Source organism: Saimiri boliviensis, chromosome 7, assembly GCF_048565385.1.
Source record: "Saimiri boliviensis isolate mSaiBol1 chromosome 7, mSaiBol1.pri, whole genome shotgun sequence".
NCBI classification, from domain to species: Eukaryota; Metazoa; Chordata; class Mammalia; order Primates; family Cebidae; genus Saimiri; species Saimiri boliviensis.
This window is the reverse complement of record NC_133455.1, coordinates 126,226,474-126,359,374: the sequence shown is the minus strand read 5'-3', so window position 1 is coordinate 126,359,374 and position 132,901 is coordinate 126,226,474. Positions and strand designations below refer to the sequence as shown.

At 48.7% G+C, this 132,901-nt stretch overlaps 6 protein-coding genes, 1 non-coding gene and 2 pseudogenes across 29 annotated transcripts in view; 6 read left to right on the top strand and 3 right to left on the bottom strand.

The window, feature by feature from the left end:
• The window catches only part of LOC120360759 (microtubule-associated protein RP/EB family member 1 pseudogene), a 15,251-nt pseudogene extending 7,407 nt beyond the window's left edge, over positions 1–7,844 (top strand).
• Positions 4,556–5,119, bottom strand: LOC101053714 (large ribosomal subunit protein uL11 pseudogene; annotated as a pseudogene).
• Positions 7,845–20,790: 12,946 nt separating the features above from the next.
• On the bottom strand, positions 20,791–29,981 carry COPS7A (COP9 signalosome subunit 7A). Of its 2 annotated transcripts, none has more exons than XM_039461623.2 (8): positions 29,807–29,981; positions 29,196–29,400; positions 25,887–25,962; positions 25,576–25,664; positions 23,801–24,003; positions 22,159–22,264; positions 21,846–21,997; positions 20,791–21,683 (listed from the first exon to the last, which is right to left on the bottom strand). In XM_039461623.2, the coding sequence occupies exons 2-8, from the start codon at positions 29,355–29,357 to the stop codon at positions 21,644–21,646; spliced, it is 828 nt and encodes a 275-aa protein (XP_039317557.1). In that variant the 5' UTR covers positions 29,358–29,400; positions 29,807–29,981; the 3' UTR covers positions 20,791–21,643. The 2 variants fall into 2 exon arrangements, with proteins under 2 accessions (XP_039317557.1, XP_039317558.1); XM_039461624.2 differs by having other exon boundaries at positions 29,834–29,981.
• Positions 29,982–48,007: 18,026 nt separating this feature from the next.
• LOC120360802 (U6 spliceosomal RNA) lies at positions 48,008–48,111 on the bottom strand. Its single transcript, XR_005577221.1, has one exon. It is a non-coding gene; the product is annotated as a U6 spliceosomal RNA (small nuclear RNA).
• An 8,147-nt stretch (positions 48,112–56,258) lies between these two features.
• On the top strand, positions 56,259–63,895 carry PIANP (PILR alpha associated neural protein). 4 transcript variants are annotated; one of them, XM_074403436.1, is made up of 7 exons: positions 56,259–56,491; positions 58,587–58,728; positions 58,953–59,013; positions 59,249–59,754; positions 60,822–60,903; positions 62,024–62,245; positions 62,644–63,895. In XM_074403436.1, exons 3-7 carry the CDS (start codon positions 58,997–58,999, stop codon positions 62,663–62,665), a joined length of 849 nt encoding a protein of 282 aa, XP_074259537.1. In that variant the 5' UTR covers positions 56,259–56,491; positions 58,587–58,728; positions 58,953–58,996; the 3' UTR covers positions 62,666–63,895. The 4 variants fall into 4 exon arrangements, with proteins under 4 accessions (XP_074259537.1, XP_003942200.1, XP_003942201.1 ...); XM_003942151.4 differs by lacking the exon at positions 58,587–58,728; XM_003942152.4 differs by lacking the exons at positions 56,259–56,491; positions 58,587–58,728 and adding an exon at positions 56,525–56,958.
• A 4,414-nt stretch (positions 63,896–68,309) lies between these two features.
• Positions 68,310–96,890, top strand: ZNF384 (zinc finger protein 384). 11 transcript variants are annotated; one of them, XM_039461641.2, is made up of 13 exons: positions 68,310–68,568; positions 68,776–68,837; positions 69,701–69,760; positions 81,897–81,967; positions 82,239–82,476; positions 82,712–82,759; positions 82,959–83,292; positions 84,784–84,876; positions 89,803–90,027; positions 90,705–90,887; positions 92,504–92,582; positions 93,813–93,971; positions 95,208–96,890. In XM_039461641.2, exons 4-13 carry the CDS (start codon positions 81,902–81,904, stop codon positions 95,640–95,642), a joined length of 1,860 nt encoding a protein of 619 aa, XP_039317575.1. In that variant the 5' UTR covers positions 68,310–68,568; positions 68,776–68,837; positions 69,701–69,760; positions 81,897–81,901; the 3' UTR covers positions 95,643–96,890. The 11 variants fall into 11 exon arrangements, with proteins under 11 accessions (XP_039317575.1, XP_039317578.1, XP_039317579.1 ...); XM_039461642.2 differs by lacking the exons at positions 68,310–68,568; positions 68,776–68,837 and adding an exon at positions 68,988–69,095; XM_074403435.1 differs by lacking the exons at positions 68,310–68,568; positions 68,776–68,837 and adding an exon at positions 69,102–69,228.
• A 3,163-nt stretch (positions 96,891–100,053) lies between these two features.
• ING4 (inhibitor of growth family member 4) lies at positions 100,054–114,321 on the top strand. Of its 5 annotated transcripts, none has more exons than XM_010330009.3 (8): positions 100,054–100,142; positions 106,891–106,962; positions 111,515–111,681; positions 111,861–111,966; positions 112,144–112,249; positions 112,473–112,620; positions 113,511–113,572; positions 113,662–114,321. In XM_010330009.3, exons 1-8 carry the CDS (start codon positions 100,106–100,108, stop codon positions 113,699–113,701), a joined length of 738 nt encoding a protein of 245 aa, XP_010328311.1. In that variant the 5' UTR covers positions 100,054–100,105; the 3' UTR covers positions 113,702–114,321. The 5 variants fall into 5 exon arrangements, with proteins under 5 accessions (XP_010328311.1, XP_074259534.1, XP_010328308.1 ...); XM_074403433.1 differs by having other exon boundaries at positions 112,141–112,249; XM_010330006.3 differs by having other exon boundaries at positions 111,861–111,975.
• Positions 114,322–117,319: 2,998 nt separating this feature from the next.
• Positions 117,320–128,056, top strand: ACRBP (acrosin binding protein). Its single transcript, XM_003942155.3, has 10 exons — positions 117,320–117,420; positions 117,738–117,956; positions 118,180–118,274; positions 119,098–119,215; positions 120,286–120,751; positions 121,202–121,334; positions 125,280–125,459; positions 125,575–125,742; positions 126,763–126,846; positions 127,719–128,056. Exons 1-10 carry the CDS (start codon positions 117,384–117,386, stop codon positions 127,839–127,841), a joined length of 1,623 nt encoding a protein of 540 aa, XP_003942204.1. The 5' UTR covers positions 117,320–117,383; the 3' UTR covers positions 127,842–128,056.
• Positions 128,057–129,587: 1,531 nt separating this feature from the next.
• Positions 129,588–132,901, top strand: part of LPAR5 (lysophosphatidic acid receptor 5) — a 16,897-nt gene continuing 13,583 nt past the window's right edge. For 3 of the 5 annotated variants that reach the window (XM_074403431.1, XM_074403430.1, XM_074403429.1), the window contains exon 1: positions 130,883–132,901. This exon is cut by the window's right edge. The gene's annotated coding sequence lies outside the window, so the exon portion shown is untranslated. Of the gene's footprint in view, positions 130,840–130,882 lie in introns of those variants that run through there. The other 2 variants (XM_074403432.1, XM_003942157.4) reach the window with 2 other exon arrangements.

Genomic DNA, 132,901 nt, shown 5'->3' with positions numbered 1-132,901 from the left:
CTGATTGCCTTCTGCTATGATAGGAATGGGACTCGAGAGATAAAGATTCTATCAGGCGAGCGCTGCAACACAGCAATGTGGTCATCAGTCTTACTGGACAAGACTGGGAAACCAAGTAAGTCTTTGACTCTCGTTCCGTCTTTGCTGAAGGCTGTCTTAGGGCTTAATAGACCTTTATTGGGCACCTTCTATGTGCCAGCGATCACAGTGACGTTTTCAATTAGTTAGTAAGGGTTGGTTGAACAATCACTTGCCTACCCAGTGACACCCCTTAGGAGATGTAGCTGACATTAAGTCTGGTATAAGTCAGCAGTGTGATATACTGCCCATAAAAAGCCAGTAGGTAGTATTGGTGTGGCTGATGTTGGTCCTGCGCTTGGATCAGCCCCGATGGGATGGGGTTAGGAAATAGGATTTTGCCTGTTCTGTTGTTTAGCAAAAAACCTGTTTGTGGTTTGGGATTTTTTTCCCCCTTTCTATTGTAATGGCCTGAGGACCTGGCAATAATACCCTTTCTCCTCCATCCTCTACCCATGTCCAAGTCATATAAACTGAGGTGACCCAGAGAACCAGGAGCTGGCCCACAATAAGAACCCCACCAGTCGCCCACATATTCCAAGTCCATTTAACTCATATGCCTTCCTGGCTTTCTGCTCCCAGTCCTGGGACTGTCATTCCAGGGGCTGAGGGAACAGCATGGGTCAAAGATGACTTCTCTCAGCCCATTCTGGTTGGGGTAGGGGTAAGCAGAAAGTAGCCTTCACCTCTCTGGCTCTTAGACATCACTGGAGTCTTCAGAAAGGAAAGGAAGGAGACAGGTGATGCTGCACCAGGATAGAGATAAGAAGATGGGACGTGAGGCATGGGGGGTGAAAAATCACTGAGGAGCTGGGGCATGGCGAGGAGACCCCGGTAGCTGGCTCTCGTAAGGAGCCTCTGTCCAGCCTCATCCCTCGGGAGAGCCTGTGTTGGGGGCACAGAGCTGGCACAGCCTGAGGGAGAGGGGCCTGGGATGCTGAAGCCTGACAGAGCACTTCATGGTGCCTCAGCCTTCTGAGTAGCTGGGATTACAGGCGCCTGCCACCATGCCCAGCTAATTTTTTGTATGTTTTAGTAGAGACAGGGTTTCATCATGTTGCCCAGACTGGTCTCAAACTCCTGGCCTCAGGTAATCCGCCCACCTCAGCCTTCCAAAGTTCTGGGATTATGGGCGTAAGCCACCACACCCAGCCCATGCCTACTCTTAAATGGTAGCTCTTGGGGGACCAGGAGAAGCAGAGAGTGCTTCACCATCTGGGCTCAGGCCCCTCTGGACGGTCCCTGAGATGAGGCAGACTGGGTTAGCATTCAGAGTTCTTTACCTTTTCTCTGCCCCTTGAGATTCTTTTCTTCCTCCCTAAAGCCCTTATCTTTTGGGTGGGAATAGGGTGCTACTCCTGGTTTCTTCTGGTATCACCCCCTTGTTTTCGTCTGTCACCTGCCACCTGGAGAGCTTGCCATTTCTGGACCATCATCTTGAAGACGTCAGTGTTCTCTAGCCAGGAAGAAGGCCAACCAAGTATCTGAGGGATCTGGGCCCATGAAGCTGGAGGGTGGGAGAGAGGGGGACCTCGAAAGACCTGTCCTGGTGGGATTGAGTCTCTAAAAGAGCAGAAATACCTTGGGAAAAGCCAAGATGGCACTGAGGTGGTGTATTAGTCCATTTTCACACTGTCGATAAAGATAAACCTGAGACTGAGTAAAGTATAAAGAAAAAGACGTTTAGGGCGGCTCACGCCTGTAATCCAGCACTTTGGGAGGAGGAGGTGGGTGAATCATGAGGTCAGGAGTTCAAGACCAGCCTGGCTAAGATGGTAAAACCCCATCTCTACTAAAAAATAAAAAAAAAATTAGCAGGGCGTGGTGGCTCAAGCCTGAAATCCCAGCACCTAGGGAGGCCGAGGCGGGTGGATCACGAGGTCAAGAGATCGAGACCATCCTGGTCAACATGGTGAAACCCCGTCTCTACTGAAAATACAAAACATTAGCTGGGCATGGTGGCGCGTGCCTGTAATCCCAGCTACTCAGGAGGCTGAAGCAGGAGAATTGCCTGAACCCAGGAGGCGGAGGTTGCGGTGAGCCGAGATCGCGCCATTGCACTCCAGCCTGGGTAACAAGAGCGAAACTCCGTCTCAAAAAAAAAAATTAATTAATTAATTAAAAAAGCCAGGAATGGTAGCACATGCCCGTAATCCCAGCTACTCAGGAGGCTGAGGTAGAGAATTGCTTGAACCCGGGAGATGGAGGTTGCAGTGAGCCACGATCGAGATCGTGCCACTGCACTCCAGGCTGGGCAACAGAGCAAGACTCTGTCTCAAAAAACAAAAAAAAAGAAAGAAAAAGAGGTTTAATGGACTCAGCTCCACATGGCTGTGGAGGCCTCACAATGATGTTGGAAGGCAAAAGGCACATTTTACATGGCAGCATGCCGTGTGAAGAAGGAGAATGAGAACCAAGCAAAATGGGTTTCCCCTTATAAAGCCATCAGATCTTGTGAGATGTATTCACTACCATGAGAACAGTCTGGGGGAAACCACCCCCATAATTTAATTACCTCCCCCAAGGTCCTTCCCACAATGCGTGGGAATTATGGAAGCTCCAACCCAAGATGAGATTTGGGTGGAGACATGGCCAAACCGTATCAGATGGGAAATGCTTTGGTGAAAGTAAACCAAGTTGGGCTGGGCGCAATGGCTCATGCCTGTAATCCCAGCATTCTGGGAGGCTGAGGTGGTTGGATCACCTGAGGTCAGGAGTTCAAGACCAGCCTGGCCAACATGACGAAACCCTGTCTCTACTAAAAATATAAAAATTAGTGGGGTATGGTGACACACACCTGTAATCTCAGCTATTCAGGAAGCTGAGGCTAAAGAATTGCTTCAAGCCAGGAGGCAGAGGTTGCAGTGAGCCAAGATTGTGCCGTTGCACTCCAGCCTGGGTGACAGAGTGACTCCATCTCAAAAAAAAAAAAGAAAAGAAAAGGTAAACAAAGCTGTGTTCCTAGCATACCACCGGTGACTTCAAATAAAGATGTTACGTATTTGAGTAGGAGAATTCACAAATCACAAGGAGTATGGCAGGGAAGGACAGAAGCTGATTCCCAATACAGATGAATCTTAATTTCAGCAAGCCCAAAATATGATACAAAAAACAATTTCAGAGTTGAAAGAGACCTTAGAGATTATCTGCTGTGGAATTTCCCAAATGTGGCAGTAGGTCTGCTTTCACACCCACTAAAGCAGAATGTCAGGGTTGGAGATGATTCAGATGCCCCTTAGCAATAATTCCAGATATCATTGAAACCCCCGTTTCCATTTTCTTCTGAAGAAATGGAGGTGCAGTGACTTGTTCAACATCTGTCAGCTATCTAGTAGTACAGCGAGAGCCAGGACTCAAAATCTAGATGGACAGAAATGATACTAATATACTGTATGGAATGATTCACCATAGAAGTCCTTTAAATAGAAAGTTTCCTACAGGGCGTGGAAGGTCACGCCTGAAATCCTAAACACTTTGGGAAGCCGAGGAGGGAAGATCACTTGAGCCCAGGAGTTCCAGACTAGCCTGGGCAACGTGGCAAAACCCCATCTCTACAAAATCAAAAACAAGGCTGGGTGTGGTGGCTCACACCCATAATCCCAGACTTTGGGAGGCTGAGGCAGGTGTATCACAAGGTCAGGACTCCTGGCCAATATGGTGAAACCCCATCTCTACTAAAAATACAAAAAATTAGCTGGTGTGGTGGTGCGAGCTTGTAGTCCCAGCTACTCAGGAGCCTGAGGCAGAAGAATCGCTTGAACCCGGGAGGCAGAGGTTGCAGTGAGCCGAGATCATGCCACTGCGCTCCATCCTGGGCAACAGAGGGAGATTCTGTCTCAAATAATAATAATAGGCCGGGTGTGGTGGCTCACGCCTATAATCCCAGCACTTTGGGAGGCCGAGGCTGGCGGATCACAAGGTCAAGAGATCGAGAGCATCCTGGCCAACACAGTGAAAGCCCATCTCTACTAAAAATACAAAAAAATTAGCTGGGCATGGTGGCTGGTGGCACTCGCCTGTGGTCCTAGCTGCTCGGGATGCTGAGGCAGAAGAATCGCTTGAACCCAGGAGGTGGAGGTTGCAGTGAGCCGAGATTGCGCCACTGCACTCCAGCCTGGTGACAGAGCAAGACTCCGTCTCGAAAAATAATAATAATTAGCTGGGCGTGGTGCATGCTTGCAGCCCAACTACTTGGGAGGCTGACATGGGAGGATCATCAGAGCCAGGGAGGCAGAGGTTGCTTCAACCCAGGTAATACAGCAAGCACCGTCTCAAAAAACAAAGTTTTTTGGTGGATTGTACAAATTTTTATAGAAAAAAATTACCCAAGTGTGGTGACAACCCAGTGTATTTGTTTTGTAGTCTTTTTAAAAAATCCATGGCAAAATTGCTTCATGTGTGTATATGTGTATGTTCTGTGAGGTTTTTGTTGTTGTTGTTAAATGAGCCTTTACTAAAATATTTTCTTTTTTGCTTCTTAACTAGCTAGGCATTCCACAGCACCACTGTTGATGTCGTCTATGATGTCACGAGGGTGGCGGCCGTCAACATTACAGTCCACAGACTGGGCAGTCCCCAGGATCTCTTCAGTGGTTCCAGAGAGTTCTCTGGCTAGAGATCCGTGCCACAGCTCTCAAGCAATGTTGACATTCTCATCGAAAGTGATACTCCTGCTGTGTTTAATGTTTTTCTGTTTCTTTCTGTCTCTTGGTGGTTCCTTGAGGACTTTGATGATCAGGGCAGAAGAAGGCGGCACCATCTCAATCTGTGCCTGTCTGCTCTGAATGGTCAGTTTCACTGTAATCCTCAGGCCCTTCCAGTCACCTGTAGCCTTGGCAATGTCTTCACCAACCTTTTTTGGAGACAGACCCAGGGAGCGGATCTTGGGGGCCAGCGCAGAAGTGGCACCGAATTCCCCCCCGGTGCACCTCAGGTGTACAACGTGGACCTCGTTGGGGTTGAACTTCGGTGGCATGGTGGAGGTGGCTGGTGTTGTATGAACCCAGATTCGGGACAACTGAAGAAAGTTGCACCTTGGCCTCCTGCGAGTCAAAAGCCGAAAAGATGTTCTGTGAGTTTTAACACATGTACAGATTAGTGTAACCACCACCACAATCAGGATGAGAACAGTTCCATCACCCCTCAAAGCCCTCTCCTGCCGCTCCTGTAGGCACACCTTTTCTCTGCCCCTAACTCCTGGCAACTAATGATTTGTTTTCCATTGCTATAGTTTGGCCTTTTCCAGAGTGTCACATAATGAAATCACATAGTATGTTACATTTTGAAGGTGGTTTTGCTTTCTTTTGTTTGAGATGGAGTCTTGCTTTGTCACCCAGGCTGCAGTGTAGTGGCAAGATATCAGCTCACTGCAACCTCCACCTCCCAGGTATAAGAGATTCTCCTGCCTCAGCCTCCCTCCGAAGTATCTGGGATTACAGGCATGTGCCACCATGCCTGGCTAATTTTTTTTTTTTTTTTTTTTTTTTTGAGTTGGAGTATCACTCTGCTACCCAGTCTGGAGTGCAGTGGTGCAATCTTGGCTCACTGCAACCTCTGCCTTCCAGGTTCAAGGGATTCTTCAGCCTCGGCCTCCCGAGTAGCTGGGATCACAGGCATGCACCACCACACCTGGCTAATTTTGTATTTTTAGTAGAGATGGAGCTTCTCCGTGTTGGTCAGCCTGGGCTTGGACTCCCGACTTCAGGTGATCTGCCTGTCCTGGCCTCCCAAAGTGTTGGGGTTACAGGCATGAGCTACCGCACCTGGCTTTGTTTCTTTTCTTTTCTTTTTAATAGTCAATATTTTAATATTCAATTCTAAATACACAAAACTAATATTTTAATGTGACTCGTGAAACAGTTGTATTTTAATATTTCTGTATTCAGCATGACTAGGTGCTAGTTCTTCATACAGTGCCTTATTTACAAACCGATGCCCGTACACTACGTACAGACATGCTTCCATCAGAACTTGACATCTTGTCATTTTTTATTTGAGCTCAGTTCCATGTGCTCTTGATTGCAACCTTTAGTCTCTTTTGCAGTGAGCTGCTGTGCACAAAATCAGGTCAACACGTCTTGAGCACTTGGCCCTGGACCATCTCCAGACCAGAGCACACCGGCTTTGTTTCCTTAGGAATGAAAGAAGTGGGATTGCTGGATCATATAGTAACTGTATGGTTAACTGTATAAGAAAATGCCAAAGTGTTTTCCACAGTGGCTGTACCATTTTGCATTCCCGCCAGCAATTATAAGAGTTCTAGTTCGTGCTGGCGGGCGGGCGGGGTCTGGTGGTTTGAACAAGAAGATGGGACTGGAACCGGGTGCAGGCAGTGGACACGGTTCCACCGAGAGCAGAAGATGGCAGTGAAAGTATACTCAACGTCAGTGACCAGTGATCATCTAAGTTGACATGACATGCTGGCCTGGATCAATGAGTCTCTGCAGTTGAGTCTAACAAAGGTTGGACAGTTGTGCTCAGGGGCTCAGGGCTCAGTTTATGGACATGATGTTTCCTGGCTCCATTGCCTTGAAGAAAGTGAAATTCCAGGCTAAGCTAGAACACGAGTACATCCAGAACTTCAAAATACTACAAGCGGGTTTTAAGAGGATAGGTGTTGATAAAATAATTCCTGCGGACAAATTAGTAAAAGGAAAGTTTCAGGACAATTTTGAATTTGTTCAATGGTTCAAGAAGTTTTTTGATGCAAACTGTGATGGAAAAGACTATGACCCTGTGGCTGCCAGGCAAGGTCAAGAAACGGCAGTGGCTCCTTCGCTCGTTGCTTCAGCGCTGAATAAACCGAAGAAACCTCTCAGTTCTAGTAGCGCAGCTCCCCAGAGGCCCATCTCAACCCAGAGAACTGCTGCGGCTCCTCAGCCTGGCCCTGGTGTGGTGTGGAAGAGCCCTGGTGTGGGCGATGGGGATGACGAGGCAGCTGAGCTGCAGCAGGTCAACGTATTGAAACTTACTGTTGAAGACTTAGAGAAAGAGAGAGACTTCTACTTCGGAAAGCTACAGAACATTGAATTGATTTGCCAAGAGAATGAGGGGGAGAATGACCCTGTACTGCAGAGGACTGTAGACATTCTGTATGCCACAGATGAAGGCTTCATGGTACCTGATGAAGGGGGTCCACAGGAGGAGCAGGAAGAGTATGAACAGCCTGGACCAGCAAAGCAACATCCAAATTCTTCACTCCAAATCATGTGCTTAACTGTAAAATACTCCCTTTTATTATCCTTAGAGGACTCACTGTTTTCTTTTCATAAGCAAAAAGTACCTCTTCTTCCAGCGCACTTTGCAGACGTTTCACTCCTTCTCCAATAAGATTGAGTTAGGAGCTTTTAACTTGTGGCAGAGCAGTATCAACATCTAGTTGGTTCCCCTGGGAAACAGAGGCTGACATGGGGCTCGCTGTGCGGATGCGGGTCACACTGAGTGCTGGAGGAGGTGTATGTCATATGCCGAGGCGGTGACCTCAGTGGAGTAATGTAAAGACTGAATTGAATTTTAAGCTAATGTGAAATCAGAGAATGTTGTAATAAATAAATGCCTTAAGAGTAAAAAAAAAAAAAATGGCCGGGCGCAGTGGCTCAAGCCTGTAATCCCAGCACTTTGGGAGGCCGAGGCGGGTGGATCACAAGGTTAGGAGATCGAGACCATCCTGTCAACATGGTGAAACCCCGTCTCTACTAAAAATACAAAAAATTAGCTGGGCATGGTGGCGCGTGCCTGTAATCCCAGCTACTCAGGAGGCTGAGGCAGGAGAATTGCCTGAACCCAGGAGGCAGAGGTTGCGGTGAGCCGAGATTGCACCGTTGCACTCCAGCCTGGGTAACAAGAGCGAAACTCCATCTCAAAAAAAAAAAAAAAAAAAAAAAAAAAATTCTAGTTACTTCACATTCTTGCCAGCAGTTACTGTCTCTGGTTTTTGTTTTATTTTAGCTATTCTAACAGGAATATAGGTATTCTATTCATTCTACTAGAAATCTCATTGTAGCTTTATTTTTTATGTATTTTTTTATTTTTTTTTGAGATGGAGTTTCGCTCTTGTTACCCAGGCTGGAGTGCAATGGTGCGATCTCAGCTCACCGCAACCTCCGCCTCCTGGGTTCAGGCAATTCTCCTGCCTCAGCCTCCCCAGTAGCTGGGATTACAAGCACGCACCACCATGCCCAGCTAATTTTTTTATTTTTAGTAGAGACGGGGTTTCACCATGTTGACCAGGATGGTCTCGATCTCTTGACCTTGTGATCCCCCCACCTCGGCCTCCCAAAGTGCTGGGATTATAGGCATGAGCCACCGTGCCCCACCTATTTATTTTTGAGTGGAGTCTCGCTCTGTCTCCTAGGCTGGAGTGCAATGGCACAATCTTGGCTCACTGCAACCTGCGACTCCTGGGTTCAAGCGATTCTTCTGCCTCAGCCTCATGAACAGCTGGGACTACAGGTGTGCACCCCCATGCCCAGCTAAGTTTTGTATTTTTCGTAGAGAGGGTTTCACCATATTGGCCAGGCTGGTCTCGACCTCCTCACCTCGTGATCCACCTGCCTCAGTTTCCCAAAGTGCTGGGATTACAGGCATGAGGCAACGTGCCCCTGTACCCCCGGCCTCATTATAGTTTGAATTTGCTTAATGGCCAATGATTTGAGCATCTTTTCATGTTCTTATTTGCCATCACGATAGTCTCTGTGAAGTGTCTTAAGTTATTTGCCCTTTTTTTTTTTTTTTTTTTTGAAACAGAGTCTATCACCCAGGCTGGAGTGCAGTGGTATGATCTTGGCTCACTGCAACCTCAGCCTCCTAAGTAGCCAGGATTACAGGCACCTGCCACCATGCAGGGCTAATTTTTATTTTTAGTTGAGATGGGGTTTCACCATGTTGGCCAGGCTGGTCTCAAACTCTTGACCTCAGGCCATCCACCCGCTTTGGCCTCCCGAAGTGTTGGGATTACAGGTGTGAGCCCTCATGCCCGGCCCCCCATTTTAAAAAATTAGATTCTATTTTCTTCTCGAGTTTTCAGAGTTCTTTTTTTTTTTTTTTTTTTTTTTTTTAGACGGAGTTTCGCTCTTGTTACCCAGGCTGGAGTGCAATGGCGCGATCTCGGCTCACCGCAGCCTCTGCCTCCTGGGTTCAGGCAATTCTCCTGCCTCCTGAGTAGCTGGGATTACAGGCACGCGCCACCATGCCCAGCTAATGTTTTGTATTTTTAGTAGAGACGGGGTTTCACCGTGTTGACCAGGATGGTCTCGATCTCCTGACCTCGTGATCCACCCGCCTCGGCCTCCCAAAGTGCTGGGATTACAGGCCTGAGCCACCGCGCCCGGCCCTCAGAGTTCTTAAAATATTTGGGCTAAAACTTTTTATTAAGCAGATTTGCAAGTATTTTCTCCCATTCTGTAGCTTGTCCTTCCTTCTACTGTTGTCTTCCACAGAGCAAAAGTTTTGAATTTTGATGACTCTCAACTTACCACTTTTTTCTTTTATGAGTCATGCTTTTGATGTTAAATCTAAGAACTCTTTGCCTAACTCCAGGTAACTAAGATTTTCTCATCTGTTGTCTTCTAAAAGTTTTATGGGTGTACATTTTATATTTACATCTACCTCTTTCTTCTTGGGTGAGTTTTGGTGACTTGCGGCTTTCAAGATTGCTTAGTCTGTTTTGTGCTGCTATTAATAGAATGCCTGAGACTTCAAGTGATCACCCGCCTTGGCCTCGCAAAGTGCTGGGATTACAGGCGTGAGCCACAGTGGCTGGTCTGCTGCATGTATTTTAAAGCTCTGTGGTTAAATGCACAGACATTCAGAATTATTCTATCAGCCGAGCATGGTGGCTCACGCCTGTAATACAAGCACTTTGGAGGCCAAGGCGGGCAGATCACCTGAGGTCGGGAGTTCAAGACCAGCCTGACCAACATGGTGAAACCCCATCTTTATAAAAACTTTAAAAAAGAAAATAATTATTCTATCTACTTGAAAAACCAAATATCTTATTATTATATAGTGTTCCTCTTTTTATTTTTTATTTTCTGAGACGGAGTCTCACTCTGTCACCCAGGCTGGAGTGCAGTGGCATGATTTAGGCTCACTGCAACCCCACCTCCTGGGTTCAAGTGATTCTCCTGCTTCAGCCTCCTAAGTAGCTGGGATTACAGGTGAGTGCCAACACGCCTGGCTAATTTTTTTGTATTTTTAGTAGGGATGGGGGTTCCACCATGATGGCCAGGCTGGTCTCGAACTCCTGACTTTGTTATCCACCCACCTCAGCCTCCCAAAGTGCTGGGATTACAGGCTTCAGCCACTGCACCCAGCTAATAATGTCCCTCTTTATCTGGTAATTTTCTTTGCTCTGAACTTTACTGTTACTACAGCCATTTCCAGCTTTCTTATGGTTAGTGTTGATAGTATGTCTTTTTCCATCTTCTTACTTCTTTTTTTTTTTTTTTTTTTTTTTTTTTCTTGAGATGGAGTTTCGCTCTTGTTACCCGGGCTGGAGTGCAATGGCGCGATCTCGGCTCACCGCAACCTCCGCCTCCTGGGTTCAGGCAATTCTCCTGCCTCAGCCTCCTGAGTAGCTGGGATTACAGGCACGCGCCACCATGCCCAGCTAATTTTTTGTATTTTTAGTAGAGACGGGGTTTCACTATGTTGACCAGGATGGTCTCGATCTCTTGACCTTGTGATCCACCCGCCTCGGCCTCCCAAAGTGCTGGGATTACAGGCGTGAGCCACCGTGCCCAGCCCATCTTCTTACTTCTAACCAACCTATGTCATACTGAAATTTTTTTCAAACACTATTTCTAGGCCTTTTGAAAAAATATTTTGATCCCTTTTAAAATAGAGATCTAGTGGCTCACACCTGTAATCCCAGCACTTTGGGAGGCCGAGGCAGGCGGATCACGAGGTCAAGAGATCGAGACCATCCTGGCCAACATGGTGAAACCCCTTCTCTACCAAAAATACAAAAATTAGCTGGGCGTTGTGGCGCGTGCCTGTAGTCCCAGCTACTCGGAAGGCTGAGGCAGGAGAATTGCTTGAACCCAGGAGGCGGAGGTTGCGGTGAGCCGAGATCGCGCCACTGCACTCCAGCCTGGTGTCTGGTGATGGAGCGAGACTCTGTCTAAAAAAATAATAAATAAATAAATAAATAAATAGAGATCTATTCACTATGTTGCACAGGCTGGTGTGTCAAAATCATGGGCTCAAGTGATCCTCAGGCCTGGGCCTCCCCAAGTGCTAGAATTACAGAAATGTGTTTTTGTTTGGAGACATGGTCTCACTCTGTCACCCAGGCCGGAGTGCAGTGGCACAATTACACCTCACTGCAGCCTCAACTTCTCGGACTCAAGCAATCCTCCCATCTCAGCCTCCCAAGTAGCTGGAACTACAGATGTATGCCACCAGCCTATCTGTCTTTTAATTGTATTTAGGCCATTTTAATTTAATATAATTGGCGGGGTGTGGTGGCTCATTCCTGTAATCCCAGCACTTTGGGAGGTTGAGGCAGGAGGATCACCTGAGGTCAGGAGTTCAAGACTATCCAGGCCAGCATGGTAACCATGTCTCTGCTAAAAATACAAAAATTAGCCAGGCATTGTGCATGCGCCTGTAATGCCAGCTACTCAGGAGGCTGAGGCAGGAGAATCCCTTGAACCTGGAAGGCAGAGGTTGCAGTGAGCCGAGATTGTACCACTGCACTCCAGCCTGGGCAACAAGAGTAAGACTCCATGTCAAAAAAATAAAAATAGGCCAGGTGCGGTGGCTCACGCCTGTAATCCCAGCACTTTGGGAGGCCGAGACGGGTGGATCATGAGGTCAAGAGATCGAGACCGTCCCGGTCAACATGAGGCAGGAGAATTGCCTGAACCCAGGAGGCGGAGGTTGCGGTGAGCCGAGATCGCGCCATTGCACTCCAGCCTGGGTAACAAGAGCGAAACTCCGTCTCAAAAATAAATAAATAACAAATAAAAAATTAAAAAATAAATAAAAATAATATAATTATTAATATGTTTGCATTTATTTCTATTATTTATTATTTATTTTCTGTTTGTTCTTTTTGCAATTTCTCTGTCTCCATTTTCCATCCTTGTTTTGGTTTATTTAAATATTATTTAGTATTCCATTTTAATTTATGTATAGATTTTTTTTCTTCCATTAAATCTTTTTATCTTTTTTTTTTTTTTTTTAAGTGGTTGCTCTAGGACAGGCATTGGCAAACATTTTCTTTTCTTTTCTTTTCTTTTTCGAGACAGAGTCTCACTTTGTTGCCCAGCCTGGAGTGCAGTGGCGCAATCTCGGCTCACTGCAACTTCTGCCGCCCACGTTCAAGGGATTCTCCTGCCTCAGCCTCCCAAGTAGCTGAGATTACAGGTGCCTGCCACCGTGTCTGGCTAATTTTTGTAGTTTTGGTAGAGACACGGTTTCACCATATTGGCCAGGCTGGTCCTGAACTCCTGACCTCGTGATCCACCTGCCTTGGCCTCTCAAAGTGCTGGGATTACAGGCATGAGCCACCTTGCCCAGCTGGCCAACTTTTTCTGTAAAGGACCAGATATAATAAATACAATGAGCTTTGCCAGCCATACGATGTGTTGCAACACCCAACTCTGATGCTGTAGTGAAAAAGCAACTATACATAATATGTAAATAATTAGGTATAACTACATTCCAACAAAATTGTATTTACAAAAACCGGCAGTGTGCTGGATTTGGCCTGTGGAATATGGTTTACTAGCCCTTACTCAGGATTATAAAATACATTCTTTCCACGATCAGAGTTTCTTCTATCACTTCAAGTTAAATGAAGAAATTTTACCACCACATACGTCCCTTTACTGTCTCCTTATCTCGTAGTTGTCATGTATTACTATAAATGACAAACACCACATACTACAAATACCGCAACTCCACATAGTAAATGCTAAAAATGCTTAGTTCTAGGTGAATTTATCTGTTATTTTAAATTTTTGAGGCAGAGTTTCACTCCCTTTGCCCAGACTGGAGTGCAATGGTACAATCTTGGCTCACTGCAACCTCCACCTCTCAGGCTCAAGCAACTCTCCTGCCTTAGCCTCCCACGTAGCTGGAACTACAGGCACACACCACCGTGCCCCATTCATTTTGTGTGTCTTTTGTAGAGGCATAGTTTCACCACTGAAACTATGCCCAGGCTGGTCTAGAATTCCTGGGCTGAAGTGATCTGTCCACCTCAGCCTCCCAAATTAATTAATTTGTTTATTTATAGACGTGAGCCACCACACCCAGCCTTCTAGGTGAATTAATTAATTTATTTATTTTTGAGATGAAGTTTCACTCTTGTTGCCCAGGCTGGAGTGCAATGGCGTGATCTTGACTCACTGCAACCTCCGCCTCCCGGGTTCAAGCGATTCTCCTGCTTCAGCCTCCCAAGTAGCTGAGATTACAAGCATGTGCCAACCTCACCTGGCTAATTTTGTATTTTTAGTAGAGATGAGGTTTCTCCATGTTAGTCAGGGTGGTCTCGAACTGCCGACCTCAGGTGACCCACTTCCCTTGGCCACCAAAAGTGCTGGGATTACAGGTGTGAGCCACTGCTCCCAGCCTTTTTATTTTTTGACGGAGTTTTGTTCTTTCACCCAAGCTGGAGTGAAGTGGTGTGATATCAGCTCACTGCAACCTCCACCCTCTGGGTTCAAGCAATTCTCCTGCCTCAGCCTCCTGAGTAGTTGGGATTATAGGAGCCCACCAATTAGTAGTAGAAAGGGGTTTCACCATGTTGGCCAGGCTGGTCTCAAACTCCTGACCTCAGGTGTTCCATCCGCCTTGGCCTCCCAAAGTGCTGGGATTACAGGCGTGAGCCACCACGCCTGGCTATAGGTGAATTTATAATTAAGTTTTAAAATTATATCTAGAGAATTCCCTCTTGAGAAAACAAACATCAGATTTACAATTTTTACTTTCAACTGTCATAAACATTTTAAAGAACTTAAGGGTAGAAAAACAATCTATTATTTCCCACTGCTATTGCTCTTCATCCTTAATGTTCTGTTTCTTCTGGTGTTATTCTGCCTAAAGAACTTTAGCATTTGTTTTACAGTGGATTTGTCAATTACAAATTCTTATTTTCCTTCACCTGAGAATATGCGTTGTTTGTTTTTTGAGATGGCGTCTCGCTCTGTCACCCAGGCTGGAGTGCAGTTGACTAGATCTCCACTCACTGCAACCTCCTCCACCTCCCAGGTTCAAGTGTTTCTCCTGCCTCAGCCTCCCAAGTAGCTGGGTCTAGAGGTGCATGCCACCATACTGGCTATGAATGTGGATGTGAGTATATCTTGTTTGCTTTTCTTTCTTTTCTTGTTTTTGAGACAGAGTCTTGCTCTTGTCGCCCAGGCTGGAGTGCAATGGCACAGTCTCAGCTCACTGCAACCTCTGCCTCCCAGGTTCGAGCAATTCTCCTGCCTCAGCCTCCCGAGTAGCTGGGATTACAGGCGCCCGCCACCACGCCCAGCTAATTTTTGTATTTTTAGTAGAGATGGGGTTTCACCATGTTGGCCAGGTTGGTCTCAAACTTAGGTGATTTGCCCATCTAGGCCTCCCAAAGTACTGGGATTATAGGCCTGAGCCTCTCCACCCAGCCAGTTTTGGGAAGTTTTAGCCATGATTTCTTCAAACATTTTTTCTGTTCTATACTCTTTTTCCTCTCCTTCTAGGACTCTGTTGACAAGAGTCATTAGTACTGTCCCACAGGTCCCTAAGAGTTTTTAAAAACATTTTTTCAGGCTGGGCACAGTGCCTCATGCCTGTAATCCCAGCACTTTCGGAGGCCGAGGTGGACAGATCACCTAAGGTCAGGAGTTCCAAACCCACCTGGCCAACATGATGAAACCCCATATCTATTAAAAATACAAAAATTAGCCAGGCATGATGACAGGCGCCTGTAATCCCAGCTACTCAGGAGGCTGAGGCAGAATTGTTTGAACCCAGGAGGCAGAACAGCCAGCCAAGTTTGTGCCATTGCACTCCAGCCTGGGTGACAAGCAAAGCTCCATCAGATGAATGAATGAATGAATGAATGAATGAGATGGGAGTCTCGCTGTGTTGCCCAGGCTGGAGTGCAGTGGCACAATCTCAGCTCACTGCAACCTGTGCTTCCTGAGTTCAAGTGATTCGCCTGCCTCGGCCTCTGGAGTAGCTGGGATTACAAGTGTGCACCACAACACCCAGCTAATTAATTCTTTTTTATTATTATTATTTTTGAGATAGAGTCTTGCTCTGTCGCCCAGCCTGGAGTGCAGTGTTGGCAATCTCAGCTCACTGCAACCTCCGCCTCCCGGGCGCAAGTGATTCTCCTGCTTCAGCCTCCTGAGGAGCTGGGACTACAGGTTTGTGCCACCACGCCTGGATAATATTTTTGTATTTTTAAAGTAGAGATAGGGTTTCAGTGTGTTAGCCGGGATGGTCTCAATTTCCTGACCTCATGATCTGCCTGCCTAAGTCTCCCAAAGTGTTGGAATTACAGGCTTAAGCCACCACACCTGGCCTTTCTTTTTGTATTTTTAGTAGAGATGGGGTTTTGCCATGTTGACCAGGCTGGTCTCAAACTACTGACCTCAAGTGATCCACCCAGCTTGGCCTCCCAAAGTACTGGGATTACAGGCGTGAGTCCCCACCATCCGGCATAGTTATTGCTATTTCCTATTTGAGTTTTTATATCTCCCATTTCTTTGCTGAGACTTTCTTTACATTTGTTTCAAAAGCATTCTTTCTCCTTCCTTCCTTCCTTGCAGCATCTGCTTAAATTCCAACATCTGTGTCTCCTTGGGGTTGGTTGTCTTTTCTCTGGAGAGTTCTTGGTATGCTGACTCATCTTGGATTATACTCCGGATATTTTGAATATTATGTTTTGAGGCTCTGGGTCTTATTAAAATCCTGTTTTGTTTTGTTTTGTTTTGAGACGTATTTTTAGTCTTGTTACCCAGGCTGGAGTGCAACGGCGCGATCTCAGCTCACCGCAACCTCCGCCTCCTGGGTTCAGGCAATTCTCCTGCCTCAGCCTCCCGAGTAGCTGGGATTACAGGCACGCGCCACCATGCCCAGCTAATTTTTTGTATTTTTAGTAGAGACGGGGTTTCACCATGTTGACCAGGATGGTCTCGATCTCTTGACCTCGTGATCCACCCACCTCGGCCTCCCAAAGTGCTGGGATTACAGGCTTGAGCCACCGCGCCCGGCCCCTTATTAAAATCTTAAGGAGAATGTTGAACATGTTGAATGCTAACTTTGTTTTAGCAGGTAATCAGGTTCAGGCAGCAAGTTTTGACCTGCCTTTTTGGCACTGTGGTTCCAACGTGTTGTATTTTAAAAGTGTTTGCAGTGCTACCTGCATCAGTCCGGCTCGGGCGCCACCCAGTGGCCAGTCAGGCCCAGACAGTGATCCATTCCGTAGCTCAGTTCACAAAGCCTTAGGTGGGCTGTTTAGGGACAGATCTATGTTTGCACAGCTGAGAGTTGAGCCTAGGAGTTCACACATTTTTATGGAATTGTTCTCTTGATTTTCCTCCTGTGATCTGACATTTTCTGGGTCCCTGGGGCTTCCCTCCCCATTCCCATATGATCGTGACACTGTACTCTAGCCCGGGTGACAGAGCAAGACATGGTTTCAGAAGCAAAATGAAACAAAAAACAAGATGTATTTACCAATTTATTGATAAATGGACAGTAAGTATAGGATTGTGTATCTTTCCCCATCCGCTAAATGACACGATTCCTATTAAAGGACAGGCAGTGGGTCACAGAATGAACCCTTTCTGCCTGCAGGCCTTTAGCCCACTATTCTCCCCATCCAAGAGGCTCACCCTCTCTTTTATGAGGCTAACTCCTACCTGGGCTTCTAGTTTTAAAGGTCATATCCTTGCAGGCTCTTCTGACCTCAAGCAAGATGTAAATCCCAGTTAAATGCTTTTATATTGCCCCATACTTCTCATCACACTTGTCATATATAACCACGTACTTAGGAGCCTCAAAGGACAGGACAAGTCTTTCTTGCTCTCTTGCCCTGTACTCAGAAGTTTTGCCTTTGCTCTTCTCTCTCAGATGGTGACCTTGGGCCCCCTTACATGTCTTCCAAGGGCCTGCAATAGCCTTTTCAGAGCCTTTCGGAGCTGAATCAAGGAGGGTGATGAGGGCTCACTTCCAGCTCACACCCTGGAGATTCTAACTCAGTAGAAAAGGGTGGGAGTGGGGTCCAGGAATGCACATTTTCAGAAGCTCCCCTGATGATTTTGATGCTGGTGGCCCAGAAAAACTACCTGTGGTAGGCAACTTCTAACATGGTTCCCAATGATTCCTGCCTCTGACAGTCACACCCTATATAATCTTCACCCCTTGAGACTGGACCTGGTAACTGGCAAAAGTGATATGCTGTCACTTCTGTGATTAAGTAACAAAAGACTGATTTCACCTGGCTGGTGTCATCTTTCTGGCTCTCGCTGTGATGTAGAAGGCTACCTGGGTGGCCTCTGGCCAACAGTCAGTCAGGAAGTGAGGTCCTCAGTCCAACCACCTGTGAAGCAGTGAATCCTGCTGACACCCACTGAGTGGGCTGGGAAGCAAATCCTTCCCACTTGACCCTGAGAGGACCATGCGCCTAGCTAACACCTTGACTCCAGTCTTGTGAGAAACCTAAGCGGAAAACTAAGCTCGGCTATTCCCAGATTCCTTACCCACAGAAACTGGGATCGTAAATATGTGTTGTTTTAAGGCATGGTTTTAGGGTAATTTAGTACATAGCAATAGATAACTATTGTGACCAGCCCTAAAATCATCCAAGATTGCTATCTAGTAAGGATCAGCATGTGTGTGAGTACGCAAGTGGATGACTCTTAGTTAGGAAGAATCTTGGTGCCCTGGGCTCAGTTACACATGGAATCCCTAAATCTTGAACCAAATTTCCCGGTCAAAAACTGATCCTCACCACCTCCCAAATAATCTACTGTCCTTCCCCATGCCTTCATTGCCAAGAGACTTCTCTCTGTGCATCAAAGGCAGACGGCTTTTGTCTTTGTCCCATAACCTTGGGATGTGAATGGCTTCCCCTCCCTCTTTGGGTGAATTCAGGCAGTACCAGCCTAGCCCACACTGGACTTTAGAGCCTTTTTTTTTTTTTTTTTTTTTTTTTTTTTGAGATTGAGTCTCATTCTGTAGCCCAGACTGGAGTGCAGTGGTGCAATCTCGGCTCACTGCAACCTCGGCCTCCAGGGTCCTGGTTCAAGCAATTCTCCTACCGCAGCCTCCCAGGTAGCTGGGATTACAGGCACAAGCCACCATGCCCAACTAACTTTTGTATTTTTTAGTAGAGACGGGATTTCACCATGTTGGCCAGTCTGGTCTTGAACTCCTGACCTTGTGTCCTGCCCACCTCGGCCTCCCAAAATGCTGGGATTACACGTGTGAGCCACTGCGCCCAGCCTTTAGAGCCATTTTTCAAGGCTGCAATAAGGGAGGCCTAGGAAGCTATGGGACCATTAGCCAGGACCAGCTTATAGGTAAAGGTGATAGTAAGTTCCAAAGGAAAACTGGAGCATAGGTAGGAGGTGCTGGACAGGCTCAAAGCATCAGGAGTTAGCAACTTTTACACACTGGAGGGTGTGGGAAGAAGGCGTTCATTTCAGAGGGAGAGACTGATAATCAAGTCTTGCTTACCTAGGGAAAAGCTCAGAAGCCACGAGTTTCAATTCCTGAAATGGGGCTCACTAGACTGGTTCCATCAAGTCACTACCCTCCACCCCACCCCCCCACAAGACAATAAGCTTACCTGGCCAATTTTTAATCAAAAACGCAGCATCTGGCTGGGCATGGTGGCTCATGCCTATAATCCCAGCACTTTGGGAGGCCGAGGCGAGTGGATCACCTGAGGTCCGGAGTTCAAGACCAGCCTGACCAACACGAAGAAACCCTGTCTCTACTAAAAATACAAAATTAGCCAGGCATGGTGGCACATGCCTGTAATCCCAGCTGCTAGAAAGGCTGAGGCAGGAGAATCACTTGCATCTGGGAGGTGGAGGTTGTGGTAAGCCAAGATCGTGCCATTGCACTCCAGCCTGGGCAACAAGAGTGAAACTCTGTCTCAAAAAATCAAAAGCAAAAAAACACAGGATCCCGGCCGGGCGCGGTGGCTCAAGCCTGTAATCCCAGCACTTTGGGAGGCCGAGGCGGGTGGATCACGAGGTCAACAGATCGAGACCATCCTGGTCAACATGGTGAAACCCCGTCTCTACTAAAAAAATACGAAAAATTAGCTGGGCATGGTGGCGTGTGCCTGTAATCCCAGCTACTCAGGAGGCTGAGGCAGGAGAACTGCCTGAACCCAGGAGGCGGAGGTTGCGGTGAGCCGAGATTGCGCCATTGCACTCCACCCTGGGTAACAAGAGTGAAACTCCGCCTCAAAAAAAAAAAAAAAAAAAACACAGGATCCCACTTTTTTTTTTTTTTTCCAAGACAAGTCTCTGTCACCAGGCTGCAGCGCAGTGGTGTGATCTCAGCTCACTGAAACCTCTGCCTCCTGGGTTCAGGCGATTATCATGCCTCAGCCTCCAGAGTAGCTCAGATTACAGGCACGTGCCACCACACCCAGCTAATTTTTGTATTTTTAGTAGAGATGGAGTTTCACCATTAATCCAGGATAGTCTAGATTTCCTGACCTTGTGATCCACCCACCTCAGCCTCCCAAAGTGCTGGGATTACAGGCACGAGCCAACTCATCCAGCCCCCATTCCCGCTTTCGAATTCCATGACTGATAGCTTTAGGACCAGTGAAGAGTGGTCTGTCCTAAATCTCTACCTAAAGAACATCACAAGCTCTGGGAAGCAGCTGTCAACCCCAGGACCTGCAGAAGGCAACTACTTCACATGCAAAGGCTCAACTGTCCCTCACATCAGGGCTTTCCAATTCCAGGGAGTCCACAGCCAACACTCCAGGCCAAGGATCCCAATCCTCCCAGCACACTTCCTGGAGAGCTCTAGTGGACAGAGGGCAGGAGTCCAATGGCTTCTGCTTGCCACAGATCTGACAGTTCTGTGTGGTTCTGATGTGAAAATTCAAGTTCATTATCAACTCTTTCCCTTCTAATTCTATGAGGTGGAAGGATATAGACTCAAGCTCCTGTAGAGCAGAAACAGTGGCCATCATTTTCATGTCCAGTGCCTGTCAGGTACTGATGCCCAGTAAGTATCCATTACTACTGTTCTTTTTTTTTTTTTTTTTGAGATGGAGTCTCACCCTGTCACTCAGGCTGGAGTGCCTTATCTCGGCTCACTGCAACCTCCACCTCCCAGGTTCAAGTGATTCTCCTGCCTCAGCCTCCCTAGTAGCTGAGATTACAGGTATGTGCTACTACGCCCAGCAAATTTTTTGTATTTTTAGTAGAGATGGGGTTTCACCATGTTGGCCAGGCTGATCTCAAACTCCTGACCTCAAGTGATCCATCCACCTTGGCCTCCAAAAGTGTTGGGCTTACAGGCGTGAGCCACCGTGCCTGGCCATAGTCATTACTTCTGAATGGATGCTGAGATACGAAGCAACCTGTCCAAAGTCATACAGCCCAGGATCCAGGCCTCAGCCAGAAACTCAGCAAATCGTATCTGGTTCTCTTCATCTTCCAGCACTGTGTTTTAGAGTAAACTGGGAATGAGTCTTCTTCCCATCCGCAAATATCAAAGACAGAGGATACCCAGTTCAGGGTAGTTTGTAGATAGACTTTTCATAGATTTATTTCTGTGTCATGTTATATATAGATATATGCATATATACCTTTTTTTTTTTTAAATACAATCTATATACCCTTCCCTTCCCCACCAAACTCACAAAAGGAGATTAAACCCTTCCAGGACTGCCATCAAGCTTCCCGAGATGGCCAGGGCCAAGAAGGAACCATCTCTCAACATGTTAAGAAATAGCTGCCATTCTTAGGCTCTGGGGTTGAAGCAGCAGCATTCCCAGGACCCAAAGGGCAGAGAGAGGAAAAGAAATGACTGTAGTGTGACAGGATTTTAGGATGAAAGTGTTCAGTGACTCTGGGAATGCCACACTGGGCCCCAGAATTCTCAGAGTGCGAGTAAAGGTGGGGGCCCTATGGCTCTTCAGAGGCTGCTCAATGCGGGGGGTAGGGAGTAAGGTGTAGGAATTCAGGATCAGGCATGCAGGAATGGGGTGACAGGAAAAAATGCCTGTGGGTTATGCCTGAGACAGAGCAAACCCCATCAGGGCTACCCACCTACTCAATGACATGTCATGAACAGGGACAGATGTTGAGCTCTTAAGGAAATATCGGAGGAAGGGGAGAGAGCATGGCAGCGGGGAGCAACGGAACACACAAAGTCACAAAAACAAAAAGTACCAACAAAAACATGACCCGCACTTGCCTCCTCCCTAGAAGAAGGTGTGATCTATGTTTGGGGTTGGGGAGGTGAAGGGTCATGAACCTAGGATTATCAGCTGGCCAGGGGCACAGGAAGGCTCTCTGAGGACTCCTAAGAGGCAGGCAGGCAGCTGGGACCCCACATCCCCAGGAAGGAAACGACAGTCCCTTCAATTCGACTTGGACCAAATCTTGGCGCTCCCTCGGAGCCTGGCAAGAAGAGAAAGAGAGAGAGAATGCAGGGAATCCCCTCTGAAGGCTCCCCCAACTCCCTACTCCCATGCAAATAACTGAAGGAAGTGAGGACAGTCAGGTCCCTGGGGTAAAAGCAGGGCACCCCAGAAGTGAGCAGTTCCTGCTACCCTGGCTCACCCCTTGCCCTTTGAGGCTTTCTTGCTGGGCTGGCGCTGGTTGGTGCCAGGAGCTGGTTCCCTCAGCTCAGTCAGGTGTTGCTCAGGGTCCTGAGATGTGGCTGCGGCTGCTGCTGCCGTCGTAACTTTAATGGTTTTTTTAAGGTTGGCAACCTACCAGGATGAAAGGAATAGGGATAGCAAGGAAGGTTCCAGAAACTTCCAGACCCTACTCATTTTGTTGTCTGCTACAACCACTGTCCAAACCCCCTCTGCAAAGGACAAGTGGCCCAGGCTGGAGGAGCCTGGGTCCGCCTGCTCCCCTGACTGCTCACCTCACTCTCAATCTGCTGCTTCAGGCCCAGCTGCTGTTCCTTGTGCTGGTTGGCACGGCTCACCTGCTCCTCAATGCCTGACAGCACCACCTCACAGCCCACACACCTGCGGGAGTCAGGGGAGAAGAAAGTGTCAGCAGACAAGACCGGCGATCACAGACTCACAGAAAACAGACTCAAAAAGAACCCTAGATGCAGGGCGCAGTGGCTCACCCCCATAATCCCAGCATTTTGGGAGGCCGAGACGGGCAGACTGCTTAAACTCAGGAGTTTAAGACGAGCCTGAGCAATTGGCAAAACTCTGTCTCTACAAAAAAATACAAAAACTAGCCAGATGCAGTGGCACGAGCCTGTAGTCCCAAGCTACTCAAGAGGCTGAGGTGGAAGGATGGCTTGAGTCGGGGGTGGAGGCTGCAGTGAGTCAAGATCATGCTGCTGCACTCCAACCTGGGCCACGGAGCCAGAACACAGCTTCTGGCATTTTGAGTCTGAGTTGGGAACCCTCACCACGGCACCCAGAAACCATCTGTGACAACGTGCCTAGCAGTGAGAGGGACACTCAGTATGGTCAGAGAGGGATAAGGAAGTTCCTGGAGTGATGTGCAAGATGGTGGGAGGAACTGAAAACAAAATAGGGTTGGAAATGTTAAAGAGAAAAAGAGGGGGCCGGGCGCGGTGGCTCAAGCCTGTAATCCCAGCACTTCGGGAGGCCGAGGCGGGTGGATCACGAGGTTGAGAGATCGAGACCATCCTGGTCAACGTGGTGAAACCCCGTCTCTACTAAAAATACAAAAAACTAGGAGGCCGAGGCAGGTGGATCACGAGGTCGAGAGATCGAGACCATCCTGGTCAACAAGGTGAAACCCCGTCTCGACTAAAAATACAAAAAATTAGCTGGGCATGGTGGTGTGTGCCTGTAATCCCAGCTACTCAGGAGGCTGAGGCAGGAGAATTGCTTGAACCCAGGAGGTGGAGGTTGCGGTGAGCCGAGATCGCGCCATTGCACTCCAGCCTGGGTAACAAGAGCGAAACTCTGTCTCCAAAAAAAAAAAAAAAAAAAAAAAATACAAAAAACTAGCTGGGCATGGTGGCGCGTGCCTGTAATCCCAGCTACCCAGGAGGCTGAGGCAGGAGAATTGCCTGAACCCAGGAGGCGGAGGTTGCGGTGAGCCGAGATCGCGCCATTGCACTCCAGCCTGGGTAACAAGAGTGAAACTCCGTCTAAAAAAAAAAAAAAAAAAAAAGAGAAAAAGAGGTGACCTAATGAATACAGAAACCCTGAAGTTAGATAGACACACAAAATAAGAGAAGAGGAAAAGGCGCATGGCCTGTGGACAGTGGTAGTTATAGACCGACTGCTGGCATCTAGCCTAAGGCGACAACCTTTGCGGTTAGGATCCCCTCAAGTGTACCACTCCCTTTTCATCCCTGAATTACTATATCAAGGACACTGACTTCTGCCGCCTCCCAGGGCCTCCCTACTCCTGCATTCCCCAGAAGCCTTTGGAAGGATGAAGTCATTTCCCTTCCCCCGCGTTCCACCTCTGCAGACCAGCCCGGCTCCTGCCCTCTCTCGCCCTGAAGCACCTTTCTCTTTCTCAGAGTGAGAAGGAAGGGGACAGCACCAGGATACGGTTCTCACCACTCCTGCAGGGTTCGGGCAATGGCACTGAGGTCCTGGCGCTGGATGTCCCGCCCAATGCTGTAGTCAACCTCCAGCCGCTGGTTGCGCTGGTCCAGGGAGCCACGAAGCACATCAGCATACACAGCCTCAATCACAAGGTCTTCCAGCTGCCGCACGTTACGCAGGGCAAGAGCCTCCAGCAACACTGCATATGGGATACACTGGGGCCGTGGGGATCAGGCCAGGATTTGTGAGGCTCCACAGTGAAAAGGGCTTCCAAGACTCTTCCCTCCTTTCCCCACTCCCCCAGCCCACCTGCCCTCCACTCCCATTCCTAAATCACTTCCTCTAAGCAGCTGGTTCTAAAGCAAAATAAACAAAAGTATTCCCACTTCAAAAACAGCATCATTAGAAGGACATTCTTTTTTTTTTTTTTGAGACGGAGTTTCGCTCTTGTTGCCCAGGCTGGAGTGCAATGGCGCGATCTCGGCTCACCGCAACCTCCGCCTCCCGGGTTCAGGCAATTCTCCTGCCTCAGCCTCCTGAGTAGCTGGGATTACAGGCACGTGCCACCATGCCCAGCTAATTTTTTTTGTATTTTTAGTAGAGACGGAGTTTCACCATGTTGACCAGGATGGTCTCGATCTCTTGACCTTGTGATCCACCCGCCTCGGCCTCCCAAAGTGCTGGGATTACAGGCTTGAGCCACCGCGCCCGGCCTGAAGGACATTCTTAAATAAAATACAGAATGCTCCCCTACCACGCTCACCCCTCCCACACCACAGAGGGGGAAAAATGACACCTGTCTGGGTGTCACTCCTTTGGCCAAAGCTCAGGGTGTCACCCAGTCCTTAGTCAAGATCAGCTGGACATAGGGGAGGAAGCGGCGGTGAGAGAGGTCTGTTTATCATTTATACTCTGCCTACTTGCCACAGGCATTCCTTTGGAGGTATCTCTCAATAGGAAGCCTGGTTTAAATTTTTTTTTTTTTTTTTTTGAGACGGAGTTTCCCTCTTGTTACCCAGGCTGGAGTGCAATGGCGCGATCTCGGCTCACCGCAACCTCCGCCTCCTGGGTTCAGGCAATTCTCCTGCCTCCGCCTCCTGAGTAGCTGGGATTACAGGCACGCACCACCATGCCCAGCTAATTTTTTGTAGCTTTAGTAAAGACAGGGTTTCACCGTGTTGACCAGGATGGTCTCGATCTCTTGACCTTGTGATCCACCCCCCTCGGCCTCCCAAAGTGCTGGGATTACAGGTGTGAGCCACCGCACCCGGCCAGCCTGGTTTAAATTAAATCCTGAGGACAACTGAGAGTCAATTAACAATTTCGAGGCCACAGACTGGGCAGATGGGGGAGGTGGGTGGCGATACTGGACAAAAACCAGCCTAATGGGAATAGAGAGATACTTCTGGGATATATATTTCCTATTCTAACAAAGAGAAGCCTAGCATGTCATCAGGAGAGAGCCCAGTTTCCAGCCTGGAGGCTGTGTCCGCACAAGGCTTGATGAAGGGGGGAGGATGGTATTGCTGAACACCAGCTGAACAACATGCTAGTTGCCATTCTGACCAAAAACACAAAAGATGTTTATTTAGAACTTCAGTTGATTGAAAAGGAAAAAGACAGAAAACTAAGGACACTATTCAGCCTAAACAGTTGCTAATGGAGTTTATATACAGACCTTGGAGGAGGGGAGCGCAGGAAATAGCCACAGTCCACCAAGAGCTGTCCTAGTGCAGACTCCCAGGGACATATAAAAGGATGCTCCAGACTGGGGGACTGCCACTCACCTTTACTTTAGCAGCCAGGGTGACAACTGACAGGTGTCGAAGCTTATTCTTCTGTGCCTCTGTTAGTGGGGGAAGATTCCGGGCTTCAGCTAGGGAAAAATGACAAAGTCTGAGGAATCCTGATGGCGGTTTTGTGGGAAGCCCTAGCCTCCTTCCCTTGCTCCCTCCCCTCCCACTTTCCATGCCAGTTCAGGTCTTGATCCTGACCCTCTGCACCCGGAAGGTGGGATCTAAGTGGGATATCCCAGAGAGTCCCTCCAGAGATTGCCCTTCTATTTCCATTACTCCGGAGCACCAACCCCTCTGGTTACCTAAGTAGTCAGCGTATGTCCCATAAGCAAACACTGTGAGCAGCCGGAAGGTGGAGGCAAAGTCACTCTCAGCCAGCTGTGAGAATGAGGAAAAAGAGGAGGTGACAGGAAGTCTTCCCTCTCCACCCTCCCAGCCTTGCCATGTTTTGAATGCCACTTTTTGGCCCCACCATTCCCGGCCAGTGTTAACTCTCCTGGCTCACCAAAAGGAGTTCTCCCCTCTCTGATCACTGCCCCCAAGAAGGGCTCAATTCCACCTGCAGGCCTTGGTTTACACTGTTCTCCCAGTCCACAACACCCTCTCACTCCATATGCCATCCAATTCCCACCCTCAATTCAGAGTTGAGGACATTTAGTTTTCAGAGTCCAACAGACACACACACCAGACACGGCGAGTTGTGTTGTCTGGCCCTCAGAGTGTTTGGTATTTCTAAATGTGAGTATCTTTGGGCAGTCTGCAGTACTCCCCAATTCACCAGACTCCTGCCTCCGCATCACTCATCTCTGAAAGCTGCACAACCCATCTGACCAGGATACTATCTTGCATCACCCAGTCTAGTCCGCTCAGATCTCCTCTCTTCCTATCACCAATCACTCATTCTGGCACCTTTTTTTGAAGGGGGGACAGTCTCGCTCTGTTGCCCAGGCTGGAGTGCAGTGGCACAATCTCGGCTCACTACAACCTCCACCTCCCAGGTTCCAGCCACTCTTGTGCCTCAGCCTCCCAAGCAGGTGGGATTACAGATGTGCACCACAACACCCGGCTAATTTTTGTGTGTGTGTATATATATATATATGTATATATATATGTATATATATATGTGTATATATATATTTTTTTTTTGAGACAGAGTTTCACTCTTGTTACCCAGGCTGGAGTGCAATGGCACGATCTCGGCTCACCGCAACCTCTGCCTCCTGGGTTCAGGCAATTCTCCTGCCTCAGCCTCCTGAGTAGCTGGGATTATAGGCACGCACCACCACGCCCAGCTAGTTTTTTGTATTTTTAGTAGAGACCGGGTTTCACCATGTTGACCAGGATGGTCTCGATCTCTCGACCTCGTGATCCACCCGCCTCGGCCTCCCAAAGTGCTGGGATTACAGGCTTGAGCCGCCGCGCCCGGCCTTGTATATATATATTTTTAAACGGAGTCTCTCTCTGTCACCCAGGCTGGAGTACAATGGTGCGATCTCGACTCAACTGCAACCTCCACCTCCTGGGTTCAAGTGATTCTCCTGTCTCAGCCTCCTGAGTAGCCGGGATTACATGCACCCACCACCACACCTGGCTAATTTTTGTGGTTTTGGTAGAGACGTGGTTTCACCATGTTGGCCAGGCTGGTCTCGAACTCCTGACCTCAGGGGATTCACCTGCCTTGGCCTCCCAAACTGCTGGGATTACAGGCTTAAACCACTGCACTCAGCCTCATTCTCATTCTGGCACTTAATCAATCAATCCCTGCAGAAGGTTGCTACCTAAGAATATCTTTCAAGATTATAGACCCAGTGTCTGGTATCACACAGAGCTATGCAGTAATTGGCTCTGAAGAAATACTTGTGGCCAGAGCGCAGTGGCTCACACCTGTAATCCCAGCACTTTGGGAGGCCAAGGTGGGAGAATCATGAAGTCAGGAGTTTGAGACCAGGATGGCCAATATGGTGAAACCCTGCCTCTACTAAAAATATAAAAATTAGCTGGGCATGGTGGTGGGTGCCTATAATCCCAGCTACTCAGGAGGCTGAGGCAGAATTGCTTGAACCTCGGAGGCAGAGGCTGCAGTGAGCCGAGATCGCGCCACTGCACTCCAGCCTGTGCGGCAGAGCAAGACTCAGTCTCAAAAAAAGAAAAAGAAAAAAAAAGAAACACTTGCTAAATTAGTAATTTAGATTTATATTCATTCATCTTATCTCTTCAACTGGAATGTCAGCTTCAGAAGGGTTACCTCCATGCCTTGTACTTTTCTTGTATTCCCAGACCATAAGAAGGGTAGTAAGTAGCCACTCAATAAACGCTACTTTTCCTTTTTTTTTTTTTTTTTTTTTTTTTGAGATAGAGTCTCGTTATGTCTACCAGGCTGGAGTGCAGTGGCGCCGTATCTGCTCACTGCAACCTCCACCTCCTGGGTTCAAGCGATTCTCCTATCTCAGCCTCCCAAGTAGCTGAGAATAGAGTTGCACACCACCACACCCAGCTGGTTTTTGTTTGTTTTTATTACACTTTAAGTTCTGGGATACATGTGCTTTTTTCTGTTGTTTGTTTTTGAGACAGAGTCTCACTCTGTTGCCCAGGCTGGAGTGCAGTGGCACGATCTCGGCTCACCGCAACCTCCACCCCCTGGGTTCAAGCAATTCTCCTGCCTCAGCCTCCCAAATAGCTGGGATTACAGGTGCCTGCCACTGTGCCCGGCTAATTTTTGTGTTTTTAGTAGAGACGTGGTTTCACCGTCTTGGCCAGGATGGTCTTCAACTCCTGACCTCAGGTCATCCACCCACCTTGGCCTCCCAAAGTACTGGGATTACAGGTGTGAGCCACTGCAGCCAGCCAAGGGCTTCTTTTTCATCACCTTCACTGATACTCTTTAGTTCAACTGCAGGGAAGTCAGCCAGTTTTCTCCATACCACAGAGTGATTCAAAAGGTTAAACCACAGGCCCTAAATAACTTAGCTCACTTTACCCACATACCACTGTCATGGCATGTCAGGACTCCTTTGACTGTAAATTCTTAACTGACACGTTGGTGTGAATGGTTCTCTCTGCTGTGTTCCTAGCAGTTCGCCACGTGTCTCTGGGAAAAAGACACATTCTCCCTTAGCTACCTTGACTGGATTAGCATATGCTGCACACAGGGAAGAACAGGGCATGCTAATTTAACGTGTTCACTCTCCCCTTGTACAGACTTTGCACTTTCCCATAATCTCACTTTATTTCCACAATAACAGTGAGGGGCAGTATTGTCCCTATTTATAAAAGAGAAAGCTGAGGCCCTAAAACAAAAGCGACCTGGTCAAGGAGACATGGCAAGAGCTATTACACGGGTGAAGACCAGCTGGAAATCAGGTCTCCCATTCTGAGTAACATGCTCTTTTGCTTAAAATGAAAAATACTGGACTTTACAGATCCCTCATCTCCAAAGGGAAACTGACTGGTTTGCTTATTTACTGGTTACTTTTGCAAGTTGGGATTTAATCATCACTGTTTACTTGTTCAACTGAATGGTTATGGGATTACAATATGCGCCCTGCCCACCCATTCTCTAATTCAATCCTTTGCCCACGCTTCTCTGTGGGCTATTCAGGCCGGCAACCCACCTCTCTAACATTGGGCATGTCCAGCAGTTCTCCAAACACGTAGACACCAGGGGCCTCCAGCACCTGATGGATGAGTGTGGCCAGCGCTGCCCCCTTGGCCGACTTGGCTAGGAGCAGAAACTGCTCCTGGTTCTGCCCTGTCACCTTCACTTCCGCACTCATGACTGCACTGAGCTGGGGGGACCTGGGCTCAGGATGTCCAGAGCTGTAAGGAAAGAGGACGTGAAGCCAGAGGTCCCTGATCGCTGGTAGGATGGGAAGCACAGGGCCAAGGGACTGCATTGTAAAGGCACTAAGTCAGTTCTGCATGAGTAATCAGATACGCAGCAGTCTTCAATTCTGATCTAGGAATCCTAAAGTCAGCCCCCTGGGCCTAACCCCAAGCCCCACCACGTGCACCCCACTGAACCCCAAGATACAGGCTGCAACGGAGAAAGGGGTGTCGCATGGTGTCCACCCTAACGACGACGCTGCCTCAGCTCTCCGCTCCTGTCCCGCACGTGCCCATAACCACGTGACCTTACCCCCAACGAAGCTTACACGTGGCTCCACCCCCTCCCTTAAAGACACCGCCCAGAGACTGTGGGCTCCCGCCGACTGCTCCGTCGTACCCTGGGTCAGACTCTGCGGGCTGCTACCTGGAAGCTTCGACCTCCAGCGCACCGGGCGGGGCCGCCGCTCAGTCACCTCCGGCAGCTGTTCCAAGCCTTTCCTGCCACCTCCCTGCAGAGTCGCTCTGGCCGCTAAACTCTATGGCGGGCTTCCGGCCGTACTTCCGCTGTAACGGCGCAAGTTTCGGCAGGACATGCCCCGCCCCCGCTTTCTGACCGCTGAAGCTCCGGTGCGGGACGCAGGCATTCTACTCTCCGATTGGTCGCTGGGGGAAGAATGACGGGCCTCTTTTTTTCTACTTTGTTTCAATAAAACTTTATTAGTGGAAGAGCGCTAGCCACTGCATGAGGACGTCTGCAGCGGGTCCCTGGTCCCGGCTGACTCTGTGTCTGTTCTTAGCCGCTGGAAAGCTGGAGATCAGGACTGCACTGGATGCCTGAGGCAAGAGAAAAGCTGTAATGGAAGGAGTGAAGAGGAAAAAAACGGGATGGGGGAATAAGGGGCAGAGAGAAAGCAAACAGCACGCCTGTAATCCCAACACTTTGGGAGGCCGAGGCGGGTGGATCACGAGGTCAAGAGATCGAGACCATCCTGGTCAACATGGTGAGACCCCGTCTCTACTAAAAAAAATACAAAAAATTAGCTGGGCATGGTGGCGCGTGCCTGTAATCCCAGCTACTCAGGAGGCTGAGGCAGGAGAATCGCCTGAACCCAGGAGGCGGAGGTTGCTGTGAGCCGAGATCGCGCCATTGCACTCCAGCCTGGGTAACAAGAGCGAAACTCCGTCTCAAAAAAAAAAAAGTTTAGCCGCAGAGATCGCCTATGTGGGATTCATGCATTCACTTTTTTGAAGAGCAGGAGAAAAGACGTGAGAAAGGTAAAAGAAATAATAATAGGTAACATTTATTGAGTGCTTACCATTGGTCAGATATCTTTTAAATTTTTTTTCTGTTGAACCTTCACAAATGTTTCCAATGTGACTTCAGGACACCCTCTACCATGATTACATATATATTAATACTTGTAGAATGATGCTTTCAGTATATGGACTCTTAATTACCTGGGGAGGAAAAGACTATATTATTCTCATTTTACAGAAAAGGAAAATGAGACTCATAAAAATTCAAAGATTTGTCTGGAACTTGTCCAACTCAAAACCATCTTTCTATTTCAACATGATAATTTAATAAAAACAAAAACAACTAACATTTCTATAGTGTTTTATATTTCACAGCAGGCTGGCAGAAGGTCAAATGAGGGTAAAGCTAATGACATCGTGGCCTTTGTGTTAAGCTATGAGCATTATTTAATTCATCTGATACGGCAGTCTAGTAATTGTTATCTCCATTTTCCAGATGGAAAAACTGAGACCCAGGAAAATTAAGAAACTTACAAGTAACGAAAAGATAAGAAAGTTAAAAAGAGAAAGATGAAGAGAAATAGGATTTGTAGTCTGTCAGGGCTAAAGGGAACTGCAGACGCAGAGTTTAGAAAGTAAACAGAAACACAGAAAGGAAAAACAAAGGAGAAAGAGGAGAAAAAAATGAATGGAAAATGTGAAACGTAAAAGTGAGGAGAAGGAATAAAAGGCATAATAAAATATTCAAAGTTTAAAGGAACCAGGGAATTAATGAGTCCAAACTTATTTATTTATTTGTTTATTTATTTATTTATTTATTTCGTGTCCACCTCTCCCCACCCCAAGCTTATCTTCTTTGTTGGCTTTCTTTTTTTTTTTTTGCCGGGATTTCGCTCTTGACATCCAGGCTGGAGGGCAATGGCGCAATCTGGGCTTCTCAGCTCACTGCAACCTCCACTTCTGAGGCTCAAGCAATTCTCCTGCCTCAGCCTCCCAAGTAGGTGAGATTACAGGCATAGGCAACCACACCTGGCTAAATTTTGTGTTTTTAATAGAGGCGGGGTCCAAGCTTATCCTTTTTAAAGAGAGAAGGGAAGAACGTGTGAAATGAAAGAATGATTAAAATAACCCATATTTGTTCTATTATGCGCCAAGTGTTTTATTTGTTGATTTTTTACTTTGTTTTGTTTTAGGCATGGGTTCACTCTGTTGCCCAGGATGGAGTGCGGTAATGCAATCACAGCTCACTGCAGCCTGGATTGTTCAAATTTTTATTTGATCTTTGCAACCCTATGAGGTGCATATGAGTGTCTCAGTTCACCTGCGAGGACACTGAAGAACACACAATTTAATAGTTTGTTGAAGGTTACCGGTCTGTGATGGAACTGAGATCCATCCAAATGCAAGTTTGTCTGATTCCGACACTGTGTTAAGAAAGAGAGGGTGGGTCGAATGTGGTAGCTCACGCCTGTAATCCCAGCACTTTGGGAGGCCGAGGTGGGCAGATCACTTAAGGCCAGGAGTTTTTTGAGACCAGACTGGCCAATGTGGTGAAACCCCATCTCTACGAAAAAAAATAATAATAATTAGCGGAGTGAGGTGGCAGGCCCTTCTAATCCCCACTACTTGGGAGGCTGAGACAAGAGAATCGCTTAAACCTGGGAGATCGGGGTGGAGGTTGCAGTGAGCTGAGATCGAGCCTCTGCACTCTGGCCTGGGCGACAGAGCGGAAACTCCATCTCAAAAAAAAAAAAAAAATAGAGAGAGCCAGGCACGGGGGAGATCAAGGCGGGTGGATCACTTGAGTTCTTGAGTTCAGGAGTTTGAGACCAGCCTGGCCAACATGGTAAAACCCCATCTCTACTAAAAATACAAAAGTTAGTCAGGTGTGGTGGTGCATACCTGTAGTCCTAGCTCCTTGGAAGGCTGAAACGGGAGAATCTCATAAACCCAGCAGGCAGAGGTTGCAGTGAGCCAAGATTGTGCCACTGCACTCCAACCTGGGCGACAGAGCAAGACTCCATCTCAAAAATAAACAAAATTTAAAAAAAGAAAGAGAAGGGGGGGAAGCAGAAAGGAAAGGAAGAGAAGAGAGGACAAAGAAAGAGATAACCTGAGATTTAGTCCTGCTTTGGCCTTAAACTAGCTGTGACCTTAAAGCAAATCACGCCACTTTGCGGTCTCTCCTCTTCCATATCTGCCAAGAGAGATTAGATGTAAGGCCAATTTGGGTTCTGATGTTTTATGGTTCTGTAGGAGAAAGAGGACTGAGAGGAGAATATGAGAGAACAACGAGCAAGGAGAAAAAGAGTTTGGAGAAAGACAGGAGAGAGAATGGACTAAAGAAGTAGGGTTAGAGAGAAGAGAAGGAGCAGGAAGAAACGTGAAGAAGATAAAGGAGCAGAAATGAGAAAAGAAGAAGGGAAAGTGGGAAGAAAAATAAAGGTGTTCCACGAAGAAGATGGCAATTAGGTAAACATAAGCAAAGTCCTGGAGGTAACATTCATTCATTCGTTACTAAGTGGCAGTTATATACAAGGGTATGTGCCAGGTGCTGTGTTTTTCATACTAATTATAGAATAGATGCATTGAAATAAAGCTAGAAAAGCTGACTGACCTCCAAGGAGTCAGACATGTAATAAAATACTCATCATTGAGTCAAAAGGTATCTATTACTATTGCAGCTTCTGGAGAGGCAGACAAAATCCACGCCCTCTTGCTCTTCATATTCTTGTGGCAGAACTCAGGCCTTAAATAAGGAGTTACAAGGTGATAAATATGAAGAAAAACAAAACCAACGTAAGGGGCATGGGGAATGCGGAGACATTTGTTGTTGAAGGTGCTAAGGAGGGTCTCCCCAACAAGGTGACAAGGAGTAAGTTGGATGGATTTCTGTGGGAATTTCACAGGCAGAGCGAACTACCAGAGCAAAGGCCCTATGATGGGGTCATACTGGATGTGTTTCCTGATACAGAATCTTGTTCTGTGACCCAGGCTGGAGTCCAGTGGCATGATCTCAGCTCACTGCAACCTCCGCCTCTCGGGTTCAAGCAATTCTCCTGCCTCAGCCTCCCGAGTAGCTGGGATTAAGGGCATATCACACCACACCTGGATAATTCTTGTATTTTTAATAGAGACTGGGTTTGGCTACGTTGGCTAGGCCGGTCTTGAACTCCTGGCCTAAAGTGATCCACCCACCTTGGCCTCCCAAAGTGCTGTGATTACACCCAGCCTATGCCATTCCTTTTTTGAGACAACAAGATCCTATCTCAAAAAAAAAAAAAAGAAAAAAGAAACAAGGCAGGCCGGGTATGATGGCTCACAGCTGTAATCCTAGCACTTTAGGAGGCCAAGGCATGTGGATCACGTGATCAGGAGTTCAAAACCAGCCTAGCCAAGATGGTGAAACCCTGTCTCTACTGAAAATACAAAAATCAGCTGGGCGTGGCAGTGCATGCTTGTAAACTCAGCTACTTGGGAGGCTGAGGGACAATTGCTTGAACTCGGGGTGGGCAGGGGGCAGAGGCTGCAGTGAGCAGAGATGGAACCACTGCACTACAGTCTGGGCTACAGAGACTGTCTTGAAAGAAAGAGAGGGAGGGAGGGAGAGGGAGAAAGAGAGGGAAAGAAAGAAAAGGAAGGAAGGAAAGAAAGAGAAAGAAAAAGAAAGGAAGGGAGGAATAGAGGGAGAGGCCGGGCGCGGTGGCTCAGGCCTGTAATCCCAGCACTTTGTGAGGCTGAGGCGGGCGGATCACGAGGTCAAGAGATCGAGACCATCCCGGTCAACATAGTGAAACCCCCGTCTCTACTAAAAATACAAAAAATAAGCCGCGCATGGTGGTGCGTGCCTGTGGTCCCAGCTACTTGGGAGGCTGAGGCAGGAGAACTGCTTGAACCCAGAAAACGGAAGTTGCAGTGAGCCAGGATCCCGCCACTGCACTCCTGCCTGGCAATAGAGTGAGACTCTGTCTCAAAAATAAAAAAAAGGAAAAGAAAACAGTTTGGCGGGGCGCATGGCTCATGCCTGTAATCCAGGAACTTTGGGAGGCCGAGGTGGGTGGATCGCCTGAAGACAGGAATTCAAGACCAGCCTGGTCAACATGGTGAAACCCTATCTCTACTAAAAATACAAAAATTAACCAGATGTGGTGGTGCATGCCTGTAATCCCAGCTACTCAGGAGGCTGAAGCAGGAGAATTGCTTGAACCCAGTAGGCAGAGGTTACAGTGAGCTAAGATCACACCACTGCACTCCAGCCTGGGTGACAGAGCAAGACTCCATTGCAAAAAAAAAGAAAAATAGCTTTAAAAGTTTGTTAAAAATTTTCCATCCTTGCAACAGCTGGGACTGCGAGAATAAAAAAAATCTTTCTTATTTCATTTCTGTAACAGTTGATATCTGGCTCTTTTTTTTTTTTTTTTTTTTTTTTAAGACGGGGTTTCACCATGTTGGTCAGGCTGGCCTTGAACTCCCAACTTCAGGTGATCCGCCTGCCTTGGCCTCCAAAGTGCGTGGATTACAGGTGTGAACACGCCACCTTTTTTTTTTCTTTTCTTTTCTTTTCTTTTTTTTTTTTTTTGAGATATAGTCTTGCTTTGGCACCAGGCACCAGGCTGGAGTGCAGTGGTGCAGTCTCGGCTCACTGCAACCTCCGCCTCCTGGGTTCAAGCAATTCTCCTGCCTCAGCCTCCCAAGTAGCTGGGACTACAGGCGCACGCCACCATGCCCAGATAATTTTTGTGTTTTTAGTAGAGACAGCTTTTCACTCTGTTGGCCAGGATGGTCTCGATCTCTTGACCTCATGATCCGCCCACCTCAGCCTCCTAAAGTGCTAGGAGTGAGCCACCGCGCCCAGCCCTGGCTGTCCTTTTTGTAATGCAGAGTAAGAAGTTTCCCTACTATGTTTGATAAATGTTGTTCAGGTTCCATTGCCAGGAATGTGTTGTCCAAAATGCCTGTTTAGTTTTTAAAGATGGAACTCCACCCTTTGCTTGGTTTTAAGTATGTATGGAATGTTATGATAGGACATAGTAGTAGCGGTGGTCAGACATGGAAGTGGTAGGAAGACAAAAATATACATGTGAAATGAAACTCAGTATTTTAGTAAAGTAAAAAAGCAGAGCCGGGCACAGTGGCTCATGCCTGTAATCCCAGCACTTTGGGAGGCCAAGGCAGGCAGATCACCTGACATCAGGAGCTTGAGACCATCCTGGCCAACATGGTGAAGCCCTGTCTCTACTAAAATACAAGAAATTAGCTAACTGTGGTGGGGCCAGCCTGTAGTCCCAGCTAGTCGGGAGGCTGAGGCAGGGAAATCGCTCGAAGCTGGGAGGCAGAGGTTACAGTGAGCCGAGATTACACCCTCCTGGCAACAGAGCAAGACTCCATCTCAAAAACAACAACAACGACGAAACAAACAAACAAAAAAAAAACAAAAAAAAAACAGTCTGGGCAAGGTGGCACATGCCTGTAATCCCAGCACTTTGGGAGGTCAAGGTGGGCAGATCACCTGAGGTCAGGAATTCGAGACCAGCCTGGCCAACATGGCAAAACCCTGTCTCTACTAAAAATACAAAAATTAGCTGGGTGTGGTGGCACATGCCTATAATTCCAGTTACTCGGGAGGCTGAGGCAGGAGAATCACTTTGAACCCAGGAAGTGGAGGATGAAGTGAGCCAAGATTGCACCACTGCACTCCAGCGTGGGTGACAGAGGGAGACTCCGTTTCAAAAAAATGTATCTACACACACACACACACACACACACACACAAATTAGGCTAGGCACTGTGGCTTGCACCTGTAATCCCAGCACTTTGGGAGGTTGAGGTGGGATAACACTTGAAGCCAGGAGTAAGAAACCACACACACAAAAAAAAACAAAAATCCCCAAAAAATCAATTATATATCTATATATATGAGCAACAAACAATTAAATGAGAAATAATTTTAAAAGTTATAATTTCCAGTACTATGAAAGATACCAAGGTGTATTTGATACCAAGATGTCACAAAATATGTGTAAGATCTGTATGCAGCAAATTAGAATTTATTGTGAGACTCTGGAGAAGACCTGACATAAATGGAGATATATATCACCGTTTTTTTTTTTTTTTTTTTTTTTTGAGACGGAGTCTGCTCTGTCGCCCAGGCTGGAATGCAGTGGTGCCATCTCAGCTCACCGCACGCTCCACATCCCGAGTTTAAGGATTCTCCCGCCTCAGCCTCCTGAGTAGCTGGGATTACAGGCACCCACCACCACACCCAGCTTTTTTTTTTTTTTTTTTTGTATTTTTAGTAGAGACGGGATTTCACTGTTAGCTAAGCTGGTCTCGATCTTCTGACCTCATGATACGCCCGCCTTGGCCATATATCCCTTTTTTTTTTTTTTTTTTTTTTTTTTTTTTGAGACAGAGTTTCACTCTTGTTACCCAGGCTGGAGTGCAGTGGTGCAATCTCAGCTTACCGCAACCTCCACCTCCCGGGTTCAAGCAATTCTCCTGCCTCAGCCTCCCAAGTAGTTGGGACTACAGGCACACGCCACCATGCCCAGCTAACTTTTGTGTTTTTAGTAGAGACAGGATTTCACCACGTTGCAGGATGGTCTCGATCTCTTGACCTCATGATCCACCCGCCTCAGCCTCCCAAAGTGCTGGAATTATAGGCGTGAGCCACTGCGCCCGGCCCATGTATCACTTTTGTAAATTAGAAGACACAATATCTTGAAGTTAGTTCTCCCTAAAGCGATCTATAAATTCAGTACAATCGTAATCAAAATCCCAAAAAGTTTTTTTATGAGTGTATGAAACTGATAAGCTGATTCTAAAATTGTACTTGAAAATGCAAAAGGCCATGAAGAGCCTCTCAAACATGAACAAGGTGGAAAGACTTGGCTCACCAGCTTATCAGGACATAATTACAAAGCCATAATAATTAAGATAATCAAAAGCTACATAAATTGACCACTGGAACATAACACAGATCCCAGAAACAGATTCACACATATAGGGACACTTTTTCATAGAGTTTGTACTTACGAGCAGGAGAAAAAGGACACACATTTCAAAGATGCTGTGATAACTGAGTATCTAAAAGAAAAAAAATAGCCAGGCCCAGTGGATCCTGCTTATAATTCCAGCACAATGGCAAGCAGAGGTTGCAGTGAACCGACATCATGCCATTGCACTCCAGCCTGGGTGACAGAGTGAGACTCTGTCTCAAAAATAAAAATAAATAAAATAATAAAACTGAACCCCTACTTTAAGCCATATACAAAAATCAGTTCCCACTACACTAGAGATTAAATGTAAAAGGCAAATTAAAAGACTCTAGAAGCCGGGCGCAATGGCTCACGCCTGGAATCCCAGCACATTGGGAGGCCAAGGCAAGTGGATCACAAGGGCAGGAGACGGAGACCATCCTGGCTAACATGGTGAAACCCTGTCTCTACCAAAAATACAGAAAATTAGCTGGGCATGGTGGCACTCACTTGTAGTCCCAGCTACTTGGGAGGCTGAGGGAGGAGAATCACTTGAACCCAGGAGACAGAGGTTGCAATGAGCCGAGACTGTGCATCTGCACTCCAGCCTGGGTGACAGAGTGCGACTCCGTCTCAAAAAAAAAAAAGAGAGATAGAGAATACAAGTGGTTAAATCACTCTGGAAGAGATTTTAGCATTATCTGATAAAGTGGAAGCAACTCCACTCTCATGCACATAACAAATACATATTACATACTTGGAGAAAAATATAAAAAATTTTTTAAAAAATATTACATATGGATATCTTTGAAGGCCAACAAAAGAAAGCAGTGTGTGTGTGTGTGTGTGTGTGTGTGTGTGTGTGTGTGTGTGTGTGTTTTCAGAGATGGGGTTTCTCTCTGTTGGTCAGGCTGGTCTCGAACTCCTGACCTCAGGTGATCCAGCCGCCTCAGCCTCCCAAAGTGCTTGGGATTACATGTGTGAGACACCATGCCTGGCCAAGAAATCATATTGCTAAGGAATGTATCCACATCTAAACTAAACTAAGGGTAAACTAAACTAAGAAAGTGATTGCTATAAAAGTCAGAATAGTTCAACAGAACTTCGAGTCAAAAAAAAAAAAGAAAAGAAAAGAAAAAAGAAATAAAAGTCAGAATAGGCCATATGTAGTGGCTCATGCCTGAAATCCCAGCACTTTGGGAGGCTGATGCAGGTGGATCACCTGAGGTCAGGGGTTCAAGACCAGGCTGGCCAACATGGTGAAACCCCACCTCTCTTAAAAATACAAAAATTAGCCGGGCGCGGTGGCTCAAGCCTGTAATCCCAGCACTTTGGGAGGCTGAGGCGGGTGGATCACGAGGTCGAGAGATCGAGACCATCCTGGTTAACATGGTGAAACCCCGTCTCTACTAAAAATACAAAAAATTAGCTGGGCATGGTGGCACGTGCCTGTAATCCCAGCTACTCAGGAGGCTGAGGCAGGAGAATTGCCTGAACCCAGGAGGCGGAGGTTGCGGTGAGCCGAGATCGCGCCATTGCACTCCAGCCTGGGTAACAAGAGCGAAACTCCGTCTCAAAAAAAAAAAAAATACAAAAATACAAAAATTAACGAGGCGTGATGGCTCACACCGGTAGTCTCAGCTACTTGGGAGGCTGAGGCACAAGAATAGTTTGAACCTGTGAGGCGGAGGTTGCAGTGAGCCAAGATCATGCCACTGCACTCCAGCCTGTGCAATAGAGTGAGGCTCACTCTCAAAAAAAGAAAGTTAGAATACTGGCTGGGTGTGAGGGCTCAAACCTGTAATCCCAGCATACTGGGAGGCTCGGGTGGGAGGATTGCTTGAGTACAGGAGTTTAAGACCAACCTGGACAACATAGTGAGACTCCAACTCTACAAAAATTTTTAAAAATTAGCCAGGCATGCTGGTACGCCCCTGTCATCCTAGCTACTCAGGAGGCAGAGGTGGGAGGATCACTTGAACCAGGGATGTGGAGGTTGCAGTAAGTCACATTCCTGCCACTGCGCTCCAGCCAGGGTACAGTGCAAAACCCTGTCTCAAAAAAAAAAAAAAAAAAGTCAGAATACTGCCTATGTCTGGTGAGCAGGGAATGGTGTATGACTAGGCAGGATCACAGGTCCTTTCGGACGGAGTACAGGCAAAGTTCTTTGACTTAGCCTGGATGGGGGTTATTCCCTCTATAGGTATTCATTTCATGTATTCCTGCATTTATCTTTCTGTGTGCTATATTTCACAATAAAATAGGCTTTAAGAAGCATTTAATTCAACATCCACGCATGACAAAACTCTTAGTAAAGTAGGAATAAAAAGGCTCTTCCTTAACCACTAAAAATTATTTTAAAACAAAAACTACAGCAAACACCATTAGTATTGGAAAAACATTGAAAGCATTTCCTTTAAAACCAGGAACAGGCAGGGTGCAGTGGCTCACGCCCGTAATCCCAGTACTGGGAGGACAAGGCGGGCGGATCACTTGAGGTCACGAGTTCAAGACCAGCCTAGCCAACGTAGTGAAACCCTGTCTCTACTAAAAATCCAAAAAAATTGGCCAGGCACAGTGGCTCATGCCTGTAATCTCAGCACTTTGGGAGGCTGAGGTCAGGAGTTCGAGACTAGCCTGACCAACATAGTGAAACTACATCTCTACTAAAAAAACAAAAAATTAGCCGGGTATGGTGGCGGGCACCTGTAATCCCAGCTACTCAGAAGGCTGAGGCAGGAGAATCACTTGAACCAGGGAGGCGGAGGTTTTGGTGAGCCACGACTGTGCCACTGCACTCCAGCCTGGGCAACAAGAGTGAGACTCTGTCTCAAAAAACAAACAAACAAACAAAACAAAAAAGTTAGTTTGAACCTGGGAGGCAGAGGTTGCTGTGAGCCAAGATGGTGCCACTGCACTCTGGCCTAGGTGATAGAGCGAGAGCCTGTTTCAAACATAAACAAAAGACAAAAAACAAAAAAGTTTTCTGACTAGGAGGAGGATGGAGGATAGACAGTGTTGTGGGTATTTTTTGGTGGTGGTAGTGTTGTTTTGTTTATTTTTGTTTTTTGAGACAGGGTCTCACTCTGTCACCTGGGCTGAAGTGTGAAGGCACGATCTTGACTCACTGCAGCCTCATCTTGCTGGGCTCAGGTAATCCTCTCACCTCAGCCTCCCGAGTAGCTGGGACTACAGGTGTGTGCCACCACTTCCAGCTGTTTTTTTTAATATTTTTTGGTTTTTTGTATTTTTTGTCTCCCAATTTTGCCTAGGCTGGTCTCGAACTCCTGATCCCATGCAATCGTGCCTTGGCCTCCCAAAGTGCTGGGACTACAGGCGTGAACCACTGCACCCAGCCTGAGAATGATTTTTAAATTCAAGATATAGGCCAGGTGTGGTGGCTCACACTTGTAATCCTAGCATTTTGGGAGGCTGAGGCAGGTGGATCACTTGAGGCCAGTAGTTCCAGACCAGCCTGGCCAACATGGCGAAACCCTGTCCCTACCAAAAACACAAAAAAGTTAGCTGGACTTGGTGCCATGAGACGGTAATCCCAGCTACTTGGGAGACTGAGGCAAGAGAATCGCCTGAACCTGGGAGGTGAAGGTTGCAGTGAGCTGAGATTGCGCCACTGCACTCTAGCCCAGGTGACAGAGACTTCTCAAAGAAAAGCAATAAAAATAAAATAAATGGCCGGGCGAGGTAGCTCAAGCCTGTAATCCCAGCACTTTGGGAGGCCGAGGCGGGTGGATCACGAGGTCGAGAGTTCGAGACCATCCTGGTCGACATGGTGAAACCCCGTCTCTACTAAAAATACAAAAAATCAGCTGGGCATGGTGGCGTGTGCCTGTAATCCCAGCTACTCAGGAGGCTGAGGCAGGAGAATTGCCTGAACCCGGGAGGCGGAGGTTGCGGTGAGCCGAGATCGCGCCATTGCACTCCAGCCTGGGTAACAAGAGCGAAACTCCGTCTCAAAAAAAATAAATAAATAAAATAAAATAAAATAAAACAAAATAAATGAATTCAACATACAAAAAGCATAGTCACAAAATAAGAGGTTGATAAATATTGCCATATTAAAATTAAGAACTTCTGATAATTAAAATACATCAAGAAAAAAATAAATGAAGATCACAAATACCTTCAAAAAGAACAGATATTTGCAACATATATAAGTGACAAAATATTAGCATCCAGAATATATAAAAAACTACAAATTTGACCAGCTGTGGTGCTCACGCCTGTAATCCCAGCATTTTGGTAGGGCAAGGTGGGTGGATCACCTGATGTCAGGAGCTGGAGACCAGCCTGGCCAACATGGCAAAACCCCATCTCTACTGAAAATACAAAATTAGCCAGGCATGGTGGTGCATGCTGTAGTCCCAGCTACTTGGGAGGCTGAGGCAGGAGAATCGCTTGAACCCAGGAGATGGAGGTTTCAGTGAGCTGAGACCATGCTATTACACTCCAGCCTGGTGACAGAGCAAAATTCCGTCTCAAAAAAACAAGCAAAACCAAACCAAAAAAAAAACTACAAAGCAATAAGAAAAGCACAAACAACTCAAATGATCAGGCATTTCCCAGAAGAGGAAATTAAAAAGGCTAATAGGTATATAAAAAGATGCTCAACTGCCCTAGTAATCAGAGAAATGCCAGAAGAATCCACGTGGAAATACTATTGTATACCCTCTAGACTGGCAAAAATTAAGAAGTCTAAAAATACAAGTGCTGGGAAGAATGTGGATCAATTAGTATTCAAATACTGATGAAAACTGGTCAGGCGCAGTGTAATCCCAGCCTGTAATCCCAGCACTTTGGGAGGCTGAAGTGGGCAGATCACCTGAGCTCAGGAGTTCGAGACCAGCCTGGCCAACATGGCAAAACCCTGTCTCTATTAAAAATACAAAAATTGAGCCGGGCGCGGTGGCTCAAGCCTGTAATCCCAGCACTTTGGGAGGCCGAGGCGGGTGGATCACGAGGTCGAGAGATCGAGACTATCCTGGTCAACATGGTGAAACCCCGTCTCTACTAAAAATACAAAAAATTAGCTGGGCATGGTGGCACGTGCCTGTAATCTCAGCTACTCAGGAGGCTGAGGCAGGAGAATTGCCTGAACCCAGGAGGCGGAGGTTGCGGTGAGCCGAGATCGTGCCATTGCACTCCAGCCTGGGTAACAAGGCGAAACTCCGTCTCAAAAAAAAAAAAAAAAAAAAAAAAAAATACAAAAATTAGCCAGGCGTGGTGGCACATGCCTGTAATCCCACCTACTCAGGAGTCTGAGGCAGGAGAATTGCTTGAACCCAGGAGGTGGAGGTTTCGGTGAACTAAGATTGTGCCACTGCACTCCAGCCTAGGCAACAGAGTGAAACTCTTATCTCAAAAATTAATTAATTAATTAATTAATTAAAAATTGGTAAAAACTGAAAACAATTTGGCATTCTCTTTCAGAGCTGATTTTTTTTTTAGACAGATTCTCACTCTGTCACCTAGGCTGGAGTGTAGTGTTGTGATCTCAGCTCACTGCAACCTCCGCCTCCAAGTTCAAGGGATTCTCCTGCCTCAGCCTCCAAGTAACTAGGATTACAGGCATGTGCCACCATGCGCAGCTAATTTTTTTTTATTTTTAGTAGAGATGGGGTTTTGTCATGTTGGCCAGGCTAATCTCGAACTCCTGACTGCAAGTGATCTGCCTACCTCAGTCTCGAGAGTGCTGGGATTAGGGGCGTGAGCTGCAGCGCCAGGCCAAAGCTGATTTTTCTTATACCTCACAACCTAACAGTCTCACTCCTAGGTATATACCTTAGAGAAACTCTTGCACATGCACAAGAGAGAAATACAATAATGTTCACAGCAATAATGTTTATAATAGCAAAAAAAAAAAAAAAAAAAGCAATTCATGAATGTATCAGCAGGAGAATAGACGAAGTATTATATATTTGGTAAATTCACTCAGTACCATTTACCCTCCAGTGAAAACATGAGCTGCAGCCACATGCAACAATATGGATAAATCCTGGAAATACAATAGTGAGTGAAAAAACAAGTAAACAGTGCTAGAAGGCTACATATAATATGATTTTATTTACTGATTTATTGAGACAAGGTCTGGCTCTGTGGCCCAGGCTGGGGCGCAGTGGTGCAATCTCGACTCACTGCAGCCTCAACCTCCCAAGCTCAAGTGATCCTCCCACCTTAGCCTCCGAGTAGCTGGGATTACAGATGTGTGCCACCATACCCAGATAATTTTTGTATTTTTTGTAGAGACGGGGTTTTGCCACATTGCCCAAGCTGATCTCCAACTCCTGGGCTCAAGCAATCCACCTCAGCCTTCCAATGTGCTGGGATTACAGGCGTGAGCCATCGCACTTGACCTTATTTATTTATGTTTTGAGACAGAGTCTTGCTCTGTCACCCAAGATGAAAAGCAATGGTGTAATCATAGCTCACTGCAGCCTCAACTTCTGGGGCCAAACAGAACTCTCCACCTCAGCCTCCCAAGTAGATGGGACCACAGGCATGTGCCACCACATCCGGCAACTTTTTTTTTTTTTTTTTTGGCAGAGACAGATTCTCCCTATGTTGCCCAGGCTGGTCTTGAACTCCTGGACTCAAATGATCTTTCTGCTTCAGCCTCCTGAAGTCCTGGGACTACAGGTATAAGCCACTGTGCTCAGCCAGTTTTTTTTTTTTCTTTCTCTCTTTTTTTTTTTTTTTTGTTATTCGTTTTGTTTTCAGCCAGTTATTTTTAGAGATGATAGAGTCTCACTCTGTCACCCTCGTGGGAGCACAGTGGCACATAGTTCACTTCTGCCTGCAACTCCTAGGCTCACGGGAATCCTCCTGCCTCAGCCTCCCTTCCTGAATGGCTGGGACTATGGGCTACCAGCCCAGCTGACTTTTGAAATTATTACTTTACAGAGGCTATGATGCCCAGGCTAATCTCTTTATTTATTTATTTATTTATTTATTTATTTTGAGATGGAGTTTCGCTCTTGTTACCCAGGCTGGAGTGCAATGGCGCGATCTCGGCTCACCGCAACCTCCGCCTCCTGGGTTCAGGCAATTCTCCTGCCTCAGCCTCCTGAGTAGCTGGGATTACAGGCACACGCCACCATGCCCAGCTAATTTTTTTGTATTTTTAGTAGAGACGGGGTTTCACCATGTTAACCAGGATAGTCTCGATCTCTTGACCTTGTGATCCACCCGCCTCAGCCTCCCAAAGTGCTGGGATTACAGGCTTGAGCCACTGCGCCTGGCTTTAATTTTTTTTTTATATTTATTTTTTCAAGATGGAGTCTTGCTCTGTCACCCAGGCTGGAGTGCAATGGCACAATCTCGGCTCACTGCGCCCTCTGCCTCCCGGGTTCAAGCAATTCTCCTGCCTCAGCCTCTCAAGTAGCTAATAGGTGCCCACCACCATACCTGGTGAATTTTTGTATTTTTAGTAGAAACAGGGTTTCACCATGTTGGCCAGGCTACTCTCAAACTCCTGACCTCGTGATCTGTCTGTCTTGGCCTCCCAAAGTGCTGGGATTACAGGCATGAGCCACCACGCCCAGCAATTTTTTGTTTTATTTTATTTATTTTATTTCATTTTTTGAGACAGAGTCTTGCTGTCACCCAGGCTGGAATGCGTGGCACAATCTTGGCTCACTGAAGCCTCTGCCTTACAGGTTCAAGCGATTCTCCTGCCTCCGCCTCCCAAATAGCTGGGATTACAAGCACGCACCACTATGCCCGGCTAATTTTTGCATTTTTAGTAGAGACGGGTTTCCCCATGTTGGCTAGGCTGGTCTCAAACTCCTGACCTCAGTCTCTCAGCCCGCCTCGGTCTCTCAAAGTGCTGGGATTACAGGCATGAGCCAAGCACCCAGCCTAATTTTTTTTTTTTCGTGATCTGTGGTTTTCTTTTTAATTATCTTAAGTCTTATGATCACACATTATTTTTAAATTTGTGTATATCTCCTCTGCTTTAATCCTTTTAAGTTGGCAGAAGCACCATTCCCAATCACAAATACACAGCAGTTGTACAGTTTTGTTTCTGAATGGCTGTTTAAAGACAATCCTAAATTATAACTTAGTTTGACTTAGATAGTGAAAAATCCAAGAGTGAAGTTTAAATGGCTACTATTTTCAAAGCATGTGACCTTATAGATCATCTATAAAATGTGTGAAGTGTTAAATAATTTTTGATATTACACATAAACCACACAAAATGCCTTTCAGTAAGTAAAAGGAACCATTTTAAATACAGGGAATTCTAATTAGATTGGCATAGTTAAGGCCAAAAATATAAACTAGCCTTTGCTACCCATTTATCTTCAACCCTTGCCTTTAAGAGGCAAATGAACACAAAACACAGGTGAATCTTGCTTGGTTCTGAGCCAGTGAAGGAATTCCCCCCATATTTAAATATATTCACATAACCAGTTTATATTTAGATTTATAAATCTAAATATAAAACCAATCTCCACTAAGTTTTAAGATGGCACTCACCATCTTTGCAAAAAATTTAGCATTACTAAGGAAGTCTAATCATATCTTTAGAAGGGGTAAACAGTGATAGAATTTACTAAATTGGAATTACTATTAAAATCCAAAAACTGAACGTACTCATTTAACTACAAGCCAGTCTTAGTTTTAAATCAGGACTGCCCAACAAAATACTGTCAGTCATTCATGATGTAAATTCTGGTGTATGAGATCTATTAAAGTATGGTACACATAAAAAAGTCATGAGACATTTGTTTCTCAATAAATAAGGCAGTGGCCAATTACTACTCATTAGTAGCTATTTAGTCTTCCCTTTCTCCCTTCTTTTTTTTTTTTTTTTTTGAGACGGAGTTTCGCTCTTGTCACCCAGGCTGGAGTGCAATGGCGCGATCTCAGCTCACCGCAACCTCCGCCTCCTGGGTTCAGGCAATTCTCCTGCCTCAGCCTCCTGAGTAGCTGGGATTACAGGCACACGCCACCGTGCCCAGCTAATTTTTAGTATTTTTAGTAGAGACGGGGTTTCACCATGTTGACCCGGATGGTCTCGATCTCTTGACCTCGTGATCCACCCGCCTCGGCCTCCCAAAGTGCTGGGATTACAGGCTTGAGCCACCGCGCCCGGCCTTCTCCCTTCTTCTTAATGCCAGCAAAGATCATTTTTCTTCCAGGGATATACTTCTTGGGATTCTCCAAATATTCCATCAGTGTATCCTCTCCCCAGAGGATGCCTTTGTTCTTACTGGCTTCAGTGTAAGTGAATCCAGAGGCCTGACCTGTCTTCCGCCCAAGGATACCATGGAGATTAGGTCCAGTCTTGTGCTTGCCTCCCTTTTCCACGGTGTGACATCGGGAACACTTCTGAATAAAAATCCTCTTGCCTTTCTCAACATCACCCATATTTAATTCTTTTTCGTCATTAGCGCAACAAAGGTTACTGCTCAGAAGCCGGACATCCCACTCTCTCACCCAGCCTAATTTTTATTTTTGGAAACAGGGTCTCACTCTGCCTCCCAGGCTGGAGGGCAGTGGTGCAATCTCACTGTAGCCTCAAACTCCAGAGCTCAAGCGATTCTCCCACCTCTGCCTCCTCAGCATCTGGGACTACGTTTTTTGTGTGTTTTTGGGTTTTTTGTTTGTTTTTTTTTTTTGAGACAGGGTTTTGCTGTTGTTGCCCAGGCTGGAGTGCAAAGGTACGAACTCAGCTCACACAACCTCCACCTCCTGGGTTCAAGAGATTCTCCTGCCTCAGCCTCCCAAGTAGCTGGGATTACAGGCATGTGCCACCACGACTGGCTAATTTTGTATTTTAATAGAGACAATATTTCTCCATGTGGATCAGGCTGGTCTCGAACTCCCAACTTCAGGTGATCTGCTGGCCATGGTCTCCCAAAGGGGTGGGATTACAGGCATGAGCCACTGTGCCTGGCCTTTTTTTTTTTTTAAGATGGAGTTTGACTCTTGTCACCCAGGCTGGAGTACAATGGCACAATCTCGGCTCACTGCAACCTCCACCTCTCGAAGCAATTCTCCTGCCTCAGCCTCCCAAGTAGCTGGAATTACAGGCACCCACCACCATGCCTGGCTAATTTTTGTATTTTTAACAGAGACAGGTTTTCACCACGTTGGCCAGGCTAGCCTCGAATTCCTGACCTCAGGTGATCTGCCCACCTCGACCTCCTGAAGTGTTGGGATTACAGGCATGAGCCATCCCGCCTGGCCTAATTTTCTTTTGATAGAGATGACATCTTGCTATGTTGCCCAGGCTGGTCTCAAACTCCTGAGGTCAAGTGATCCTTCCACTTTAGCCTCCCAAAGGGCTGGGATTATAGGTGTTAGCCACTTTGCCTGCCCTATTTATTTTTTTGACTTACAAAAACATGGAAGGCTTCATGGATGTGCATGTCATCCTTGTGCAGGGGCCCTGCTAATCTCTGTATCGTTACAATGTTAATATATGTGTTGCCAAAGTGAGTGCAGTCCTGTGATCTCAGTTCACAGCAACCTCTGCCTCCTGGTTTCAAGCAATTCTCCTGCCTCAGCTTCCCAAGTAGTTGGGATTACAGGCGCCTGCTACCATGCCTAGCTAATTTTTTTGTATTTTTAGTAAAGATAGTATTTCCCCATGTTAGCCAGACTGGTCTTGAACGATTGGCCTTAGGTGATCCACCTGCCTCAGCCTCCCAAAATGCTAGGATTACAGGTGTGAGCCACTGTGCCTGGCTAATAGACTGTTTTTTGGTTTTTGTTTTTATTGGCAGAGTCTTGCTCTGCTACCAGGCTGGAGTGCAGTGGCGTGATCTCATCTCACTGCAATCTCTGCCTCCTGGGTTCAGGCAATTCCCCTGCCTAAGCCTACTGAGTAGCTGGAACTACAGGTGCAAGCCACCATGCCTGGCTAATTTTTTTTTTTTTTTTTTTTGAAACAGAGTCTCACTCTGTTGCCTGGACTGGACTGCAGTGGTATAATCTCGGCTCACTGCAACCTCTGCCTCCCAGGTTCCAGCGATTCTCCTGGCTCAGCCTCCTAAGTAGCTGGGATTACAGGAGCCCACCACTGCGCCCAGCTAAATTTTTAGTAGAGGCAGGGTTTCACCATGCTGGCCAGGCTGGTCTTGAATTCCTGATCTCTTGATTTGCCCACCTCGGCCTCCCAAAGTGCTGGGATTACAGGTGTGAGCCACCACGCCCAGCTTAATTTTTTTGTATTTTACTAGAGATGGGATTTCACTACGTTGGCCAGTATGATCTAGATCTCCTGACCTCATGATCCACCTGCCTTGGCCTCCCAAAGTGCTGGGATTACAGTCATGAGTCACCGTGCCCAGCCCGGTAGTAGTATTTTTATAGAACATGAAATAAGTAAGATGGCGGAGCACGGTGGGTCACACCTGTAATCCCAACACTTTGGAATAGCAAGGTGGGAAGATCGCTTGAGCCCAGGAGTTGGAGATCAGCCTGGCTAACATGGAAAAACTCCATTTCTACAAACAATACCAAAAAATTAGCTAGGCATGGAGGTGCATGTTTGTGGTCCCGGCTAGGCAGGAAGCCAAGATGGAAGGATTGCTTGAACAACATCATGACCTGGCATTCATATGCAAAAACGGAAAAAACGAAACTAAGCTATATTACTTAAGCATACATCCATTTGTGAGAAAGCTATATATATGTGTGTGTCTATATATGTAGATATAGTATATATGTATACATACATATATAGTGTATATGTGTGTGTGTATAAACATATACATATACATATATATATATATATATTTTTTTTTTTTTTTTTTTTTTTTTTTTTGAGATGGAGCTCTTACCCAGGGTGGAGTGCACTGGCGCCATCTCAACTCACTGCAACCCCTGCCTCCTAGGTTCAAGTGATTCTCCTTCCTTAGCCTCCCTAGTAGTGGAGACTACAGGTGTGTGCCACCACGCCCAGCTACTTTTTGTATTTTTAGTAGAGACAGAGTTTCGCCATGTTGGCCATGCTGTTCTTCAATTCCTGACCTCAAGTGATCTGTCGCCTCAGCCTCCCAAAGTACTGGGATTACAGGTGAGAGCCACCGTGCCCAGCCAGAAAACTATATTTTAAAAACGGGGGCCAGGCGTGGTGACTCATGCCTGTAATCCCAGCGCTTTGAGAGGCTGAGGTGGGCGAATCATCTGAGTTTAGGAGTTGAACAGCCTGGCCAACATGGTGAAACTCCGTCTCTACTAAAAATACAAAAATTAGCCAAGTGTGATGGCATGTGTCTATAATCCCAGCTACTCTGGAGGGTGAGGCAGGAGAGTCACTTGAACCCAGGATGCGTAGGTTGCAGTGAGCCAAGATTGTGCCATTGCACTCCAGCCTGAGTGAAAAGAGTGAAACTCTGTCTCAAAATAAAATAAAATAAAATAGGCCGGGCCTGGCGGCTCACACCTGTAATCCCAGCACTTTGGGAGGCCAAGATGGGTGGATGACCTGCAGTCAGGAGTCCCAGACCATCCTTACCAACATGGAGAAACCCTGTCTCTACTAAAAATACAAAAATTAACCCAGACTGGTGGCAAGGGCCTATAGTTCCAACTACTGGGGTGGTGGAGGTTGCAGCGAGCAGAGATCACACCACTGCCCTCCAGCCTGGGCTACAGAGCAAGACTTCATCTCAAAGTAAAATAAAATAACAAGAAAAACGGGCAGGGAGCAGTAGCTCATGCCTGTAATCCTAGCACTTTAAGAGGCTAAGGTGTTGAGTTGAGGCCAGGAGTTGGAGGAGACCAGCCTAGACAACACAGCGAGACCCCTCCACCTCTATAAAATAAGAATTAAAAAATAGCTGAGCTGGTGGTGCACATTTGTAGTCCCAGCTACTCGGGAGGCTAAGGGAGGAGGGTTTGCTTGAACCCAGCAGTTCCAGGCAGCAGTGAACCACGATCACACCACTGCACTCCAGCACGGGAGACACAGTGAGACCCTGTCTCAAAAAGAAAAAAAAAGTAAACTACAAAAGTTAAAGAGTTTAGATTTTAGTTGATGAAAATGAGGAGGAATTGGAGAAGCAGAGGAGATGGTGAATAGAGAGCTTCTTCTCGGAAAGCTTTCCTGTAAAGGCAAGCAGAGAAGAGCAGAGGCTGGGACCAGACAGCCAGTTGAGAAGGACTTTTTGTTTCTTTGTTTTATTTTATTTTATTTTATTTATTTATTTTTATTTTTTGAGACGGAGTTTCGATCTTGTTACCCAGGCTGGAGTGCAATGGCGCGATCTCGGCTCACCGCAACCTCCGCCTCCTGGGTTCAGGCAATTCTCCTGCCTCAGCCTCCTGAGTAGCTGGGATTACAGGCATGCGCCACCATGCCCAGCTAATTTTTTTGTATTTTTAGTAGAGACGGGGTTTCACCATGTTGACCAGGATGGTCTTGATCTCTTGACCTTGTGATCCACCCGCCTCGGCCTCCCAAAGTGCTGGGATTACAGGCTTGAGCCACCGAGCCCAGCTGTTTGTTTTATTTTTTTGAGGCAGAATCTTGCTCTGTCGCCTAGGCTGGAGTGCAGTGGCATGATTTCAGCTCACTGCAACCTCCACCTCCCCGTTTCAAGTGATTCTCCTGCCTCACCCTCCAGAGTAGCTGGGATTATAGGCACATACCGTCACACTCGGCTAATTTTGGTATTTTTAGTATAGATGGGGTTTCACCATGTTGGTGATGGCTGGTCTCAAACTCCTGACCTCATGATCCACCTACCTTGACCTCCCAAAGTGCTGGGATTACAGGTGTGAGCCACCATGACCGGCCGAGAAGTATTCATTTTAAGCTGGGAGGAATTACAGCCTGTTTGTGTGCTGCTGACAATGATCAAGTAGACAGGAGGAGCATGATGCTATAAGAGAGGGAGGGACAGGTGCACGAGTGATGACTCTGGATGGGTGGCAGAGTTTGAGATCCCCACAGTAGGTGCAGTGGGGCTGGGGTGTGCTGGTGGAAGTGGGGAAGTTTTCCCCTGCTTCTTTCTATTTTCTCTCTTTCTTTTCTTCTTTTCTTTTTTTTTAACTTTATTTTTTCTTTTTTTTGAGACGGAGTTTCACTCTTGTTACCCAGGCTGGAGTGCAATGAATGGCACGATCTCGGCTCACCGCAACCTCCACCTCCTGGGTTCAGGCAATTATCCTGCCTCAGCCTCCTGAGTAGCTGGGATTACAGGCACGTGCCACCATGCCCAGCTAATTTTTTTGTATTTTTAGTAGAGACGGGATTTCACCATGTTGACCAGGATGGTCTCGATCTCTTGACCTTGTCATCCACCTGCCTCAGCCTCCCAAATTGCTGGGATTACAGGTGTGAGCCACTGAGCCAGGCTTTTTTTTTTTTTTTTTTTTTTTTAATAAGATGGGGTTTCACCATGATGGCTAGGCTAGTCTTGAACTCCCGAGCTCAGGTGATCCACCCACCTCAGCCTCCCAAAGTGCTAGGATTACAGGCGTGAGCCACCGTGTCTGGCTGCTTCTATTTTCTTAGAAAAGCAGCAAGCAAGCTCATTAGCTGAGAGAGAGAAGAGTTCAGAAGAAGAATATTGGATGTTTGAAGACAGAAAACAGACAGAAATTCACCTTAAATGAGCCTGCTCATAGTGGCTCATGCCTGTAATTCCAGCACTTTGGGAGGACAAGGTGGGAGGATTGCTTGAGCTCAGGAGTTCGAGACCAGCCTGGCCAATACGGCAAAACCGCATTTCTGAAAATAAATAAATTAATTAAAAATGAGCCCGGATGGCCGGGCGCGGTGGCTCACGCCTATAATCCCAGCACTTTGGGAGGCCGAGGCGGGTGGATCACAAGGTCAAGAGATCGAGACCATCTTGGTCAACATGGTGAAACCCCGTCTCTACTAAAAATACAAAAATTAGCCGGGCATGGTGGTGCATGCCTGTAGTCCCAGCTACTCGGGAGACTGAGGCAGGAGAATTGCTTGAACCCGGGAGGCGGAGGTTGCGGTGAGCCGAGATCGTGCCATTGCACTCCAGTCTGGGTAACAACGCGAAACTCCATCTCAAAAAAAAAAAAAAAAAAAAAAAAAAAAATGAGCCCGGAGATAGTGATGAAGATACCAGCAGAGCCAGAAACAGGGCAAGAATGTATAAAGACTGTGGAGTGTGGGTAGGCGCTCCAATTCTTCTGAAGTCACATTTATCAATGCACATTTCACTGTCTGCCTACCACACTCTAAGCTCCACCAAGACAGTGGTGACTTCATTCCTGCTCTCCACCCCTTGCATAGGCGTTTTTACAAGAATGTATCCTCAGGCGTGGCACAGTACCTGGTGTGTCACAGGCATTTAAAAATATTTTGTTACCAACCTGGACAACATGGCCAAACCTCATCTCTGCAAAAAGAAAGAAAGAAAAGAAAAGAAAAGGAAAGAAAGAAAGAGAGAGAAAGAAAATTAGCCCAGCGTGGTGGTAGTACCAGAACTTGGGGGCTGAGGTGGGATGATTGCTTGAACCCAGGAGGTCAAGGCTGCAGTGAGCCATGATTGTGCCACTACACTCCAGCCTGGGCAACAGAGACCCTGTTTCAGTAAAAAAATTGTGTAAAGAATGAATGAATCAGCCGGGCATGGTGGCTCACACCTGTAATCCCAGCACTTTGGGAGGCTGAGGCGGGCGGATCACTTGAGTTCGGGAGTTTGTGAGCAGCCAGACCAACATGGAAAAACCCCGTCCCTATTAAAAATACAAAAATTAGCCAGGTGTGATGGTGCATGCCTGTAATTCCAGCTACTTGGGGGGCTGAGTCAGGAAAATCACTTGAACCCTGGAGGCGGAGGTTGCGGTGAGCTGAGATTGCACCATTGCACTTCAACCTGGGCAGCAAGAGCAAAACTCCGTCTCAAAAAAAAAAAAAAAGAATGAATGAATGAATCAAGAATAATAGAAATAATTAATGACCCAAGGTCCTCAGCGTCAAAGGCACACTGAGCATGAATATTCACTTGATAAATTTGGTCCATGCCAGTGACAGGAGTTCACCTGGAGCATATCCTCATGATACTCTGGGGCTTTCAGGGCCCAGGATGTGGCAGGAGGTGCACACCTGACTCACATGGCCCCTTGGCAGTGTTCACATCCAGAGTGCACTGTCTTTCCCCCACCACTGGGAGACATAGGAGGATGTTCTGACCTCAAATCAAGGGCTGTCAGGGACAGGCAAGCAAGAGGGCAGCCGCTGCAGATGCTGGTCAGAACAGCAGGCTTCCTTCCTTCTAGGAGGCAAGAGCACCAGGCCGGTTCACAATGCAGCAGATGAAGGGGGAGAATCTGGAGGGGTGTGGTCATGAGCACATGAAGCATTTGGCACAGGGCAGAGATCGGTGGGGAGCAGGCAGCTAGAGAGGAAAGACAGGAGGACAGCAGGGGAGAGAATTAAGAGTTCAGAGTGGGCCGGGCGCGGTGGCTCAAGCCTGTAATCCCAGCACTTTGGGAGGCCGAGGCGGGTGGATCACGAGGTCGAGAGATCGAGACCATCCCGGTCAACATGGTGAAACCCCGTCTCTACTAAAAGTGCAAAAAATTAGCTGGGCATGGTGGCACGTGCCTGTAATCCCAGCTACTCAGGAGGCTGAGGCAGGAGAATTGCCTGAACCCAGGAGGCGGAGGTTGCAGTGAGCCGAGATCGCGACATTGCACTCCAGCCTGGGTAACAAAAGTGAAACTCTGCCTCAAAAAAAAAGATACAAAAATTAGTGGGGTGGTAGTGATGCGAATCTGTAATCCCAGTTACTTGGGAAGCTGAGGCAGGAGAATTGCTTGAGCCTGGGAGGCAGAGGTTGCAGTAAACTGAGATCGTGCCCCTGCACTCCAGCCTGGGGGACAGAGAGAGAGCCCTCAGCCTCCTGAGTAGCTGGGATTACAGGCACGTGCCACCATGCCCAGCTAATTTTTTGTATTTTTAGTAGAGACGGGGTTTCACTATGTTGACCGGGATGGTCTCGATCTCTCGACCTCGTGATCCACCCGCCTCGGCCTCCCAAAGTGCTGGGATTACAGGCTTGAGCCACAGCGCCCGGCCTTTTTTTTTTTTTTTTTTTTTTTTTTTTGAGACGGAGTTTCGCTCTTGTTACCCAGGCTGGAGTGCAATGGCGCAATCTCGGCTCACCGCAACCTCCACCTCCTGGGTTCAGGCAATTCTCCTGCCTCAGCCTCCTGAGTAGCTGGGACTACAGGCACGCGTCACCATGCCCAGCTAATTTTTTGTATTTTTCGTAGAGACGGGGTTTCACCATGTTGACCAGGATGGTCTCGATCTCTTGACCTCGTGATCCACCCGCCTCAGCCTCCCAAAGTGCTGGGATTACAGGCTTGAGCCACCGCGCCCGGCTGTTTCCTAGATCTTTAGCCTGAACAACTAGTAGTTGTCAAGCCCCAGGATGGGGATCACTGGGAGAGAAACGGATTGGGGGTGGGAAAATTCAAGACATCTATTTTAGTCACATTAGCTTTGCATGGCTATTAGACATCCAAGTGGAGATGTCAAGCAGGTTGTTGGATAAATGAGTCTGGCGCTCTGGATATAAATTTAGGACTCACTGACATTTACATAGTATTTAAGCCCTGGGACCGGATGAGATCACTGGACAGAGAGTGGAAAGAGAGAATGGCTGGCCAAGGACTAAGCCCTCCGAGGCTCCAACATTTAGAGGTCACCCGAGGAAGACTAAGAACAGCCAGTGAGGCTGGAGGGAAAGGAGGGGAGTGTGGTGTCCTGGAAGTGCCCTGAGGAAAAACAGGATAGTGTGGTAGGGAGGGATGGGGTCCAGGTGGTGAGAGAAGGGGCAAGGGAGGCTCCTTTTGATAGAGAGCTTAGGGAAGGCCTCCCAGAAGGCGTTGGCCCTAAGTGAGACTGGAATGAAAACAGTGAGTCACTGTGAAAAGCCTGGGAAAAGCATTCCAGAGAGAGGGAGCGGCCAGTGCAAAGGCCGTGAGGCAGGTTAAGCTTACCTGCATCCCGGAACATCCACCAGGTCTCCTGTCGGTGAGGCGTAGAAATCTTTAGAAAAGGAAATCAGAGAGCACCTAGGAGTGCTGGAAACACCCAGGAATTTTGACTTGATCCACTTGATGCACCGTAGCAGGGCCAGAGTGAATGGGGGACCAAGCTGCGGGGATAATCCGAAGATGGTGCAAGGTCCTTCCTCCCCAGTCTTTCCCTGCACCCCTGGCCCCCAGTCTTAACCTCAGACAGTTTCCACAGCGGGCAAAACAAAGCGGGGGATGGCAGTGGTGCCTCACGCCTATAATCCCAGCACTTCGGGAAGCTGAGCGGGGAGGATCGCCTGAGCCCAGGCATTGGAGACCAGCCTGGGCAACACAGTGAGACCCCATCTGTACAAAACAAAGTTGGGAATGCGGAGCACTGAGTGACTGAGAATCTCAGAAACACTGAGGCGACCGTGGGTGTTGCTGGAGTTAGGGTGAAGGAGGTGAGGAGACGTGCCATCAGAACCCAGGGAGCCGGAAGGTCGCTGGACCCCGCCACCCTCTCCAGCCCTCCATCGGGGACAGAGCGGGGCGAGACTCCTGCCGCACGGCAGCGGGAGGGTTAAACCGCGCGTGGCCTCGGGCGGGAGGGGGAGGCGGAGACGGAGCGGTCCCCGCCGCCGCGCCGAGCGCAGCCGAGCCCAGCCGAGCCCAGCCGAGGCGAGCATCTCCCGCCGCCGCCGCCCCGCGCCCCGGGCGCCCGCCCCCCACCCGCTCCAGCGCCCTGCCGCGGGCCAAACCTCCCGACCATGCCCTGCACCCCGCCCGTTCCCGCGGCCCCCCAGCCCCGCGCAGCCCCGAGCGCCCGCAGTCGTCGCGCCGCCGCGCCAGGCATGCAGGTGAGCGAGAGGGACCCCCACGCCCCCACCCGCGGGAAGCCCGGCCCTGCCCTTCGCGGCTCCGCGCCCTTCGCCTGCCGCCCCTCCCGGCGCGGCCCCTCAGCCTGCAGCCTCCCGGCGCCCCTTCCCCGAAGGGCTCTCCATCCTCCGCGGTCCTGGCTCGCTCCCTCGCTCCCTGGCGCAGCAGTCCCCATCCCTGCGGCTGCCTGCGTCCCGCCTCGGCGCGGCGGGCGGCTCCGCGCAGCCTCCTGCCTCGGGTCCCCAGTCTGCTCTCGGCGCTCCCTGCCGCGGAGTCCCTTCGTCGACCTCCTTTTCCTGGTCTCCCCGCACTGGCGCCGCTCTCCGGCCCTGTGCGGGGAGTGCGGGCCTGCAGGATGGGTGGCCTGGGGGCCACGCTGGGGATGGGGCCCGGCTCCCGCACCCCGTGGCTCCCTCCCCACCCCCAGCTGGTCTCCTGCGCACAACAGGTCGGTGAGCAGCGGGGAGACGGGTGGGGGTAGCGCGCCAGCCCGGGGACTGCGGGCTTCCTGGAGGGGGCGGCTGAAACCGTGCGGGGCCCAGGGGCTGGGTTGGCGCTGGTTGGGGGGAATGCACAGGCGGATGGGCGAGAGTCCTGGAGTCAGCTGGCCACAGATGCGCCCGGGAGCCCTTCTCCGCTTCACTGGTTCGCTCTACACGCCTGGCTCCCTCCCTCCAGCTTTCTTCGCTTCCCTCTCTCTCCCTTCCTCCCACCATGCCCCCATCCCTATCTCTTTCGGTGTCTCTACATCCCTTTACATTTAGGGGAGCAATTCCCAACTCCTCCATCTTTGCTGCTCCCCGCCTCTGTTTCCCGGCCCCTTCCTCTTGTCGTTTTGTCTTCGGCATTTATGTTCCCTGCTTTTCCACTTTCTCCCCATCCTGGGCTCTTCCCCCTCTTCTCCCTTCCCCTTCCCCCTCCACTCCGCTGGCTGGCTGCCTGGACGGCTCTCTCCTCCTCCTGCCCCTTCTTCCCCTGCACCTGTGACCCCTTCACCCTCTCCGTTTCCCCTCCCCGACCTTTTCTCTCATCCTCTCCTCCCTTCGGCAGCCTCCAGAGTTCGGGTCTTCTGTACCCACTGCCCTCCTCTCTTCCCAGTCCACTCTTTTTCAGGACTGTCTGCTCTCTCTCACCCTGCACTCCAGGCCGGCCTCCTCCTCACCCTTCTCCTCTCTCACTCTGAACCAGCCTTTCCTCTCCCAGCCCTTCTCCCCCTCCCATCTCTCCCATTGCCACTTACCCATTCCCTTCCCCTGACTTTCCCATCATGTTTCACTGTTGTTCTCTTGGAAGAGTCAATGGGCGGATTTGTTTGTTTTTATTTTATTTTGTTTTTTGAGACGGAGTCTCGCTCTTGTCCCCAGACTGGAATGCAGTGGCGTGATCTCGGCTCACTATAACTTCGGCCTCCCAGGTTCAAGCGATTCTCTTGCCTCAGCCTCCCGAATAGCTGGGATTACTGGCAACCACCACCACGCTGGGCTCATTTTTGCATTTTTAGTAGAGACGGGGTTTCACCATGTTGGCTAGGCTGGTCTCGAGCTCCTGATCTCAGGTGATCTGCCCACCTCGGCCTCCCAAAGTGCTGGGATTACAGGCGTGAGCCATCGTGCCGGATCCATTGGGCAGATTTAGACCCAGAATCCAGAGGACCCTCCCTCTGGGGAGCCTACCCCTCCTGGATCCACCGCCCTCAGCTCTGAGAACATATACCCTTTCTCTTTCAAAACCAACCATACTGATTTTTCCGGGATTCTTTACCCAGGAGAGCCACACTTGAGGGGGTGGCTTCTTCCTGACTCCACCTCCCTTCAGAGCACCCATGCACTTAGATGATTAAACATTAAGAGCAAAAATTATATTCCGTAGTTTTTCTCCCACTCACCTCTCTCTGTCTCTTTCCTTCCATCCCTCCATCTCTTCCTCCCTTACTCCTGAAGATGCAGACTCCTGGGGCTAATCATAAGACAAATACCTGGCACTGCCAGTGGGGTGGGAGGGCTAGAAGGGCCCCCTGCACGCAGGCACACACTCGCTCGCTCAGATTGACTTTCCCTTCCCTCCCCCCACCCTCAGACTCCCTCCCTAGCGGTAGGTGCTCAAGGAATCACAAGGTTCTTGGCTCTAAATTAAGATCCAAGAAAAGCCTGGAGCTGTGGGCAGAGGAAGTGAGAAGAAAGGAAGCCGGAGAAGCCAGAGTAGACCCTGGGGTGGAGAGGTAACAGGGACCTGAGAAGTTGTAGATGGGGCTGGGGTCTGGTCAGGCAACCACGCCGGAGTTTTCCCCCAAAAGGATGCTAAGAAGCAGTGGATCCTGGGTGCAGCAGCATAGCTGGCAGCCGGGTGGCCTGGGAGGGCAGATGCGGGTAGAATTGGTGGATGAATTAGCTGGGGAAGCACACAGGGCAGGGCTGGGGGTGTAACAGCCCCTTTTTCTCCCAGTAAAGGCTGAAAATCTGGGTCACAGCTGAGGAAGACCTCAGAACATGGAGTCCAGGATGTGGTAAGTTCGGCCCAGCAGAGGGAGCTTGAAGACCACGTTCCCTGGGGTCATGACTCCTTCCTTCCTAGAACCATCCCGGGCCTTCCCTCCTGAGGGCCATCCTCCCTAGGAAAATCAGAAATGAGGCGAGAGTCTTCCCCAGGCCCACCTGGAGGTTTCTGATGTGAGCCTGCCCTTCCCACACGTAGGCCCACAGTGGGCCTGTGTCTCAGCCACCTTCTCTCCCTTCTTGCAGGCCGGCGCTGCTGCTGTCCCACCTCCTCCCTCTCTGGCCACTGCTGTTGCTGCCCCTCCCACCGCCTGCTCAGTGCTCTTCCTCCTCCCCTCGAACCCCACCAGCCCCAGCCCGCCCCCCGTGTGCCCGGGGAGGCCCCTCAGCCCCACGTCACGTGTGCGTGTGGGAGCGGGCACCTCCACCAAGCCGATCCCCTCGGGTCCCAAGATCACGTCGGCAAGTCCTGCCTGGCACTGCACCCCCAGCCACCCCATCAGGCTTTGAGGAGGGGCCACCCTCATCCCAGTACCCCTGGGCTATTGTGTGGGGTCCCACCGTGTCTCGAGAGGATGGAGGGGACCCCAGCTCTGCCAATCCTGGATTTCTGGACTATGGTTTTGCAGCCCCTCATGGGCTCGCAACCCCACACCCCAACTCAGACTCCATGCGGGGCGATGGAGATGGGCTTATCCTTGGAGAAGCACCTGCCACCCTGCGGCCGTTCCTGTTTGGGGGCCGTGGGGAAGGTGAGTGGGAAAAGCTGGGAGGGATATGAAGGATGGGGAGGCTGGGTGAAGACACCAAGGGGCAGAAATAGAGGCCTTGTCTGTTAGTTCCTTCAACAAATGTGTCAGGCAGTATACTGGCACAGGATGCAGAGATAAAGACGCCCTCGCGGATTTCGGGTCCACTGGAGCAGACAGATATGAAAGTACACGGGGCCGGGCGCAGTGGCTCACGCCTGTAATCCCAGCACTTTGGGAGGCCGAGGCGGGTGGATCATGAGGTCAAGAGATCGAGACCATCCTGGTTAACATGGTGAAACCCCGTCTCTACTAAAAATAACAAAATTAGCTGGGCATGGTGGCTCGTGCCTGTAATCCCAGCTACTCAGGAGGCTGAGGCAGGAGAACTGCCTGAACCCAGGAGGCGGAGGTTGTGGTGAGCCGAGATCGCGCCATTGCACTCCAGCCTGGGCAACAAGAGCGAAACTCCGTCTCAAAAATAAAAAATAAAAATAAAAATAAATTAATAAATGAAAGTACACGGAGAGGAGTCAACATAATGAATGCTTTAATAGAGGCACGTGCAGCATGATTTAGGAAAAGAGAAGGGAGGGTCTCCTCCTGCCTGGGAATCGGGACACCTTCAGAGAATTGACATTTGAGCTGGACCTTGAAAACTGGCAGTATTCTGGGCAGAGAACACCATGGATGAAGGGCACTATGCAGGTGATGTCTTGGCTCGGGGAGTGCCAATGGAGGAACAGGGCCAGTGGTTTGGGAGTTGGGCCACGGCAGAGACATAGTTTCTAGGCACAGTGATAGGTTCTCTCTGATCATGGGGCCTCGTCCTCATCATATACCCGTAAGATTTGGTGAAATACTTTTGGGACAGTGGAGAAAAAGAGCTGAAAACTCAAGGAAATGCTGTTGATAAGAATAAAGAGGGAGGCTTCAGAGGAGCAGACGATCAGGCAGTGCGGATCCACACAGCAATGCCACTCCAGCCGACAGAGTCCACAGCCGAGCCCCCGGGCCCTCAGCTCCTACCACCTTGGAGCTCCCTAAAACTTTCTTCCAACCCCAATCAGGTGTGGACCCCCAGCTCTATGTCACAATTACCATCTCCATCATCATTGTTCTCGTGGCCACTGGCATCATCTTCAAGTTCTGGTAAGTTGGGAGAAGGAGGGTGCTGGTGGATGGGGCTGGAATGTTTGGCTCTAGCCAGGAGAGGCAGGAGCAGCAATTTTGCTGGGGAGTGGGTGGGAAATGGTTGAAGGAAGACCTTGGGTAAAGGTAATAAGGATTTGGCTGGGGGAAGACAGTGAGGAATCAGGGCAGATTCTGTCTCCCAGGAAAATACAAGGATAATGGAAGCACAGGGGAATTGTTTCTGTGTACTGGGGACTTTGGTGGTCTTCCCTTGCCCTATTTCCTCCAAGACAGAGAAAGCTGACCCAGTCTGCAGAGCCCTTCTTAGGGTTGCCTGGGGGGAGTGAGAAAATCCAGAGCTTTCTTCTTTTTTTTTTTTTAGACAGAGTCTCTCTCTGTTGCCAGGCGCCAGGCTGGAGGGCAGTGGCGCGATCTCGGCTCACTGCAACCTCCACCTCCCAGGTTCAAGCAGTTCTCCTGCCTCAGCCTCCCAAGTAGCTGGGATTACAGGTGCACGCCACCACGCCCCACTAATTTTTGTGTTTTTAGTAGAGACGGGGTTTCACCATGTTGGCCGGGATGGTCTCCATCTCTTGACCTCGTGATCCGCCTGCCTCGGCCTCCCAAAGTGCTAGGATTACAAGTGTGAGCCACCGCACCCAGCCGAAAATCCAGAGCTTTCTTTGCACATATTTAATAATGGATCACTCAGTCCTTCACACTTTACTGAGAGAATCGTTAGACTCAGGTGTCCAGGTCATTAGCTTGCTTTGAACTAGAGCTAGTTCAACTGGCCAGCTGTCTGCCAGGGAGAGAAATGACTCTTCCGGGCCTGCAGGGGAGAGGACATTGTGGTGGGACTCTGCGTGTTGGTGAGGAGGGGATTCTAATTCTGTGAATCTGGATCAAGTTTGGAGGGCAAGAAGGTTTAGATTTCCAAGCCCCCCTAGAGGGTAGGGGAAGTGGTTTTAGGGGCACAGAGTCCCAGGGGATTTAGTAGAGGGAACTGTTAGAGGCCGGTTTCTCTGCTGTAAGGTGTTGGGAATGACTGGGCAAGGCTGTGGGTGACCATTGGTACAGGCCCAGGATGGAGGCTACTTGAGTGAACAAGAGAACCTCTTTCCCTCTGGTGCCCCAGCTGGGACCGCAGCCAGAAGCGACGCAGACCCTCAGGGCAGCAAGGTGCCCTGAGGCAGGAGGAGAGCCAGCAGCCACTGACAGACCTGTCCCCGGCCGGAGTCACTGTGCTGGGGGCCTTCGGGGACTCGCCTACCCCAACCCCTGACCATGAGGAGCCCCGAGGGGGACCCCGGCCTGGGATGCCCCACCCCAAGGGGGCTCCAGCCTTCCAGTTGAACCGGTGAGGGCAGGGGCAATGGGATGGGAGGGCACAGAGGGAAGGCGACCAAGGTCTTCAGAGCTGGGGTGGGGGTGCCCCATGGGGGGGTGACGAGGAGGCAGGCGTGGCCTCCCACAGCCCCTGACTCTCTTTCCCAGCCTGGTCCCGGGCCCTCCCAAGGTGGGCTGGACCAGCTCCTCTCTGGAAGGAACCCTTCCTTCTCCCAGTCTCTCAGGATCTGTGTCCTATTCTCTGCTGCCCGTAACTCCAACTCTGCCCTCTTTGGTTTTTTCTCATGCCACCTTGTCTAAGACAACTCTGCCCTCTTAACCTTGATTCCCCCTCTTTGTCTTGAACTTCCCCTTCTATTCTGGCCTACCCCTTGGTTCCTGACTGTGCCCTTTCCCTCTTCCTCTCAGGATTCCCCTGGTGAATCTGTGATGCCCCCCAATGTTGGGGTGCAGCCAAGCAGGAGGCCAAGGGGCCGGCACAGCCCCCATCCCACTGAGGGTGGGGCAGCTGTGGGGAGCTGGGGCCACAGGGGCTCCTGGCTCCTACCCTTGCACACCACCCCGGAAGGCTCCCTGGCCCCATGGGCAATCCTATCTGCTCGCCCTCCTGCAGGTGGGGGCCTCACGTATTTGTGACTTCGGGTCCCTGTCCCCACCCTTGCGCACTCACATGAAAGCCTTGCACACTCACCTTCACCGTCACAGGCCATTGCACAGGCTCCTGCACCCTCTCCCCGTCCACAGCGCTCTGCTCAGCCCAGCCGACTCTCACGTTCTCCGTCTTGTCTCACATTTGCACTCTCCTTCCCACATCCCGCGCTCAGCTGTCACTCAGCAGTGTTTCCCGCACTTTACCTCTCATGTGCGTTTCCCGGCCTGATGTTGTGGTGTTGTGTGGCGTGCTCACTCTCTCCCTCATGAACACCCAATCATCTCGTTTCCGCAGCCCCGGCATGCGGCTCCGGAGGTGGGTGGGAGGTGAGCTGGGGGCTCCTCGTGCCCTCACCTGTCATGGTCCTGTCCCATTCCACACCACGTATTTCTCCATCTCCAAGGGCGCCAGCGTCACCCTGAGGGCTCCCCCATGGGAATAGGGGTCGTGAGGCCCCAGACTTCACCCTTACCCCACTGCTAAAATCTGTTTTCTGAGAGATGGGTTTTGGGGAGTCACCTGCTGCACTACATGAGAAAGGGACTCCCATTTGCCCTTCCCTTTCTCTTCTCGTCCCTTTTGTCTTGTCTGTCCTGGCTGTCTGTGTGTGTGCCATTCTCTGGACTTCAGAGCCCCCTGAGCCAGTCCTCCCCAGCCCCTCTTCAGGCCTCCCTAACTACACCTGGGCTGCCAGGGACCGGAGTCAGCTGGTTCAAGGCCATCAGGAGCTCTGGCTCCAAACCCACCCTTCCCTTCCCAGACTCCCTCCTGTCCCGTCCTTTCCTCCCTTCTTCTTCCACGCCTTCCTTTTGCCTCCCTGCCCTTTTTCCCTCCTCAGTTTCTTCCCTACTTCTCACTGGCTTTTCCACCTTCCTTCTTCCCCTTTTCCCTGGCTCCTATGCTGTGATATCTATTTTTGTATTATCTCTTTCTTCTTCTTGTGGTGATCATCTTGAATTACTGTGGGATGTAAGTTTCAAACTTTTCAAATAAAGCCTTTGCAAGATACTCAAGTCCCCTGGTTCTGCCTTCTGACCCCCGTAGAGAGGAGGAGGGGGGTGGGCAGCCAGTAGGAGATACAGGATGAGGTGGGGACCCCCTTCAGACCTAAGTCACCTGCCCTCCTCTGACCTGGAGCTGGGGGCCAATTGGGGCTTTAACTTGGGACAAAATGGAAGGGAGCAGTCCTGATGAGGAGCAGTGGTACAAGAGAGAAACTAGAATAGAAATTGTGGCTCACTTGTTCCTTGCCAAGGAGGGTCAAGAGAGACCCTAAGGAGGGAGACAGTAGAAAAGGAAAATTACGTAGACGGATAGGAAGTGGAGCGAGGAGGAAGAGAGAGCTGATAAGAGTCGGCGGGAGAAGGGGGAAAGCAGAATTGAAAAATGGAGCAATGGAGAAAAGATGAGAGGGAGCCATCTGAAAGAAGCTGCCCTGCTTGGTTTATTTTCGGCCTTGCTCCCTAACCTGCCCCCACCCACAGCTGTCCCCCAAAAGCTGAGCAGAATCAGAAGCCCTGTGGTTAACTCATTAGCTTTCCCCACTCTGCCCTCTCTGAGAGAGGCACTGCAGGAGTGTGGGGGCAGGATCAAGGGGTGTGTTTGGGGAGGGAATGCAGACTGCCCAGCTGGGATCAGTCACCTCTGAGTCCCCAGTTCTAGGTTTGGCTCTTGAAACAGCCCTGTGAAAACCCACACATCAGCCTCTCAGCTGTTGCTAGGCTCTATTGCCATGGTAACCACCCAGGTCCCATCTCTCCCCCTCCCCCAATCTGTGCCCCACTTGCTCCCTGGGAATGGGGTGGCCCCAGGGAGGATAGGGATGATGTAGTGTGCAAAAGGGGGGGCCCAGGCTGCCCTAGACTGTATATGCCCCTGTACGTTTATCTTTCAAGCTAGGATAGGAATGTCTGTTTGTTGGTGTGTTGGGAGCTTTACTGTGAGCTGAGGGAAGTGTGGCTGAGCCTGTGCAGCACAGAACGGTGAGTGCCAGGAGGAGGCAGCGTATTTCTCAGGACTAGAGCAGTGTGTACATTCAGGGCGTCAGACTCCCTTAGAAAAGGACTGCTACAGAGCAAAGAAGCAGAGCGGGGCCAAGGACTGAAGAACCAACTCAAAGCAGAGGTGCCACGCAAACCAGCTTCTGAGGAGTCAACTCACTGGGACATGAAGAGATTCCAGCAGGCAGCTGATGGGAGGGAGCAGGCTGGATGGAACCTGAGGGTGCAGGATGAGGTGTGGACGGCATACGCTCTGGGGTAAGGGAGGCATCCAGATCCAAGGAGGATGCGAGGGAGCTTCATTCACCTTTCCTTCCTTCCCGGCAGGAATCTAGTCCTTGTCAGGTGAGGGTGGGGAGAAGCAAGAAGCATTGGCACAGAAGGGGAAGGAGCTCAAGTGCCAGAGAGCACACTGGGCTCTCACCTTCAGCAAGGATCTCTCCTCAGAGGGACAGTGTGACCCGTGGCTCATCCATATGCAGAAGGCACACATGAAGGCCCCTAATGAAGAGGGAATTAATTACTGTCTGATTGGACTGCTGTTTCTGTACATTTAAATAAATTAAAATACACCACCAAGATACTGGAAATCCTCACCTGTTCCCTCTCCTTAAATGTCCTCATTTCCCCATGGAAAGTCAGATGGCAGGAAAGATGGAGAAGGCAGGAGACCGTCCCAAGCTCTGAGCTGTATTAAAAGAATCCTCCCCCGCCGGGCGCGGTGGCTCACGCCTGTAATCCCAGCACTTTGGGAGGCCAAGGCGGGTGGATCACGAGGTCGAGAGATCGAGACCATCCTGGTCAACATGGTGAAATCCCGTCTCTACTAAAAGTACAAAAAATTAGCTGGGCATGGTGGCGCGTGCCTGTAATCCCAGCTACTCAGGAGGCTGAGGCGGGAGAACTGCCTGAACCCGGGAGGCGGAGGTTGTGGTGAGCCGAGATCGCGCCATTGCACTCCAGCCTGGGTAACAAGAGTGAAACTCCGTCTCAGAAAAAAAAAAAAAAAAGAATCCTCCCATATGATATTGCACTGTCATGTTAGCCATGAAGAGTCATGAGGCTCTCTTCTCTCTCCTATAGTTGAAAGTGGGGCTTTGGGAGGTCCTCAGAAGGCTGCAGCAGAGTCACTAACCAAGAACAAAACAATGGCCATGCTGCCCTTTGGGGAATTGGAAGGTTCTTTGAGGTCACACATCACAGGCACCACTGGAACCAGCATCTCTTATCACCATCCTTTCTTCGCCTCCTGAGCTGTGCATCAAATGACTCAGCCAGGCTTCTCTTAGCGTTTTTCTGGAATGCTTGCCATTGTGGCTCAGACCAAACCAGGGAATGGGGAAGCCCCCAGGAGGAGGGAGGGATCTCCCAGGCACAGCTCAGGGTGTGGAAGTGATTCAAGATGGAAACAGTATACCAGCTGGAGAACCCCAGGCTAAAATTAACAGCCCTCCTCCCTCTACGCCCCACATTTATTGTTCTGAAGCTTTTCCCTAAGGAGTTCAGAATACTTGAAACTTGCTTCTTCTTTTTTTTTTTGAGACAGAGTTTTGCTCTTGTTGCCCAGGCTGGAGTGCAATGATGTGATCACGACTCACCATAACCTCCACCTCTCAGGTTCAAGTGATGCTCCTGCCTCAGCCTCCCAAGAAGATGGGAAACTTGCTTCTAATAGCAAAGGCAGGAACAGGGCTGACAGAGATACTGAGGCCCAGGAAGTGCTCAGTTAATGTAAATAGGAAAGGAACAGGAGGAGAACCAGGAGGTACAGTAATTACTACTATTTCTTGTTCCCACCTTTTAATACCAGCCCCTGATGTCAAGGTTTCTTGAATCCACAATCTCTAATCCACACAGCACTAGGTCTGGTCACATCTGAGCCCTTAAGAGCCTAATTCTGCCAGCTGTTGCTACTCAGTCAACGGAGACTGAGGGCTGAGCCCAAAAATGTGATAAACACTTTAAAAAAGATACAAACTACAATTACAAAGAGATGCATCATCTATTTAAATATTTAAAGGTGTACTTGGTTACCTTCTTGCTTTGACCTTGTGGGGGAAAAAAATCACTTAAACCTTCAGAGGCTTATTTTCATTATCTATAAAATGGGCATTGTAATTATTTCTGTTAAAGTTATTTTTCGTCTGGCGCGTTGGCTCATGCCTGTAATCCCAGCACTTTGGGAGGCTGAGGCGGGCAGATCATGAGGTCAGGAGTCCGAGACCAGCCTTGCCAACATGGCGAAACCCCATCTCTACTAAAGGCACAAAAAATTAGCCAGGCGTGGTGGCGGGTGCCTGTAATCCCAGCTACTCAGGAGGCTGAGGCAGGAGAATGGGTTGAACCCAGAAGATGGAGGTTGCAGTGAGCCAAGATCACACCCAATGCACTCCAGCCTAGGCGACAGGGCGAGACTCCATCTCAAAAAAAGTTATTTTTCTCAGCAAGAGGCTCTTACCGCTAGTAGGAGATACCTCAGTTCTGCTCAGAGCTGGACCCAGAGGGATTCTGGCCAGGTCACGGTGCACACTTTTAATAGCATTCATTTATTCAAACAACATATATTTATTCAGCATTTACTATGTGCTCAGCAAAGCAGCTTGAGTATTTTCTTCCCCGAGGAGCTGACAATCTTGCTGCGGAATCACATGTAGGAAATAAAATATCAATAAAAGGTATGCAATTAAATGCTGTAAGAATGCAAAGGGACCATTACAGGTCAGAGCAATCAAGGAAGGCTTCCTGAAAGGGTTCTTATTAGGCGTTCATAATGAACCGAACTTATACAACAGGAATTTACAAACCACTTAAGTGCCAGGATATGAGGATTCAGCAATGAACAATTCAGTCCTCGCTGTCCTGTCGCCAGTATTTTAGTGGGAAGAGGTGAACAGCAAACGATATATCAGGTAGTAATGAGTGCTATATTTGAAAGTAAAACAGGTAAGATATGAGTATGGGCAACAAGAAGAGACGAAAGTAAAAAGAGTAATGGATGTGTCGAGAGAGGCAGATTCTGATGGCTGGGAGAGGTTGTAACCGTGAGCGTAAGTAGAAACCTCAGAAAAACATGGACACGTCGTAGTCCATTCTCGTGTATTCAAAGCACTAAGACATTCCTGGGGGTATCAGAAAAAATAATGGTCACTTCCTCTATCAGCTTATTCTAGAAACGGGGTCCCAGCAGCTGAAGAACCTACACCTCCTCTCCTACCTTGATACATAATTCATGAACCTGTCGCGTTTCCACCCTCCCACTTCCCCAGAAGTCCCTTCCGGAAGCCCGGGGCCGCAGTCCTCCGGTTCAGCTTTTGCCCTTAGCAGAACCCGCCTTCACTTCCGCTGTGGCGTCACATCCGCCGCGGATTTTACCCGCGTCGCTGGACAGAAGCTACTTCCGCCCCGAGTTATCATAACTTCTGCCCTGAAAAATCCCGCAGCGCTAGCGGCGCCGGATGTGTTCCAGCCACTCCCGGAAGTGACTCGACTTTCGCACGCCCCTCTTTCTCCACGAGCGCCCCCCCAACATTGCTATTTCCCTCCCTCCCCCCTTTTCGTTTCCGGCTCTCCCGCCTTCTCTCCGCAGAGCTCTTCTCTGAGCCTGTGGGGGGGGGGGAGGGACGGAGGGGGGCGTGGAGGAATTGGGGTTCGCGGGAGCAAGAATTGCCGCACCACTTCCGGGTGAGTGCAAGGGGAGGGAGGCAGGGAGGGGGGCCACCCACCGCCTCGCGCCCCCGCCCTGCGGGTGTCTCGCGCGCGTTCCGTGCGTGTGAGTGTGTGGGTCTGTCTCGCGCCAGAAGTGCGTGCCCGCGCCGTACGCCTGGCGCTCTCCCCCCTCCCTCGCCCCCTTTTGGTCCTCCCACCCGACTCGGCTCCCTCCTTTTCCAGCAAACGCCGCCCCTCCCGCGCTCTGGCTCAGGCTCTGGCGCCGCCGCAGCCGTCGCCGCCGGGTGAGTCTCGCGCCGCTGCAGCCGGCGCGCGCCAAGCTCCCTGCTCCTCCCCCCTCCCCTTTTCCTTGGCGGACGGGGAGGGGGGGGTCCACGATGTGACTGTCTGTGTCCGTCCCGGAACCGGAAGTGGTTGTGGAGGAGCGGGCGATGGGGAGGAATGGGGGGGTTTAGGGGGCGGGTGCCTGTCTGGTGGGTGGCAGAGTTCAGCTCCCTGGAGGGGAATGAGGGACGTCCCAAGGAAGGGTCTTTGAGAAAGGGGTAGGGGGCGACCTCAGGAGAAAGCTCCCAGGAACTGTCTCAGGGGAGCGAAGGTTTTGGGGGGACAGCTGGGGTCTCCAGAGATAGACCACTGTGCAGACTGAGGGAGGTACTTCTTGGCACAAGGCCTTGGGTAGGCAGGGGGCGAAGTCCTCGAAGAAGTGGGGGGAAGGCTAGAGGAAGTGGCTGGGCCTGAACTGGCACAGTGCCTGACACAAGGGCTTGTGCATCCCCCAGCCCTCAGCTTTGCCTTCTGAAGCCACTCCTCAGAGGCAGAGACCCTCCTCCTCCTCCACCTCTTCTGTTCCCTGAACCCTGGTTACCTGTGGCCTGGGAACGAACAAGGACCAGTCTCTGAGCCTAGGAGTGGAACCCCAACGCTGGTGTTAGAGTTCGTCTTAGTTTCTAGGAATTGGATTTATATCCACGTAGAGGGTGGCACTAGACTCCTGTTATTATATCCACCAGTCTTTGAATTGCTGGTTGGGGGGGTCTGCCTGCCTTCCAGACTGACTGCTGACAGTCAGAGAATTCCTGAGGTTCTCCACGGTTCTCTGGTGGCTGCACCCTGCCTGGCCCCTGTAACCTAGACAATTTGTTTACAGAAAGTTCAGGAGCCCTGGAAAGGAGAAGGAATAAGACAGCAGGAGGAAGAGAGAGAGAGGGTAAGATAATTTGAGGGTTAATGGCTTTTCTGGTTTTGGGGGAGAAGGGGGTCACAACTAAATGTGGCGTGTGTGTGTGTGTGTGTGTGTGTGTGTTTCACATGTGATAGAATACTTAAAGTAATAGCAATTGTAATGCTGAAGTTTGTTGTGGGAGAAAATACCAGCTTTTTTCTATTACCTCTTGAGGGTCCCCAGGAAGTTTTTGTGTAAAAAGTTAGTACTAAATCCCATCAGTTTCCGTTCCCGCTTAATGCTCATCAGGAATGAAATGTGAAATGCTCAGGTGAAGCCACTGAATAGTGTTGCCTTTTGTCCAAAGGAGAAATTTTTATTCTGCTTTGGGACACAAAGACCCTAAGTGCCAATATAGACTTTACGGAATTGCTTTCCTGTATCTGGAACAAGCAGGGCCGAGTTTAGAATGGAGTTCCTATTCCAATTATTTCAGTGGAGTGTTAGAAGTGGATCTGTGGAGTGATGAGAATGTGTGACACAGGGTTATTTGAAATTGGTGTGGCAGTATGAAATTTTCAGGGGGAAAAAAAACTGCTTCATGGGTAGTTTGGAGTGAAGTGGATAAAACTGTATGGAATAGACTCTAGAAGTAGATGTGGAAGAGTTTTGGCAGAGTTTCACCATATCTGCCTAAAAGAGTTTGCATTCGGAGCTTATGATCCCAGAGGTTTTTTTTTGTTTGTTTTTTTTTTTTTTTTGAGATGAGTCTCGCTCTTGGTGCCTAGGCTAGAGTGCAGTGGCACCATCTCGGCGGCTCACCGCAACCTCAGCCTCCCAAGTAGCTGGGACTACAGGTACTTGTCATCACGCCCGGCTAATTTTTTATACTTCTAGTAGGGATGGGGTTTCACTGTGTTAGCCAGGGTGGTCTCGATCTCCTGACCTTGTGATCCGCCTGCCTCAGCCTCCCAAAGTGCTGGGATTACAGGCATGAACCACTGTGCCTGGCCCCCCGGAGGTATCTTTTAAAAACCAGTTCCAGGACAGTTTATAAAATGCCTCATGGGTTTCTGAGCCAAGTTGTTGATGAAATATTGGGTACATATCTCTTCTTCTCCAGACTTAGTCATTTATTTTAGCCTCACATTCCCCAAATCCATCATTTATAGTGGAACAGACAAGGCAAGGAGAACCACAGCGCTGTCCCTCCCATGGGATGCAGGGTAAAGTGGTCCGGTGGTACCAGGGTAGGAGCTGTTGGCCCAGGTTGCCAGCTGTGGGGTGGTAGCAGTCCTGTTTAGTCTGTTTGTGTATGGTGTAGTGATGTTTCCCAGTAACATTGGGGTGCATTTGTTCTGAGTTATTTGTTCTTGGAAGAGTCTATGGATAGTAATAGGAAGGCCTCTTGTATCCTACTGGGATGGCCCTTCTTGAATGTCTTTAGAACCTGAGAGAAAGATTTTGTGTAAAAACTTTCTGTGTTTCTTCAAGTCTTCAGCTAATGTAGCCTTTCTGCAGTTGTGTGTTTTGGAATGGTTTCTCAACAGTGTCTAAGTTCTTTCTGTAGTTGAATTCAAGTTGATTTTTTTTCCATCTTTTTTTTGGTGGTGGTGGTGCTACGTATGTGTAGGTGATTACTAAGCTGGAGGCTGTAGATTTATTACTTTTGGGTAATTCCTTTTGTAATTATGTAGTTCTTAGGTAATTTTCACTAATTGTCGCTAATAGTCCTCACCTTGTGGAAGTATTTCTATAACTTTTCCTTTTAGGAGCACTTGGGGCATTTAATCCTTTCTCTTTTTTGTGCTGCCTTTATCCCATCACCATATGCCTTACAAAAGGCTCATCCTCTTCCATCCTCCATCCTAATAGAAACCTAGTAAAATAGTTAATTCATCCACTTAAATAATTAAGAGTCATCCACTGATGTATGACCTAGAATTAGAATTCACAAATCTTGGCCAGGTGCAGTGGCTTACGCCTGTAATCCAGCACTTTGGGAGGTCGGATCACCTGAGGTCAGGAGTTCAAGACCAGCCTGGCCACCATGGTGAAACCCCATCTCTACTAGAAATACAAAAATTAGCCAGGTGTGTTGGCAAGCGCCTGTAATCCCAGCTACTCGGGAGGCTGAGGCAGGAGAATAGCTTGAACCCAGGAGGTGGAGGTTGCAGTGAGCCGAGATCGTATCACTGCACTACAGCCTGGGCAACAGAGTGAGACTCTGTCTCAAAAAAAAAAAAAAAAAAAGAATTCACAAATCTTGATTCCTAAGGCCATTCTTTAGCTCAGGCGTCCCCAAACTATGGCCTGCAGGCCGAATGCGGCCCCCTGAGACCATTTATCCCCCCCCCTGCCGCACTTCAGGAATGGGCACCTCTTTCACTGGTGGTCAGTGAGAGGAGCACAGTATGTGGCGGCCCTCCAACGGTCTGGCCCCCTGTGTAAAAGTTTGGGGATGCCTGCTCTAGCTACTGAACTTGATGGGTATATTTGATGGTTTTCTAAGGATTGGTTGTGTTAAGGCAATGTTATTTTATTAGGAAAAGAAAGTCATGCTTTATTTGAAAAAAACGGTAAAAATCAATTAGTGGGTTCTGGGACGGAAATGGTGGTCGTCACCATATCTGCCAAAAACAGCTGCTGGAGGCCATGACACCTTTATCCCTGGATAGGGTAGCATCATGCAAGGATGTGGTCAGATAGACAAAGCTCTGGTCCAAGAGTTCAAGTCCTACTGTGTTTCATGACTATTATTAATACTTGATAGTATCTCTCTTCTTTCTTTCTTTCTTTCTTTCTTTCTTTCTTTCTTTAAATTTATTTATTTATTTTGAGGTGGAGTTTCACTCTTGTTACCCAGGCTGGAGTGCAATGGCACGATCTCGGGTCACTGCAACCTTGGCCTCCCAGGTTCAAGCAGTTCTCCTGCCTCAGCCTCCCAAGTAGCTGAGATTACAGGCATGAACCACCATGCCCAGCTAATTTTGTATTTTTAGTAGAGACAGGGTTTCTCCATGTTAGTCAGGCTGGTCTCAAACTCCTGACCTCAGGTGATCTGCCTGCCTCAGCCTCCCAAAGTGCTGGGATTATAGGCGTGAGCCACCACGCCTGGCTTAATGTTTCTCTTCTTTACCTCTTGAGTGCTTCTGAGATTTCTTTTGAGATTGGAGAAGGAACATGTAGTTCCTTGAGTCTCCGGAGAGAAAATTACCCTCTGACTTAATTATAGTAAACCTTCCCCCCACCTTTTTTTTTTTTCTTGAGACTGAGGCTTGCCCTGTTTCCCAGGCTTTAGTGCAATGGCATGACCTTGGCTCACTGTAACCTCCCACTCCCGGTTCAAGCGATTCTCTTGTCCCAGCCTCCTGAGTAGCTGGGATTACAGGCATGTGCCACCACACCCACCTAATATTTTGTATTTTAGTAGAGACAGGGTTTCGCCCTGTTGCCCAGGCCAGTCTTGAGCTCCTGAACTCAGGCAATCCATATGCCTTGGCCTTCCAAAGTGATGGGATTACAGGTGTGAGCCACCTCGCCCAGCAGTAAACCTCTCGTCTTTTTTTTTTTTTTCCTTGAGATGGAGTTTACTCTTGTTGCCCAGGCTGGAGTGAAATGGCGTGATCTCCACTCACCGCAACCTCTGCCTCCCGGGTTCAAGCAGTCCTCCCACCTGAGCCTCCCAAGTAGCTGGGACTACAGCTGCGAGCCAGCATGCCTGGCTACTTTTTAAACTTTTTGTAGGCTGGGTGCGGTGGCTCACGCCTGTAATCCCAGCACTTGGGGAGGCCGAGGCGGGCAGATCAGCTGAAGTCAGGAGTTGGAGACCAGCCCGACCAACGTGGGAAAACCCTGTCTCTACTAAAAGTACAAAAATTAGCCAGACGTGATGGCGGGTGCCTGTAGTCCCAGCTACTTGGGAGGCTGAGGCAGGAGAATCGCTTGAACCTGGGAAGCAGAGGTTGCAGTGAGCTGAGACTGTTCCACTGCACTCCAGCCTGGGCAACATAAATAAACATAAATAAATATAAAAGAAAAATTTTGTAGCCAGGCTCGATGGCAGACACCTGTAATCCCAGCACTTTGGGAGGCTAAGGCAGGGGAATCACGAGGTTAATAGATTAAGACCATCCTGGCCAAAGTGGTGAGACCCCGTTTCTACTAAAAACACAAAAATTAGCCCGGCACGGTGGCACACGCCTATGGTCTCAGCTACTCAGGAGGCTGAGGCAGGAGAATCGCTTGAACCTGGGAGGTGGAGGTTGCAGTGAGCTGAGATTACGCCACTGCACTCCAGCCTGGCAATAGAGCGAGACTTTGTCTCAAGAGTTAAAAAAAAAAAAAATTGTAGTGTTTTTTTTTTTTTTTTTTTTTTGAGATGGAGTTTCGCTGTCATTACCCAGGCTGGAGTGCAATGGCGCGATCTCGGCTCACCGCAACCTCCGCCTCCTGGGTTCAGGCAATTCTCCTGCCTCAGCCTCCTGAGTAGCTGGGATTACAGGCATGCACCACCACGCCCAGCTAATTTTTTGTATTTTTAGTAGAGACGGGGTTTCACCATGTTGACCAGGATGGTCTCCATCTCTTGACCTCGTGATCCACCCGTCTCGGCCTCCCAAAGTGCTGGGATTACAGGCTTGAGCCACCGCGCCAGGCGAGATGTTTTAATTTTTTGTAGTGACAGGGTCTCCCTATTTTGCCCCAACTGTTCTTGAATTCCTGGGCTCAAGTGATCCTCCTATCTTGGCCTCCCAAAGTGCTTTCTTTAAATATATTGCCATAATCATTAAAACTGGCACACTCTGTGTAGACATGAGTTTTTTGTGTAATATCAGTGGGCTTCTTTGGGTTATAAGAGTGTTGATATGTGCCTGCTTGGATGTTGGCCGCAACCTCTGCCTCCGGTTCAAGCAGTCCTCCCACCTGAGCCTCCCAAGTAGCAATCCATATGCCTTGGCCTTCCAAAGTGAAAATTTCTTTGGAGAGATTTTCTCCACAAAAGATAGAGTAAGTGGTAAAACAGATAGTAAGCAGGTATCTGAGTAATCAGGCTCCAGAGCGCCCTGTTACACAACTCTGGGGGTGCCATTTACATTGTATTCTAGCAATAGCTTTGATTTTTAGCTCTTCATGGATCTCATTTTAGGAGTACAGAGATGTAATAAACTGGGTATCCAAGTAAGTGGGAGGGGCTTCTTATTTATTTTCCTTTGTAAAGTGTGGCCTCTTTATTCAGGGTCTGTCATCCTAAAATCAGTTCTCTTGGTAGCTAAGTGAGGTTTCACAGGATGAGGAATATGACCTTGAACTGCATGTCATTTTGCTTTTATCAGAAACTTCAATTTTGAAAACATTTATTGAGAACTACCTGGAAAATACATAGTTCATTCCTGGAAATATTCTAAATTTTAATTCCTGGATCAAGCCAAACATCAGAAAGTGTGTATTGCAGTTACATGGTTTTGGTTCCTTGTAGAACCCCTTTCCTTAACTTGTTCTTTGGTGCCTAGAGTCACATTCCTGCTTTGCTCTTTACTGTTGAACTCTGTGCCTCCAGTTTCCTCATTTCAAATGGGAATTACAGTACCTACCTCATTGTTGCAGGGACTAGATAATGTAATAGTTGTAAAGTGCTTAGAAAACTACCTTTAACACAGTTAGTGTTTAGTAAGTGTTGATGGTGGTGGTGACATTGTCTACCCTTTTTTTTTTTTAAAGACAGAGTCTCGATCTGTTGCTCAGGCTGGAGTGCAGTGATGCAATCTTGGCCCACTGCAACCTCCACCTCCCAGATTCAAGCAATTCTTCCATCTCGGCCTCCCAAGTAGCTGGGACTACAGGCATGCATCACCATGCCTGGCTAATTTTTGTACTTTTAGTAGAGATGGAGTTACTATGTTGGCCAGGCTGGTCTTGAACTCCTGACCTTGTGATCCACCCACCTCGGCCTCCCAAAGTGCTGGGATTACAGGTGTGAGCCACCATGCCCAGCCTCTTTCTTCCTACGTTTTCACATGCATGGTGGATTTACTTCTTTGATTGATTATTATTATTTTTTTTTTTTGAGACAAGGTCTTTCTCAGTCACCCAAGCTGGACTGTGGTGGTGCAATCTTGGCTCACTGCACTCAGGTGATTCTCCTGCCCCAGCCTCCCAGCTAGCTAGAACTAAAGGCATGTACCATCACACCTGGCTAATTTTTGTATTTTTAGTACAGTTGGGGTTTTTTGTTGTTGTTTTTGTTTTTTGTTGTTGTTTTTGAGACAGAGTCTTGCTCTGTCACCAGGCTGGAGTGCAATAGTGCAATCTCAGCTCACTGCAACCTCCGCCTCCTGGGTTCAAGCGATTCTTCCACCTCAGCCTCCTGAGTAGCTGGGACCACAGGCGCCTGCTACCACGCCTGGCTAATTTTTGTGTTTTTAGTAGAGACGGGGTTTCACCGTGTTGGCCAGGATGGCCTCTATCTCGACCTCGTGATCTGCCTGCCTCGGCCTCCCAAAGTGCTGGGATTACAGGCAGGAGCCACCGCGCCCAGTGGGATGGGGTTTCGCCATGTTGGCCAGGCTTGTCTTGAACTTTTGAGCTCAAGTGATCCACTCACCTTGCCCTCCTAAAGTGTTAGAATAGCAGATATGAGCCACCACGCCCAGCCAACTTCCTTGATTCTTGAGGATAATTATATATTGGACTTTTCATTTACTCTCCCTCGTAATTTTTAATCTTTTTTTTTTTGTTTGAGACAGAGTCTTGCTCTGTCGCCCAGGCTACAGTGCAGTGGTGCGATCTTGGCTCACTGCAGCCTCCACCTCCTGGGTTCAATTCTCCTGCCTCAACCTCCTGAGTAGCTGGGATTACAGGCATGTGCTACCATGCCCAGCTAAGTTTTGTGTTTTTAGTAGACATGTGGTTTCACCATGTTGGCCAGGCTGGTCTCAAAGTGCTGACCTCAAGTGATCCACCTGCCTTGGCCTCCCAAAGTGCTGAGATAACAGGTGTGAGCCTTGGCACCCATTCTCTTCGTCCTCATTCTCTACTTCATTCCCATAATTCATCACCACTCTTAACTTGTCTGTTTCATTTCTCTCCACTAGAAGATTAGACGGGGGGATTGTGGGTAAGACTTGAGCCCCAGCATTGTTTGCAAAACCTACATGCAGGAAGTCCACTATTGTTCAATTCATTAAATATGTAATTGTGTTTTAGGTGATAAAGTTGTATGTTGGGGACATTTATAAGATACAGATGTAAAAGATGCGATTGCTGTTTCCCCAAAAGCTTGGCAAGGTTGGATTCTCTTACTGTGATCTGATTGTATCTTGATTCTGTTGCCCGAAGAGAAGTGAAACCCCCATCTTTGTTTTGTTTTTTGTTTTTTGTTTGTTTTTGAGACAGGGTTTTGCTCTATTACTCAGGCTGGAGTGCAGTGGCGCAGTCTCAGCTGACTGCAGCCTCTGCCTCTTGGGCTGAAATGATTCTCCTGCCTCATCCTCCCAAGTAGATGGGATTACATGCACCCGCTACCACAAAATTAACCTGGCTAATTTTTGTATTTTTTGCATAGATGGGGTTTCACCATGTTACCCATGCTGGTGGACTCAAGCAATCTGTCCACCTTGGCTTCTCACAGTGCTGGAATTGCAGATGTGAGCCACTGCAACTTGTGTGTTTTTTTTTTTTTTTTTTTTTTCTTTTCTTTTCTTTTTTTTTTGAAGACATGGGGTCTCACTGGCGTGGTGGCTTGTGCCTATAGTCCCAGCTACTTGGGAGGCTGAGGTGAGCAGATCGATCACTTGAGCCCAGGAGTTCTGGGCTGTAGTGCGCTATGCCGATCAGGTGTCCGTACTAAGTTAGGCATCAATTTGGTGACCTCCCGGAAGTGGGGGACCACCAGGTTGCCTATGGAGGGGTAAACCGGCCAAGGTCAGAAATGGAGCAGGTCAAAACTCCCGTGCTGATCAGTAGTGGGATCATGCCTGTGAATACCCCCTGCATTCCAGCCTGGGCAACATAGCAAGACCCTGTCTCTCAAGAAAAGAAACAGAGATGGGGTCTCACTCTTAACCTAGGTTAGAGTACTGTGATGTGATGATAGCTCACTGCAGTCTTGAATTCCTGGGCTCAAGCAGTTTTCCCACCTCAGCCTTCCAAATAGCTAGGATTATGGATGTGTACCACCACATCTGCCTTTTTTCTTTCTTTTTTTTTTTCCAATTTTTTTAGAAACACAGTCTCACTTATATTGCTCAAGCTTATAAGAGGTCTCAACTCCAGACCTCAAGTGATCCTCCTGCTTAGGTCTCCCAAAGTGTTGGGATTACAAGCATGAGCCACCACACCCAGCCTTAAGACTCCTTTATAAAGCTATAGCTGAAAGGACCAAGTAAGTACCTGTGTCAGAGACTGATTAGTTTTATTGCGTTTTATAACTCAGAAAACAGAGTTAATGTATACTTGATTTTTGGTCATTTAATAGTGAGCCTATTTATATGAAGCTGTTGTAGTCACAGATTTGGCATATTCCACCCTTGCTACTTTTTAAAAAGGCTAAAATTCAGTTTTTCGCTTTGTAGATTTTATGAAAATTGAGAGTGCTGTTTAATAGAACAAAAACAATGTGATGTTTTCTAGAAAAGGATAAGGAACAGAATTATGTTAGAGTGATTTCCAACTTCAGTGCCTTTGTTGAAGCTCCTTCCTTGTTTCCTTAGTCAGTACTGACAACCCAAGTTTCTCTGCCCGGCCACCCTTTAGCTCTCAGTATCTCTGGTGTCCGCCTCCAGCCTATCTTCAGTGGGTCTAACTTGCCTGTCATGGGTCTTCCCCACCTGAACCTTGGTTGTGCTTTGCTCAGAGTAGCAGCCTGGTAATACTGTTTATTTTTTTGTTCCTTATGTCCCCATTTCACCAGTCTCACACACTCTTCTTATTTGCCTTTTGTGGGGTTCTGTCTTTCCTGGTCCAGGATTTTGGGAAGCTACTCTTGACCAACATACTGCCAATTTAATTGCTAGAAGAAGTGATCAGTATGTGAAACTGGGTGGTGAGATGCCTGTGTTCTGTACCCATCTGTTACTTGGTGGCATGATTCTGAGGGGTTACTTTTCTTGTTCCTTATTTCTCACAGTTTTTGTTTTGTTTTGTTTTGTTTTTGAGATGGAGTTTCACTCTTGTTGCCCAGGCAATGGTACGATCTTGGCTCACTGCAACCTCCACCTCCTGGGTTCAAGCAGTTCTCCTGCCCCAGCCTCCCTAGTAGCCGGGATTACAGGAGTGCACCACCATTCCTAGCTAAGTTTTGTATTTTTAGTAGAACCAGGGTTTCACCATGTTGACTGGGCTGGGCTTGAACTCCTGACCTCAGATGATCCACTTGCCTCAGCCTCCCAAAGTGTTGGTATTATAGGCATGAGCCACCGGGCCTGGTCACAAAGTTTTAAGCTTGATTATCCTCATACAGAGAATTTGAACTCTTAGAAGCTCAGTTGTTTTTGTTGTTGTTGTTGTTGTTGTTGTAGTTTTTGTTTTTGAGGGGGAGTCTCACTTTGTTGCCCATGCTGGAGTGCGGTGGCATGATATTGGCTCACTGCAACCTCCATCTCCCCGGTTCAAGCGATTCTCCTGCCTCAGCCTCCTGAGTAGCTGGGATTACAGGCATGCATCACCACACCCAGCTATTTTTTTTCTATTTTTAGTAGAGACAGGATTTCCTCCTGCTGGCCAGGCTGGTCTCGAACTCCTGACCTCAAGGGATCTGCCTGCCTTGGCCTTCCAAAATGCTGGGATTACAGGCGTGAGCCACCACGCCTAGCCTTTTTTTTTTTTTTTTTTTTTTTTTGAGATAGAGTTTTGCTCTTGTCACCCAGGCGGAGTGCAATGGCACGATCTCAGCTCACTGCAACCTCCGCCTCCCAGCTTCAAGCACTTCTGCCTCAACCTCCCAAGTAACTGGGACTACAGGTGTGTGCCACTCTGCCTGACCAGTTTTGTATTTTTAGTAGATGCGGGGTTTCACCATGTTGAACAGGCTAGTCTTGAACTCCTGACCTCAGGTGATCCACCCACCTCTGCCTCCCAAAGTCCTGGGATTACAGGCATGAGCCCCTGCACTCAGCTAGAAGCAGTTTTTGAGAAATACAAAGCAGGAGTGTAGCACTATGTGTGTATTCCGGCCCACTACTGTTGTGCCTGTTCTAAATCCCTCCTCCTGAAATCGGGGGTACTACTGCTAGTGCCAGAACACTTTTTTTTTGAGATGGAGTTTTGCTCTTGTCACCCAGGCTGGAGTACAATGGCATAATCTCAGCTCATCACAACCTCCGCCACTCGGGTTCAAGTGACTCTCCTTGCCTCAGCCTCCTGAGTAGCTGGAATTACAGGCATGCCCCACCATGCCCTGCTAATTTAGCATTTTTAGTAGAGACGAGGTTTCTCCATGTTGGTCAGGCTGATCTCGAACTTCCAGTCTCAGGTGATCTGCTCACCTCGGCCTCCCAAAGTGGTGAGATTACAGGTGTGAGCCACCACACCCAGCCCCAGAACGCTTTTTAAAACGTGATTCCTTGATTCTCACTGCTCAGTGCAGCGTGTATGGTACTCAGTGTAGAACCATGAATGTTCTTAGACCTTGGTGGGATTGGTGGGGTGTGGTCTTCAGACAGTAGTTGGTACTCAAAATATGCTTTCATTCTGATTCTAGCCAATTTTTTTTTTTTTTTTTTTTTTAAGAGATGGAGTTTTGCTCTTGTTGCCCAGGCTGGAGTGCAATGGATTGATCTCAGCTCACTGAAACCTCCGCCTCCTGGATTCAAGCAGTTCTCCTGTCTTAGCCTCCCAAATAGCTGGGATCACAGGCATGTGCCACCACACCCAGCTAATTTTGTATTTTTAGTAGAGATAGGGTTTCACCATGTTGGTCAGGCTAGACTTAAACTCCTGACCTCAAGTCATACACCTGCCTCAGCCTCCCGAAGTGCTGGGATTACAGGTATGAGCCACTGCGCCCAGTCTTCATTTTTTAATGTTCTTAGTCATTTTGTGCTCTGGCCTGGAAGCTTTTCAAAATACATAGAACTGTAGATGTATTGGTTGGAACTCTTGAAATTTTTATTGGCTGGGCATGGTGGTTCACACCTGTAATCCCAACATTTTGAGAGGCCAAGGCGGGCTGATCCCTTGAGCCTAGGAGTTCAGGACCAGCCTGGGCAACATGGAGAAACCCCGTCTCTACTTTAAAAAGAAAAAAATAGCCGGGCGCGGTGGCTCAAGCCTGTAATCCCAGCACTTTGGGAGGCCGAGGCGGGTGGATCACGAGGTCGAGAGATCGAGACCATCCTGGTCAACATGGTGAAACCCCGTCTCTACTAAAAGTGCAAAAAATTAGCTGGGCATGGTGGCACGTGCCTGTAATCCCAGCTACTCAGGAGGCTGAGGCAGGAGAATTGCCTGAACCCAGGAGGCGGAGGTTGCGGTGAGCCGAGATCGCGCCATTGCACTCCAGCCTGGGTAACAAGGGTGAAACTCCGTCTCAAAAAAAAAAAAAAAAAAAAGAAAAAAATAATATTCTGGCATAATGGCTCATGCCTGTAGTTCCAGCTATCTGGGAGGCTGAGGTGGGAGGATCACCTGAGCCCAGGAAGTTGAGGCTGCAGTGAGCTATGATTGTGCCACTATTCTCTAGCCTGGGTGACAGAGTGAGACCCTGTCTCAAAAAAAGAAAAAAAAAAATTGTTATTTCAAGGAAGATAGTTTAGTTTTGAAGAACGAGGAAAAGAGGAATAATAATAGGTACTGGTACCTGGCTATTTTCAAGTCAGTCAGTGCTTTGTTTTTTGTGACCTTAGGTACATCCTCTTCCCTCTCATGACCTCAGTTTCTTTTTGCCAGCAAAGGAAAGTAGTATCAGTTCTTCTTTAGGGGGCATGAATAGCATTGTGTGAGTAAATGCAATACGTATAAGTTCTTTCACAGTCAATGAGTAGGATAGCCTCTGTTGGATAGGGGTACAGTGACAGGTGGCTCTGACCAAGGGACCCATGTGCTAGACACTAAGGTCTTAACTGCCAGTCGCCAGCCGTGTGATCCACTGCCAGAGGAGAGCAGGAACCCTTTGATTCCCCTTTTCCATTGCTTAGCTTTTCAGAGTAATTCCTGAGTGTGATGTGTTCTCTTTTTAATTCAGGTAGAATGGAAGAATCTCACTTCAATTCTAACCCATACTTCTGGCCTTCTATCCCCACAGTCTCAGGACAGGTAAGTGGTGTTGCTTTCTTGCTCTCCCTAACTCTCAGTAGTAAGTTCTGTTAACAATGGAGACCGAAGGTACACCACATGTTGTTTTACTGGGTCCTCCACCCCTGATAATTACTTGGTGTTTCTGTCTTGGCTTCTCTCTAGAAGGCCAAAGGTATGAACTACTCATCCTTGATTCCAACGGCGGACAGACACTAAAATGTGCTCACGAGCAGGCAAAACGATCTCTCAGTCTGAAGAGGGCACTCCCTTCCCCTTCCTTTTCTCTTAGATTGAGAACACAATGTTCATCAACAAGATGAAGGATCAGCTGTTGCCAGAAAAGGGCTGTGGGCTGGCTCCACCTCACTACCCCACCTTGCTGACAGTGCCTGCCTCAGTGTCCCTGCCCTCAGGCATCAGTATGGACACAGAGTCCAAGTCAGACCAGCTGACTCCACACAGCCAAGCGTCCGTTACCCAGAATATCACGGTGGTCCCTGTGCCGTCTACAGGACTGATGACTGCTGGTGAGCAACTCTGCTCTTCTCCAATCTGAGGTGTTGATCTTCCATGATCAGTACCCCAGACTAGAGGGCTCCAAGGACATGGGGAGTGGGATATGTGTTTGATTACTCAATCAAATTTTTATTAAGTGCCTACTGTGTGCCTAGCAATGTGCTAGGCATTGTGGGGGATACAAAGAAGTAGAAGATGCGGTCCCTGCCTTTGAGGAGGTGACATTCTTTCCTTCTCTGAATCAAGGAGTCTCCTGTTCTCAGAGGTGGAGAAGAGAAGGGAGTCAATCAAGGGGTAAATCTCACTGTTACCAGGGGGGTGGGGACAAGGGTTAGGAGACCATTATTTTTCTACAGGGTTTGGGGTTTCCTATGTATTCCGGGTTGGGTGGGGGCGGTGAGGGGTTAATTAGACAATAATCTGGGGGAGATGAAATAGGATTAAGATCAGGACTGAACAACATGACGCCATCTCCCTTTTCTCCCAATCCTAGGTCCGGGTTTGGTAATCACATCCCCCTCAGGCTCTCTTGTGACCACAGCATCATCAGCTCAGACCTTCCCCATTTCGGCTCCCATGATTGTCTCAGCTCTTCCCCCTGGCTCACAAGCCCTGCAGGTGGTCCCTGACCTCTCCAAGAAGGTAGCATCAACCCTAACTGAGGAAGGAGGCGGAGGTGGTGGTGGAGGTGGCAGTGTGGCTCCTAAGCCACCCCGGGGCCGAAAGAAGAAGCGGATGCTGGAATCAGGGCTGCCTGAGATGAATGACCCTTATGTCCTCTCCCCTGAGGATGATGATGACCATCAGAAAGACGGCAAGACCTACAGGTAAGACTCAGAGCCAGAGGCAGGATGGGGCGAGGATCCCTGGCTTGGTGATTCACCCTCCACCCTCATTGGGTTCTGCCCCAGTCAGGTGCTATGCTCTGACAGCTTCCCAGCTCTGAGCCGCTTGCATGTCAGGTGTCCCATCACAGGACAGGAGACAGAGCTGCTAGCATCTTGTTAGGATGCAGAGACCATTTCACCCTTTCCTTTGTTTAACCCTTGTTTTGGGGGGTCATTAGCACTGACCTATTTTTTAGTAACAAAGTAAAATTTCTTTCCTGTAGTAAGGCTTTATGCTGGATTTGAGACTCCATCTGGAGCTCCTTTTTGCTTTCTACATATTCCATTCCTATTTTTCTTTTTCTTTCTTTCTTTTTCTTTTTTCTTTTTTTTTTTTTTGAGACAGAGTTTCGCTCTTGTTACCCAGGCTGGAGTGCCATGGTGCGATCTCGGCTCACCACAACCTCCGCCTCCTGGGTTCAGGCAATTCTCCTGCCTCAGCCTCCTGAGTAGCTGGGATTACAGGCACGCGCCACCACGCCCAGCTAATGTTTTGTATTTTTAGTAGAGACGGGGTTTCACCATGTTGAACAGGATGGTCTCGATCTCTTGACCTCGTGATCCACCCACCTCGGCCTCCCAAAGTGCTGGGATTACAGGCTTGAGCCACCGCGCCCGGCCCTTTTTTTTTTTTTTTTTTTTTTTTTTTTAAGACACAGAGTCTCACTCTGTTACCAGGCTGGAGTGCAGTGGTGCAGTCTAGGCTCCACCTAGATTGAAACCTCTGCCTTGCGTGTTCAAGCAGTTTTCCTGCCTCAGCCTCCCGAGTAGCCGGGATTACAGGCACCCACCAGCATGCCCGGCTAATTTTTTTGTATTTTTAGTATAGATGGGGTTTCACCATCTTGGCCAGGGTGATCTTGAACTCCTGACCTCATGATCCACCCATCTCGGCCTCCCAAAGTGCTGGGATTACTGGTGTGAGCTACCGCGCCCAGCCTCCATTCCTATTTTTCTAAGAAATCTTCATGGTAACCTATGTGCCATCCACCAGTTCCTGAGCCATATTTGAACACCTAGCCTGCCTGACCCTGCATGGTTGGGATGATGGGAGGAATAGAATGCCTCCCCTTTGGAATATGTATTTATAGAATGACTTGCGTACTTTCTAATTTATGAAAGTCATTTTAATTCTCTGCTTCCTCTAAGTTCCCCTTTACCAAAAAGCATTAGATGCGTATTTGCATGTGCTACTATACAAAAATAATCACATAAATAAACTCTCTGCCCCTTGAAAACTGAACATCATTTAATCCCTTTGAGAGCTGTCACATGCCCTAGTGGGTTTGGGGAGTTTGGTAGCACTGTATAGAATGGGATAACTACTGTCACAGCTTTGATGCAGACAGGGGCAGATGTGCATGGCTGGGATCCTGGGTCTGTCCTTAGTTCCTTAGTGTACCCAGATGGGCAATGTTGTTCCCATTTTAGGAGCGAAGGGAACTGCGGCACAGGAAATGGACAGAGCCTTGGGCTCATGGATTCAGTTCCCGGCTCCACCACGAACTTGCTGTGTGACCCTGGGCAAGTCCTTTTTCCCTCTCTGGGCCTCAGTTTCCTCATCTATAAAATGGGGATAATTTTGTTTATGCCTCCCATGTCATCCCATTTGTTGGAAGTATATATCGGATAAGATTTGAAATGTTGGGAACTTCAAAAGAAAATTTAAAAATAGTTATTTGGCATTTATTTTTATTTGTGTTGTATGGTTCTGTGGAGAGTAGCCTACAGAGTGTTTAAATCGCTCTTTATAAGTGCAAGTGAGAGGAGTGTTGCTATGCAGAATTGAGCACTATGGAATTCCAGCTCATATTCCAAAAGTTCATTGCCGCTTTATTATTACAGGTGTACCCCACTTTAGACAATAAAAGTGTTCTTGGAAAATGTTTCCATCATATCATATTATAAAGGTACCTGACAAGTTTGATTCATTTAAAGGCATTCTTTTAGATATCATTTCACAAAATTAAAATCCCTTTTAAATCATTGTATAGAAATCAGGATTCTTATGTATTTGTTTCAAGTGAGGCCTTTGTGACATGGAGATACATCTATATAAAATTTGTTGCTGTGGAAGTAGTGGGAGGTTCCTTTAACGTCCTGTAGAGCCCTTCTAATGGATCAGGGTCCTCTCATTCTGCCCTTTCTTCACTGGAACCCATGTTAAAGCTATCCCTGGACTTTCCAAACTGTGTATCTTAAAAGAAATATGAATATTTAGTTGGAAGAAAGCCTCATAGGACTTTTGGAATTCCTGAATAACCCTCCACCCAGGTGACTAAAAAGAACTCTGAAATTGAAGGGAGACTAATTGTGTTCTAGGTAAACAGAATTTCTTTTTTTTTTTTTTTTTTTTTTTTTTTTGAGACAGAGTGTCGCTCTTGTTACCCAGGCTGGAGTGCAATGGCACGATCTCGGCTCACCGCAACCTCCGCCTCCTGGGTTCAAGCAATTCTCCTGCCTCAGCCTCCTGAGTAGCTGGGACTACAGGCACGCGCCACCATGCCCAGCTAATTTTTTGTATTTTTAGTAGAGACGGGGTTTCACCACGTTGACCAGGATGGTCTCGATCTCTCGACCTCGTGATCCACCCGCCTCGGCCTCCCAAAGTGCTGGGATTACAGGCTTGAGCCACCGCGCCCGGCCAGAATTTCTTTAGAAACTCAGAACTCTGAAATTCCAAGGAAATCTTTTTTTTTTTTTTCTTTTTTTTTTTGAGACGGAGTTTCACTCTTGTTACCCAGGCTGGAGTGCAATGGCGTGATCTCGGCTCACTGCAGCCTCCGCCTCCTGGGTTTAGGCAATTCTCCTGCCTCAGCCTCCTGAGTAGCTGGGATTACAGGCACGTGCCACCACGCCCAGCTAATTTTTTGTATTTTTAGTAGAGACGGGGTTTCACCATGTTGACCAGGATGGTCTCGATCTCTTGACCTTGTGATCCACCCGCCTCGGCCTCCCAAAGTGCTGGGATTACAGGCTTGAGCCACCGCGCCCGGCCCTTTTTTTTTTTTTTAATTACTGAGACAGACTCTTGCTCTGTCACCCAGGCTGGAGTGCAGTGGCATGATCTTGCAAACTCACTGCAATCTCTACCACCCAGGTTCTAGAGATTCTCGTGCTTCAGCCTCCCAAGTAGCTGAGACTACAGGTGCGTGCCACCATGCCCAGCTAATTTTTTTGTATTTTTAGTAGAGACAGGGTTTTACCATGTTGACCAGGCTGGTCTCAAACTCCTGACCTCAGGTAATCGCCTGCCTCGGCCTCCCAAAGTGCTGGGATTACAGGCATGAGCCACCACGCCTGGCAAAATATATCTTTTAAAATCACAATTAATTTCTATTTTGATGTATGTTGAGTCAGCCATATCCATTCCAGTGGTCGGTAGCATTTCACTGGGTATTGAGGGAATTAGGTTCTGGTACTCTGGGCAAGTCAACATATCTCCCACTCTTTGTTCCCATACGTAAAATGGGAAGATCAGCCATGCCTTCATCTATCTTATAGAAATGTTTTGAGGAAAAATCAGAATATTTGAAACTGTTTTGAGCATTTTAGGAAAAATGGATGATAATTCAAAGTGGTCATTGTAATCAAGGCCATTGCATTACATGCTTCCAAGGGGCCCCATTCTCATTGTGTTGGATGTGAATAGTCCCCCTGGAGGAATGCACCCAGTGGTATGGATGCTGGCTTTTCTATCCCATGCTGACGGTCACAAGTCTCCTAAATTAAATTTTTTTTTTTTTTTTTTTTTTTTTTTTGAGACATAGTCCCACTGTATAGCCCAGACTGGAGTACAGTAACACAATCTCGGCTCATTGCAACCTCTGCCTCCTGGGTTCAAATGATTCTTCTGCCTCAGCCTCCCTGGTAGCTGGGACTACAGGCATGTGCCACCACACCTGGCTAATTTTTTGTATTTTTAGTACAGACAGGGTTTCACTGTGTTAGCCAAGATGGTCTTGATCTCCTGACCTCGTGATCCACCCGCCTCGGCCTCCCAAAGTGCTGGGATTACAAACATGAGCCACCAGGCCCGGCCAAAATTAAAATTTCTTTCCGGCCACCTAGTACCTTGCATTAAAGGACTCTCACTCTCACTCTTACTTAGTTTCATAGGATTTTTGAGTTGGAAATATTTTAATGATCTTGGTCAGTCCCTTCCTGGTAGATGATTATAACCTCTGCTTGAATACCTCTGGTGTTAGGAATCTTAAAGTAGGCTGGCATCATGACTTTGTAGTGAATATCTGCCCTTGGCAAATTACTTTCTGAGTCTTTGTGTTCCTTTCTGTAAAACATGGATAAGACTTGCCAGGTTGTGAGGAGTAGAAACAATGTGTCTGAAGTGTCTAACCTAGTGCCTGGCACTGTCCGGCATAACAACAAATGACCCCTATTATTATCATTGTCCTCATCATTATTATACCTAGTGTCTTCTGAGATTGCTCATTCCCTTGCCAGCACATTGTAAATGAATTAAGTTTTGCAAGTTTTCTTATCAGAAACTTTAAGTAGGTTGTTTTTTTTTTAATTAACATTAATGTTAAGGGCAGAATTGTGTTGAACACCCTCATACACAAATTGATGAGATTTTATTTGAGTTAAAATAAATCTGTTATTCTACCTATCTCAGAAATTGTAGCATCAAGGGAAATTAGTTTGCAACTTAGTACAGTTGCCCTCCAAGTGACAGTGTGTCCAGCTTCTAATCTCAGTCTTAGTGAAATAGTATAGTATGGGCCGTGCGCGGTGGATCACAAGGTCAAAAGATCGAAACCATCCTTTTCAACATGGTGAAACCCCATCTCTACTAAAAATACAAAAAATTAGGTGGGCATGGTGGTGCGTGCCTGTAATCCCAGCTACTTAGGAGGCTGAGGCAGGAGAACTGCCTGAACCCAGGAGGCGGAGGTTGCGGTGAGCCGAGATCGCGCCATTGCACTCCAGCCTGGGTAACCAGAGCGAAACCCCGTCTCAAAAAAAAAAAAAAAAGAAAGAAAGAAATAGTATAGTATGAGCTCATCCATCAGCACTGAATGCTTAACATGAATGCAGTTTTATTACTGAAGAATACTTGGCTTACCTTTGACTGTCCTAGGTGTTTTGCTGGCCCTTCTGGGGGCAGAAATTTATCTCTCCATTTTACAGACCAGAAGATTGAGGTCTAGATTAATGAGCCAGCTTGTAACTGAACTCTGAGTAGAGCCCAGGCATCCTGATTCCCATTAGCTGTGTCCTTTGGATTATGCTCGCTATTAACAGAGCCTCCCCCTCTCTCCTGAGATGATTGCGCATCTCAGACAACTGCCAGGGATTGATAAGCTGGTAACTAAAAAATTCTCCTGAGATGAAAAAAGTGCAGAAATCACCTCACACCATCTCAAGCCTCTCTTGAAGAAGATAAGTTAGGGAGAGCCCAAAGAAGAGGGACTTGTGCTCATTGCCTGGCTTCCAGACCATTGCCTTTTCTACTAGCTTACGTTTTCACTGGTGAATTGTTTATGAAAATGAAAGATAGCTTTTACCCAGTCAAGTCTGAATAGTTGCGGCTTAACTTGCTCAGAGGCCTCCTTATCTGATATTGGTGGACCATACCAGAGTGGAAACAATTATCAGCTTGGGATGAGTGAAAGTACGATCAGGTGCTATTGATGTCAACCCGGAGTGCTGACACTGGCTGTGTGTGCTAGGGAAGAGGAAAGGTCTCGCATGGAAGATAGGTGTTTTGTAAACATTTTTCTCCCATGGCATCCTCCCCTAGCGGCTACACCTTGGTCATTGCAAAAGGGGTTATCACTTGATTGTCACAGGGCTGTGATCAGGGGGTGGGCAGACGATGTATGGAACATCAGATAAGAGGGTGGAGAGCAGACATACATGGTTTGGAAAAGCCCCTCCAAATAATTCTGCTATTTCCCCACCCCCATCCCTCTAGGAATTACTGCCAAAAAGGAAGTAGGGAAAAATCTGAGAGCAGAAAATTATCTGTGGAGACAGGGGAGTATCTAGTTAGTTGTTCCTCATTATTGTTTAGGAGTCTTGAGGAATACAGAGGGATGTACTTCATACATGGGAACATTAGGGAAAGGAATTCCTTAAATGTTTGAAATCAAGCTGTAGGCAGAGGGAAAACAAATTAACTGGTATTCCTGGCCCGTTGAAATTCACATCTGCCCAGAGTTTATACTGTTCTCTGTTTTACCTGGTTGAATTCTTATTTTTGCACATTCAGGCAGTCCAGTCATTCAGCAAACGTTTATTGAACATTTATAATGTGCTATGCACCATGTTAGAAGATAGGCCATAAAGATGAATACATAGAGCTCTACTCTCAAGTTGGAGTAGGAGAGAGCTCAGATAGGTGGGCTTCTCTTTGAAGTAGAGGGGAGGGTTTAGCCATACCCTCTTGGTGGGAAGGGTTCTAACCATTGCCCTCACTTGGCTCAGGTGCCGGATGTGCTCACTGACATTCTACTCAAAGTCGGAGATGCAGATCCACTCCAAGTCACACACCGAGACCAAGCCCCACAAGTGCCCACATTGTTCCAAGACCTTCGCCAACAGCTCCTACCTGGCCCAGCACATCCGTATACACTCAGGGGCTAAGCCCTACAGTTGTAACTTCTGTGAGAAATCCTTCCGCCAGCTCTCCCACCTTCAGCAGCACACCCGGTAAGGCAGCTCTTGGTTACCCCACCACCTGGCCATGAACCCCGAGACCACGTTGTCTGCACCTGCTCCTCTCTCCACATGGATTCTTTTTTCCCTTTCACCTTTGCCCATTGGTAGCTTCGATCTCCTGTTACTGTGTGTGGAAATTACATATCCTAGAATTTGGGGGGCCTTGAAAATTGCGGTCTCCAATTCCAAAGTCTGGAACAATTTTTGTGGTTTCTCTTTGTGTCTGTGTTTGGAAATCTGCAGAGCAGGCCTGCTTTTACTATATGCTTCAGTTCAGAGCCAAGGTGTGCATTCAACTTGAGGTCCATGGGGAACAGGCGGTATTGGTCTTTGTTCAGATTACTATTTGGAAGCAGGGTGTCTGTGGTGAGTGTGTTAACCTTAGGAAAAAGCGGAGGGTTGACGAGACTGACTGCTTTAAGGTTACCAAGAGCCATGGGTTGCAGCTCTTCATCATCTCACTGCCATTCTAGCCACCGACTTACAATCAGCAACAACCTAGATCTGGGTATCCTCTTCATTCGCCTATCCAGGCTGGAGTGTTTTGGGAGGAGGGAGGAAGGGGCTGCTCTCATCCGTCAAGCAACATCATTTCACCCAGCAGAGAGCTGAACCCCTGGTGTCGAACTGCTTCCTCCTCCCCCCTTCCCTCCTCTCCTCTCCGGCAGGATCCACTCCAAGATGCACACGGAGACCATCAAGCCCCACAAGTGCCCGCACTGCTCCAAGACCTTCGCCAACACCTCCTACCTGGCCCAGCACCTCCGTATCCACTCGGGTGCCAAGCCCTACAACTGTTCCTACTGCCAGAAGGCCTTTCGCCAGCTCTCCCACCTCCAGCAGCACACACGGTAAGGGAGAGTGGCGGGCTACTGACCCCGCCCCGCTGGCATGCCCTCCCCACCCCCGCCCCGGACACACACAACAACCCGCATGCGGGGGGCGGGGGAGAGACCTGGCTGGAGGAGAGAACCTGGCTGGCATCTGGGAGAAGGAAGACCAGACAACATTGGAGATTCAAGTGGACACTAAGAGAGAGCCTCTCTGGGGCAAGAGCTACGTCGGGGAGCTGCAGGGACTCTGTGATACTCACTGATCCCGTCGGGGAGCTGCAGGGACTCTGTGATACTCACTGATCCCGTCAGGGAGCTGCAGTGACTCTGTGATACTCACTGATCCCGTCGGGGAGTTGCAGTGACTCTGTGATACTCACTGATCCATGGGAGACAGACACATACATGGAGTGGAAACAACTTTTCTTTTTTCTCATTTTCCTCCCTGAAAATACTCATGTACTCATCTTGCAAGATTTTTCCCTTGATGCCAAAGCAGAAGCATTTGAGTGGAGAAGACCATACCTCTAACCCTTAGGGTACCAATTATGAACAGGAGAGAAAACCAGACATTAGCTGGGCACCAGCCTGATGACACCCACAGCAACAAGCAAGGCTCCGAGGGATGCCAAGAGTAGAGAAGAAAACAAAACATGTACCAAATATTCACAGAGAAGCAGCAAACAGGAAATTGTAAAGCTCACGCTTCATAAGGATGCTCAGTGTTTATCCCGGGAATCTGGAATGACTAGAAAGAAGGGAACCTGCCAACCAGAAGAGGTGATGATCTCCTTCAGTGCTATCTCAGTTTGAACAGGAGTCCAGATGTACAGGCCATAGGGCCTCTCACCCGGCTTGTGGATGTGATGATCTCACCTTAAAGTGATCAGACATGTTGCTTTGAGAAGAGGAGGAGTCAGGCTTTCTTCACAGAGAAGAGACGTGTTCTGTGATGTTTTCAAGATTTTATACCGGAAGTCCAGAAAAGCACTTGGTCATAGAGATGGTTCTGAAGTCACTGATGAGGAGCAGGTGTCACTGCTTATCCTAGCAGAGGATCCTATAGTGTTGGGGAAAGAGGTCAAAAATTGATAGTAAAGTAAGCATTTCCTGCCATTAGAGGGCTGGACTACAAAAAGCCCTTAGGAGTTTTCATGAGTTTCCATTAATATCACTATTACTCTCCATAGCCAGTGTAACTTTGCTTTTCTATGATTCCATAACATTCTCTGGAAGTGATGCTCAAGGCTGAGGGAACAGTTTCTGGCTATAACATGGGACCAAGGAAGACACGTTGTGCTTTTCTTTCTCCTTGCCATTCTGTTTATCTTATGTTCTTGAATGTTTGTTAGGACAGTCACTGTAGGAGGACTGCCTGTCCCTTGGGTGCTGAGTCCTCGGTCTTCCTCCCCCAGCAGAGGGGAGGCTCAGCTTGAGCTGAGTGATGGAGACATTGACCAGAAGCAAGGCATTACAACCTGATCCACATCAGAGAGGAAGGCTCGTGCCTCTTGGAGGCCCATCTGATGTGCCTCCTTAGGAGAGAAGGATTGGCCTGGAGAAGATTTGTTGAGCCAATTCCTAAATAGTCTTGCTGACATTCTTTCCCTTTCTTCTCTTCCTATCCTGTACAGAATCCACACTGGTGATAGACCATACAAATGTGCACACCCAGGCTGTGAGAAAGCCTTCACACAACTCTCCAATCTACAGGTAAATGTACCACCCTCCACACAAGACCTTGATCTGAGACCTGGGGCCGTTTGAATAGTACACAGGTTCTCAGATGTTTTCAGGACTCCTTTACACTCAAAAGTGTTGAGTGGGACCCGAAGTGTTTTTGTTTTTGTGGGTAATAGCAGCTATTACCCACATAAACATGAAACTGAAAAACATTAAAAATATAATAGTAATCTGTTTAGAAAGAACAAAAATAAACCACGTGTGTTAACATAAATAATATATTCCAAGACCCTCCAAAAACAACGGATTAAGAAGAATGGGATTATTACACATTTTTGCAGGTATCTGTTTTTTATTTTTGGGACAGGACCTTGCTCTGTCACCTAGGCTGAGTGCAGTGGTATGATCATGACCCACTGCAGCCTCAGCCTCCTGGGCTCAAGTGATCCTTCCACCTCAGCCTCCCAAGTAGTCAGGATTACAGGCATGTACCACCACACCTGGCTGGTTTTTTAATTTTTGTAGAGATGGGGTCTTGCCGTCTTGCCTAGGCTGGTCTTGAATTCCTGGACACAGGCCATTCTTCTGCCTCAGTCTTGCAAAAGTGCTGGGATTATAGGCATGAGTCACCGCACCTGGCACAGGAGTCTTTAATTGAGCCAGAAGATGAATAGATTGTTGTATCTGCTGCATCTGGTCTATTGTGTTATCACATGTCATGTAACCTCTGTAAATGTTACATGTAAAACATAAGGCAAAATGAAGCCACTTGAAATTTTGAGGGAAGCAAGATTTCAGTTAGGATTTTTGTTTCGATTTGTTTTGTTTTTGAGACAGTCTCACTCTGTCACCCAGGCTGGAGTGTGGTGGTGTGATTCAGCTCACTGCAACCTCCACTTCCCAGGTTCAAGAGAGAAAGGCAAACATTGTCTTATTATTTTGAAAAGAGTTTTGATCCTCTGGGTCCCCTGCAAAGGTCGTAGTGTTCCCTAAAGATCCCCACACCTCACTTTAAGAACCACTGGACTGGTGAGATGGGCACAAGCTGTCTCGGGATCCTGGTATGCGCCACATGAGGTATGCCTTCTCCCTTAGCCTGTAGCTTCTCAATTCCCGTTTGAAGCAGTTTCTACTTTCTTCAGATAGACAGAGAAGCTGGGAGGTCTGACATCTACATCCACCTTTGTGCTTTCGTCGAGGTCAAGTGGGCAGGAAGGAAGAGTACAATGTATTCATTCTGGTTTCTCCCAATTTTCTCAGTCCCACAGACGACAACACAACAAAGATAAACCTTTCAAGTGCCACAACTGTCATCGAGCGTACACGGACGCAGCCTCACTAGAGGTGCACCTGTCAACGCATACAGTGAAGCATGCCAAGGTGTACACCTGCACTATCTGCAGTCGGGCATACACATCAGTGAGTGCTCCATTTCTTCTCTTTCCTTCCTGATAGTCCTCTAAGAGTACAGTCCACTTCACCCCGTTTTCTCGATACAGATCTATTGCAGTGAATACCCTGCCTCCTTAGCTCCATCTTAGCAGAACAAGTAAAGATTCAGAAATTAGGCTCATAAGCTGAGGAATTTAGGGGATGCCTGATTCCCTAATCCTACAGATAGATAAATTGTAATTCGTCCTTTTTTTTAAACATAAGGCAAAATAAAGCCAGTTAAAATGTTGAGGGGGAACAAGATTTCAGTTAGGTGGTGTTTTGTTTTGTTTTTTTTTGAGACAGAGTCTTGCTGTGTCACACCCAGGCTGGAGTGCAGTGGTGTGATCTCTGCTCACTGCAACCTCCATCTCCTGGATTCAAGAGATTCTTTTGCCCCAACCTCCCAAGTAGCTGGGAATAGGTGCGTGCCACCATGCCCAGCCAATTTTCATATTTTTAGTAGAGATGGGCTTTCACCGCGTTGCTCAGGCTGGTCTTGAGCTCCTAACCTCAAGTGATCCATCTGCCTTGGCTTCCTAAAGTACTGGGATTACAGATGTGAGCCACCACACCTGGCCCAGCTAGTTAGGTATTTTCCATGAGACTCCAGAAAAGGTTGTAAAGTTGTTTCATTCAGGGGTCTTCGAAAAAAATTGCAGCTGATTCCTTTGCCAGTTGAATGTTCACAGTGACTTCTAAAGGTTTCCCTCTCTTTTCTTAATAATGAGCCACTGGCTGGGTGCTATGGCCCATGCCTGTAATCCCAGCACTTTAGGAGGCCGAGGCAGGTGAATCATGGGGTCAGAAGATCAAGGCCATCCTGGAATGAAACCCCATCTTTACAAAATACAAAAAATTAGCCAGGCATGATGGCATGCGCCTGTAATCGTAGCTACTCAGGAGCCTGAGGCAGGACAATCACTTGAACCTGGGAGGCAGAAGTTACAGTGAGCTGAGATTGTGCCACTGTACTTCAGCCTGGGAGGGAGACAGAACAAGACTCCGTCTCAAGGAGAAAAAAGCATCCACGTGTTTGGGGAGGGAGATGGGAAGCAGTGAGCCACTGAAAGTGCTACTCGAGTTTTGTTCACTTCTGGCTCCAGAAAACCAGTATAAGTATAAAGCTTACTCTACTTAACAGCAAAGTCAGCCTGGGGTGCTAATTACAAGTAATCTGTTTTCCTTCCCTTTCGTCCCTCAACTTTTTATCATCTCCCTCAGGAAACATACCTTATGAAACATATGCGCAAACACAACCCTCCTGATCTTCAGCAACAAGTGCAAGCAGCAGCGGCGGCAGCAGCAGTGGCTCAGGCTCAGGCCCAGGCCCAGGCTCAGGCTCAGGCCCAGGCTCAGGCCCAGGCCCAGGCTCAGGCTCAGGCCCAGGCTCAGGCTCAGGCCCAGGCCCAGGCTCAGGCCCAGGCCTCCCAGGCATCACAGCAGCAGCAGCAGCAGCAGCAGCAACAGCAGCCACCACCACACTTCCAGTCTCCTGGGGCAGCCCCCCAGGGTGGGGGTGGTGGGGACAGCAACCCCAACCCTCCACCCCAATGTTCCTTTGACCTGACTCCCTATAAGACAGCAGAGCATCATAAGGACATCTGTCTCACTGTCACCACCAGCACCATCCAGGTGGAGCACCTGGCCAGCTCTTAGAGATCCGTGCTGTCACCCACTGGGAAGAGGAAAACGTCCTGGTCTCTTCTTTCTCCAGCTCCTCTTGGTGGGAACAGTCCTCTTCTTCCTTGACAGGCCTTGGCTCCATCTCCTTGGGCCTCAGGCACGGCTTTCCTCCACAAGATACCATCCTTTTTCTGAACTCTTCAAAAGGAACATCAGCCCTCCTGATTGCAAAGGAATACTGAGCTTATGGTGTCATCCAGCAGCCTCCCCTCCCAAGCAAAGCTTTTAAAATTGGGGGTTGGTGCTCAAGGGAAGGATTTGCTATGACCTCATAGAAACGTGTCCAGCGTGGTCACTTACCTTATCCTTACCCTCCTTATCCTCAAAGTTTGGGCTGATAGAAGACTAGAGGCTGGTCCTCCCAGATTACAGAGAAAAGGGAGCCCCAAATGCAACCAGCCTCTTGTTCTATTCTTGCCTGCAAAAGAACAGAGGTTTCTTATATGCCTCAGTCCCTGAGAGCCATTTCTTCCCCTACATTGTCTCACTTCACTTCCTATTGACTGCTGGTCGAAGGAGATTTTGGGGTAGGGGTTAGACCTCCTTTTATTTAAAGGGGGCAAGGGCTGAGATGTGGTCCCCAAGGGGCCAGAAATTCCCAAGTTGGTCACAGGTGGCTTAGAAGTGTGGGTTATGGTTTTATGGATTTCCTTGGAGCCTCTCTCCTCCTCCTCTGCGTAAACAGACCCTACACTCTCAGTCTCCCCAGCCCAACCCCCAAGGTGCTGTGGGAGGCTTTGTGTTCTCTGTGAAACTCCAAAACAGGGATGTTGCAGAGAAGGGAGAGTTCAAGGCAAACGCAAGGACTGGACTTAGCTCCCTAGGTGCCACGGTCAGATACCGGACACGGATTTATATATAAATATATATATATATAAATATATTATACCCACTCATCACGGCCATCATTGTTGTAACCATTTCTGTGTTTATAAATGCATTATCTCTGAGAATTTTCACATTTGATGTTTTGTTTATTTTATTTTTGTCCTTTTCCCCCCCTCCACCCCTGTCATCTGGCCACAGCATTTTTCTTTTTGTCTTTTTTTTTTTTTTTTTTTAATCATGGCAGATTTCAGAGAAAAGGAAATTTAAAAGAAAAATCAGAAATCAGTTGTTATAAAGCAGTTTAAAAATTAAGAAAAAAAAAAAAACTTATGTACAAACCAAGGGGTGTTTTTAGAACATTGTATAGAAATAAATTCATGTAAAAGGATCAGAGGCAGTGGAGCTGCTGATGTGAGTGAGCATGCGGGAAAGGTCTCTGGGTAGATGTCCACGCACAGTTCTGAGGATTTATACCAGAGTGGGTGTGATGAACGAGTGCTTGTGTGATGATGCCCCCATGTGTGTGATTCTCCAGTCACGGAAGGGCACAGTTTCATTAGCTTTCAAGTGAAATTCTGGTTTATGAAGACTTCTACATACACATTCTGTCATGGGGATGGCATTGCCTAAATACGTGAGAGCAAAGTTTTGCTTACGTGTCAACAAACAGCTAAGCTCCCTATGGAAGAAAAGTGGAAGCCTCTTGAAAGGACCTGCACTCCTGCCTGAGTCTCTGTGGAAGAAGGGCTTCCAACTGGCAATGTGTATGTATATGTATGTTCATTATCTTGTGGAAATCATAACCAGTTAAGGGGTGCAAGATTGATTTATGCAGGAGAGCTGTAGTACTGTGGAGTAGAATGTAGTCAGGAAACATAGACTTCAGCCCTTTGCCTACCGTCAACCAGTGCTGGCCAGGGTGATTCGTCAACTGTTAGTGAAGGGATTGGACTAAATAACTCTCAAGATACCTTTTTTTTGAGAATTAAGAACTTTGCTTAAAGGCCAGGTGCCATGACTCACACCTGTAATCCCAGCACTTTGGGAGGCCAAGGCAGGCAAATGACGAGTTCAGGAGTTCAAGACCAAACCACATCTCTACTAAAAATACAAGAATTAGCCAAGCATGGTAGCTCACTCCTGTAGTCCCAGCTACTCAGGAACCTGGGGCAGAAGAATTACTGGAACCTGGGAGGCAGAGGTTGCAGTAAGCTGGGATGGCACCACTGCACTCCAGCCTGTGCCACAGAGTGAGATTCTGTCTCAAAAAAAAAAAAAAAGAAAAGAAAACCTTGCTTTAAGCATTGAAAAAGTTGTGACCAAACTCTCACATCCAAGAATTGGTGGTTCTCTGGGACTGCTGGCCAACAGTACTTACCTAGTTGGGCTGGGATAGTTAAAGTAAGTACCTACTTGTTTTAGTGCTAGATATCCTCTGTGGGCACTTAAGATGGTGTCTCTATGGTGTGATACCAATTAATGTGTCACATATGACCAAATATGCCAGTGTTTCTTAGCTCCCTGAGTATTTTCTTTTTGCTCCCACTCATCAACTCTTGAAAGGCCTTAATGGCCCTAACTTCACCAATATTAGAACCAGAATCTAATCTATGGATACACTCACATGCACTCACTGCAACAACCCAGGAGGCAGTTTAGTATTCTTACTGTATAGTAAAACAGGCACAGAGATTAAATTACCAAAAAGCATGACTCTCATAATTAGAGTGAAATCTTCTGGATTCTCTTGCCTGTATACTGGTAAACCTGGTTTTAGGGGCTACAGAGCCTTTGAGCCCTGATCCCCCTGCCACTCGGCCCCTGACCCCCTCCTCCAGCCTGCTCTTACTGTCCAGATAATGTTCTAAATACATCCCTGCCGCCATCTCGAAGCAAAACAAAGTAACTTGCAATCTGCCCTGGGTTGGAAGTTGCTCTTCTTCACACATAATGGTAGAAATCATATAGCTCAAAGTCCGTCTCATTAAAAACTTGTCATAAGACATTGATAATTCTTATTAAGGATGGGTATGAAAGGTGTGAGAGATAGCAGTTATCTCTAAGATAGTATCTGACTAACACCACTATTACGTTATGGCCCTTGAGTTCTGTTTGCCTAGTGTGTTGGCAGCCTCTCGTGCCCTTGACTGCTTTCCATTCTAATGAAAACCATAGAAGTCATGGCTGACTAGAGCGATGGCTGGCAACTAACTACTAGCCCAGTAGTAATACTGCTCCATACCCTCAATCCCTTCAGAATCATGGTACTAACATCACATATAAACAAAAGCAAAAGAACATGAGATTTCCCCCTTAAGAGAGTAGCAAGAGGGGCCAGGCGCAGTGGCTCACTCCTGTAATCCCAGCACTTTGGAAGGCCAAGGTAGGCGGATCACCTGATGTCGGGAGTTAAAGACCAGCCTGACCAAAGTTTACCTGGGATTACCTAGTGCCTGTAATCCCAGCCACTCGGGAGGCTGAGGCAGGAGAATCGCTTGAACCCAGGAGGCGAAGGTTGTGGTAAGCTGAGATCACATGCCATTGCACTCCAGCTTGGGCAACAAGAGCAAAACTCTGCCTCCAAAGCAAGAGGGCAAGGCTGAAAGTAATATTTTATATATGAAAGTGTATTTGAGGCCGGGCGTGGTGGCTCAAGCCTGTAATCCCAGCACTTTGGGAGGCCGAGGCGAGTGGATCACGAGGTCAAGAGATCGAGACCATCCTGGTCCACATGGTGAAACCCCGTCTCTACTAAAAATACAAAAAATTAGCTGGGCATGGTGGTGCGTGCCTGTAATCCCAGCTACTCAGGAGGCTGAGGCAGGAGAATTGCCTGAACCCAGGAGGCGGAGGTTGTGGTGAGCCGAGATCGCGCCATTGCACTCCAGCCTGGGTAACAAGAGAGAAACTCCGTCTCAAAAAAAAAAAAAAAAAGAAAAGAAAAGAAAGTGTATTCGAGTGTAAAGGACAGGAGCTCTGAATAAAAGGTGTGCAGAATTATAGCTTTATTGAGTCATTCTTTGTATTTATAAGTAGAAAGTTGACAATCTTTCTCAAGTTAAAAAAAATGATGCTGGGGGAGACGGCGTTTGTGTGAGTTAAAAGAAATGAAGAGGGTTTAAATCTCTCAAGGCCTGATACTCCTCAACTTCCTTAAGAAACCAGATGGCTTGAAAAAAGTCATATTCCGCAAAAGAGGGAAAAAAATGTTGGATCTTCCAGTTGCTGAGAAGGGATGTTTACACAATATAATCCTAAAGAGAACAGTTACCCCCGCACCGATTACCATGCTTTCCCGTTTTGGAGGGAAAAAAGTTTGCCAGTGGATGCAAAATGGCGACCTCCAGTGACGTCATACCTGCCGCGGTCGCGTCCTGGGGTCTCTGTAAGGGCGGAAGCGGGCTACAGCCGCCTCGCTATGGGCCGTCGTGGCTACCATGCAAAAGGAAAAGTTTCAGCGTCGGGCGGATGTGTGCCGACGGTAATTTAGTAAGGGCGGAAGTTTCCCTTTTAAGGGCGGAAAAGCTTTAACCCCAAAATGGCTTCGGCCCCTGTCGCGTTACAGTCACTTCCGGGGCAGATCGGAAGTTGCTTTGTTTTGCTTCGAGATGGCTGCAGGGATGTATTTGGAACATTATCTGGACAGTAAGAGCAGGCTGGAGGCGGGGGTCGGGGCCGTAGAGTGATGGGGGGGATCAGGGCTGAGAGGATCTGTAACCCTTAAGTCCCAGTGATGAGACAGTCACAATTGTGAAGGGGTTCTGTGGCAGGAAATATTGGAGGGTGCGGAGAAAGAGGGGGCGGGGCAGCAGGATCAAGGCCCTGCTGTTGGGTGTCGGTGAGGGAGGGGCTGCGGGGTGGGGGTTAGGGATGTATCTTGAAGGGCTAGGATGCTTGGCCGGGAGGATAATTGCTGCCCCCATTCTCCAGCGTCTCAAGCCTCGGTAGATTTTTTTTTTTCCCCATAGTCGTTCAGAATCGGTATCACCCACTGCCATTTGGAGCAGCAGTAAAGACCTCTCCTCCACTCCATTCTTACTCAGAAGTGGCTTCTCATGGGGTTCAGAGTGGTGGTGGTGAGTGACCACTGTCAGATAATGAACTGGAACCGCTTCTTTTCAAGGAGTAAAGATCTATTTCCCATCAAATGAAAATCTGGTGTTTATGCCATTTGTGTAAACCACCCCTGCACAAAGCCTACTGCCCTGTGCACTTAACGTTTGTTTTAGGGTCTGGAGTCGTTTATTCAACAAATATTTATTGAGGTCCTGCTGTGAGTCAGACATAATATGAGGCACTGGGGTTAGAAAAATGAATAAGATGAGGCCCCTGACCTCAGGAAACTCATAATCTAGTAGGAAACAGATTCTGCAAATAATTATAAAACACTGTGACAAGTGAAATAATGGAAATACATTAAAAAGGACAGTTGGTAGGCAACGCTGGAGAAAAAAGGAGATAATTACCTGGGGATGTAGAAAAAGCTTTACAGAGGAGGTGATGTTTGAATAGGGTCTTGAAAGTTATTTGCCAGTGAGGAGAGAAAAAAAGAAATTCCAGGTTGGGAAAAGCATCAGCAAAGGTAGCGTGATGGGTTTGTGGCAGTGTCAAGGGTGTTTGATATGACCCATAAGGTCAGCATATTTGATATTTATGACTCTAAGGTAAGAGATTGAGAAACAAGATTGGAGAAAGAGGCTGAGGCTAGATGGGATGGGGTCTTTTAAGCCAAACTAAAAAGTTTGCATATTAAAGTAGAGTGATTTTTATAAAGGAAAATGGTTGATATATGGTAAATTAGAGCATGATAACGTTGGTAACAGAGATCAGTTAGTGATAACATTGCAGGACGGAGATAAGAATCTGATTTTAGGGAGATACAGAAGTATTTAGGCTGAGACAGGTGAATCACCTGAGATCAGGAGTTCCAGACCAGTCTGGCTAACACGGTGAAACCGCATCTCTACTAAAAATTATCTGTGCGTGGTGGCAGGTGCCTGTAATCCCAGCTACTTGGGAGGCTGAGGCACGAGAATCCCTTGAACCCGAGTTCACACCATTGCACTCCAGCCTTGGTGACAAGAGCAACACTGCATCTTGAAAGAAAAAGTTACTCAGAGAAGAAAAGATCATGCCAACTGCTGCAGAGTTATTTTTTAGGGTAGGCCTAATAACACCATTTGATTTGGTAAGTAACCAGTGACCTGGTGGTAGCAGACCTGAGGTTGTCAGTTAAAACAGTAGAGGCATTTTAATTTTTTTTTTTTTTTTTTTTTTTGAGACGGTGTTTCGCTCTTGTTACCCAGGCTGGAGTGCAATGGTGCGATCTCGGCTCACCGCAACCTCCGCCTCCCGGGTTCAGGCAATTCTCCTGCCTCAGCCTCCTGAGTAGCTGGGATTACAGGCACGTGCCACCATGCCCAGCTAATGTTTTGTATTTTTAGTAGAGACGGGGTTTCACCATGTTGACCAGGAAGGTCTCGATCTCTCGACCTCGTGATCCACCCGCCTCGGCCTCCCAAAGTGCTGGGATTACAAGCTTGAGCCACTGCGCCCGGCCGGCATTTTAATTTTTTAAATTGATTTTTGTTTGTTTGTTTCTTGAGACGGAGTCTCACTTTGTTGCCCAGGCTGGAGTACAATGGCACAATCTCGGCTCACTGCAACATCTGTCTCCCGGATTCAAGTGATTCTCCTGCCTCAGCCTCCAGAGTAGCTGAGACTACAGGTGCCTGCCACCATGCCTGGGTAATTTTTGTAATTTTTTTTTTTTAAAGACGGAGTTTCACCATGTTGGTCAGGCTGGTCTTGAACTCCCAACCTCAGGTGATCCGCCCGCTTTGGCCTCCAAAGTGCTTAGATTACAGGCGTGAGCCACCACACCTGGCCTAATTTTTGTATTTTTAATAGAGATGGAGTTTTACTATGTTGGCCAGTCCGGTCTCAAACTCCTGACCTCAGGTGATCCACCCACCTTGGTCTTCCAAAATGCTGGGGTCGCAGGCATGAGTCACCACACCAGGCCTTTTATTTTATATATACATATATATATATGTATACATATAAATACATATACATAATATGTATATTATACATAATATATATATAAATACATATAAATTATATATAAATACATAATACATATAAATTATATATATAATTGTATATATTATTTTTTATATTTATATATTATAAAATTTATGTATTATAATTTATATATTGTAATATATAATTGTATAATAATTATATATGTAATTTATATGTATTATGTATAATATATAATTTTTATAGAGACAGGTTCTGGACATGTTGCCCAGGCTGGTCTCAAATTCCTGAAATCAAGCGATCTGCCTGCCTTGGCCTCCCAGAGTACTGGGATTACAAGCATGAGCCACTGTGCCCTGCCAGTAGAGGCATTTTTAAAGTTTTAGGTGGAGTCTTGGGAAGAGATTTTTTTTTTGTACTAGGGGGACAGATACTCATGCATTTATTCAAGTATTTACTCAGTACCTGCCCTATGCAAGTCATAATTCTAAACACTAGGGAAACAGGAGAGAATAAGATAGCCATATTCGGCCTGGGGAGACATACCAAATAATTAATTACACAATTATTATTTTTTCTTTTTTTGTTTTTTTGAGACAGTCTTACTCTTTGATCCAGGCTACAGCCTCCCCCTCCCTGGTTCAAGCAATTGTCCTGCCTCAGTCTCTCAAGTAGCTGGAACTACAGGCACGGGGACCACCACGCTCATCTAATTTTTGTTTTTGTTTTTGTTTTTGTTTTGAGACGGAGTTTCGCTCTTGTTACCCAGGCTGGAGTGCAATGGCGCGATCTCGGCTCACCGCAGCCTCCGCCTCCTGGGTTCAGGCAATTCTCCTGCCTCAGCCTCCTGAGTAGCTGGGATTACAGGCACGCGCCACCATGCCCAGCTAATGTTTTGTATTTTTGGTAGAGACGGGGTTTCACCATGTTGACCAGGATGGTCTCGATCTCTTGACCTCGTGATCCACCCGCCTCGGCCTCCCAAAGTGCTGGGGTTACAGGCGTGAGCCACCGCGCCCGGCCTGTTGTTTTGTTTTTGAGATAGTCTCCCCTTGTCACCCAGGCTGGAGTGCAGTGGTGCGATATCAGCTCACCGCAACCTCTACCTCTCGGACTTAAGCGATTCTAATGCCTCAGCCTCCCCAGGTAGCTGGGATCACAGGTCTCACCATGTTGGCCAGTCCGGTCTTGAACTCCTGACCTCAAGTGATCTGCCCGCTTCGGCCTCCCAAAGTGCTGGGATTATAGACCTGAGCCACTGTGCCTGGCCCTAATTTTTGTAATTTTAGTAGAGAGCCATGTTGCCTAGACTGGTCTCAAACTCCTGGCCTTGAGTGACCCACCCACCTCCCAGAGTGCTGGATTACATGTGTGGGCCACCGTGCCCAGCCAACTGATTACACATTTATTTCGTTACAGTTGGATAAGTGCTTTAAAAAGGTGGATAGAATACCTTGACATACATCAGAGTCTAGGAAAAGTTGAGTTTGAACTGAACTTTGGAAGAATGAACAGGAATTTAATAGGCCAAGAGGAGTGGGGTGGACAGGATGTGGAAAAGCAAGCAGTGCATTCCAAGCAGAGAAAACCGCTTGTGGAAAGCCAGATGGCAGGAGGAACACAGGCCAGTTTGAGGCAGTGAGAGGAGCACAAAGGGAGACAGCCACTGACATGAGTTAAGGCTGGGATGAGGTAAGCAAGGGCCAGAAAGTCCAGACCATCTTAAGAGCAATAGGAAGTTACCAGAAGGATATAAGCTAGAGAGTGACTTGATTAAGTCTGCATTTTTTTTTTTTTTTTTTTTTTGAGACTGAGTTTCTCTCTCGTTACCCAGGCTGGAGTGCAATGGCGCGATCTCGGCTCACCGCAACCTCTGCCTCCTGGGTTCAGGCAATTCTCCTGCCTCAGCCTCCCGAGTAGCTGGGATTACAGGCACGCGCCACCATGCCCAGCTAATTTTTTGTATTTTTGGTAGAGACGGGGTTTCACCATGTTGACCAGGATGGTCTCGATCTCTCGACCTTGTGATCCACCCGTCTCGGCCTCCCAAAGTGCTGGGATTACAGGCTTGAGCCACTGCGCCCGGCCGAGTCTGCATTTTTAATTTTGGTGGGTTTTTTTGTTTTTTGTTTTTTTTTGAGTCAGTGTCTTGTTCTGTCACCTGGGCTGGAGGGCATTGGCATGATCTTGACTCGCCGCAACCTCTGCCTCCTGGGTTCAAGGGGTTCTTGTACCTCAACCTCCCAAGTAGCTGGGATTACATGCATGTGCAGCATGCCTGACTAATGTTTTGTATTTTTGGTGGACATGGGGTTTCACCATGTTGCCCAGGCTGGTCAGCTCAGCTGATCCTTCCACTTTGGACTCCCAATGTGCTAGGATTACAGGCGTGAGCCACCACACCTGGGCAGATTTGCAGTTTTTAAAAAGGACATTCTGGCTACTATATGGAAGTAGATTGAACCATTATATGTATAATAGAGGATACCAGAGACTATTTGTAATTTGAGGACAAAGAGCTTGGAGGCAGAGATTGAAAATAAAGGAAAGGGGCTGGGCTCAGTGGCTCATGCCTGTAATTCCAGCACTTTGGGAGGCCGAGGCATGTAGATCACTGGAAACCAGGAGTTCGAGACCAGCCTGGCCATAATGGTGAAACTCTGTCTCTACTAAAAATACAAAAATTAGTTAGATGTGGCGGCACACGTCTCTGGTCCCAGCTACTCTGGAGGCTGAGGGAGGAGAATCCCTTGAACCCGGAGGTGGAGGTTGCAGTGAGCCGAGATTGTGCCACTGCACTCCAGCCTGAGCAACACGGTAAGACTCCATCTCAAATTAAAAAAAAAAAAAGGAAAGAGAAGAGCTTTTTTATGTGTTTTTTTTTGTTTGTTTGTTTGTTTTTGAGGAGTCTTAACTCTGTTGCCAGGTTGGAGTGTGCATTGGCACAATCTTGGGTCACTGCGACTTGTGCCTCCTGAGTTCAGGCGATTCTCCTGCCTCAGTCTCCTGAGTAGCTGTGATTACAGGCATGTACCACCATGCCCGGCTATTTTTTGTATTTTTAGTAGTAACAGAGTTTCACCATGTTAGTCAGGCTGGTCTCAAACTCCTGACCTTGTGATCCACCTGCCCCAGCCTCCCAAAGTGCTGGATTACAGTTGTGAGTTACTGTGCCCAGTGGGAAGAGCTTATTTGTAAGGAAGGTCACTGAAAGCAAAAAGGGCGGGATAGCTGTGCAGAAATGGAAAGGTTTTGGAGAGAAATAGGTGAGCATGGCTCCTCATGAGAAAACTGATAAATCCTGTCACAGATAAATCCAGAGGTTAAGAGGAAGGAAAACTGATCTGTACTTTATTTATTTATTTATTTTTATTTTATTTTATTTTTTTTTTGAGACGGAGTTTCGCTCTTGTTGCCCAGGCTGGAGTACAATGGCGCAATCTCGGCTCACCGCAACCTCCGCCTCCTGGGTTCAGGCAATTCTCCTGCCTCAGCCTCCTGAGTAGCTGGGATTACAGGCACACGCCACCATGCCCAGCTAATTTTTTGTATTTTTAGTAGAGACGGGGTTTCACCATGTTGACCAGGATGGTCTCGATCTCTTGACCTCGTGATCCACCCGCCTCGGCCTCCCAAAGTGCTGGGATTACAGGCTTGAGCCACCGCGCCCGGCCTATTTTTTGTTTTGTTTTGTTTTGAGATGGAGCCTCACTCAGTGACCCAGGCTGGAGTGCAGTGGCTCGATCTTGGCTCACTTCAACCTCTGTCTCCTGGCTACAAGCATTTCTCCTACCTTGGCCTCCCAAATAGCTTGGACTATAGGTGCGTGCCACCACACCCAGCTAATTTTTTGTATTTTTAGTAGAGACAGGGTTTCACTGTGTTAGCCAGGCTGATCTTGATCTCCTGACCTCGTGATCTGCCCACCTCAGCCTCCCAAAGTGCTGGGATTACAGGTGTGAGCCACCCCGCCCAACCTTGTTTGTTTTTGAGACAGGATCTTGCTCTATCACCCAGGCTGGAGTGCAGTGGCCCGATCATGGCTTTCTGCAGCCTCTGCCTCTTGGATTCAAGTGATTCTCATGCCTCGGCCTCCCAAATAGCTGGGATTAGAGGTGCAAACCACCATACCGGGCTAATTTTTGTATTTTTAATAGAGTTGGAGTCTTACCATGTTAACCAGGCTGGTCTCGAACTCCTGGCCTTGAGTGATCTGCCCCCTTGGCCTCCCAAAGTGCTGGGATTGCAGATGTGAGCCACCGTGCCCAGCCTGAACTGCACTTTAAAAGGAGCTGTAAGGCCTATGCACAGTCAGTCCTGTGATTCTTTGTTTCTCTCTCTTCCCTAGGTATTGAAAACCTTCCCTTTGAATTACAGAGAAACTTTCAGCTCATGAGGGACCTAGACCAGAGAACAGAGGGTACGTACAGAGTAAAAAGTTTTTGTAATAATGATTGTGTGTAATCATTTATTTTTCTGCTTGGTGTTACCGTATCATCTGGTATGACCTAGAGAACTGTGGCTTCTCTCTCCTTTTTTGCTGTCCTGCAATTCTTAAAACAGGATAATGATCCTCGTTTCTGTATCCGCTTTTTTTTTTTTTAAACAAATAGAATATTGTGAAAACGCCTCAAGAATTCAAAGATACTATGTTCTTTATGTCTTCGTCGAGAAGAATTAGGCCAGGTGTGGTGGCTCACACCTGCAATCCCAGCACTTTGGGAGGCATAGGTGGGCGGATCACTTGAGGCCAGGAGTTTGAGACCAGCTTGGCCAACATGGTGAAATCCCCATCTCTACCAAAAATACAAAAATTAGCCAGGTGTGGTGGCATGCACCAGTAATCCCAGCTACTCGGGAGACTGAGACATGAGAATCATTTGAACCTGGGAGGTGGAGGTTGTAGTGAGCCAAGATCATGCCATTGTACTCCAGCCTGGGCAATAGAGCAAGACTGTGTCTCAAAAAAAAAAACAGAAGAAGGAGAGTTAAAGTCAACTCGAGTCATTTCTGCTCTCTATGTTTGATATATTTATAGGATGACTAAAATGTTTGTACTTCTCTGCATTGTTCATGTTACTATCACAAATTCCCAGTGTGACTTTAGACCAACTTATGTTGGTAGATGGGAGCTTTGCTATATGAGAAGTCCTTAAAAGAGAAAGAAGAAAGAAAACAAAGAGAGGAAAGAAAGAAAAGCAGTAATTAACATCAGGATCTCTACACTGTTCACGCTTACAGAGGCATTAGATACCCTCTCCAGCCTTGAACATTGAGCAAAATTGGCTGCACTGGGGCATTCACAATCAAAGATGTCTGTTGGCGCTATCCCCATACCCACTGAAGGATCTTTAGGTCTTATCTTCCATTCTGTGTAGCCATGTACAAGGATGTAACAGGCTGGTTTGGGGATATGTGAAGCTGTGTCTTAAATTCTCTGGGTAAGTTTACTCATGAAAAGGTGGGGCCGGGCGCGGTGGCTCAAGCCTGTAATCCCAGCACTTTGGGAGGCCGAGGCGGGTGGATCACGAGGTCAAGAGATCGAGACCATCCCGGTCAACATAGTGAAACCCCGTCTCTACTAAAAATACAAAAAATTAGCTGGGCATGGTGGCGCGTGCCTGTAATCCCAGCTACTCGGGAGGCTGAGGCAGGAGAATTGCCTGAACCCAGGAGGCAGAGGTTGCGGTGAGCCGAAATCGCACCATTGCACTCCAGCCTGGGTAACAAGAGCGAAACTCTGTCTCAAAAAAAAAAAAAAAAAAAAGAAAAGGTGAACATCATTGAAACCCTGGACATTGTTTCCTGAGAACTGCCTGCTGAATGGTGAGAACCAGATTGCTTTTTTTGTAATACAGTTGTAACTCTTGAGTTCATGCATAAAAAGACCAGTTGAGGCTGGGCAAGGTGGCTCACTCCTGTAATCCCAGCACTTTGGGAGGCCGAGGCGGGCTGATCACGAGGTCAGGAGATCGAGACCATCCTGGCCAACATGGTGAAACCCCGTCTCTACTAAAAATACAAAAATTAGCTGGGTATGATGGTGTACACCTGTAATCCCAGCTACTCGGAGGCTGAGGCAAGAGAATGGCTTGAACCCGGAAGGCAGAGATTGCAGTGAGCTGAGATCACACCACTGCACTCCAGCCTGGCAACAGAACGAGACTCCGTCTCAAAAAAAAAAAAAAAGGAAGACAGTTGGAGATTATGGAACTCTATGCTTTTTCAGCCTCTTCCAAGGGCCTGGAATAAAGTGGAGTCTAAGCAGTGTATTCACAGATCTTCCTAGTTCTCTGTTGCTGCACTACGTCACAGTCAGACTTGCCTCTTTCTACTGACACATTTATGAGTGCTACCAAATATTAGTAAACATCTATAGTCTCAATCTCCTGGAACATTCTTCCAATATTAAAACATTTGGCCGGGCGCGGTGGCTCAAGCCTGTAATCCCAGCACTTTGGGAGGCCGAGGCGGGTGGATCACGAGGTCGAGAGATCGAGACCATCCTGCTCAACATGGTGAAACCCCGTCTCTACTAAAAATACAAAAAATTAGGCCGGGCGCGGTGGCTCAAGCCTGTAATCCCAGCACTTTGGGAGGCCGAGGCGGGTGGATCACAAGGTCGAGAGATCGAGACCATCCTGGTCAACATGGTGAAACCCCGTCTCTACTAAAAATACAAAAAATTAGCTGGGCATGGTGGTGTGTGCCTGTAATCCCAGCTACTCAGGAGGCTGAGGCAGGAGAATTGTCTGAACCCAGGAGGCGGAGGTTGCGGTGAGCCGAGATCGCACCATTGCACTCCAGCCTGGGTAACAAGAGCGAAACTCCGTCTCATTAAAAAAAAAAAAAAAAAAAAAAACATTTGGGGCCCGGTGCGGTGGCTCAACACTTATAATCCTGTCGGAGGCAGAGGCAGGTGGATCTCCTGAGGTCAGGTGTTTGAGACCAGCCTGGCTCACATGGTGGAAACCTGCCTTTACTAAAAATACAAAAATTAGTCGGGTGTTTTGTGTATACCTGTAATCCCAGCTACTCGGGGCTGAGGCAGGAGAATTGCCTGAACCTGGGAGCTGGAGGTTGCAGTGAGCCAAGATCACACCACTGCACCCCAGCCTGGGTGACAGAGTGAGACTCGGATTCAAAAAATAAATAAAATAAAACATTTGGGAGGCCAGGCTCATGCCTGTAAACCCAGTACTTTGGGAGGCTAAAGCTAGCAGATCACTTGAGGTCAGAAGTTCAGCCAGCCTGCCCAACATGGTGAAACCACATCTCTACTAAAAATACAAAAATTAGCCAGATGTGGTGGCGCACACTTGTAGTCCCAACTGGTTGGGAGGCTGAGGCATGAGAATTCCTTGAACCTGGGAGGCAGAGGTTGCAGTGAGCCAAGACTGTGCCACTGCACTCCAGCCTGGGCGACAGAGCGAGACTCCATCTCAAAACAAACAAAAAATCACCTTTGGAGCAATATCTAAGATGGACAAACAGGTAAAGTAAGTGATGAAAAATAAAGCAAGTTGCAATGATCAGCCAAATAGTTTGGGCACCCTGGGTGCAGTGGCTCACACCTGTAATCCCACCACTTTGAGAGGTTAGGCAGGTGGATCATTTGAACCTAGGAGTTCAAGACTAACCTGGGCGATATAGTGAGACCTTGTCTCTACAGATAATTTTTTAAAAATATTATCACGGTGTGATGGCATGTGCCTGTGGTCCCAGCGACTCCAGAGGCTGAGGTGGGTGGATCCTTTGAACCCAGAGGTTGAGGCTACAGTGTGATCCATGATTATGCCCCTGCATTCCACTGGGCAACAAAGTTTTTTTTCAAAAAAAAATAAAAATAAAATAGAGTGAGCAGTAAGATAAGCAGAACAACTACTACATGGATGGAATAAGGTCTCATTTTAAATTGCATGATAGCTGGGCGCGGTGGCTCAAGCCTGTAATCCCAGCACTTTGGGAGGCCGAGGCGGGTGGATCACAAGGTCAAGAGATCGAGACCATCCTGGTCAACATGGTGAAACCCCATCTCTACTAAAAATACAAAAAATTAGCTGGGCATGGTGGTGTGTGCCTGTAATCCCAGCTACTCAGGAGGCTGAGGCAGGAGAATTGCCTGAACCCAGGAGGTGGAGGTTGCAGTGAGCCGAGATCGTGGCATTGCACTCCAGCCTGGGTAACAAGAGCGAAACTCCTCCTCAAAAAAAAAAAAATAGATTAAGCGAGGCATGGTAGCTCACCCCCCTTATAATCAATCCCAGCACTTTGGGAGGTCAAGGCAGGCAGATTGCTTGAGCCCAGGAGTTCGAGACCAGCCTGGGTAATGTGGAGAAACCCCATCTCTACAAAAAAAAATAGAAAAAATTAGCCAGACATGGTGGTACCTGAGATGGGAAGATCACCAGACGTCAGGAAGTTGTGGCTGCAGTGAGCCACGATTGTGCCACTGCACTCCATCCTGGGCCACAGAGTGAGACCCTGTGTCAAAACTAAAAATATTAAAACATAATTTTAAAATGTATGATATAGATGTACAGACTTGGAAACCAGAAGCAGCAGATGACTCAGCCTGATTTGCAGCAGACAGCTGCTGTGGGATGTTTTTGAGAAGGAAACAATGGCTTTTGCGACAAAATTCAAGAAACAACAAGCCCTGCAAAGAAGCGTCTTCAGACATGAACAAAAATATCCTATCAATGTGGTGTGCAAAGGATCCCATGCTGTGCTGTGATAATTTAAATTCCAAGTATGATAGCAGTGTTTTCAGCACCTTGAAAGGACCTTTAGGCAAATCTTGTCAGTATGTTGCATTACTTGAGTGCGTGGCACAGTACCTCTGAACACTGAGTACTTTTTACTTGGAAGGTTATGCTAGTCAATGGAAAAGGTCCAAGAACAAGAGGAAGAAGTATGTTTCACCTAGCCACTCAGGGGCCATTGTGACCAGGCCTCTGTCTCTGTTGTAGACCTGAAGGCTGAAATTGACAAGTTGGCCACTGAGTATATGAGTAGCGCCCGCAGCCTGAGCTCCGAGGAAAAATTGGCCCTTCTCAAACAGATCCAGGAAGCCTATGGCAAGTGCAAGGAATTTGGTGACGACAAGGTGCAGCTTGCCATGCAGACCTATGAGATGGTATGGCCCTGTTTATGGCTCCCCACCTACCTCCCATCTAATCCTCAGGGTCTTAGACCCCTCCTTCAACTGTGTTGGGATCTGTTTGGGCTCTGTGAGATCCACAGACTCTGCCTTAACCTATTTTGTTTGACTGGAACCAGTTCTGTACCTCTCCTTTCTTCTTCCTTTCCACCCAGGTGGACAAACACATTCGGCGGCTGGACACAGACCTGGCCCGCTTTGAGGCTGATCTCAAGGAGAAACAGATCGAATCAAGTGACTATGACAGCTCTTCCAGCAAAGGCAAAAAGAGTGAGGAGGGGGGCGGGGCTGTGCGATGTGGGGCGAGGATTCAATGAGAGAAGACGCCAGCTCTTCATCTGGTGGGGAGCGGGGCACCAGGTGGGAAAGAGAGGGAGAGCAGGGGACTTAACTCTTCCTGTCTCCCTGCCTTTTGGCTTTCCCCCTCTTCCCTAGAAGGCCGGACTCAAAAGGAGAAGAAAGCTGCTCGTGCTCGCTCGAAAGGGAAAAACTCAGATGAAGAAGCCCCCAAGACTGCCCAGAAGAAGTTAAAGCTCGTGCGCACGTGAGTGTACCAGGGAGCCCTTTGCCAGTGCCCCACATCCAGCCTGCACTGCCCCCTGCCACTTTCTATAGCTCTGTGCCAAGAAGTCTTACCATGTTGGTATCTGCTGGAGAAGAGAAGCCACAAATCATTTGCCCCACCAGGCTCTCCTGCCACCTCTGAAAGCCTCAGGCTTTAGCTTCCCTTCCTGTAGATGACACTTTCTCTTCCTCTTGGCATGCAGAAGTCCTGAGTATGGGATGCCCTCAGTGACCTTTGGCAGTGTCCACCCCTCTGATGTGTTGGATATGCCTGTGGATCCCAACGAACCCACCTATTGCCTTTGTCACCAGGTCTCCTATGGAGAGATGATTGGCTGTGACAACCCTGATGTGAGAAACATTTTGCCTCAGGATGGGGGTTTGTGAGGGGCATGAAGGGAGCGGGTACAAGAGGGAAAATCCCACAGTTGAGTACTGGGGCTTCAGAATAGAAGGAAGATGGGCTGGGCATGGTAGCTCTTGCCTGAAATCCCAGCACTTTGAGAGGCTGAAGCAGGCAGATCACTTGAGGTCAGGAGTTCGAGACCAGCCTGGCCAACATGGTGAAACCCCTTCTCTACTAAAAATACAAAAATTAGCTGGGCGTGGTGGCATACACCTGTAATCCTAGCTACTCGGGAGGCTGAGGCAGGAGAATCGCTTGAACCTGGGAGGCAGGGGTTGCAGTGAGCTGAAATCGTGCCACAGAACTCCAGCCTGGGTGACAGAGCAACACTCTGTCTCAAAAAAAAAAAAAAAGAAGACGAAGAAGAAGAAGAAAAGGCCTGATGCGTGGCTTATGCCTGTAATCCCAGCACTTTGGGAGAACGAGGAGGGTGGATCACTTGAGGTCAGGAGTTCGAGACCAGCCTGGCCAACATGGTGAAACCCAGTCTCTACTTAAAATGCAAAATTTAGCCAGGCATGATGGCCTGTGTCTGTAATCCCAGCTCCTCAGGAGGCTGAGGTGGGAGAATTGCTTGAACCTGGGAGGTGGAGGTGGCTGTGAGCTGAGATCGTCATTGCATTCCAGCCTGGGCAACACAGTGAGATTCCATCTCAAAAAGGAAAAAAAAAAGAATTGAAGGAAAATGGTGGGAACTGTTGGCCTTGGGACTTCCAAGAACTCTCCAAAAGGATGGAGTAAAGGACAGGACATACCTAAGGAATCTGGAGGGACTTTCTCTCCTTCCTCTGGCCCATCCCGGCCCCTGACTACTTTTTCCTTCGTCCTCTTCCAGTGTTCCATTGAGTGGTTCCATTTTGCCTGTGTGGGGCTGACAACCAAGCCTCGGGGGAAATGGTAAGTGGCAGGAGTTGGAGGGTCCCTACGGTGAGCGGTAGAGGGCATTCTCCCCTTCACTTACTTTTCTCTCCCCTTCTGTTTTTCAGGTTTTGCCCACGCTGCTCCCAAGAACGGAAGAAGAAATAGATAAGGGCCTCGGATTCCAACACAGTTTCTTCCACATCCCCTGACTTGGGCTAGTGGGCAGAGGAATGCCTGTGCTGGGGCCGGGGGTTCATGGAGAAGCGGATGGTACAGTACCGTCATCCCTTCTCCTCCCCTCTCCCCACTCCTGGTGCTGAGGCTGCATCCAACCCTGGTAGGGAGGGGTGCCGCAGCCACTAACGGTATGTGCTCTCCTTCAGTCCTCTCCCTTCAGAGGGACGTGGTCTTGCCCACCGTCCTTTTGCCTCCATGCTGAGGTTGGTGCTGTATTTCAGAGGGAGGGTCCTTTTCATGCCCCTTGCTTTGGATTTAAGGACTGGGGCATAGCATGGGGGCAGTCCTCTAGACCTCTTCATTCCCGCTCCTCCTGTGGTGAGGGCTAGGTATGATCAACACCATCTTCTCCACTCCCTTCCTGCTTTTTTCATGGTGGGGGATCCCCCAGGTCATCTAGGCTCCGGCCCTAGTTGAAGGGGAACCCCTTCCTCTGTGCCAAGAGGATTCATCCTGGCCTTGTGAATGGGAGAGGGGGCGAGGTGGAATGCAGAAAACTCACATGTAAAAGGAACCTGGGTAGGTAAATAAAAGCTATACATGTCGGCCTGCTGTGTCTGTCGTGTAGACATTGTTTCAGTAAATGTGCGGAGCATTTCTTTTTGCATCCTCTGGGTTGGATACGATGTGGGACGATGGCATGCCAGAGTTAGGACACGACGTGAAACCAGAGTGATGCCTCTGCCCGAGAACCCACAAGTTCTCAACTTGGGAAAGACAGAGGTGCTGAAGGGTGGGCCTCAGACCAGGGATCTCCAAAACTTTGTAAATTGTACAGCTTTTCTCCATAAAACATCTTTCACTTAATTTCCAATAAATGATGTATTTCTGTTATACATGTGTACTACTATACTAAATATTAGCTTGATTTTTTCCTTTTTTTTTTTTTTTTTTTTTCTGAGACAGAGTCTTGCCCTGTCACCAGGCTGGAGTGCAGTGGTGTGATCTCAGCTCACTGCAACTTTCACCTCCCAGGTTCAAGTGATTCATCTGCCTTAGGCTCCCTAGTAGCTGGGACTATAGGCACGAGCCACCATGCCCAGCTAATTTTTGTATTTTTAGTAGAGATTGGGTTTCACCACGTTGGCCAGGATGGTCTCGGTCTTTTGACCTCATGATCCACCCACCTCTGCCTCCCAAAGTGCTGGGATTACAGGCATAAGCCACCATGCCTGGCATGATTTCTTTAAAAAAAAAAAAAAAAAGTGAGCCAGGTGCACTGACTCATCCCTCTAATACCAACACTTTGGGAAGCCAAGGCAGGTGGATCAACTGAGGTCAGGAGTTCGAGACCAGCCTGGCCAACACGGCAAAACCTCATCTCTACTAAAAATACAAAAATTAGCAAGGCATGGTGATGGGTGCCTGTAATCCCAGCTACTCAAGAGGGTGAGGCAGGAAAATCACTTGAACCTCGGAGGCAGAGCTTGCAGTGAGCTGAGATTGAACCACTGCTCTCCAGCCTGGGCAACAGACTGAGACTCTGTGTCAAAAAAACTAAATAGGCCAGGTGAAGTAGCTGCCACCTGTAATCCCAGTGCTTTGGGAGGCGAAGGTGGGCAGATCACCTGAGGTCAGGAGTTCGAGGCCAGGCTGGCCAACATGGTGAAACCCCGTCTCTGCTGAAAATATAAAAATTAGCCAGATGTGGTGGTGCATGCCTGTAATCCCACCTACTTGGGAGGCTGAGGCAGGAGAATCACTTGAACCTGGGAGGCGGAGGTTGTAGTGAGTGGAGACCAGCCATAATTTTTGTATTTTTAGTAGAGACAAGGTTTCACCATTTTGGCCAGGCTGGTCCTGAACTCCTGGCGTCCCAGAGGTCCACCCTCCTCGGCCTCCCAAAGTGCTAGAATTCCAGAAATGAACCGCGGTGCCTGGCCTCTATTTTATTTATTTAATTTTATTATTATTATTTTTTGAGACAGGGTCTCACTCTGTCACCCAGGCTGGAGCACAGTGGTGAGATCTCAGCTCACTGCAGCCTCGACCTCCGAAGACGCAGGTGAACCTCCTGCCCCCGGCTCCCTGAGTAGCAGCTGGCACAACAGGCACACACCACCACACCTGACAACTTTTGTATTTTTTGTAGAGACAGCCCAGGCTGGTCTGGAACTCCTGGGCTCAAGGGATCCACCCACCTTGCCATCCCAAGTGCTGGGATTATAAGCGTGAGCCACCAAGTCTGGCCCAAGACAATTTCTTGTTTTATTTTTATTTATTTCCTTTTTTTTTTTTTTTTTTTTTTTTTGAGGCAGGGTCTCACTTTGTCACCCAGGCTAGAGAGGAGTGGCCGGACTGCATCTCACTACAGCCTTGACCTCATGGGCTCAAGCAATCCTCCCATCTTGGCCCCACAAGAAGCTGGGACTACAGGTGCACGTCACCACGCTTGGCTGATTTTTCGTATTTTTTTGTAGAGACCGGGTTACCCTGTTACTGGGGCTAGAATTTCTCATTTTAAACACAAAACACATACAAAAACAAAAGTTCTCCTGCCACACCTCAGCGGATTGTCTTACTCGCCTCCCCCTTGGAAACCACTTTCTTAGACCACTGAGCCACCACCTCGTTTTCCCCTTTCACCCATTTTGCTCATGGGGTGCCCTCTCTAGTTCCTGCGCAGATAGGCCTTGACTTTGGTTTGCACATTCTGTCTCTGCCTGTGCTCAGCTCTAGACCTCACGACCTGTTGGGCAAGGTGCTTTCCTAAGACCTGATTTCTCATCTGTAAAACGAATGACAGCGTATCCACCTTATGGGATTCCTTCTGTAAAGACGCTAAGTGGCCGCCTGCAGTGGCTCACACCTGTAATCCTGTACTTTGGGAGGCCAAGGGGCAGATCACCTGAGGTCAGCAGTTCGAGACCAGGCTGGCCAAAATAGTGCAACCCTGTCTCTACTAAAAATTCAAAAAATAGCTGGGGGTGGTGGAGGGCGCCTGTAATCCCAGCTACTTGGGAGGCTGAGGTAGGAGAATTGCTTGAACCCAGGAGATGGAGGTTGTAGTGGGCCGAGATCCTGCCACTGCACTCCAGCCTGGGCAATAGAGCAAGACTCTGTCTCCAAAAAAAACAAAAACAAAAACCTACAAAAATTAGGCTGGGCTCAAGCCTGTAATCCCAAAATTTTGGGAGGCCAAGGCGGGCAGATCAAGAGGTCAAGCGACCGAGCCCATCCTGGCCAACATGGTGAAACCCCGGCTCTACTAAAAACACAAAAGTTAGCTGGGCATGGTGGCGCGCGCCTCTAGTCCCAGCTACTCAGGAGGCTGAGGCAGGAGAATTGCCTGAACCCAGGAGGCGGAGGTTGCGGTGAGCCGAGATCGCGCCACTGCACTCCAGCCTGGGCGACAGAGCAGGGCTCCGTCGCAGGAGGGGAGGAAAAAAAAAAAGATGCTAAGCGAAGGTAGCTTTTGCCATCCCTACCATCTGATCGGCTTAGGCCACCTGAGGGCTCCGCCCGGCTGTCCAGGCCCCTCCCCGGCCCGTTCTTTGTGACGCGTGGGCGAAGCCGGCGTGCGCCCCGCCCCGCGTCTGCCGCTGGCTCCGCGGCTTGGCCCGTTAGAGGCGGCTTGGGTCCGCGGAACGGCAGCGAATCTTCTAGGGCCATGAGGAAGCCAGCCTTCCTTCCCTCACTCCTGAAGGGTGAGAGGTTTCCACCTGCTCCAGCAGCCCCTCCCCGGGCTCAGTCCCCTCCCTCCCGAGAGCCCTGCTTTTATGGTTTCTGGAACGCTTCCTCAAGGTGGTCGTGCGGGGTCTGCCCCCGCCTCCTGGGAGCCTCCCATCCTCCCCCGCCCGCTGTCGGACCTTTGCCTGGGTCTCTGGAATCCCCTCACCCTGGTCAGCAGGGATAACCCGCCCGAGAGCCCTGTTCCTAACTTGCCCGTCTGGGTCTGCCTGCCCTGGCCCCGGAGCGGGTGGTGGGGTTCGGTCCTTCCATCGCCCGCTCGCCCGCCCCGCAGTGCTGCTCCTGCCTCTGGCGCCTGCCCCAGCCGAGGATTCGACCCCGGCTTCCACCCCAGGCAGCCCGCTCTCTCCCAGCGAATACGAACGCTTCTTCTCACTGCTGACCCCAACCTGGAAAGCAGAGACGACCTGCCGTCTCCGTGCAACCCACGGCTGCCGGAATCCCACACTCGTCCAGCTGGACCAATATGAAAACCACGGCTTAGTACCGGATGGTGAGGGCCAGACTTGTGGCCAAGACACCCAGAGTGTTCACCCAAACCTCAGGGCAAAAGCCCTGTGCTCATGTGAGGCGGGGAAGGGCATGGCTGGCACCACCTCACCCAGAGCTCATACTCTCCACCCTCCCCACCCTCCCCACGGCATGGAGTCCACTGCTCCAGCCCCACGCCGAGCTCCCGCTGCGGGCTCATCTTCTCCATCCCTGCCCTTTCTCAGGTGCTGTCTGCTCCGACCTCCCTTATGCCTCCTGGTTTGAGTCTTTCTGCCAGTTTACTCAGTACCGTTGCTCCAACCACATCTACTATGCCAAGGTGAGGCCCAGGACAAAGGTTGGATCTGGTCTCCCAGGGCCAAGGGAGAGGCGGCAGGAGTGGGAAGCGGAGGAAGGGCTCCAAGAGAATATTCCTTAGCTCCTCCTTCCCTGCCATTTTGCCAGTCATTTACCCAGATTATAGATGAATACAGTCTCACCTTGGACGTTCAGATTGAACAATTCTGTTACTACAAGAGAAGTAGGGAAGAGACTGGGCATGGTGGCTCATGCCTATAATCCCAGCACTTTGGGAGACAGAGCCGCGCAGATCACCTGAAGTCAGGAGTTCAAGACTAGCCTGGCCAACATGGTGAAACCCCGGTCTCTACTAAAAATACCAACAACAACAACAACAACAACAAAAAATTACCTGGGCGTGGTGGTGGACGCCTATAATTCCAGCTGCTTGGGAGGCTGAGGCAGGAGAATCACTTGAGCCTGGGAGGCAGAGACTGCAATGAGCCGAGATCATGCCACTACACTCCAGCCTGGGTGACAGAAGGAGACTGTGTCTCAGAAAGAAAAAAAAAAAAAGTAGGGAAGAGGGTTGGGAAGAGGCAAAGGGATAAGCCCTTCCATTTCTTCAAACAGGTCAGTGATTTTGAGTCAAATGCAAAAGTGACAGAAGGGATGTGGCCCAGACAGAGGTTTATCTTCTGAAAGGACCCCTTCTCAGGTCTAGAGGCTTCCAGCAGGGACCATGGCTTTTTATCCCTGCCTAGAAACTGCGAGAGATGAGACATGCTGGAAAAGGGACTGAGGAACCCAGCTGGACCTGGTTCTTTGGGAAAGGCTTTCCCATTTTCCTTCTCTTCCTGCAGAGAGTCCGGTGCTCCCAGCCAGTTTCTGTTCTCTCACCTAACACTCTCAAGGAAATAGACACTCCAGCTGAAGTCTCATCCACCACGATGACCTCCCCCATCTCACCCCACTTCACAGGTGAGACCCTCTCAGCAGCTGAGAGCCCACTAGCTACTCCTCTCCCGATTCCCAGAGCCCACGATATAAGGCATCCATGCAAGGAAATGGGAAGCATGTTGTGTGGGAAGGGGGCGCCAGCAGACAGCTGTTTACACAAGGGAGTGTCAGCTTTTTATGAATGTAAGTTAGGGCTCTCCTGGACGAGTATCTCTTCTGCCGTTACTTTCAACTTTGCCCTGAATCCATTTTTCCCAATTCCAAAGACTTTGTTGCATTGGAAGGCCTCTGGGCCATTTATAAACTAACATCTTCACTTTAAAAAGGATTAGCTGCCAGATGCTCAGCATACTTCGTGCTTCCTAAGGGAGAGGGACAAAAGGTGGCATTTGAGATGGAAGTTGGGGAAGAGGAGTGCTTGCCAGGGAGGTGGGGAGGTGACACGCACCACCAACCTCACAATCGCCATAAGAATGTTCTTTTTTCTTTCCTTTTTTTTTTTTTTTTTTTTTTTTTTTTGAGACGGAGTTTCGCTCTTGTTACCCAGGCTGGAGTGCAATGGCGCGATCTCGGCTCACTGCAACCTCCGCCTCCTGGGCTCAGGCAATTCTCCTGCCTCAGCCTCCTGAGTAGCTGGGATTACAGGCACGTGCCACCATGCCCAGCTAATTTTTTGTATTTTTAGTAGAGATGGGGTTTCACCATGTTGACCAGGATGGTCTCGATCTCTCGACCTCGTGATCCACTCGCCTCGGCCTCCCAAAGTGCTGGGATTACAGGCTTGAGCCACCGCGCCCGGCAATCTTTTTTTTTTTTTTTTTTTTTTTTTAGAGGCGGAGTTTCACCATGTTAGGCAGGATGGTCTTGATCTCCTGTCCTGGTGATATGCCCACCTCGGCCTCCAAAGTGCTGGGATTACAGGCATGAGCCACCATGCCCAGCCGATAAGAATGTTCTTTTAGTTGATTACCTGTATTCTTTTCCATGTATATAAGTGTGACTTGGTCTGCTTTGCTTCTGTGTGTGTCCCTCTGTGAACAAAGACACTCAGGACGCCCGTCTCTTTCCCTTCTCTCTAAACCCTGCTGTAGCGACAGAACACCAGGCCTTCCAGCCCTGGCCTGAGAGGCTTAACAGCAACGTGGAGGAGCTCCTGCAATCCTCCTTGTCCCTGGGAGGCCAGGAGCAGGCACCAGAGCACAAGCAGGAGCAAGGAGTGGAGCACAGGCAGGAGCCGATGCAAGAGCAGAAGCAGGAAGGGGGGCAGGAACCAGAGCAAGAGGAGGGACAGGAAGAGGAGGGACAGCAGGAAGGAGGACAGGGCACGAAGGAGGGACTGGACGCTATGTCTTGGCTGCAGACAGACTCGGAGCCCAAGTTTCACTCTGAATCTTTATCTTCGAACCCTCCCTCCTTCACTCCCCGGGTACGAGAAGTGGAGTCTACTCCTGTGTTGATGGAGAACATCCAGGAGCTCATTCGATTAGCCCAGGAAATGGATGAAATGAATGAAATATACGATGAGGAATCCTACTGGAGAAACCAAAAACCTGGCAGGTATAGGAAGGTCCGACTCTCTCCTCCACCTGTCCTCCCTCTGCCTTCCCTGGGAGTGAGAACCCCTTTTCCCAGCATCAGCCTCCAGACCCGCTCAGACCTGTCTGGGCATCAGGCACAGCCAGCAGCCGCCTGCCTCGCCCGTTCTGTGCCTGTTGTTGGCCTAAGCACTGCCCAAATGCTTATTCTCTACGTGAGCCCTGTACACGGAGCTACCAGACCTGGGTTCTGGTCTTGTCTCTGGCCCTGCTTAGCGTTGCAATTCTGAGAAAGTTATTTCTCCTTTGGGATCCTCAGTTCCTCATTTGTAAAAGGCCCCTAAGGCCCCAGGCTAAGCATGCTGCATGTGTGTGACCAAGAGCAGAGACTAAAGGAAGGGGAGGAGGGCGGAGGTCGCTTCCCGCCCCGGCCACCTGGTCCAGCCCCGCCGTCAGTGCTGTCTTCTTGCAGCCTCCTGCAGCTGCCCCACACAGAGGCCTTGCTGGTGCTGTGCTACTCAATTGTGGAGAACACCTGCATCATCACGCCCACAGCCAAGGCCTGGAAGTACATGGAGGAGGAGATCCTCGGTTTCGGGAAGTCGGTATGCGCACCATACTGTCTAATGGATACGTGCCACTGGGCATCCTCTGGGCCCGGCACTGTGTTAGTCTGTGGGAGTGGAGGACGGGCAGAAGCATGAGGCATAGCTGGACAGATTCTCTCCAAGTGGGACACACTTCCTGGGAAGGACATCACCAGTCCACCTTAAAGGATTAAGGCTCAAGACCCGGTCTGGAATCCAGTTCAGTCCAGAATTCATTCTTTACTTTCCTGAGTTGCCAGCCTTCCAGATTTCACTTTTTTTTTTTTTTTTTTTTTGAGACGGAGTTTCGCTCTTGTTACCCAGGCTGGAGTGCAATGGCGCGATCTCGGCCCACCGCAACCTCCGCCTCCTGGGCTCAGGCAGTTCTCCTGCCTCAGCCTCCTGAGTAGCTGGGATTACAGGCACGCGCCACCATGCCCAGCTAATTTTTTGTATTTTTAGTAGAGACGGGGTTTCACCATGTTGACCAGGATGGTCTCCATCTCTCGACCTCGTGATCCACCCGCCTCGGCCTCCCAAAGTGCTGGGATTACAGGCTTGAGCCACCGCGCTGGGCCACTTTTTTTTTTTTTTTTTGGAGGCAGAGTTTCGCTCTTGTTACCCAGGCTGGAGTGCAATGGCACGATCTCAGCTCACTGCAACCTTCACCTCCTGGGTTCAAGCAATTCTCCTGCCTCAGCCTCCTGAGTAGCTGGGATTACAGGCAAGCGCCACCATGCCCAGCTAATTTTTTGTATTTTTAGTAGAGACGGGGTTTCACCATGTTGACCAGGATGGTCTCGATCTCTCAACCTCGTGATCCACCCACCTCGACCTCCCAAAGTGCTGGGATTACAGGCTTGAGCCACCGCGCCCGGCTTTTTTTTTTTTTAAGATAGGGTCTCATTCTGTCACTCAGGCTGTGGGGGAGTGGTGCGATCATGGCTCATTGCAGCCTTGACCACCTGGGCTCAAGTGATTCTCCCACCTCAACCTCCCGAGTAGCTAGAACTACAGGCATGTGTCACCATGCCTGCCTAATTTTTTTTATTTTTTGTTTAGATGGGGTCTCGCTTTGTTGCCCATGCTGGTCTTGAACTCCTGGGCTCAACCCATCCTCCTCCCTCAGCCTCCCAAAGTGCTAGAATTACAGACATGAGCCGCCATGCCCAGCCCTAAGTCAACTGTTGATTCTTGTTACAGTTCACCATCTTCCTAGCTTTGCCTTAGATGCAGCTCTTCTTCTTTCCAGAAAGTTCATAGAACCCATTCCAGGGAATCTGTAAAGAGATTCTAGTCTCCGTGTGTCCTCAACAACCAGCAAGTCTATTCCCAGGAAAATATATTTTAGATTTTCACAAATAATACAATTTAGCAAACATTTCTCAAGAGCTCAGATCCCATCCAGTTATCTGTTCAACAAATACGGATTAGGCACAAACTCTACTAGATATTTGAGATGTTAGCAGTGCGTGCAATAGAGCCAGTCCTCTGTCCTCTTGGAATCTAGGGTGGGAGACAGACAAGGAAATACGCAGGAAGGTGTGATGAGATCAGTGCTGTAGCAGGGATAGGCATGAAGTGTAGAGATAGATGGGGTGGGTGGGGGACAACTCTCCATGTTGGGGAGGATCAGAGGGTGCTCCCAAGAGGAACTCATGTTTAAACTGAGACTTGAAGATAAAAGAAGTGAATCTAGGCAAAAGAAGGGGTCTGGTAGAAGATTCCTGGTAGAGGGAGTAGTATGTGCAAAGGCTCTGAAGGAAAGAAGAGTAGAAATGGCTGGGAGCGGTGGCTCACGCCTGTAATCTCAACACTTTGGGAGGCCGAGGCAGGTGCATCACCTGAGGTTGGGAGTTCGAGACCAGCCTGACTAACATGGAGAAACCCCATCTCTACCAAAAATGCAAAATTAGTCAGGCGTGGAGGCACATGCCTCTAATCCCAGCTACTTGGGAGGCTGAGACAGGAGAATCGCTTGAACCTGGGAGGCGGAGGTTGTGGTAAGCCAAGATTGCACCATTGTACTCCAGCCTGGGCAACAAGAGCAAAACTCCTTCTCAAAAAAAAAAAATAATAATAATAAATTATATATATATATATATATTAGAGGCGAATTTTTTTTCTTATTTTTTTTGAGATAGTGTTTTACTCTGTCACCCAGGCTGGAGTGCAGTGGCATGATCACAGTTCACTGTATCCTTGACCTCCCAGGGTCAGGTGATTCTCCTACCTCAGCCTCTCCAGTAGCTGGAACTAGAAGCAAGCACCACCAAACCTGGCTCATTTTTTGTATTTTTTTTGTAGAGAAAGGGTCTTGCCATGTTGCCCAGGCTGATCTCAAACTCCTGGGATCAAAGCAATCCATTTCAGCCATCCAAAGTGCTGGGATTACAGACGTGAGCCACCGCAAAGAGTAGAAATTTTGTGAGTGAAATTAGAATGCTTACAATGAGCATACTGCCTGCTCTTAAGGGGCCAAGAACTCATGAGGAGGTTAATATAGATACAGTAATATTACAAAAGGAATGTGGTTGGTGAGGTTCTTAAACAAAATGTAAGAAGTTCAGGGTTTTATGGAGGGAGCTCACTGGATTTGATGGCTTAGATGAGAGGACAGTAAGAAGTGAGTCCCTTTTACCTGGAGCAGAGCAGCAGGAGACAGAGTCAGAGATCAACAGGGTCACGATGCAAAAACTCTTGAATCGTGGCCGAGTGAGGTGGGCTTACACCTGTAATCCCACCCAGCACTTTGGGAGGCCGAGGAGGGTGGATCATGAGGTCAAGAGATAGAGACCATCCTGGCCAACATGGTGAAACCTTGTCTCTACTAAAAATACAAAAATTAGCTGGGCATAGTGGTATGTGCCTGTAGTCCCATCTACTCAAGAGGCTGAGGCAGGAGAATCACTTGAATCCAGGAGGCGGAGGTTGCAGTGAGCCGAGATTGCACCACTGTACTCCAGCCTGGCGACAAAGCGAGACTCCGTCTCAAAAAACAAAACGAAAGGAAAACTCTTGAATGGCAACATGAGCATTTGCATTTAATTTGATAGGAAAGGGGAATCCAATAAAGATTTTTGGTCAGGGACATGATGCTTCCCTTATGTGGGAGGAGTAGGCAAGGTGCTGTAGGGGATTTCATGCACTGTGATGGGCTGTGCACCCCAGGGAGGAAGGAGGACTATGGGATTGACTGAAGATCTCCTGCTACTGCTGAGGAAGCTCAATCAGGGCAGAGCCCAGCTGGTAGATAGGTAACTCCACTCTGCAGAGTATCTTCCAAGAACTTGGAGGTTTCCAACCCAGGTGTTTGAGTAGAGCATAGGTTTTAGAGTTGGCAGGTCCTGGACCCATTTCCCAGCTTCCCTATCTGTTAGATAGGTGGCTTTGAGCAACTGACTCAACGACACTTAGAATTAGATTCCTCGTCAGTAAATGAGAGCAGTATTAGTACGTCTGCTGTTAGAGGGTGCTTGTGAAAACTAAATGAAATGAGAGCATTTATAGCCATACTGCTGGCACTGTGCCGACTCTTTGTAAATATTAGCATTATCATTGGCAGAGGGGGCACGGGAGGGTTACGCATTCTCTTCAGATAGGCTAAGTTGGGGTAACTAGATCACATGGTCACCGAGCACAGACATCTGTCAGGCACTTGGCAATGAGGATTTGGAGCCCAGGCAAGAGGTTGGAGCTCGCTATTCCTATCTTTGGGTGTCACCTACAGGTAGATGAAGATCACCTAGAAGTAGATAAATCATCCAGGAAGAGGGTGAAGAAATAGCTGAGGCAAGGCCCTTGAGGAACCCTTGAGGAGGGGGATAAGTAGAAAAGCCAGAGAAGCTCTTGGAAGAGGCCGAATGCAAAGACATTCTGCAGGGCCCACCCTGGAGGGCTGGGTCGTGGGAGAAGGCAGGCCCCTGACGTTCAGCCTCAGCCTCACCCATTCTCCTGCCCCAGGTCTGTGACAGCCTTGGGCGGCGACACCTGTCTACCTGTGCCCTCTGTGACTTCTGCTCCCTGAAGCTGGAGCAGTGCCACTCAGAGGCCAGCCTGCAGCGGCAGCAATGTGACACCTCCCACAGGACACCCTTTGTCAGCCCCTTGCTGGCCTCCCAGAGCCTGTCCATCGGCAACCAGGTACCTAACCCGGCAGCCTGCAGTGGGAAAGGCAGAACTAGGTGGCGGGGGTGGGGTGGGAGGAGCCAGCAGGAGGGGAGGGACACGCACCTGTCCCCTGTCTCCTGTGCCACAGGTAGGGTCCCCGGAACCAGGCCGCTTTTACGGGCTGGATTTGTACGGTGGGCTCCGCATGGACTTTTGGTGCGCCCGGCTTGCCACAAAGGGCTGTGAAGATGCTCGAGTCTCTGGGTGGCTCCAGACTGAGTTTCTTAGTTTCCATGATGGGGACTTCCCCACCAAGGTCAGAGCCTTCCCCAACCTCAGCCCCATCCCCACCCTCACCCATTCCTTCCAGTTACTTGCCCTAGTTTGTGGAAGGGGGCTTGGGCCCCTGGGTTCCGAGAACCAGTCTTCACTGAACCTCCTGCCTCTTTCCAACAGACCATTGCACTCCCACCCCACCCTCCTTTGCCCGATAGAGCAGGCAAAGGAGTAGGGACCCCGAGGGCTGAGAAAGCACAGGCGCTGGAGGTTCTGGTCCCAGCTCTGCCAGTTACTTGCTGAGTGGCTGTGATCAAATCATTTCCAACTCAACCAAAGTTAGAGTCATTTCTACAAGGAAAGACTAAATGACTCGTACACGGCTGCCCAACCCTGTGAGCCAGGACTTCCCGCCTCAGCCCGGCGGGCTCTTCCCAGCTCTTCCAGTGCCTTCCCTGCCCAGGGAGATCAACTTGGCTCCCTGCTCCCCTGAGTTACCTCCCCTGTGGAACGACCTGTTGTTCGTCGGAGCCAGGCCTCTCCTTCTGTGGTTAGCAGGGAAAACCAAGGCAAGGAAAAGGAAGGGCAGCTGAAGCAAGGGCTGGCAGCTGAGTTGAGGGGCCCATGCCCAGCTCTTGTCCTAGGCCCCTTGATCTGGAATGGGGAAGCGAGGTCCAGAGAAGGAAGTGACTCATCCCTGTCACACACTGCAGATTCTCTCCCCCTTCCTTCATCTACTTACCAGAAAAAAAAAAAATCCCTGACATCAGGCTGCTAATTGGGTCCCTGTCCCGTGTTCTAGACCCTTATCTACCCCACCCTGCCCCGTTCCCCCTTCCTCAGCTTGTACACTCCCAGGCTCCTGGCTTCTTCCCGGCAACCTGTGGCAGAGAGGGAGGGGAAGGGCCGAGGGAAGGCAGAGTGAGGGGCCCCAGATGTGGCAGGCCTGGGTCTCAGGCCACACCCTGCCCCTGGCTCTGCCCTAGCAGATACTCCCTGGAGGGCTGCTGTCTGGTGAGGCTTCTGATATCCCCCTCCCTCTCCTTGGCTCTTGGCTTAGATTTGTGACACAGACTATATCCAGTACCCGAACTACTGCTCCTTCAAAAGTCACCAGTGTCTGATGAGAAACCGGAATCGGAAGGTGAGCGCCCCTGCCCTGCCCCCACTTCTTCCCGCAACTCCTCCATCAGGCACCACAGTTGTTCCATTCTGAGGCCCCCTCTGCGAGCAGCTAGGATGTGGAGAGCGGCTCCCTGCTTGCATCTCCCGGGCAGAGTCCCCCAGCAGCAGGCTGTCCTCCACGCCTCCGGTCCTGGAGGAGGCAAGGCCCTCCCAGGCGGGTGGTGGATGACCGAGGAGGGCCCTGAGAGCACCGCAGGAAGAACCCTGAGCTGGGCTGAGAATTGGACGTTGAAGTCTCGGTCTCTGTCTCCTGTTCTTACTCACCAAGTGGCCCGGGATGAGGCACTTCCCCATCGAACCTCAGCCGCCTGTTTCTGCAGGAAAGGGGTCAGGCTGCTCGGCGTCTCCTCTGGCTTTAAAAACCCACATCTGGGCCGGGCGCGGTGGCTCAAGCCTGTAATCCCAGCACTTTGGGAGGCCGAGGCGGGTGGATCACGAGGTCAAGAGATCGAGACCATCCTGGTCAACATGGTGAAACCCCGTCTCTACTAAAAACACAAAAAATTAGCTGGGCATGGTGGTGTGTGCCTGTAATCCCAGCTACTCAGGAGGCTGAGGCAGGAGAATTGCTTGAATCCAGGAGGCGGAGGTTGCGGTGAGCCGAGATCGTGCCATTGCACTCCAGCCTGGGTAACAAGAGCGAAACTCCATCTAAAAAAACAAACAAACAACAACAAAAAAAAACCCACATCTGGGTTTCCTCCTTCCCTCTGTTGCCCTGTGCCCATGCCTGCCCAGCTCTCGTTCTTGTGGGCTTCTGACACCCGCCTCCTCCCCACTCCTAGCGCCTGGCTCTGTGACACAGACTGCCTGCCCTGAATCCCTGTGTAGGTGTCCCGCATGAGATGTCTGCAGAACGAGACTTACAGTGTGCTGAGCCCCAGCAAAAGTGAGGACATTGTGCTTCGATGGAGCCAGGAATTCAGCACCTTGACTCTAGGCCAGTTCGGATGAGCTGGCATCTATCCTGTCCGCACCCCAGCCCGGCCTGTCCATGTTCTCTATGTTTTTAGACCCCATCTGTCAGTTCGCTTTCAGGCTGCCCCTTCTGGGTCTTTTAGTTGGCCCCTACTCACATTTCCTTGGGTTGGAGCAGCAGTCCCAGAGAGGGCCACAGTGGGAGCTACACCCTCCTTAAAAGATGACTTTACATAAACTGTTTATTTTTAGCCTGTGTGGCCTATTTTGGTTGTGATCCCCGTCTTCAGCACTGCTACCCTGCCCCGTGGCAGTCAGTCCCTAACCTCTGGTTTTACAGATCCACCTGCAGATGAGAGAATCTCATGGGAATTGTGGTCAGGAAGCATCCATTGGCCAGGAGAAGCAGAAGACCTGAGAACCCAGGGAGCCGGACTGAGGATGGCCAGGGCTGGGGCTGTCGGGATGGTGTGGGCATGAGGGCAGGTGTGACCTCACTGCTGAAGCCCTAAGGTGCATGATGTCAGATGCGAGTGTAATACTGTTCCTCTGAAGGATAAAGGCCAGGGCCTGATGAGATCTTGTCCAAAGGGACCAATCCCCAGGTATAGGGCAGGCACAGCCTGCACTTTATCAGGAAGGGGAAAACCAGGAACTACAGCCTAGATGAGGAAACCTTGGGGGTTTTGTTCGTTTGCTTGCTTTGTTTTTTGAGACAGGGAGGTCTCACTCTGTCACTCCGGCTGGAGTGCAGTGGCGCGATCACCACCCACCGCAGACTCCACCTCCTGGGCTCCAGCAACATTCTCACCTCAGCCTCTTAGATACTTGGGACCACCAGAATGCACCACTATGGCCGGCTAATTCTTAAATTTTTGGGGGCCGGGCGTGGTGGCTCACACCTGTAATCCAAGCACTTTGGAGGCCCAGGGGGGCGGATTACCTGAGGTCGGGAGTTCAAGACCAGCCTCACCAACATGGTAAAACCCTGTCTTTAAAAAAAAAAAAAAAAATTTTTTTTTGGGTAGAGATGGGCGTCTCTCCATGTTGGTCAGGTTGGTCTCGAACTCCTGGGCTCAAGCAATTTTCCCATCTAGGCCTCCCAAAGTGCTGGGATTACAGGAAGGAAACCCTTGGGGTACAGGAATTTGCCAGATGATCTGGATGTTTAAGTGGTTGCCTCTTAACAACCTACATTAAGTATGACTCCAGCATTGGCCCTTAATAACTTGAAATCTTCCAGCCAGTCACGGTGGCTCACACCTGTAATCCCAGCACTTTGGGAGGCCAAAGCAGGCAGATTACCTGAGGTCGGGTGTTACAGACCAGCCTGACCAACATGGAGAAACCCTGTCTCTACTCTCTACTAAAAATACAAAATTAGCCAGGTGCGGTGGTGCATGCCTGTAATCCCAGCTACTTGGAGACTGAGGCAAGAGAATAACTTGAACCTGGGAGGCAGAGGTTGTGGTGAGCTGAGATTGTGCCATTGCACTACAGCCTGGGCAACAAGAGTGAAACTCTGTCTCAAAAAAAATAATTAATAGGCCAGGTGCAGTGGCTCACACCTGTAATCCCAGCACTTTGGAAGGCTGAGGTGGACAGATAACCTGAGGTCAGGAGTTCGAGACCAGCCTGACCAACATGGAGAAACCCCATTTCTTTTTTTTTTTTTTTTTTTTTTTTTGAGACGAAGTTTCGCTCTTGTTACCCAGGCTGGAGTGCAATGGCATGATCTCGGCTCACTGCAACCTCCGCCCCCTGGGTTCAGGCAATTCTCCTGCCTCAGCCTCCTGAGTAGCTGGGATTACAGGCACATGCCACCATGCCCAGCTAATTTTTTGTATTTTTAGTAGAGACGGGGTTTCACCATGTTGATCAGGATGGTCTCGATCTCTTGACCTCGTGATCCACCGCCTCGGCCTCCCAAAGTGCTGGGATTACAGGCTTGAGCCACCGCGCCCGGCCTGAAACCCCATTTCTAAAAAAAAAAAAAAAAAAAAAAAAAAAAAAAAAAAAATTTTAATAAATAAATAACTTGAAATCTCCCAAAGTATGTTGCAGGGATACTGCAGAAGTCTCCCTTCTATAGGTTCATTGTAATTAACAGCATTTTTTGAAAGCTTGCTTACTATGAGAGTTCAAATATGGACAAAAATAGAATAGTATAATACACCCTCATGTACCCTTCACCCAGTTTCCATGATCAACACAAGGCCTATCATTTAACAGCATGTTAAAGGCTCTCCAGAGCGCCACAATAGAGAAGCTTGTTTAACCTAGTGCTTCCCAAACTCATTCCACCACAGTCCCCTTTCCACCTACCACCAAAAGACTTGAACGTGTTTATTAAGCATGGACGACATGCCCGGCCCCATGCCCACGGGGCCCCTCGTCTCTGTGTCCTCTGGCCCAAGGACACAAGACAAGGGGCCAAAGGGAAACACACCTGAGCAAAGAGGAACCGTCCAGCCTGGTGACTTCTCGATGCAGGAGCCAAGTGTGCTCAGTGGGAGGCAGGGTCTAGCGGAGTGCTGGCACGCAGAGGGCCCCAGGCAGGATGAGGCACAAGCCACGAGTGGCATGGGCTAAACCACCTGGCAGACCCAGGAAAGGAAGAGAGGAAGAGAAACACCCAGGGGGAACCGGTGAGGACAGCGAGAGGCTGGTGGGTTAGTCATCTGGCGTCCGATGGTGGGTGTGCCAGGAAGAGTTCCCAGACAGCAGGAATATCTGAACGACAGGTAGGGGCGAGTTCTTAGTCGGCAAGAGTCAGGGCTGGATTGAGTGCCCTTGGCTGCTGGGGTTTCTTCTCTGGCCAGTCTGTGAAGGCCTCTGAGGGCAAGGCTTCCTCTTCACTCTCTCCTTGGCCCCTGTGGGGTTGGGTGAGTGCCTGAGCTGGGAGAGATGTGCTGAGATCTGCTGAAGCGGGTGTGTCCCCTCCCGCCCCGCCCTGGGAGCAGGTCCTACCAGGCCAGCTCAGAGCAGGCAGCGGAAGCCAGCGCGGGGCAGCGCAGAGCAACAAGGAGCACAGGTATGGGGGTGTCGCGCGTTGAACTGCACAGGGAGCACAAGGGGCAGCACCCCTCCTGTAGAAACGGGGGACACGGGTGGGGGACAGAGATGAGGGTGGGCATGGGCCCTGGAAAACCCTGCTGAACAGAGTAAAAAGCCAAAAGGAGCTGCTTCAGATCCTTTCAGATGGAGCTGGACAAACAGCTAACACACCTGCTGTACCCTGGGGGTGCCTCTCTGACGCTTGTAGCCCCTACTCTGGGGCGTCTCACAGAGGCTGTGTCCTCCCCCTCCCCCTCTAGGCACCCACTGTGGTGCTGAACCCTGGGCTTCCCGGGAGGACCCTCTGGGGACTGTTTACACCCGTTTCCCACTCCCAGTTAAACCTCAATCCCGACACCACTCATCCCCCAGGGCCCGGCAGATGACAATGAACTAATCTAATCAAACTCGCCAATGGGTTGACTAGCACAGAGGTGTTCTAAGTGTTATCCTTCCCAACCAGCCAAGATGTACTGTAATGGGGTCTTCAGGAAGTGCTGCCTTAACCCAAAGGGTGCGTCTCTATAAGGGGATTAGACTGATGCTCTTTGACGTCCCTATGGCTCTGATAGATTGTGGTCTGAGGGCATGGAATGTTGGAGGTGGGGGACGTCACTGGCAGTCAGCAGGGCTTTATGATACCTTTGTATCACATGATGAGGATGGGGCTACTGTAACCTGTGGTTGTGGGGCCCCGTGACAAGGAGGGACCTCCACCAGATTCTATCTCCAGAACGCTTCCTTTTTTTCCTTTCCTTTCTGTTTGACAGTCTCGCTCGGTTGCCCAGGATGGAGTGCAGTGGCATGATCTTGGCTCACTGCAACCTCCACCTCCTGGGTTCAACTTATTCTCTGCCTCAGCCTCCCGAGTAGCTGGGATTACAGGCACGCACCACCACGCCTGGCTAATTCTTGTATTTTTAGTACAGACAGGGTTTCAACATCTTGGCCGGGCTGGTCTTGAATCCCTGACCTCATGATCCACCCACCTCGACCTCCCAAAGTGCTGGGATTACAGGCATGAGCCACTGCGCCTGGCCTCTGCTAATATTTTGAAATATTTTGTAGAGATGGGGTCCTACTCTGTTGCCCAGGCCAGCAGAAATCCTCCTTTTAGGGTGAACTAAATTTGTAGACCTAAATGGACGTGGAGGCAGGGATTAAGGTGAGACAGAAACTTAATGGCATGTGGTATGTGTAAGCCTCACCTCCCGGTCACCCAGAGGCACTAGAGCCCAACTCCATCTGTCTGATGCCATCTGCTCTCTCCACTCTGCTGTCCCCAGTGCATACCCCAAGGCATACCTACCAAGAGATATTTTATGCCCAGGGTCATTTTTTAAAAGCCCAGGAAAATGGCCAGGCGTGGTGGCTCACACCTATACTCCCAGCACTTTGGGAGGCCAAGGCAGGCTGATCACGAGGTCAGGCATTCAAGACCAGCCTGGTCAACATGGCGAAACCCCGCCTCTACTAAAAATACAAAAATTAGCTGGGTGTGGTGGCGGGTGACTGTAGTCCCAGCTACTCAGGAGGCCGAGACAGGAGAATCGCTTGAACCCAGGAGACAGAGGTTGCGGTCAGCTGAGATTGCACCACTGTACTCCAGCCTAGGTGACAGAGCGAGACTCCGTCTCAAAAAACAAAACAAAACCCAGGAGGAGGAGGAGGTGGCAGGAGGGGTGAGGGCTGAAGCCAGTGCACAGTGAGGTCAAGTGAGGTCAGCAAGGCCCGCAGGCTCCCGTGGATTTCCTGAGGAGGCAGGACCTGCCGGGCTACGAGTGAGGGTCAGCTGCACACAGGCCACCTCAGGGCGCACGTCAGGTGGCTGGGCCTGCCTCCATGGCTTCTCTTGGTTGGGACTGACTTTCTTGCTTTTCCACCCCTTAAAAGCAGGGCGAGGGGAGAGGCACAATGGCGAGGTGTTATCCGCACGAAGGGGAAACTAGTTATTGAGCTGTAGACCACCTTTGCTTTCTGCCTTTTCCCACACAAATGTCAGGACGGATGAGGTCAGAATATGCAGGGAGGGGAAGCCA

Coding starts and splice junctions, on each gene's coding strand:
- COPS7A (XM_039461623.2), bottom strand. CDS start 29,357: ATGAGTGCGGAAGTGAAGGTGACAGGGCAGAACCAGGAGCAGTTTCTG. Junction 24,004..25,575: donor CCCTGGCTGCTAAAGTAAAG/GTGAGTGGCAGT, acceptor CCACGGCCCCAG/TGTATCCCATATGCAGTGTT. Junction 21,998..22,158: donor AGCAGCAGATTGAGAGTGAG/GTGAGCAGTCAG, acceptor TCATCCTGGTAG/GTTGCCAACCTTAAAAAAAC.
- PIANP (XM_003942151.4), top strand. Junction 59,755..60,821: donor GTTTGGGGGCCGTGGGGAAG/GTGAGTGGGAAA, acceptor AACCCCAATCAG/GTGTGGACCCCCAGCTCTAT. Junction 60,904..62,023: donor GGCATCATCTTCAAGTTCTG/GTAAGTTGGGAG, acceptor CTGGTGCCCCAG/CTGGGACCGCAGCCAGAAGC.
- ZNF384 (XM_039461641.2), top strand. CDS start 81,902: ATGGAAGAATCTCACTTCAATTCTAACCCATACTTCTGGCCTTCTATC. Junction 83,293..84,783: donor AAAGACGGCAAGACCTACAG/GTAAGACTCAGA, acceptor TTCCCATTTTAG/GAGCGAAGGGAACTGCGGCA. Junction 93,972..95,207: donor GCAGTCGGGCATACACATCA/GTGAGTGCTCCA, acceptor CATCTCCCTCAG/GAAACATACCTTATGAAACA.
- ING4 (XM_003942153.3), top strand. CDS start 100,106: ATGGCTGCAGGGATGTATTTGGAACATTATCTGGACA. Junction 111,682..111,860: donor CCATGCAGACCTATGAGATG/GTATGGCCCTGT, acceptor CTTTCCACCCAG/GTGGACAAACACATTCGGCG. Junction 112,250..112,472: donor AAGTTAAAGCTCGTGCGCAC/GTGAGTGTACCA, acceptor CTTGGCATGCAG/AAGTCCTGAGTATGGGATGC.
- ACRBP (XM_003942155.3), top strand. CDS start 117,384: ATGAGGAAGCCAGCCTTCCTTCCCTCACTCCTGAAGG. Junction 119,216..120,285: donor CATCTCACCCCACTTCACAG/GTGAGACCCTCT, acceptor ACCCTGCTGTAG/CGACAGAACACCAGGCCTTC. Junction 120,752..121,201: donor AGAAACCAAAAACCTGGCAG/GTATAGGAAGGT, acceptor GTCTTCTTGCAG/CCTCCTGCAGCTGCCCCACA.